The sequence below is a fragment of the Podarcis muralis genome, chromosome 1 (assembly GCF_964188315.1).
Source record: "Podarcis muralis chromosome 1, rPodMur119.hap1.1, whole genome shotgun sequence".
Lineage (NCBI taxonomy): Eukaryota > Metazoa > Chordata > Lepidosauria > Squamata > Lacertidae > Podarcis > Podarcis muralis.
Genome location: NC_135655.1, coordinates 20,673,393 through 20,817,571, shown reverse-complemented (window position 1 = coordinate 20,817,571; position 144,179 = coordinate 20,673,393). Strand labels below are relative to the sequence as shown.

The 144,179-nt window shown below is 44.4% G+C and overlaps 2 protein-coding genes across 2 annotated transcripts in view; both read right to left on the bottom strand.

Moving 5' to 3' along the window:
- Positions 1-43,316, bottom strand: part of DICER1 (dicer 1, ribonuclease III) — a 56,077-nt gene extending 12,761 nt beyond the window's left edge. Inside the window, exons 1-24 of the mRNA XM_028716841.2 lie at positions 42,979-43,316; positions 33,085-33,151; positions 31,704-31,799; positions 29,255-29,447; positions 27,741-27,903; positions 27,209-27,339; positions 25,750-25,884; positions 24,336-24,496; positions 23,843-24,011; positions 21,707-22,179; positions 19,802-19,934; positions 18,586-18,828; positions 17,426-17,580; positions 15,749-15,881; positions 14,925-15,000; positions 13,580-13,719; positions 12,155-12,334; positions 10,763-10,976; positions 9,411-9,564; positions 8,799-8,981; positions 7,950-8,055; positions 7,291-7,466; positions 5,361-6,141; positions 3,874-4,029 (exon numbers count right to left, since the gene is read on the bottom strand). Coding sequence (XP_028572674.2) covers positions 3,874-4,029; positions 5,361-6,141; positions 7,291-7,466; positions 7,950-8,055; positions 8,799-8,981; positions 9,411-9,564; positions 10,763-10,976; positions 12,155-12,334; positions 13,580-13,719; positions 14,925-15,000; positions 15,749-15,881; positions 17,426-17,580; positions 18,586-18,828; positions 19,802-19,934; positions 21,707-22,179; positions 23,843-24,011; positions 24,336-24,496; positions 25,750-25,884; positions 27,209-27,339; positions 27,741-27,903; positions 29,255-29,398 — 4,206 coding nt within the window. The 5' untranslated portion in view covers positions 29,399-29,447; positions 31,704-31,799; positions 33,085-33,151; positions 42,979-43,316. The remainder of the gene's footprint in view (positions 1-3,873; positions 4,030-5,360; positions 6,142-7,290; positions 7,467-7,949; positions 8,056-8,798; positions 8,982-9,410; positions 9,565-10,762; positions 10,977-12,154; positions 12,335-13,579; positions 13,720-14,924; positions 15,001-15,748; positions 15,882-17,425; positions 17,581-18,585; positions 18,829-19,801; positions 19,935-21,706; positions 22,180-23,842; positions 24,012-24,335; positions 24,497-25,749; positions 25,885-27,208; positions 27,340-27,740; positions 27,904-29,254; positions 29,448-31,703; positions 31,800-33,084; positions 33,152-42,978) is intronic.
- A 13,504-nt stretch (positions 43,317-56,820) lies between these two features.
- Positions 56,821-138,297, bottom strand: CLMN (calmin). Its single transcript, XM_028716811.2, has 13 exons — positions 137,202-138,297; positions 93,309-93,370; positions 92,227-92,322; positions 90,025-90,108; positions 84,943-85,035; positions 75,628-75,818; positions 73,606-73,799; positions 73,310-73,392; positions 71,330-72,598; positions 69,024-69,211; positions 66,822-66,882; positions 64,905-64,951; positions 56,821-62,872 (listed from the first exon to the last, which is right to left on the bottom strand). Exons 1-13 carry the CDS (start codon positions 137,281-137,283, stop codon positions 62,710-62,712), a joined length of 2,613 nt encoding a protein of 870 aa, XP_028572644.2. The 5' UTR covers positions 137,284-138,297; the 3' UTR covers positions 56,821-62,709.
- Between the last annotated feature and the right edge of the window lie 5,882 nt (positions 138,298-144,179).

Genomic DNA, 144,179 nt, shown 5'->3' with positions numbered 1-144,179 from the left:
AGCAGAAACAAGCCACATTGATACAATCAAGCCATTTCCTTTCCATTGCTCTCTTGTTTTTACAACAGAGAAAGAGACAATGAGGGACATCCAATTGTGCCTGTTCATCAGTAATATGAATGGACAATTGAACATTGGGTTTTCTCACCCCTGCAGTCCCTTGTGTGCCTCCCAAATCTGCTTTGAATGGTTAGGTGACCTGAGCAATAGGCCTGGGCAACATATCAATAAAAGGTAAAGGTAAAGGACCCCTGGACAGTTAAGTCCAGACAAAGGCGAATATGGGGTTGCAGCGCTCATCTCACTTTCATGGCGAGGGAGCCGGTGTTTGTCATGTGGCTAGCATGACTAAACTGCTACTGGCGCAAAGGAATATTGGACTTTTTTGTCAACACAGTGTGCGCAGCGACTGGAGCATAGAAATAAAAGGCTGTCCGCAATAGCTTTGCTTGTTTTTATTTTCGAAAATGTAACAATCAAAAGCTGCAAGCCATCACCAGTCCTCACCAGCAACTTACAAAACCTTTGATCAACTTAAATAGTTTCAAATAATCAATTAACCTATCACATCCCTTCCTGCATCCAGTGCAGAAAGTAACTCCCCTTTCTAATTAGGCAAAAAGTCAAGAGACCACAGGTGTGCAGCTAAGTAGGTCAAACTGCAAACATACACCTGTGAGCTTCAATTAACCAACCCCGTTCCTGTGTAGCATCACTGACCACTTTAAGATAAAGAAAAACCAACATGGAACACTGTGACGGAAACCAGAGCGCAGGCAAACAACATTTACCTTCCTGCCACAGCAGTACCTATTTATCTACTTGCACTGGTTGGCAGGAGCTGGGACAGAGCAACGGGAGCTCACTCCGTTGCGGGGATTCAAACCGCTGACCTTTTGATTGGCAAGCCCAAAGAGGCTCAGACCACAGCACCAGGACTGGTATGAGGAGCAGACCACGATGTCAGCTTCACTGAGTAGTATATCACTGGTGAAACTGCCACTGCTCCTAAGTCCCTCTGCTAGCAACTTCCTCTAGCGAGCGTTGCTAGCAGAGGGACTCAGGACAGGAGCAGTGGCGGTTTCACTAGCGATAAATCTGCCCTCATACTGCGTAGAGGGAGAAAAAAGCTGCATTGGTGAGGCGCCGTTCCTCCCTCTGCATCTCCCTCTGTGCGGTTGCTGCCCCCTTCAGCCGAGCAGTTAAAGGATCCCCCAGCCCGGTGCTGGCTCCCCCACGAGTGGGAAGAGCACCGGGGACGGGGAGCCCTCCCCATCCTTGGCAGAGCCACATGAAGGATCCCTGCTGCTCTCCCCTCTCATCCATGAGCAGGGAGAGCACTGGGGATGGCTCAGCTGGGGATCAGGAACCCTCACCACAGGCTCCTATGGTGACTGCAACAGTGAGGCAAGAGGACAAGTTTTCTTATGGATCAGTAACTAGTTAAAGAACATTTTCACAATGGAGGGAATCAGTGGATTATCAATGATCTTTACTAGGGTTAGTGTTATTTTAACATGCTCATGAGCAATGAGGAGTTGTGTGAGTGCTGAGATGGTCAAGTTTGTGGATGACACCAAACTATTCAGGAGGTAAAAACTGAAGAGTTCCAAAGAGCCTTTCCAAACAATCAAAGACGATCAAGTTTAATGTAAGTGCAGAATGACTCCCATCTTGCAGCAAAAAACTGACAGGACCTTAAAAGGCTGTGACTATGAAAGAGATGCTATGTCTTGATGGATGAGGAAGATGCCAATGTAAAAAATAGTGACAGAGAAAATAATAATGTTAGGGATCAATTTTAGCATCGTCACATTTGAAATATACCAAGCATAGCCTGATACTGTTGGACTACAACTCCCATCACCCCTTACCATTGGCGAAGATGACATCACACACACACACACACACACGGAAATACACTTCTGATTTGGCAATCTCAAAATTCCCAGATTTTTATTTTATTATTATTGCAGAGTGAGTGAACAAGACTCAGATGGACAGGACATCTTCTTCCCTTTTTTCCTGAGGAATTCCCATGATCAGTGCATTCAATCTATACAGCTAGAGTGTAATGGATTCTCTGTGTGCTAGTGCTTGTCCTATCCATATACATTCAAGTTGTTTCATGGTGTTGGCAGAAGCAACCCCCACCTTCACGTCCCCCTCTCAATTTGTGTACCCTCCCTTTCTATAACAGCTCACGTGCTGCTAAGAGATTATAACATACAAACTATATTACATGTCATGTGCACGAGTTATATTATTAAAGCCATTCTATTTTAAGAGTATAATAAAATAATACTGTTTGAAGGGAGTATACTTGAAATGTTTTACTCTACAATAAATATTTCACAGTGCAAACATTGAACAGCCTTTCAGTGTGCCCTCTGGTGGCTCTGTAGTCAAAATATGAATTTCAGAAAACTGATGAGCTCAAATAAAGCATTATTTGCTTTTTCTAATCAAAATATGAATTTTTTTATGGAGGAAAGCTAATCATAAAGCAAAGGACCACTGTAGTCCCCCCCCCATATTGAGCTGTTTTATATGAATATTGAAAAAGAAATAATAAAATACAAACAAGGCTATTATTCAGGAAGTTATATCACCAATGAATCAGTAGAAGTCTAGCAATCTTTCTAGCAATTTGACATCTGATTATTTTTACCAGTCAATATTCTTTACTCAACAGTGAAACAATTCATAGTACTAGACACATCTGGACTTTGTCCAAACACTATCTGTGTCAGTGTTTCTAGTAAATTGAGCGACGGCTTCAGAACCCCAGTAAATCCCACTAGGCAGTGACAGTTTTGGCAAAGCAAGACAAATATTAGTTCAGATCTATGTTTTTGATCCTTAATGAAGATTTAATGAATGTTAATGAGCTAACAGTCCCATTGCAAAATGCCAGCAAGATGACACCCCACACTGAAAGCACTACAAGTAAAACCTTTACTTTTGTACTCCCTGGGATAAACACACCAGCCACAATATAATGCAAGTCGCATATGAACCAAGCATAAGAAAAGATAAATGTAAACTCACAGCTTTCCTTACATCCCCTCTTGGAAGGAGAAGAGGATTGCTTAGGTCCAGTAAACAACATGCAAATCTGTACATGCAGTCTTACAAATATTTCCATGCATATTTATATATCTGTAGAAGCAAATAATTACTGCTCCTGAGAGGAGGGGAGAAGCATGTGAACCTGAGGATACTGACTGGTAGTTCACGTAACACCAAACCACGGTGGGGGCTACATCTGAACCACCTTGTGTTCGACATTGCAGCAAGTGCATGGGGCAGAGAAGGGTTCTTAAAAGACAACCCTCTGCAGTGAGACATATTAAAAGCTGCATACACACATCTTTAACCCAGACAATCTTGCTCTTTTGGTCACATGAGGCTAGAATTGCTGAAAACACATTCTTTATCAATTTCCATAATAGGTGCCTAGCACCAAGGTAAAAGGGTCATCTAGATTTTTAAAAACCCTTATTTTTCATGAGTATTCATGTTCATTCATAGCAAAGAGATAAATGTTCCTGAGGGACATTAAGAGTTTCCTAACAGCAGGCCAAGGAAAATATTGACAGTATATTTTCACTGCAAGTATTTCTGCTTTTTTCCACTTTATTAGTGAACCAATTTCCACAAATTGTCCTTTGTTAGTACTCCAACATCACTTTGCTCTCTATTTTTATTAATTAAAGCAGTGGTTTAAGAGGAGTTAAACACAAAGATGTAGTAGGTGATATTCTGCTGAAGTATGATAAGAAGCAGAAACCCCATTTGCCTGTTTCACTTGTAATGATATACTTATACACCAATACATTCAATTTTACATGTATTTCAACAAAGGCTTACCATTTCATCTTTTTCCCATTTGTCTGCATTACTCTTGTCTTGGTTTACTATGTAACCAGGAGGAAGCCAGTTGACAGGTGGGTCAAAAATAGATACCACCATGCGACTAGGAAGCCCTTTCTTTTTTCCAAGACGATACAAATTACAATTGCTGACCTTTAAAGAAAAAGAATTTATCATAATCTATAGGCAATCAATAATTCTGAGAACACAGTAAACACAAACTTTGATTTAAAACTTCCATTTATAAGCTTAATTTTGTGGTAAATTTCCCCCATATATATCAAAACCACAGCATTTAAACACACCCCTACATAATTGTTATCCAACTATGCTCAGATATGGGCTGCTACCTACTATTCATGGTTTATCCAAAAAAAGTTAATATACAGTCCGTGTGAAAGACAAGGAATTAGGACAAAACAAAGCTGCTCTTAAGTTTAGGGTGACATGATGTAAGACAAAATCCCATGCTCCTAATATTTGCATTCTATCTTTTATTGAAATCAGGAACAGTAAGCTATCATAATAATAATAATAATAATAATAAATTTTATTTATATCCCGCCCTCCCCAGCCGAAGCCGGGCTCAGGGCGGCTAACAACACCAATGTTTCACACTCGAATCAAAAAGAAAAACTCTTGGTGAACAAGGATATTGTAGAAATGGGAAAGGTTGAGGAAAGGGCAGCCAAAACGATCAAGGGGCTGGAGCAATTTACCCATGAGGGTTTACAGCATCTGGAGATTTTTAGCTTAGGGAAAAAGAAAGAGAGTAAGGGACACAACTGAGGTGAGTGAAATTATGTATGGTGTGGAGAAAGTGGATAGATAAAAGTCTATTTCCCTCTCTAGTTCTGATCTAAGAATTTGGGCAATCCCTAATCATGCAAATCACTGTGTGAAGTGCTTCTGCAGTTTGGGGTGAGCAACAAGGGGTGAGGTGGGGGAAGTTTAAAGGGAGGGAGAGTTGTTCAGATGTGGGGAAAGGTCAGCTGCCCCTAGTCAGATATATTCAGCCATCCCTTCTCAGTGATGATAAAGCTGCTTGCCTTTAGAAATCCCTATTAATTTATACTAGCATTGGTTATGTAACATCAAAAGCTGCCTTGTGGAGTCAGACCACTGGGTCTATCTAGTTAAATACTGTCTACACTGACTGGCAGCTGATCTCCAGGTTTTTGTCTCTCCCAAGGTAGAAATGCTAGGGATTGAAATGTAGGAATTTTTGCATGCAAAGCAGGTGTTCTTCCATTGAGCTATGGTCCTTCCACACAGCATATTTCTATCCTGCCCTTCATCCCAGGATGGTTTGTAATATAAAACCACAAAAATACATAAATCATGCTAACAAATAAATAAATCCAGTGCCTGAAGTTCTTAAGAAAACTGTGCATTACAGTGCTACTGGCATACCCATCCATTTCCATCCTGTATGTGGACTTATTATTTTTGGAACAGTTAAGGATCATGGAAGCATTACTCACTTTTTTGCTTCTCATATACGACAGGCGTCCCTCATGAGCATCAGGGTAAGTGCAAAACAAATATGTAGTGATGGCATGCTTTAGAAATGAATCACCAAGCATTTCAAGACGCTCCAGATTAAATCCATCGCTAGCATTTGAGAGAGTCAAAGCCTGAAGAATGAGACCAGGGTTTGGGCCAAGGGTTTTTGAGGAGTATCCCTTAGAAGGGCTTGTTACAGAATCCATTCTTTCCTTTGAAAGATCACAAGCATCTGAAGCACTGGTGTTCAGGGCCATTCTGGGACATCCATCTGAGGTAGATTTGTTAGCATTTCCATCAAGATATTTATTACTCAGTAGAGTACATTCATTGCTGGGCTTGAGCTGGTTCTCACTGTTGTATAAATTCTGAATAGGATACGAGGTAGTTGGTTGTACAGGTATTTCCTGCCTGGAGTAATTTAGCTGATTTCCTTGGCAAAAGTCTCGGCTAGCTAAGTCAAAATTGCCGTTGGCAAGATTTTTATTGTAAGAAACACCATTAACTGTTGCCAGTTCTACCGAGACGTCATTTTGGAGTTTACTGGGTGACTCAATCAATGTTCTGTTGCTCACAGACATTTGGTCATGCTTATCTGCAGAAGAGGTTTTATTAGCACCTTGATATGCAGCATTTTCAGGGACTACAATTGTGCTGTGCTTAAAATAATTTTCATTCTCTGCTACAGAAGAGCTAGAAGCAGAGATGAAGGATTTGCTGTCAATAGACTTCTTCCACCCAAAGTCCAGGTTAGGATATCTGTAAAATAAATTAACTGATTAATCATGTGTACACATGCATGTAGATAGATGCTGATGTGATTATTATTTTTTACTGTAAATGTTAATTATCTGAAAGCATTTTAATTGATTTTGTTTTTACTGATAATGTTAACTGTTCTTGTAAACCGACAATCAAGCAGTATATAAATTTTGTTAGCTAAATAAATAAGGCACAGGGCCACAACGTTGGTGCTTTCCATCTACCTACAACAATCACACACCCAAATAGCCCAAACTGAAAACTGCTTTGGGAACTCACATTCCAAGTCAGCTCCTGAACAGGAATTGAGCCACTCCTAGTAGCAAAAGAGGAAGATCCCACTCATAGGAGCCAACTTCTAGGGGCTAATGACCCTCCCCCCCATAAAGTATTTGAGGAGGGCAGACCCCCGCAAAATTGATGGGCATTGTGATTCAAATGGTGTGTATGCTGCATATCTTGTGATTATGTGGGGCGGGGCTTACCTCCCCCCCACCCCAATTTTTTATTTGAGTTGGCACCCCTGATCCCGCTGTAACACTTCATTATGCTGGGCAGTGGGCATAGTGTAACAGTTTGATATCTATATTTTTTGATAGATGCTGGTTATAAAATACAAAGAACCACAAGCGGAACAATATAGTTGCTTGCACTGTTCTACAAATACATGAGCCACATGCTACTATAAGAACTCTGAAACTAAGTGCCTAAATTAGTTCCCTGCCACCCAATTCCTTTTCCTTCTGCCATGCCTTTTAGATGAATGATAAAATCTGGGATTAGGAATAGTCTTTTTATTGATCCTGGTAAACTGCTCTGGAATATTTTTTTGGTGGATGCATGGGATAAAAATCCTTCAAAGACACAACTACAGAGGAAGAGTCTGCATAGTGCTATAAGAGGCATGCTATATAATATATATCATGCTTGCGCATGGAGAGCATTATGTTTGAATTTAGCTTCAATTATTGCACAACTTATTAGGTGTGAGGTGTATAAATAGCCCTTCCATGAGCAGAAGATGGTTTCTACATATGGAAGGCACACCTTTGGCAAATGAGAAGCTACCAGAGGACATAGCAATGGCAAAATGTCAGACTACTATACAACATAACTTTATAGAGATTAACTACAGTATTCCAATACCTGAAATCTGAAGGGAGTGACTTAACTCCTACACCAGCATCAATGGCGGTTTGGGATCTGAGTTCCTCGGCTGTCAAAAGGCAGTGAAGACGATAAAGAATGCTGGGGAGGCAAACTGCTTTTCTCCACAGCGATGCTGGAATAGGATGGATAGCACAGAGTTCTGGAACCAGAATCTTTAATAAAGAATAAAATTTGCCTTTAGTCTCTCGATATTTCAGAGCACAGGTGGCAACCCACAGTTTAAGGGCCTGATTTCCCACCAAGGTTTTATTTCTACCCCCTTCCCTTCCCCAAGACCAAACTAATTTTGGCAACAGCAGCCAAAAGGGAAAGGAAAAAAGGGAGAATATACAGCACTGGGAAGGATAAAAGCCCAACACCTTGATAGAGTTGCAGACTCCCACCCTACCCTCCACTCATCAGATCAAACATTTGATGAGTTTGGAGTGGGAAACAGCCTCTCTTCAGACAATCTAAGTGGAGGAGTGCATACCTTGGAGGGGGGGAGGGGGGACGTGCAAAAGCGTGCGTGAGGTGCAGCCTCCAGAGGGTTGGGGCAAAAGTGAATACCATCCTCAGACCAAAAGTGGTTAGTCAGCCCATTTTAGGGTACTAAAGAGGTGCTGAACACCATAAAATAGGAAATTTGTCATTACCTGTTTGTTCTGTAGACTTTCCCACTTAGCTTTCCTCTTCTCAGCACTACTCAGTGGAAGAGCTTTCCCCTTCTGATTCAGATGACGAGGAGTCAAAAGATTAAGTCTAAAGAGAAAATGGGAAGGGCTGTTCTTTAAAACATGCAGTATAACTTTGCATTTCACCCTGGAAGGTGGTGCAAGGAAAAATGAGGAAAAGCTTGATTAAAAGATGTTAAAACCAGGGATGTGGGAAAATAATATTAGATATGTTATCAGACTTAGAGAAATTATTTTTGTTTCCCTTGAAATTCCCCAGATATTTCTCCTGAGCAGGAACCACCAAATGCATTTCAGGTAAAAACTGCCGTATTTTTTGCTCTATAAGACTCACTTTGTCCCTCCTAAAAAGGGGAAATGTGTGTGCGTCTTATGGAGCGGATGCAGGCTGCGCAGCTATCCCAGAAGCCAGAACAGCAAGAGGGATTGCTGCTTTCACTGCGCAGCGATTCCTCTTACTGTTCTGGCTTCTGAGATTCAGAATATTTTTTTTCTTGTTTTCCTCCTCCCAAAACTAGGTGCGTCTTGTGGTCTGGTGCATCTTATAGAGCGAAAAATATGGTAATTTCAACTCTATTTAACAAGTGGGGCCTGCAGCAAAATATTGCAGCACGGAGAGCAGCTGTTCTGGATTCCAAGCATTACATTCTATTCTTCCCCTTCCCATATCTCTCTCTCCCCACCCTCTCTCAAACATACGGCATTCTGCAGCCAATTTTTTCCACTTCTGCAAACCTTGAGAGATCCCATGTTGACTATATTGAAACAATACAAATTAGAACTATTTTAAGCTATCAAAACCCTCTTTACCTTGAAGATGTGTGGTCCACATCCAGCAATGGCTGGTTGAGATTGGTCAGGTCAAGGTTATACTTGGTTTTATAATATTCAGCAAAAGTTTCATATTCTGGGGAAGGAAATTTGCTCAGTGGAGTAAGATCTGTGTAGACATCAGCAACATAAAATCGATGAGGCTGATCAAAATTTCGATACCTAGACAGAAGCAGATATTTGGGTTGCAATGTCAAATGTTCTGCTGAACAGGTTCCCTAACATGACCTGAAGTTATACATCAGAAAAGAAGTCCTACTATGCAACCACAAGCAAGTCCAAAATAAAATATAAGTTATTTCCATTAATGCTGAGTGGAATGACTGGATTTATCAAAATAGTTAAGCACTGGCCAGGACACAAAGGGCTACTCTGGGCACATCCAGTAATCTGTGCCAATGATAATTTTATTGGTTTTAATTTAATTTTATTATTTCATTAACCATATTATTTTTTACTTGTAGACTCTCCTGCATATCAGGAGGTGAGCTCCTGTAAGCCAGGGTTAAGCATCTTTAACCATGTTTATATCTATGAAATATTAGCAGCTGACAAATACTGGTCTCTCTCTCACACACACAGTATAATCACCTTGGAATGATAACTGCATCCTGGTAATCTTCTAATTTGAAAATAAAAGGTGTCTCTTTTGTATACTGTGTACTGGGAATGCCTGTACGTGCTTCAGATTTTTCAATATCTTCCATAAATTTAAAATCAATGTCCAAAGTGCTGGAGCCATCAACTTGAAAGAAAGAAAATGTATTTGTTTTAGCTGTCAAAAAAGATTTTTTTAAAAAAACAAACCCCCTTGTGTACATTCCCAATCATCATCCATTTACCTATTGTAGCAAAACCTACTAAGTCTTAATGCTGCAATAGATCTGTTAGTATCACAGGACTCTTGCTGAACTATAGTTGTAATCCACAGCATCTGGAGGGCATTCTGCAGCCCACAACTTCTAAGAGAGCACCAAGCTGGTTATCCCTGCTGTATTATATACCTCTGATGTAATTCCAACTATAACCATTACCCTTTTCTCAAACTGTGAATCTAAAATAAACAGAACAATTCACTGGATACAAAGAAGAATAGAAATTAGCCAATGCAAACATATTCTGCACAGGAGTGCCTGAAGTGATGTAAGGGGTAGCTTCTACAACAGTTCTAAATATCCTGTTTTTAAGTGCAAGTGGAAGAACAAAGCTGGATTTATTTCATTTTTCTTGTACAATGCCCCTCACTTAAGCAGAAAACCCCTTCTGCATGCAGATGGATCCAACCCATTGTATATAAAAAACTCCCAGGTTGTGGAATTCCCTACCCATAGAGGTGTGCCTGGCACGTTCACTATATAGCTTTCCACGAACTCTCAAAAAATACTTCTTTACCCTGTCCTTTGATACCTAAGGTGTGTGTTTTCAAGACCCACCCACAAAGTATAATTTGTTTTAACTCTTTTTAATAATGATTTTTAAATTTCCACTGGACCTTCTGGGATGCATAATAATAATAATAATAATGACAAGGGACGCGAGTGGCGCTGTGGGTAAAACCTCAGCGCCTAGGACTTGCCGATCGTCAGGTCGGCGGTTCGAATACCCGCGGCGGGGTGCGCTCCCGTTGCTCGGTCCCAGCGCCTGCCAACCTAGCAGTTCGAAAGCACCCCGGGTGCAAGTAGATAAATAGGGACCGCTTACTAGCGGGAAGGTAAACAGTGTTTCCGTGTGCTGCGCTGGCTCGCCAGATGCAGCTTGTCACGCTGGCCACGTGACCCGGAAGTGTCTGCGGACAGCGCTGGCTCCCAGCCTCTAGAGTGAGATGAGCGCACAACCCTAGAGTTTGTCAAGACTGGCCCGTACGGGCAGGGGTACCTTTACCTTTAATAATAATGACAATAACGATAATAGCAAATTAATATTTACAACAGTCTTCTCCTCACCAACATTAAGAGGTAGAACACAATAGGCTGAATCAGCATCGGTAGGTCTGAATTCTAGTGCAGGTTTCTCAAGCCGAAGAATGTGAGAGAAAATGTACTGGTGAAGTCTTGTGATCAACTCAAGCATTTGTAAAGACAAAGTGAATCCTGATTTCTTTAGCTCAATAGATATGGTCACTTCTCCCGAGCGGGTATACACAGGAAAGTGAGGAATCTGAGTGAAGAAAGGGGGGGTGGGGAGAGACAAGTCAATATGAGATTGTTCCAACAAAGAACTGGCCAAAGTGCTAACGTGCAACTATTTATGCATATTTTTTCTACCTGAAGACAAATGGGTGGAATCTCATAACCACAGTTAATACTTCTGGATTGAGACTGGCTGAGTGGCACAGAGAACTGATGGACAGAAATGCCTCTCCAAGCATCTCTAAATTCAAGTGGATTATGGAAGGGTAGGTGTGGCTTTAAGATTTTGGGGAATTTTTTTTTTTTAATTGCTTGGCATATCACTTGCTAGGGCTAAGCCCTGGCTACCTAATGGACCAGCCTCCACTGACTTTAATCATGAAGTAGTAGAAATGAAGAGTGGAAATAATGCAACAAGCTAAAATACCAAAATTCATTGAGCACCATTAATTGCTTGTAGTCATGTTTCAAAGGTATCCTCTCAGCTAACAATATAAACTAAATAAGTTGGGGGCGGGGAGGCTCAGTAGAGCATACCTATAAATCCACCGCCTGGAATGTGGGTGGCTCTGTGGTCTAAACCACTGAGCCTCTTGGGCTTGCCGATCGGAAGGTCAGCAGTTTGAATCTGTGCAATGGGATGAGCTCCCGTTGCTCTGTCCCAGCTTCTGCCAACCTAGCAGTTTGAAAGCACACCAGTGCAAGTAGATAAATAGGTACCACTGCAGAGGGAAGGTAAACAGTGTTTCCGTGCACTCTGCCACTCGTCATGGTGTCTTGTTGTGCAAAAAATGGTTTAGTCATGCTGGCCACATGACCTGGAAAACTGTCTGTGGACAAATACTGGCTCTCTTGGTCTGAAAAGCGAGATGAGCGCCGCACCCCAGTCGCCTTTGACTGGACTTAACCATCCAGGGGTTCTTTACCTTTAATAAATCCACCACTGTCTGTTTCCAAGTCATTTTTATAAGATACAAAAGCCACTGGAATGCGACATGCAAAGCCACAGATACCAAAAAGCTCTGAGCTACTGCTTTGAAAGGATAAATTATGCTGGAATGATTGATGCAACTATTTGTAGTGAACTAAAATGAAATGATTAAGTTTGTTTCATGAATATGAATGAGTGATGTGACACAATGACCTGCTTCCAAATCTGCAACATCTCAAAGCAGACTAGATAGACTACAAGCACAAGTTTACTACCTGAGGTATAGGTTTGGCTGTCAGTATTCCAAAACATCTTGCAGTATCTTCAGGAGGATATAGCTTTCGCCGCCTGAAGTTGAGCTCATCAGGTAGAGGGGTAGTTAATACCATTCCAATTACATAAAGGTAACAGGGTTGGTCAGGTTTGGGATAACTATCCGTCAAACATTCTGGAATCTATAGGTATAGGATAAATTGAATTTATTTTTAAAATAAAAAGTTCCCTTATGAATTACTTTTGTGCTTATTTTTTTACTTATAAATTTATCTTTGTACACAAGTAGTTTAAAATGGAAAAGACATCAGGATAAAGGAATACATTTCAGTCTGCATTCTGAGTGTAAGCAAAACAAGATCAGAATCTCTGCTCCACAACGTGCATAATTTCTACCCTTACAAGTGTTCTGCCACAACAACATTAAAATAATAAATCTGCAAATAAAGTGCAGCAGTATGGAACAAATAATTCATGGAGTGAACTCTAGCCTACAAAATGCACATGATCCAATAAGCTGGTGAATCTTTGCAAGGACTCTGGCTGCACACGGGGGCATAAAAAGCAGTGTATGAATACATTTGTTCTTGTAATAAAGTAGTTCATTAAGCAACCGTTTAAAAGATGTAATTGTTAAGAGTAAAAGGCTAAGTGACTTTACTACACCATAAAACTTATGGGTAGGACTGTAGCGTAGTCTAGAGCAGTGTTTCCCAACCTTGGGCCTCCAGCTGTTTTTGGACTACAGTTCCCATCATCCCTGACCACTGGTCTTGCTAGCTAGGGATTATGGGAGTTGTAGTCCAAAAACAGCTGGAGGCCCAAGGTTGGGAAACACTGGTCTAGAGCACCTATTTTGCACACCAGAAGTCAGAGCTTCATTCTCTGGCTTTCTGAGGACTTTCACACTGGCACTAATTAGTCCTACATCTACTTGGCTTAAGTAAGAATGCTGCAACATGCGCCATCAACCATGTCTTGTATTACACAAGCAAAAACCTGAAGTAGCAGCCTGCCTTTCTTTACTCTGCTGTCGTTTAAATATAAAAAAGTACTATACATTCTTAAATGAAGCAAAAAGTATTAATTTTCCACAATGTCAGATTAGCGTCCACAACATAAAACTTTATACAGAATTATTTCCTCCCTCAATCTCCTTCTCCACCCGCCACCCCCCAGATCTGAATGGAAAATGGAAAAAGTCTGTCTTAGCCTATGTGATCATAGTATCCATTACTCCATGGTAGAGTATCAAGACTCCTTTCCCCAAACATATGGGAATTATTGTTTGCAAAACATTCCTGTAGGACCTTGGGGTTAGTCTATTCATATCCTGCCTCTGCTATGCAACTTAGAAGAATCTTAAGTAAACATGGTTCAACACCACAGCACAGTCACACATAGTGAGGGCACAGAACTATACTAACAGCTTTAGGGTAGCATTGCCTTCGTTTTGTAGAGCCTGGCCTTCCTGGAACACTGGTTTCTTCTTCATCATGCAAGTCAAGTTCCTCCTCATATTTCACTGTCTCTTTCCCAACAGGCATCAAGTGATCATCCAGTTCACCTAAAATGCATTGATAAATAACAAGTTATAAATCCAATTTTATTTCATAAAATGTGGAAATATCTATCCCTTCGGGGCCGGGGGAACTTTTATAAGACCTATGATAAAAATGTTGAGGAACTGTGACATTTCAGTGAACTCAGTAACAAAGCATCAGCAGTCAATCCACATGCACCTTATATTCTTTGCCAATGAAAGGTCTTAAATTCCTCAGTTGTTTAAGGCAATGTCGTTTTTTGGTTGCTTTTTTAAAAACCTTTCCAAGTACATGCAAAAGAATTAAAAATAATCCTTTGTTGGAAGTGACAGGGAACTTAATTTCCTGCACCAATGGCTTGGTGAAAGCTGCCTAAATTTAAATAACCAACGAAAAGCTTTTAAACGTTCTCAGATGCTACACCATTTTTGTTAAATGCTATTGTTTAGAGACCAATCTATAACACTTAGCATCTAAAAGTAATATATTCAGCATGATCCTATTCATGTTTACTCAGAAGGAAGTCCCACCAAGTTCATTGGGCTTTATTTCCAATACACGTTTGCATTATTCCCAAACATATTGCCTGGGATCCAGACTTGTGAAGGTGGAATTCCACTCAAGCAAATGGCATGGCCTCTCCTCTTGACGATAACCCCAATAGTCTCAAAAAAGCTGCAACAGCTGGCAAAAATGGGGTGGGGTAGGAGAGTTATAATTATGTTTAGTTGTATATATTAAAAATGTAACGACATCTATAAAAATCAATAAAAAATATTTACTACAACAAAAATGCTGCAGAGGATCTGAAGAGCTTCCATAACAGCGGGGGCGAGAAGAGAGGAGTTTCAACTTGTGGAAAGAATTGGGGGAAATCAAGCTGAAACACCTTACAAGTGACCCTCACAAGTTAGGGGTGGGCACATGGGGGCTGCATAGAGGAGGAGGTGGGAAACTGGCATTGTATGAGTGAGTGGCCTTCCACTCACATGTTTTTGGCTCCAAATCCTATTTCCCTGCAGCCAATGATGTATCAGTTATATAATCAAATATATATATATCTGGAGGAAGTGTTCCCAAATTTCTGTTGTGCTTTCCACAGTTGCATGAAATGTTTTTGGCAGCAAATATGTAGGCGTTGACAAGCATATCAATAAAAAAGTACAAAATTGTATCCTTTAGGTTTTTCATGACTAAATAAATGTTCCTCGCTTTCAAATATGCTTACCAATCTTATGCAATTTTTCACAGCAAATAAGAGCAACAACTCTCTCTGCCAATCTTGTACAATTCATTGGAGGACCCTAGAAATAAAATGTGAACCAATTGTATTAAAGGAAGCATATGTTCTCATACTCGTGTGTGTGTGTGTGCACGCGCGCACACACACACACGCGCACACACACACACACGAACAGCTCCTATGCAAAGGACACCTTAAATAATAATAAAATCACATTAAAAACACATGACCCTAAATAGAATAGATAAAAATTTGATTACCAGCACAAGTTGTTAATTTTTTCTCATGCAGCAGCAAATAAGATACATGGGATCCTACTGTATAATAAATACCAAACCACAGATGATTAGTGAACACAGAACATGAAGGAATAATATATTTTCCTTTAGATTCCAAAAGCTCTGTGCTGAGACAGCTGCTAACAGAAACTGGGCCCGGACCCAGCTCAATGAAGCACTTCCTATGCAATTTCCAATGAGTTCATTCATGTCTTAATATGCTAGTCTAGTCAGGATGATGAAAAAGATTAAGATTATCTTCTCTCACTTCCTATTTTGGGCTCTATGCTCTACAGTGTTTAGAACAGTCAACTGTGCCCCATTTGATAGTTTTAGCTGATGCAGCATAATTCGCTGCTTGCACCAATTATCGAGCTTATGGCAAATCCATGGGATCAAGCTGCCAAGCAGAACAGGGCTGCAAAATAAGCACTACAGCAAAGCGTTATCTTAAACCAGTGCCAATGGAAAAAAGTAGAACTTTGAACATATTCCAAGCATAAAGTAACCTAAATAAACTGAAATACTTACAACTATTGATGCTCGTAGAGGAGAATTGATAGGTAGATAAAGAGTTGAATAAAATGTGTTATCAGGGAGTTCTCTAGTTTTACACTTGGGAGCTAGATGAGTAAACGGGTCACTTGGCAGTCTAGCACAGTACCTATGTAACACAAGATTAAAGATAATTAAGTTATTCTAGGAAAGAGCCATGCCACTGAAGAATTTAAAATAATGCATTGGGCTTACTCTGGGAAGGGGAAAGTGAGCATCACATGCTAGTCCTGCTTCCAACATCCCTGCAGCTGCTCCACCTCTGATCTTTTTGAAAAGTCTACAGGAAACCTGAATGTTCAGCTGAACACAGTTGCAAACTGCCTCATAATCAGAAAGGTTCCTGGTCATGTGAAGGCTGAATGTACTTATAAGCCCCCTCAGAACTCCTTGCTAAACAAGGAAAGGTCAGGGATTTAGTGGAAATTTTTAAAATCAGATACTAGAAATGAATGGGGAAGGAGGAGCCAATATGTTAAAAGTCAAGGCTCAGAGTCGTCAACTGGAATCACTGTTAAGGATGAACAGTAATAACTATCTGACAGCCATCGAGCGGGAACAAATTGAGCTTAAGGGCAGAGAAGTTCTAATATACAGTGAGAATGATTAATTCAGTTGTTAAAGCTTAGGTAAACTGGATTCTCTGCTTAAAATTTCAGTTAAAAATGAGATTTAGTAGAACATTTGTACACCAGAAAGTGTTACAGAAATAAACAGTGTCCTAAGAGTAAGGGGGGGGGGGACGCAGGTGGCGCTGTGGGTTAAACCACAGAGCCTAGGACTTGCTGATCAGAAGGTCACGGTTTGAATCCCCGCGACGGGGTGAGCTCCCATTGCTTGGTCCTTGCTCCTGCCAACCTAGCAGTTCGAAAGCACGTGAAAGTGCAAGTAGATAAATAGGCACCACTCCAGCATTTCCGTAAACGGCATTTCCGTGTGCTGCTCTGGTTCGCCAGAAGCGGCTTAGTCGTGTTGGCCACATGACCCGGAAGCTGTACGCCGGCTCCCTCGGCCAATAAAGCGAGATAAGCACCGCAACCCCAGAGTCGGCCACGACTGGACCTAATGGTCAGGGGTCCCTTTACCTTTAAGAGTAAGGGAGCACCATGCATGGGTAAGGTGGGTGAAAGGCAGTGATTAATCAAATTTGAGGTCTGTCCACTGTCTGCAGCCAGAAAGGATCCTGCCAGCAGAACTTCCACCCACTAGTGCTTGGCTCTAACTCCAACCCAGCACAAAGGGGTTTTGGGTTGCTGTGTAAGACATACACTGGTCAGCATTTATTTATGCCAGTGAGCCACACTAAGTGGAAGATAACATAGCAAGAGAGCAGGGTAACTGGTATGATTAGTTGCTTCCCTAAGGGGAACAATTTCAAGTTTACGGAACAATACTTGTTGATCCTTATAGGGGGATTTAAAACATAAGCAGATCCTTCTGTACCATTAAAACATTCTTCCGCACGAGTATCCTAATAATGATATAAATCAATATTTTTAAAGATGTGATTGGCTTATTCTTTTAATAAAGGGAATCCATAGCACTACCAGAACAATTTCCTCAGATCTAAAGACAGTTCCCCTCAGGCTAAAGCAGGCTGTATTAGAAATTCAGCAAATTATGTCAAAATTGAAACACCAATAAATTTCATACCTATTAATGTGCCCAATAGCAGTGTTTATTGTGACTCTCGGACCGCCGTCTTCTGGTCTTAGCACATATGGTGGGAATATATCATCGTCATCTATAATGGGTTCATTTTCGGTTTCACTAGTATCCACAGACTTTGAGCATTTGTTCCTCAGGATCTTTAAAATATACACATGACAGTGATGATAATTCCATGCAACTCAGAACTGATCTATGTATTTTGCAAAGTTTAATGTCTATTTTTTTCCTGTTCTCCAGGCATTTCGACACCTCTTAAAATATAGCCAAATTTTGCAATATCAATTGGTTCCCAATATCAAGAAGCTGGATTCTGTCTATACAATTAGACATGATTTTGAACCAAGACGGCAGACTAAACCTTTCAAAACTGCAATGATTTTTCCCCAGACGCTTAAATAATTCAGTATAAGAATGTGGGGGAATGAAGAGAGAAACTACCTAGAGCTGTATTAAGCAGCTGCGGCTAAGCCCTAGCCTATGTTACAACCTCCTCATACTGTATACAAAAGCTACTGACTAGCTCCAATAACTGATTTGCCACTTTTAGCTACCCCCACCACCTTTAAAGAGGGCACTTGCCCTGGGCATCACAAATGGAAGGGGCTGAATCAGTATTGGCCAACAGTACATTTTGTGGGAAATTTGCAACCTGTTACAGCGTGTAGTGAAAACAGAAATGGAGTCTCAAATGAATGTTCATACCTGGAATATTTGTCTAAATTAAGGAAAGGGGGGGGGGAAGTCTTCCATCCTTTTACTCATCTGCTATGTAGTAGGCCTGGGGGAAAAGGCTGGCCAGATCCTTTTTCAGACCCTGAGGCACCCAGGGACTGAATTTTTATTTAACCCACCCCTCACACTTTACTCACTAGGCCCCTTCCTGCAGCTTTTCCAACCCATCCCAACAATTGATATTCAAACCTTCTGCCCTAGTCACTTCCTCCTATCATTTTTCAAGGCATAATTTTCAATTAAGCCTGGATTCTCAAGTCTCCAGCCCTTAAGTCTTCTTCAGCCCAGGTTCACCATATTTCTTCTAAGAACAGTGTTTTGATTGGGGCCAAGCACCCTTTCCCCCATTTTTATTGCTGCTTGAGTGTCTAGCAATTTTTATTTGTTACTCATTCTCTTTTGCCACATACCTTCTCAATTGCTTTGTATGTTTTAAGATCTTCTTCAAAACATTTGATTTTGTCTGTATCTGCTAACATGATGTAATTCGAGATAGGTGCCCTGGCCCTTCCTTTGGACTGCACATAGGAACGATATTCTGTGGGCAAATCAAAACGAACCACCAAATTGCATTTTGGTATGTCAACACCCTCTTCTACAATACTAGTTGCAATTAGTAAGTTGGTCTCGTGTGCTCGAAATTTTCTAAGTACCTACAAAAGCAACCAAGAAGATACATATCTAAGACCAATCAGTTATTAAATCATCAGCTTGACAAAAGTTTAATACATACTTCAGAATTCAATAATCAAGTGTACAAATTTGTTCACAAGCCATCAGTTAGCAAAGACAGGTTTTAACCAGAAAATAATTTTGTAATTAGAAAAACAGCTTACTAGAAAAAAGTGGGATTTGAATACTTTCAGCTCTTCTTCATACTAACAAGGTAAATATTGTAACAGCCCTAGAAGCAAACCACTATTTTTATCACCACGGAGGCCTTTGATAGAAACCCACTGGTTTTGAAGTCTTTGATGCAGACAATGGAAATCAGATCACACAGCAACTATGGTCTTACGGGGGTGGCGGACACTAAAGAATTCCATGATGTTGTGCTGTTCTATTCCTTCTTAAAAACAGGTATTATTCACCTTTGAAAGCAGGCTGGCACACTTTTGCCAAAGTGTAAAACTAAAGCCCGTTACATTTTTCTGGGGAGGAGGGACCCAGTCTGTTACATTTTATCGCTGCTTTTAGAAAAAAATATGATTTTGTTTTAAAAGTTGCATTTTTCTTTACATTTCATTTTGTGTGTGTCACTCACACAAAAAGAACTAAAACTATCAGTATTTCAGAAACAGGGCATTTACAGTACCTTCACGGAGACTACAAATCTGATATCAAAGTAACATTCTGAAAAATAGCTAAAGTTTTAAACCAGGAATAAAATTTTTCATTCTGTAGTATTCAACATAAACCTTAGCTCATAAGCAGTACAATTTCAGCCAGCTGTTTGTCATTTTTGTTTTAAAATTCAGGTTTGCTTCAGAAACTTGTGTGCTTCTACATACTGATCTATAAGAACTATGCAGAATTTGTAAGATGCAGAATCTCTGGACTTTGCAAAGGTTCTAAAGGTTAAGCAACTATACAGCATTTTTGTACAATTATTTTCATTAAAGTTACCTCTTCCTGCTTTCGGAATTCTACTTCCATCTGTTTACTACGGGGCTGATTCTTTCCAATGCCATGTCCAGTTATAAAATTGCTGCTGATGTAAGCCAGCTCTGGGTCTTGTTTGCCAGCTTCTTTTATCAACCTAAACACATTATACACATTTTGGAAGTAGTTGAGAAAATAGTTGAGAAAATGTATGCTAATCATCTTCTTGATATCAAGGTGGCATTTGCATTTAAAATTCTTAAAATAAATTCCTCCAGTGGTTCTATACCCGACACAGAGAAAGACAGCCTTACTTTTGAAGAATAAAAGAACATCAAGAACATTTAGTTCATGTATTCTTAATGGTCCCAAAGTCTAGAACAGAAAGTATTATATCTAACAAGTCCCAATAGTGAGTGCCAATTTAGTAGGGACTGATCGTCACATAACCCCACCATGCAGCAAAACCAAGGTTCTTATTTCTGAGAAAAGCAGTCCATAGGAAATTCCTATTCTCTTGGAAACCTGTTCCTGGATTTAGTCATTCTGATGATAAGCTGCCACTGGCTTAATTTACACATTACCCACTTGACAAGGGAAGATTATGTTTTAAAATCCCTCATGCTTTAAGTGGCCTGTGGTTCTAACAGCCTCTACAAGTATCCATAGCCAGACCTTGCCCTGCCCTACATTTCTATGAAGGAGACTGCTGCCGTATATTCACTCACAGCAGTGCTCCTCTTTTCTTTGGCAGAGAAATCAAGGAAATTACAAGTGTTTTCCTTTCTTGTTCTCTCTGCCAGCAACTAATTTTCTCCCTCATTGGGAAGTACCAGAACACATACGGTCACATGATTTGCTATACAGCCAATTAAATGGCTTTGTATGTCTATAAAGATGGCATGTATGAATGTATATAATATGGAATCCTCATATCTTGAGAAGCATTTTATAAGAAGCGATTGCTAAAACAGAGCTGCTAAATGAAAAGTTTGTCATTCCTACCCCCCCTCCCCAAATACATATATACAGTGGAATTTTCTACTGCTCTTCCCCCCCCTTCCAGTGGTCTTTGGTTCAAGAATGAAAGAAAAGTTCAGTCTTATGAAATACAAAGATCTTAAGTGAAATTCTTTTAAATCATAATGAACACTTCCAATTGACTCCTTTCCTCCCTCATTTCAATAAACCCAGTTTTTAAAGAGTACTATATGCAAATAAAATTTTACTCAGTATCATTTTCCCTGCAACTTTCCCCTCAACAAGCTTAATAATTTAGTTTAACTTCATAAAACTTCATTGTAAGTAGAAGTAATCTGTTCATTATTTATTTACTGTTTTAGTTGTTGCTTTGTTCCACATCTTGTATACCATAAGGCAGCCAAAATTAAATTTGTTTCTGTTAACAAGGCTTTAGTTTTTCCCTTTATGAAGAGGACATGAATTGTGGCAATACACAAAACTAGTCAGGACACTTTTAAACAGAAAAGTGGAAGTTGTTTTATCTCTATATCCCCACATACATACATACATACAAATATTAGTGCCTTTCTCTTATTACTCTGTATATTATCACCTTTGCTTGTGTGCCTGGTATTAGTGGCAAAAAAACCCCTTCTGAATTCTATTAAAAAATTATCCTATGCTTTTAAACTGTTGATAACTGCATATTCCACATAGCCTTACTACATTTAAATCATTTAAATATATTTAGAATTTGTTTTTGCTAATTCTTAAGGGTTTTTATGTTACATTATGGCTATATCGACCATCTTTTTCTCCTTTTTATGAAGTGTGGTTTGCAGAGATTTGCAAAAACTAGCAGGCTTCATGAGCATTTGGACATATTTTTTCTATAATTATTCCAGATTAGAGTTCAATTAGCTCTTTTGCAATTCACAATATATATATTTTTAAAAGAAATCATACCTGTTCAAAACAACTGCTGTGTATCTTCTTTCCACAAAAATAATTCCACATAAAATATTAGTAAAGGGAGAAGGAAAATTAGTTTCCGTTTTCTCTTTCTCCTCTATTTCTTCATCTTCGTCCTCATCCTCAGAATCACTCCAGGACACATAATTATCCTGATTCCGATTATTATACCACTCAACACTTTCAAACTGTTGCCGTTCATAGGGCTTGTATTTACGCAAAATTTCAAGCAGTTTTATTACTTTTGGGGTTACAAATTTCAGGTCAAGTGAGGCAGGTGAGAAGTGCTCTTCACAGAGTGCATGTATTTTCCTTAGGAAAGTATCTGTAAACAATAAAAATTTCCTGTGCAGCTCCTCTTGCTCGTGCTTTATGTACTTCTGTAGCTCTCTCACCATCATCCCAGCTACTTTATCAGCACACCAGGGTCCCAGAACAAGCAACACTGCTCGGCAGTCTGACAGTATCTGCAAACAAATTAAATTCATCAGTTTGGTATGGCACTGTAGCAGTCGACACAGCTTACACTGAGCCTGCAAACCATTATTTAGAGTGGGGGTCGGCAACGGTTTTTGAGGCTGGCCTGGTCCACTCCCCAGCAGACCTCTCGGTGGGCTGGAGCATGCGCGCCCATGCCCAAGCTATTACCGGCACTCTTCCGGGTCGGAAGAGCACTTGAAATAGTGTGTGCGCATGCGCACAGGCGCTCCTCCGTCCCAGAAGTGAGCCGGAAATAATGTATATGGGCGCTCCTCCAGGTGAGGAGCACCCGTGCGAGTGTGCACTCGCTATTTCCGGTGCACTTCTCGGACAGAGGAGCACTTGTGCACACGCTATTTCCAGCGCTCTTCCGACCAAGAAATCAGTCCCCGTGGCGAGAAAAAAAATGGCGCCGCAAAAAAAACCCCCATGGAATCCCCACGCCGATCCACGGAACAGCCATGGACCGGTTCCAGGAAACTCATGGGCCAGAACCAGCCCATGGGCCTTAGGTTGCCAACCTCTGATTTAGAGGGTGGGGGGAGAATTGCAATGCACATTTGCTTCTTTGTAGATAAACTAATGATATATACAGGGATTACTGTTCCAGATAAGTATAATTTCAGAAAGCAACAAAGGAAGGGAATGAACTGCATAGCTACATTTTCCTGGGGTTTTTTTGTTTTTTTAAATCACACATTGGTCTGGTTTGATAGATGACCAGATTCTGAATGCTAAAGGTTTAGCAGAGAGACATGGCAGACAATTACAAAATTGTGCATCAATACTTGTTACCATACTTTGCAGTTCTAGGTAAGACACACGAAGGAGGGTTCATCTAGAGATTCTGAAATTTGTTCCCCTGTGTTTTCACTTTGCTAGTTAAAAATAGCTTTCACAATTTTGTTAGCTTCGTAAGCAGTATTGTGGAAACACCACGGGAGTGAAGTGGGATAAAACAGTATGATCTAAGGATATTATGCGCTAACCGTAATTTGTCTTGATGTCCAAACTGCACAAATTATCATTACTGCAAACTATAGTATGCCTCCATAACAGAACCAGAAACTCATTGTGTCACACTGGTTCAATATGCCTAGGAAAACTGTAGTTACCATGAACAAGGATGTGAGGGAGGGAATTGGAACACCCGGGATGGTGTGCAGATTAGAAGTATACAAGTTCATAAAGCAAGTTCATGAATGAAACAGATCACTGTCTGAACTATTTTTTCTCACTCAAATACAAGCTGCTCGTAGGGAAAATCTTGGAAAGTTTCTATTGTATATTTGTTCAGATGTCATAAAATAATCTCAGACTAGGTAAAACAAGGGACAGATTCTGAGACATGTAAAATTTTGTGGTACTGAGAAATTAGCATCAAGAGTGACCTCAGTCCCCTGCCTACTACTTGGTCATTATTTGAAGTGCACTTTCTTTCCCATACTTGGCTAAAGTACTAAAGTCTGATATTCTGGAGAAGTAGCTGAAAATGTATGCTACCTTGTCAAATTGATTGTCTTAATAATGAGTACAAATAATTTAAAAGTGACAGTATTTCTGGAAGAAAGCAGTAAATATTTCTATTAAGAGGCTAGACCAAACTGCAGTTAAGCAATGCAGGAACAATGATAAATCATGTGCCCATACCTGTTTAGAAATTAAGGTAGAATCTCTCTCCCTACACAGTACAGATATGTTGCAATCATTCAGAAAGTGAAGTGCATCATCCAGCTCCGTTAACAACCTTTCATAGAGCCCACTTTTGTCAGCATATGGTCCACAATCTACCACAATCTCACAAGGCTGAGAAGTATACCTTTAACACAAACAAACAAACAAACAAACAAACAAACAAACAAACAAACTTGTCAGCCACATTTTAAACTGCTGTTTAAATGGCACAATTACAGATTTGGTAATTCTAAAAAGCTATATGGGCTGCACAGCAAAATACAAATTCAACCTGGTCTTACTTTATTGAAATAGGTTTAAAGAATGCTGTTGAGTGTTTAGATTAATTTTTATTTAAAACAACAACAAAAACAACAGCACACCAAGCATACAGATATCAAGTCACCTCTTCCAACATATTTTTTTATGAATGCTTTTCAACATAAAATTCAAAAATAACAAAATGTACCTGTCCAAAACCACTAAATCAGTTGCAGTTTCCGCACTACTCTTTAGAATGTTCTCCAATTTCTGAATCTTCTCTTCCAACTCTGCTGGATCACATTTCCCATTTAAAATGGAAGCTGTTAATCCTAAAATTCGGGGGCATGACGGACAACTCTCACAAAGCTGAAAAATAAACCAGAATAACCCACAAGGTTAAGTTTGCTCTTAAGTAGGATGGGGGGGGGGGATCCAAATCAAGAAAAGGATCCCAGTGGCGAACAGTTGCGTTCTGCACCTTCTTTTCCAGCATGACACAAATCCTAGAGGAGCAGAATGAAAGAGAGAAGAGGCTTACTGAACTCCTGCAGGGGGGATGAAAAAAAAGAGTTCATGCCTCACACAAACAAACCTGGTGACCCCAGAACTGGAATTGATCCTTCTAATATTTTGATATTTAAAAGTAACAGGACTTTTGTTTTAAATAACAACTTTTCAAGTTAGTGCAGTAGGGTAACAGTTTTGAAGTCCTAAAGGTCATGTGATCCTAAATAAGAGAAAATTAATGTAGCTTCAATCCCTCAACGGCATGCTTCCAAAGGAGGAAGCCCAAGAACTCTGCAGAATCAGGTGCAAGCCCAGGTTCATTGATTTGTGCAATGTAATGGCTACTTAGTAAGCTCTCCTGATGTTTCTGATTTAACTTTTGGCAATGAGAGGTCACCACAAATTTTCTGCCAACCCGTTCACTGGATAGTTTCAAGCAAGCCTGCCAACATTTAAAACAGCATCTAGTGCTCCACTTTTAGACCTCCTTGATGGAACATGTTTAATCAGGCCACTTCCACCTTCATTAGCCTCCTAAAACTTGGAGCAGGCTTCTGACTTTGTTAACCATTACAGTTGATGGTGACTGAAGAGAACTTCGAAATGTAAGAGGCACAACTATCCTTGCACACTGAGGACAAAAATAGTTTATTATTGACCATTCTGTCTGCACTGGCTCCGTTCCTTTCTTTTCCCAGTCACTTTGCAGCATCTGATGAGCAAAGAAATGCAATCCCTCCACCCCAATCCTTGGCAAGTGGGAGAACTATTTCCTCAAGGGAAAGCAGCTGGCACAAGAATGAGAGAAATACAGAGAAGGAAGCTTGGTGCACACTGAGTGCCCACATGGGGGTAGGAATGCAAGTCAAGGCGACAGGAAAGCACACACTTCAACCAGTGCTGCCTATTATGGTCTGTTCATTTATTCTAGTAGCAAGGGGGAGGTGGATATCCCCAATTTAGAGAGTAATCTGAAGGCCAGTCCAAAAACGGATAAAAATTAATAAATGCCAAGGTAAGTTAAATATTAATGCGTAATATGCAAACTCTTCAGTTTGCCTACTTATTTGTTTTGTCAGTGGTTAAAGCTATATAGACGGGTCACAACCTACCTGCATAATTTCACGATAGGGGTGATCCTGAATTGCAAGATGGCACTCATCAAAAATAAGAAGATTAATGTTTGACAGGGATAAATGGTCATTTTTTAAAATATTCAAAGCGACACGACAGGTCATTACCAGAACCTGAAATATGAAGAGATGGAAGAAAAAAACTGAATGTTATTTTATAAGATTTTTAGTCAGCATTAATAAAAATTAAGCATTCATTCTTCCCTCTATACAAAATGTAGGTTAAAACAAACAATTGACCATTCACTTGTACCTGAGACAACATTAAGTGAAGTGCATTTTAATTCTGCCCAAAGGCCACTCAACTGAAATAAAATATTCCATTTCCATCTACTCTAAGGACCAAAGTAGACTTGTGAGCCTCTCCAGGAGCTTTTCTGGCTAAAGAGTGGGGTATAAATCTTTTGAACATGCTGCTCAGTAGTGACTCCCCATCTGTGGAATGCTCTCCCCAGGAAAACACATCTGGTACTGGTTTTTAGGAGCCATGCTAAACATTTTAATCTACCCAGGTTTTTAGTGGTGAAGTAGTCTCTACTGTTGTGCTCATCTTTTAGTGGGCTGGGGTAGTACTGGAATATAGGTATGAAATGCCTACAGATGACCTCCATAGGATTTTATACCCCGCCCATCTGGCTGGGTTTCCCCAGCCACTCTGGGCAGCGTCCAACAAAATATTAAAATACAGTGGTCTGTTAAACATTAAAAGATTCCCTAAACAGGGCTGCCTTCAGATGTCTTCTAAAAGTCTGGTAGTTGTTTTTCTCTTTGACATCTGCGGGGAGGGCATTCCACAGGGCAGGTGCCACTACTGAGAAGGCCCTCTGCCTGGTTCCCTGTAACTTGGCTTCTTGCAGCTAGGGAACCGCCAGAAGGCCCTCAGTGCTGGACCTCAGTGTCCGGGCAGAACAATGGGGGTGGAGACTTTGCAAATCATCCTAAAAACAATAAAACCTTAAACTATGACACTGGTTTATAATTTGCAGGGGCTTATGGTATATTAAAGCTATGGTTTTCCCTGTAGTGATGTATGGAAGTGAGAGCTAGACCATAAAGAAGGCTGATCGTCGAAGAATTGATGCTTTTGAACTATGGTGCTGGAGGAGACTCTTGAGAGTCCCATGGACTGCAAGAAGATCAAACCTATCCATTCTGAAGGAAATCAGCCCTGAGTGCTCACTGGAAGGACAGATCCTGAAGCTGAGGCTCCAATACTTTGGCCACCTCATGAGAAGAGAAGACTCCCTGGAAAAGACCCTGATGTTGGGAAAGATGGAGGGCACAAGGAGAAGGGGACGACAGAGGATGAGATGGTTGGACAGTGTTCTCGAAGCTACCAGCATAAGTTTGACCAAACTGCAGGAGGCAGTGGAAGAGTCGGACACGACTAAATGACTAAACAACAACAACAACAACATGGTATATCAATTTGCCTTACCTGATACTTAGCAAATTCTTGGTTCCATTTCTCTTTTGTCCATGCTTCAGTTATTTCCAAACTTGAATACTCTCCCACTTTGAGATCTGAATGCGTCCTAACAGTTGACACTTGCTGAGCAACTTGGTTTGCTGTATAGGGAAGAAAAAGTGGAATTTAGGCAGCAAAGCAACTACATTGAAATGGGATTCCAACTGTGTACATGCAATCATAGGGGTGATTCCATAGCAAGCATTTAGTGTGTGATTGTCATGCTTCATTCACTCACATTTTACAGGGCATCCATAAAATGCAGTCAACCAATCATTGTCATCTTTATTTTCTCTGTAATTCTTCTATTTTTACCCAACAAAACATTTTACTTTCAAAAAAAAATTTTGGCATGGGGGGGTTAGGGTTAGGGTTATAAAATTATGGTACTACTTAATTTGAAAATGCTATAGTATTGCCCACTAATTTTGTGGTACAGTTTGAACACTTATCCAATCCTTATCAATTATGTCCCGTACAAAAATGTGTATTACTTCCTTACCAGAGTTGACCAAGAATACTGTTCTTTTTCCATTTTTGTTAAAATCTCCCCTGATCTGATAAGACAGTTCTTTAATGAGTAGTACTGCAATAAAAGTCTTCCCTGAGCCAGTGTTTAAACAGACTATTGTATTATGATCCAGAGCTGCTTCCAGCAGTTCAACCTGTATTGGCAAATACAAAATGTTTTATTTATTTTTTTAAAAAAAGAATCCTTAAAATTACATGTAGACAGGTTTCAGCTGACTCAATGCAAGACAATCCAAGACATAGATGTCTCTCTGATGTATCAGCCAAAGAAAGTCAATGAACTGCATACCTAAAACATCTAAAAGTCTATCTGACATTTCTCCTTCCACCCTGTGATATACCTTTTGGAATTTTTCTGTGAACGCTTTACACATGGAATAGTTGCAGTACAGCAAACTGTCATGTAAAGTTTTCAACAGGACCTTAAGATCCTTATCCCCTGAAATCCTATTCTAATATAACTTTGTTGCATGGATGAGCTTACAGGAGTAGTTACACAAAGACTTCAGTATGAGCAACAAATGGCTTACCTAAATCAGCTCTAAAATATTTAGTATTCAAACCTTTAAAACAACTGACGTTGTGTGAATTTTTCATAAAAGTTGTAATTTGCCAGAATCGCTTTAAAATGCAGAGCAGTGTTCTTGAAACATGCAGTTCTGAAAGTTTTACTGAGCTCTTATTTATTTAGAATGCTTATGTTCCGCTTTATATCCCCATATATCCTCATCATCCCTGACCACTGGTCCTGTAAGCTAGGGATGAGTTGTAGTCCCAAAACATCCAGAGGGCCGAGTTTGGGCATGCCTGCCTTAGAGGCTCTCAAAGTTGTTTTAAGACTTCCAAAATAAAAAAATCATACTTAAGTCTGATATCAGAACAGAAACATTATATGATGGCAGGATTATACAAGTGGCATTTCCTATGCTCATCTTTGTTTTTTCTTGGTGTTTCCACATAGTCCCTGTCTACTAGGCAGTAGAGACCAGAAGAAGTCCTCTGAGGCAGGGGAGGGGCTGAGCAGCTGGAATCATTCAGCCCATGACAAAGGCAAGACACAGGTGACAAATAACAATGATAATAGAAAAGAAAGTAGTTCCATTTATGCACAGAGGAAGACTGCTTATTGTCACGGATGTTTCCTCACATATTTTTATTCACTCTTATTTATTTAATCTTCATCAAAGTAGCAACTTCATGGTAAGACTATGAGCACTTTAATAAAATACTCTTCTGTTTAGTCAAATATCCCTCAAGTGTGACAAGCTAATTGCTGGCGCTATAATAAATTATCTCAGTAAGCCAAAGACGCTAGTGCTGATATCTTCACTGCTTCTAGTGTTAGCGAAGAAAAGAAAAGGTCTCTTTTCACTGTGGTTCATTCTAATGGAAATGCATGTAAAACGGATACCAGCCTCATGGTCAGTCTCCAGGAAGCAGCCAGATTTCATTTTGCTTAACAAATATTAACATTGTCATTAGTACCTGGTATTTTCTTGGTGTGTAAATATTATCATGAATTGCTTCTTGTTGCCACGGAAGTCCAAAAAAAGGACCCATTGGTGAGGAAGCAGGGGTCATGAGTTGTAGTCCTGCCATGCTGAGGAACTGCAAAGCAGGGCTTTTCATTCATTCATCCAGTGTTTCTTTCATTGCATTTTTGTTCCAACACAGCTTACTGTGAGGGGGGGAAAGAGCGTTGAAACCAGTTACTAATCATATCTTACAAAATAAAAATTACAACTTTTACAGTATGACTTTTCTACTCAGGTTTTACATTTTTAAATAGGCCCATGGAATCTTTAAAGACAAACTACAGGCAATATTCCAGACTTAACGTATGATAAAATTCAGCTGAATACAGGCAGAATTGCTATCAATAGTAATAATAATAGAATAAAAGGAGTATTTGCATAGTGTTCTCAATGTTCAAAACGAGTCATATAAATCATATCTCACTGCAAGTGCTATGTAAATACTCACAACAGCTATGTAAGTAGTGCAAATGGGCACTAGGTAATGCCTAAAGTGGCTTGCCTAAAGTAACTTAGGGAGTTAGTAGCAAATATAAGATTAAACTGGCAACCTTCCAGATCATTGCTCTTTCACCACTACATTATATGAGCTCTCCATCCTGGATAGATTATGTTAATCACTTAAGGACTAACTCAACTATATTTCATGGACTTTCAACTTGAATTTTGCATACCTACCTCCTTATGGTCTTGTGCAGTACACCAAAGAATATCATATAACGTTTTTTAAAATCCGTAAATAATTGAAAGTTTGTTTCCACATGCCACGGTTGGAAAATTGAGACCAAACAAGTAATGGAAAGCACCACAGATATACCCAGCAAACAAGGCAGTACCCACTTTCCCTATAATATGCTCATTCAGTGCAGTTAAATGAAGAGGAACTCAGATGATGAAAATACTTGTAATCCTGAGTTATACCTGTCCTTGCTATTCTCCAAATTAAACTGGAATGTTCTCTCAACCTATAGCACTTAACAGCAATTATTCCACTACGTTCTCACTGTACATTGCTATGGGCGGTGTGGGGGATAGCCTCCATTTAATTGCACTTTGAAAAGATACTAATGCTATAAGCCAGTGGTTCCCAACTGGTGGTCTGCGGACCTCAGAGGCTCTGCATTACCCACCCAGGAGGTGTGTGGCAAAATTAACATAACAAAAACCACCACAGAGATATCAACACTTTCAAAAGTAGTGGTTCCACGACTTGGTTTTTGAAAAACAGGGGGTCCACAGTACTTAGCTGATTGGGAACCACTGCTATAAGTAGTTACTTTTATTAATGTCAAACAATAACTAAACAATTGTGAAGTGATTTGAGAACTTATTTTAAAGAGAAATGTCCACAAACAAGTTCAAAATAGGTATCACCTCTAACTGCATTGGTGAAATTGCAGGATAAGCCACATCACCACCTTATCCAATCTCTGCCTAGAGTGCAAATTCTATGTGAAGGTATTGAGAGAAATAATGCTTGACAGGGGAAGATAGTTTGCAATTGCTTTACCCTACCTGATCCCTTAACCATTATTAAGATATAGGCCACACACTGGTAAATAGTGATATTAACTTCCAGCTGCCACAAGAATAGAGTTCATGGACTAAGCTCAATATAAAGTCATACATATATTTTGTGCTTTGCATTAGTTCAATTCTCTTTATACCGGTTTTGATTTTATTTTAAGGGGGCATTAACTCCAAACTAGTATGTTGCAAGTACTTAATTATACCAGTTTCCTCTGTACAGAAAAGAAAACCTAGATATTGAAAAAGCTATGAACCAATAAACATAACCACAAAAAGTACTATCACCACTTTAATAATAAGTCGTATATAAAGTTTCAAAACTAAACTCCTCAATTTAACACAATATAGATTGCTTTTTCAGAAACCCAAAAAGTTTTGTTTTAGAATTATTAGCAATATACAGCAATTCCAAAAAAATATGGGTGCTGCACGGGCCATTTCGTACGCGGATTTAACCTCTCCGGGGAAATCCGAGCTCAACAGGAGATTGGAGCTTCACAAAGGTGCTGTGAGCTCCGGAAAAAAAAAACAAAAGGAAGTTTTGGGTGCTGGGGACCCAGCAGCACCCCTGGCATATCTCCCCAAAGGCAATCTATCCCATAAAAGGGTTTGGAAGCTTGAGGGGATGGAGGCACGGGTGCGATGGGGGTCTACTCGCCACTGCTGTTGAGCGACGCCTCTGGTTCCGATGGCAAGCTGAAATGTTTGTGCTGATGGAACGATCAGAAGAGCCCAATGGTGAATTCCTCCCAATAGTCGTAAGAGAAATTGAGCAATGTGATTTGAAGTTTTCTTCCAAAGAAATGCCAGCATTATGGTAGACTATTTAAAAAGATAGTGCTTTCTGATTGAATTAGATACAGACTTACCATATTAGTTTCTGTGCCCTCTAAGTATATGTTCTCTGAACTGCATTTTGACGCCATTATATCTGCTTCGAGGCTAACCACATTGCTGCTCAGCTCCTGCTCAATCAATATAAGAAAATTGTTAGCGAAGAGCTAAAATACTTTTGCACATATTAAGAATAATAATAATAATAATAATAAATTTTATTTATATCCCGCCCTCCCCAGCCGAAGCCGGGCTCAGGGCGGCTAACAACACTAAAACAGTACAACAGAATAAGATTCCATTCAAGATTTCAGTCAAAAGTGGATTTCTATTTGTAGTTTCTCTTTAGAACAATCAATTTATGATACTCAGACAACTGATGTACATAAACTGTGTTATTAAATTTGAAATAAAGTGTTATTAAAAACAAGAAGGGGTGGAGAGAAAAAAGTTAGTTCAATCCATCTTTGGATGTGCCAGCCCTCCCTGCAACCGAAAATGTCAGTTTTTGAGAGGGCTGTCAATGAAGAGGATGGAAAGACCCAAAGGAACTCCTGTACAAGGAGCCACATATGCAGGAAGGGGAGGAAATAATGCATTAAGTGACCATATTGACCCCAAACAGTTTTTGCTAGATTTGAGAGCTTTAAAGCTAAGTAAAGAAAATTATCATGGTAAGCCCTGTGTTATACCACAAATCCCTTGTATCTAGAAGCTGGGATAACAGAAGTTCCTGAATGAATATTTCCTCCACCACCCCAGTAAAAATGAAAAATATTGTTATTAAAAGGATAAACTCTTCAAGTTTTATTTTATAATGTTAATAAATTGAGTTATACAAAAATGGTGAACATGGCCAATATACAACAATAAACCAGCATAATAATTCTTCATTAAATAAAGACAAATATTAGTTTTAAGAAAGAGTCCTTTTTACATATGAAGCAGCAGGGATAATGGCTTCTACTCTTTCTACAGGTTGAGTAAGAACGTGTATATTTATACTTATCAAAATGACTAAAGCAGCAAGGTTCCCAGCCATTGTAGAAGATACATATAATCATTTTCTAAAATATGGATGCCATTTTTAAATTATCCTTGAGAATTTAATAAGATCATTATGCAACATTACATTTTAAAATAAATAAATCCATACTGGTAAAAATCATCAAGGATTTGGTAACCACAATATAGAGTCAAAGTTTTACATTTTATGTACTGAATGAAAGACAATTTCCTACTCCTAATGAACTGTTCAGAAAGGGAAATAGTATGCTGATAGCAGGTCATTTTTAAAAGTTAAAACAAAGTCAGAATAAAAGGAAACAATCTTAATGAGTAAACTTCTAGCCCAAGTAGCATTTAAAAGTTAAGGAGCACCATAGCATTAAGGAGCACACGTTAGCATTTTTCTACCTTGAATCTTGATATTGAGCTTATCCAGAGTTTCCAAGCCTGTAACTTTGTTTCAAACCTAGATATCCTAGAAGGCAATAAAAAGACAGCACATTTTCAAAAACTCTAATAAAACCCAACCACACCATGCAATACTCTTCATCCTTGCATTTTAATGTTTAGCTCTGGAGATCAGCACATTACCCTTCAAAAGTCCTTTTTGGCCAAGGATGCAGACAGTGAGTGTCTGAAAGATTAAGGGCCTGAACATATTAGCTTATTTTCTACTTTATCTGTTAAAACAATTGTTCACTAACATCAATTAGGTTTACAACTGGTTCTACTTCACTTTCTTTCACTATGAAAATGAAATCTTAGGGAAACTTAATATTCACTTTGGAGGAATTCGAAGTTGTGCTAAGGCAATCCTTCTGCCAGACAGAACGATTCCTACTGTCTTCCCCACTTCACACTATCTGCTGTTCTGGGGTTTCTCCTGACCCACCAAAGCCATTTGGGGGGCACGGGGGGGGGGAGCCCTGATACGCAAGGCGAGTTCCTTGTGCAGGGATTCCACTGACGGGATTCATTAGTTGAAAACAGCCCTATGTTATAAGTTTTAGGGTTTTTTATGGTAAGATAGGGTTAAAATAAATTAAGACAATTAAATGACAGAAAATAGTGAAAGATGGAAAGGATTTGCTGAAATAATTAATAACTAGAATACAAAAAAGGGAGGTGTGAGGAGGTCGATGAAACAAGTTAATGAAAGATAAAGATATGGAAATATTGGATGTGCTTTTAATTGTTTTTGCTTTTGTTTTTGTTTTGATGTATTGTGTTTTTTGTTTTTTTATATATATATGTATTGTAATGTATTGATTTGTATTGTTTACTTTTTCTTTTTCTAACTTTTTTCTGTAATCTTAAACTCTTAATAAATATCATTAAAAAAAAGAAAAAGAAAACAGCCCTATGTTATAGGGCAGAAGTCACTGGCATCCATTTTATTGCAAATTTCAAACACAACTACCACATTATTTATTATACATACTGAGAAAAATGGCGAAACAGATAACCATTGCCCATTTGTGTGTCCTCATTGCCCATTTGTGTGTCTTCATGTAAAACAAGGCAGTGTATCAACAACCCTTTTCCCACTTCACTACGAGAACGGTACAGAAATCAATGGACACTTATTGGTTTTAAAAATTAAATGTTAATAGGCTTTTCAGTTTAACTGTTCTATTTCCCATGCATTTTAGCCAAGTGAAATCAAATTCTTAACAGCATGCTTCTAGTCTGTGTAGTCCAAAAACAGCCTATTTAGCAAAGAGCAAGACAAAATTCATCCACAGGAGTTGAAAAAGCAGTTCACTATCAGTGAAGAATATTGAGGCTATTATCAACAGCAGCTTTGGGGTGTGGGTATTCAGGTTCACATTGGGAAAGTACCAAAACAAAATATCCAGCCAGAACTGTTAATCTTCCTATCTCAGCTGTAACCCAGATCAAGGGGTGGCATGGAACACCATTACAATTTAGATAGTCCTTCTGCAATGAACATATCCCCAATATGCGACAGAAATTCAGCACACAGCATAACACACTATTTTGTGTCAGACTACACCATCTTCTTTCCTCATAAGACTACACCATCTTCTTTCCTCATAAATTTATTATACCCTTCCCGCTAAAGCAGGATGGGGAACCTGTGGCCCTCCAGATGTTGTTTGACTCCAGCTCCCATTATCTCCAGCCACCGTGGAAATGACAGTCCAACCATATCTGCAGGACCACAGATTTGCCATCCTGATTAATCCCATGCTGATTGTGTGGGACAACTGATTATTCCACACTGCAAACCAAGTAAAGATACAAGACCTTGAAAAGTTTGCAGCAGATGGCTGCCCTTGCTAAAAACCATGGTGAAACCACAGGAATCTCAGCTGTAGTTTCTGCCCAATGTTTCTGTAATAAATAGGTATGGTTATGCCAATGAACACAAACCTGCTTCCTTTTTCCACAGAACCTCTGCGGTTGCTTTCAATCCTGTAAAATTTCACTGAATTAAAACAGAATTTAGTCTTCCCTGGCAAGATAAAAGGTAATGCTGCCTTTCATTACAATCAGAACATTTGTCTGAACAGAAACATTTCATTGGTCTATCCCACCTTGACACTGGTAACTCATCACTTCAATCGCCAAAATATGTAAGATTAAGATGGATGCCATTAGTTTTCCTCAAAAGTGGTGTAAACAGAAGAGTAGAAGTGTAGCTGACAGAAAAATATAAACTGGATACTGCTGCCCTCGGTGCAGCAGGCCCTTTCAGTTCCTAAGCTAACATACTGCTAGACAGGCTTCATGCAAAAGACTGAGCCAAGTTCTAGTAGGAAAGTGCAAGCTTACATCATATTACCATGTGAATTGTGTTGGTGCTCTCCTCTGGACAAAAGGCCTGTTGCAGCAGGCAGGCAGGCAGCCAGCCAGCTTCTGTTTGATGGTCAAAGTCATATACCATTTGCCAGGAAGCATAGCCTCACAGCAGCAATACTCCTGGTCCTAAAGCAGCACCACTCACCAGTAAATTTACTTTACAGATAAAGATCCAATGTAAGGAAAAGGAATATCTGCTAAGTACGGAGCATGCTGTTTTCCATTTTAGTTCTTTATGCAAGGAGAAAGATTGTGTGACCACAGTACGTACAAAGCCATGTGTGTCATATAAATGTGTTTTTATTTGTGCAACTGCTAGTTTAATCCTAGCATACATGCCCAATAATACTAAGTCCTATGCTCTAAGAATATTGTAAAAGTTAAAGGCTCCATATTGCTTCTTAGTGCTGGTCTTTTAAAATGCAGACACTGAAATTTGGCAGCTCCTTAGTTTGAAGTATAATGAAATCTACTTAAATTTTAGAATTCAAAGCTATCAAAGTTTAACATTAAAAGCTTTTTTAAAAAATGCACCGGATTTGTCAGGATGCAATTACTTTCAAATAATAATGCGAAATATGAGATTTTGAACACAAAAACCATCTAGAAATACCTTTAACACTTTCCCTCCAACTGTTAAATCATTCACTTAAGGGAAAAAAAGGTGATAAACCAAACTGAGACTAATCTTGCAGTCAGGTCTGCAGAGTCAGTTTTTTCCATACTTTATAAACCTAGGACTCACTGATATAAGCTTCCTTTTCCATAACAACACTAGAGGCAAATGGTAGAGCTGGGGTCTTTTCAGAGCCTCAACCATTTTTTACTTCATGGGAGCATAGCAGCTGCCTACGTGTGGTTTCCAGACACAAGATTTGCATAAATGTAAATCATATACTTCTCTTTTCTACACTACTGAGTTGGAGCTGGCAAACTGCCAAACTATTCAAAGGAAATGTGTGTTCAACTCATTAAGGAATGGCTGTGCCACATTTCTTACCAAGGAAGCCCTTTAAACAAGCACTTTCTACGCAGACATCATCAGCCCTAGCTAATTTTCTTAAACATGGGCTTAAATGTCCCAGACCTGTAGAATGGCATGGGTCTTGAAACTTAGGAAGCTTCCCCCCCCCAAACACAGTACCCCTCCCCTACACCAACTGGAAAGCTTCCAGCTCCAGAACAACCTCCAAGAGATCAAGCCAGTTACAGCTCATGGATGTTTCCTGCTCAAACAAAGAGTCTTCTGCATACAGCTGGAGAAGCTTGTATCAACTGCAATCTGGATGCTGAAGAATTCCCCTGAGTGAACTCACTTGGGCAGCTAATGTGAGCAAATCTAGCAACTTCTGGAGGCCAAAGGCAACTTATAAATTATCTTCTTGTACAGGGGAAACACTGTTGAGGCCTGAAATAACATACATATAGCACATGGGTCACTAGAGTAATTCTCACAAGGCTCCGAATTTTATAAGGCACTTCAAAAGTTTACCGTAAAGAAGCTATAATCATATCTTGTCTGGAGACTAAAGATATTGTCACCATTTCCCATTCTACTGGTTGTATCAGGGCAGCAATGGCGTCTCGGTCATTCATTCCGTGAGATAAAATGGTGAAGTGCTAGAAACTAGGATAGAAACACCAAAACAGTCTAGTCGCCACTAGGGGGGCAGGTCAGCAACACTTTATTTCTTATTTTGATAAGCATGAACTCATACACAATTCACATAAGTGACACATTGATAACACACATTTTTAGCAGAAATTGTTAATACATGTTTAATTTGATGTTGACAATAAAAATATTACTTCAGTTTTCAAAACACTCTACTTTATTGTTAAACTCCTTAACATATACATATACATTTGAAAACTGAGTTCAGCATGCTCCTTAAGAGCATAAGTCATGAAAACTTCTTGCATGAAAGGACGGTCAGTCTACATGTGGAAGCCTTTTTCCATATCCAGGAGATCTATCCAAATGGTTGCCACTGACTTCAGACCTCTGTTCATTTCCTTGCGCCAATTTGAAGGAAATGTGCTTTAAAATTAATAACATTTTCTTTCCTACAGAAATTTTGCCAGTGCATTAATTATATTATTTATTTATATACATTTATGTGTGAAAGCAACATTTAGCATATTTGGTGCCAGGCCATTCTGTTGTTAATTTTCAAGGTACAGGGGAAGACTTTTGTTTACCAACCTGGCTGGAACTGATGTAATAGTTATAGTCCAGAGCCTAGTTTCAAGAAAATGTGTGTTGTTAGGTTCCAGCTGCAATCACATCGTTCACTTTATATACCTCTCAAGCACTCCTAGCTGTGCTCTTATAGGCTGTTAAACAATTTCTTTGAATACAGAAAGTTTGTTGTAGCACTTCCAATTACTGGATGGAGGTTTATTCCACATGCCTAATTAAGCAAGATCAGAAAAGAAATGTATTAAATGGCTCTTGCCCTGTAAAGGTTACATATGATTGAAGAGAGCGAGCTCACTCTCACGGATTTAGTTTAGCTGGGCCCACTTACAGCTAAACTATCAGAAACCAAATACAGGATGCAGAATACCAATTTTGCATTACCATCACCCACTCAAGTAGTTTCAGCTAAGGTTAGAAGCATGCGAATAATATTCCTAATTTGGAAACACTGACTAGCTCTCTGCTTCTCTCCAATATATCTCTTGGGTTCTAGATTGCAACCACCAGAGTTCATGAACTTGTCATGACATTCCTTGTTTTGCTTCAGATAAAAGCATCTTCTAAAACCACCACCATAATTTATTGATCTGTCCACTTTGTGACAGGATCAATCTTGTGGAATTTCTAACTTCCCCTTGAAAGAGGAATGGGGAGCCTGTGACCCTCCATATGCTGTTGGACTCCCATCAGTCACAGCCAACATGGCCAATGGTCCAAGATGATGGGGGTGTAGACCAGCAACATATGGAGGGCCACATGTTCCCCATCCCTGCCCTTTTTTTAAAAAATGCCTGCTTTGACAGTATGATTATTATATAAATGATTACATTTATTATTACATTTATTACCTGCCCTTCACCACCAAGACTCAGTGCAGGTTACAACTGTTTAAAATTCAGTATTAAAAACAGTTAAAACTAATCACAGGACTATGGTAATGTTCACCAAGTTACTACTGCTGCCAATACTTCTTGGCTAGGAGCATCAACAATCAGAAAGAATTGTATCAAGTCTAATATGCCATTCTGAGGCATTACTATTTTTTTAATGATATCCTTTGCAACATGTGCCCGATTCAGCAAGGGACTATACAGACAGAGAAGCAGGTATATTCATGCATATCCTAAGCTGGAGGGGAAACTGAATGCATGGACAGGGAAACTGCTGCACATGATTCCCCAGAGCAGTAGGAGCCACTCTTACAGAGAAAGGGATGGCCAACTGAAGTTGCCTCCAGTCAAGAATGGCAGGTGAGGGCAAAGTTTGAACAGTTCAGCCTCACCTCATCTCATCAACCTTTCAGATAAAGACATAGGCAGTGGAGAGAATTGAATAATACCTATAAATTAGAACGTAACCAGAAGGATGATCAATTTTTTTGATGAAACATGTTAAAAGGCTGAGGGCACATGCCCTCGAAGGAAGTAATATTAAAAATATTAGCATGAAGACAAGTAGTTCTAGGTTGCATTAGAACTGCTATTTAGATATCAGGATATCGATTATTCTAGTGATGTTGGATATATTGCCCAAAGTATTGTGGAATCCCCTGTGCTGCATAAAAATAAGGTTTGGATAAGCGATAACTTAACACCAAGGAAGAAAAACTTGCACAATACCTAGAACAAGAAGATGGTCAGAATCCCTAATGTTATAAAAGTCTCAATTTCAGGTAATTTTCCATAAATATGCACCCCAATCTAGCTAGGGGCTCTCATATACACAGGAAGTAGCTCAAAGCACAAAATAATTTATGGGCTCATTCAAAGGAAGGGCAGGGTATGAATTTAATAAATAATAGTCATAAGGTGGGTCAAGTGTTCTAGCCCTTAGAATATTGAAGCTCTCTGGTGTCAGGTATACTTTTTGTTGTAACTGAATTTCTAGTAGATATCCTATTTCATTGTGAGTCGCCTTGAAGGATTCCAGAAGAAAAGTAGAATACAGATTTTTAAAATAAAAAAATTATTTGACTCTCATACCCAAACTTTCTAACTAAGGTACAGAGTTAATAAAAGGTGAAAAAATTATACGATCTGAAGAGAAACCAGAGTTCAAAGAAATAGTTAAAAGGACTAATCATTTCTGGTTGTGAAGTCAGCTCAGCAATTATTCTTTTGGCATTCTTAACATTGCGGCAGTGTCATAACTGATCTCTGATGGTTTTAGAGTTTGACTTGTTGAAGAATCAGCTTCCATTTAATATATTTTCAGTAAATGCTAAAAGGCTTATTTCAAGTTGGGGAGGATACAATCACACAGTCCTGATAGATAGTTCTGACTGTAGTCCTGACAGCACCTGTCCACCTCCACCAATTCATAGCACTAGCAATTACATCCACTTCTCTGCAGTTTACATTCAAATACTATGGCTCTTATGGGGTTGCCAGTTCTAGTGACAGGGCATTATATCAGCATAGAAAGTAGGCTTCTGGATAGTTTCCTCAAAAAGAAGCTTTATAACCTCTTCCAACCTTCACAACTTGCCCTTCAAGGTGTAGAATTGTACAGTAGTACCTCAGGTTAAGTACTTCATTCGTTCCGGAGGTCTGTTCTTAACCTGAAACTGCTCTTAACCTGAAGCACCACTTTAGCTAATGGGGCCTCCTGCTGCCGCCGTGCTGCCAAAGCACGACTTCTGTTCTGATCCTGAAGCAAAGTTCTTAACCTGAAGAACTATTTCTGGGTTAGCGGAGTCTGTAACCTGAAGAGTATGTAACCTGAAGCGTATGTAACCCGAGGTACCACTGTACTCTGAGGGACAAATTACACATAACATCAAGAGTGGTGAACCTGTGGCCCTGAATATATTGTCAGACTCATTTCCATCAGTTTCACTTGGCATGGTCAATAGTCAAGGATGATGGAAGATGAAATCAAACAACTTCTGGAGGATCATCGTTCCATGACTGCTTTACAGAGTTACCTGCAACTTTTTCCTTTCCTTTGTAACAAACATGGCATTTGAAATTGCAGTTAGGAAAAAAGAAGGGGATTAATTAACCCTTTCTCTGCTAGTAATTTTGTCTTCCCAAAATTGCCTCACCAATCAAGCTTCTTTTCCCCATAGGAAAAGAATACAGGGTGGCAGCAGCAGAAATAATGGTGCAGAGATTCTTATCAGGCAAAGGGTGAAAAGACAAAGGTCTTGAAGCAGCAACAAGTGTCAGAAACTGTAGTTAACGGGAATCAGAACTGTAGATTTGGAAGGGACCCTGAGGATCATCTAGTCCAACCCCCTGAAGAATTAATTCCTCTTCCCCAGCAGTAGCAATGGGCACTTTTGTTAAAGCTGTGAAATTTCACTTATCCCTTAAGTTCTTTAAAGGTGATAACTGGTACTGTATATTGAAGAGAATGCATAACATACAATTAGCAGTGAATCAGGATAATACTTGTAGAGTGTTACCAAGGGACAAAATTGCTTTATTGTTGCTTGGATGAACAAAGAACCTCATGAAATGTTACTGGATCACTGTTCCATAGCAAACTATTGAACGCACAGCCCAAATATAATGAGCATGAAGAGAGCAAGCTTCTTCCCATTACTGAGACTGTAATGGGCCAAGATTATACAGAATATAAAATACTACTTCTGCATCATGTGATTAGTGTCTCCTTACACTCATCTAGAACAGAAAATTTGCTACAATACATCAAAGGGAATTCTGCTTTAAAAATCATGCCTTTCAAAAGATTACTCTACCACAGTAAAACATCCAGCTTATTATTTGGTGTTACTTAAAGCTTGATTTATACAGTAAACAAATCCCCACCACCACCTTGCCCTTACTATGAAGTTACAATTCCAATCTTCTCATGGAGCTATGAGGGAAACATTAGAAGCAGCAGTGAATAAAATTCACATATTTTGCTCAGTTGCAAACAGAGGGATAAAAAGGGAAAATGTATTTATTCCAAGAAAACTGAGTTAATTTAAAGTGTGTGTGTGTGTGTGTGTGTGTGTGTGTGTGTGTAAAAGAAAGAACCCTCCTGTTATCCCAACAATGCCAGAGACAGACAGCCGGAACAGACGTGAGGCAGCAGCGTGCACAGGAAAAATCGAGGTTACCAGACATCTCTTATTTATTCTAGCCTCGTTGACATGGATCAATGGCAGTCACTTCAATTCAAACCCCTGTAAGCCCACAGTGTTATAGTGAGACCCCTTATTTCTTGGGACATTGTGTTCTGGTAATCCTAAAGGACAATGGATGAAGTAGGACAAGGAACTGGGAGGAAAAAAGAACATGCCTGCGAAAGCCCATTTCTGCTGCTGCTGCTGCCCTGCTATGGCCCACACAATTGGCTGGGGTGGGAGACAAGGAAGCACATCTAGCTGCTCTCTTAATGCAAAGTGTGGCAGCCTCATGAATTATACCCGTAGGAGCACATGGGCACTGAACATCCCTCCCCTCCACAGCCTGATCCATACCTCATTTTTAAAAAAAGAAAATGGAGAGAGAGAAAAGGAGTCTCACAGACTCCAACAAGACTTGTCTCCACAGGAAGCAAATGCTTTATCGAGCACCACCATTCTTTTTAAAACAATAAAGACACAGGATGTTTTATTTGGCATTACTGCGGGTGTTTAAGACAGAAATGTGCCAGTAGCACGGGTGTTTTCTCGGAACTGCTGGGTGAAACTTATAAGCTGCATCCAACGTTCATCACGCTCAGCGCACATGGCTCACATGGGCCCCGTTAATACCAGTGGATCTACTCTTGAGAAAGGAACGCAGCCTTAAGGGGGAAGCATTTCAAATTCATGGGCGGGTGGCCGGAGAGGGAAGAGCATTTGATAAAAAATAAAATAAAATAGAGGAAACGTTGGAATTCTGAATCCCTCTCCCCTCTGGGAGTTCGCCAAACTGAAGAAGGCGGGATATCCCCGGGGAGACAAAGAGCAGCGGGAGGAAGCTTGCTGCGCGTGGGGAGGAGGAAATAAAGCGGAATAAAGGCGACACGGCCGCCCACCCCCTTTAGGGAAACGGAAAGGAGGCGGATTAAGCTGAGCGGAGGCCCCGACCGCGCCGCCTGGGCGAGACAGAGACAGACACCGGGAGGGAGAAAGCGAGGCTGAGAGGAAGACAAAGGCGCCCTTCCTCCTCCTACCCGGCGGCGGCCCACAGCTCCGCTGAGGGGAGGAAGAAAGGGAAGCCCCCCCCCCCCCGGCAAGTGCTGGGCTCCAGGGCAGGCCCGTTGAGGAGCAGCCAAGCGAAGGAGGCGAGCGGGTTGTGAGGGAAGGAGAAGGGCCGGGTGGAGCCTCCTACCTGCCAGGCGGGACCCAGCCTGGAGCTGCCCCGGTTACAGGCGTCGCCTCATTATGCCGCTGCCGCTCCTTCCCCCGCCGCCGCCGCCATTTCGCCGCCTCCGCCTCTTTTAACTGTCAGGCTCCTCCATTCACCTGGGCCCGGTTAGGACAAGCCTCCTCCCCGCCCCTGCCTACGCAAAAGGAGCTCCACCCTCCTCCGCCTATAGGGCCCGACTCTGCGCTGCTGGCGCAGAAGCGTTCCGAGAATCCGGGACTCGCCGCCGCCTTCGCTATACGTAGATCAGCGCACAGGAGAGAGAGAGCGAAGGAGAGAAACCACACTCGCCTCAGTCTGCGCCGATGAAACGGCGGGCGCGATTGGAGAGGAGGGCCGGGTGAGAGGTGAAAGGTGGAGGGGCGGACCAATCGGGTGGCGGGAGGCAGCGTAAACGGGCAGGGGGCGGGGCTTCGCTTGGGCAGAGGCTCGCGTGCGCTGGTGGCTGCGGCGCCGGGTTGCGAGAGCGCTCGCTTAATGAAGGGCGCGCAAGGGAAGCCCTGCTGGGTCAGTCCAGCAGCCCATGGTGGGAAACCCGCAAGCGGGACCCTGTGGCTTCCAGCAGCAGTTATTGGGAAGCATTGCTGTAGGTTGACTATGTGCTCTGCCCTGAATCTGCCAGCATTCAGCTTGACTTGCATGGATGGCCCATGAGTTCTAGTCAGCGTTCGAAGCTGCCATTGTTCCAAGGTGTATTTTGCGCCTGAGGTTTTGAATTTGAAACTGCAGAATGGGAGAAAAGGGGGAGCTTTTTCTGCCTCCCCACCTACAGCTACTCTCTGAAGAAGAGACCCTCTTAAAAATATTGGGGTGGGCAGGGGAAGGACCAGACCATGTGGAAAATGAACATAACATTAATCTGCAGTTCATGCATTTTCAGCTTTGTATTCTAGTTATATAAAAAAGCACGCCTCGACATTCCGTTGTTGCGCCCATAACCTAGGTTCACAGCATAAAAATTAAAAAAGCAGCAAAAAACCATAATAAAATAAAAAAACCAACCCATAACCCCACCCCAGCCCATTTTTAAAAGGACACCCTTGCCTTTTCTCTAAACTGAACATTACTGTTGTTGAAGCCTGTGGGAACAAAAGAGCCAGTTCCATTTTGGCGACATCCTAAATGGGCCCTAAATGGAAATACTTCTCCCCCATCCCCACAAGGTACTTTTAAATATTTCTTCCAGTCTTTGAGATTGGATGGAGATAGAAACTCTCCTTCTATCTGGGATGTCCTCTCCCACTTAGCTTGGGAAGCTCGAAAGCCAGACCTTAGTGCAACAGTGCTTTCCATATATGTGATTCCTGCCAAGCAGCATTCAGAGGCATACTGCCTCCAACCATGGATGTAGAAAATTGTTATTGTGGCTAATAACTATGAATTTTGGTTGATAAAGGAATTATAACATTTACTCTAGCTTTCTGTTTATTCCTAATGAAGCAGCATAGCTACCAACAATGTGTGTGTGCATTCCATTCTTAAAATGCCCTTCATTATATGAAGGTATGTTCACATGCTTAATAATAATAATAAATTTTATTTGTACCCCGCCCTCCCCGGCCGGGGCCGAGCTCAGAGTGGCTAACATCATATAAAGAACACAGTATACATAAAAACAGGCATCAATTAATTAAAATACATCTTAAAATTAATTCAGACAAATTAAAATCTGGACAAACGGCAGTTATCGGGTTAAGATTTAGAGCAGTTAATACTTGCCAGGACCAACTGTTTTCACTGATCATATAAGGACCTGTGAACAGGCTGGGAGGCCTCCTTCATGCTTGTTCTTATACAAAGGAAAAAGGTCTGACTGCACCCTGGCCAAAGGCCTGTCAGAACAGCTCCGTCTTGCAGGCCCTCCAGAAAGATATCGAATCCTGCTGGGCCCTAGTCTCTCGTGGGAAAGCGTTCCACCAGGCTGGGGCCACAGCCGAAAAGGCCCTGGCTCTGGTTAAGGCCAGTCTAATTTCCCTGGGGCCCGGGATCTTCAGTGTGTTATTGTTTGCAGATCTTAAGCATGCTTATTCAAATACAGGTTATTACTGCATACCAGGGGGTTGGACTAGCTGACACTTGGAGTCACTTCCAATTCTACAATTCTAAGAATCTGGATCCCATTATAGTCAATGGGGCAGACTCCCAAGCAAATGTACACAGGACAGTACCCAATAAATTTACCTACTCAGCCCCTAAGGGACCAGTACCCTGATCCTAAATATATTTACTTGCAAAGCAGAGGCTCTCCTCTTCAAAGCCTTCTGGTGCTCTATACAAATTTCTCTATACAAATTTTAAACTGCAGCCAAACCCACTTAAAAGTGACAGGTCAAGGCAGGAACTTAATCACCCCTTTCTTTTTTGTCTGAAATTCTACTGTAAAATGGAGTGCCCCTATCTTATGAGCATCAAGAATTTCCTAGTATCCTGATTTCCACATACAGTGGTGCCTCGCAAGACGAAATTAATTCGTTCCGCAAGTTTTTTCTTCTTGCGAGTTTTTCGTCTTGCGAAGCACGGTTTCCCATAGGAATGCATTGAAAATCAATTAATGCGTTCCTATGGAAACCGCCTTCAGACCAGGTCCGGGGACAGTCTGTCCCCCGACCTCTTCTGAAGGCTGGGGGGGGGGGACAAGGGCTTTTCTTCCCACCCCCAGCATTTTAAAAAACCCCGGGACAGCGGAGGACTTCTCCGCTGTCCGGGGCGATCTTAAAATGCTGGCGGGCGGCATTTTAAAATCGCCCGGGACAGCGGAGGACTTCTCCGCTGTCCGGGGCGATTTAAAAGCCCCTGGGAAGGCAGGCAGGGGGGAGCAAAGACTTTTGCCCCCCGCCCGCCTTCAGAAGAGGTCCAGGACCTCTTCTGAAGGCGGGCGGGGGGCGAAAGTCTTTGCTCCCCCCCGCCTGCCTTCAAAAGCCGTCCGGGACAGCGGAGAAACGCGCTGCCTTTCTCCGCTCTCCTGGGAAGGCAGGCAGGGGGGAGCAAAGACTTTCGCCCCCCGCCCGCCTTCAGAAGAGGTCCAGGACCTCTTCTGAAGGCGGGCGGGGGGCGAAAGTCTTTGCTCCCCCCCCCACCTGCCTTCAAAAGCCGTCCGCGATAGTGGGAAGCGCTTCCCTGCTATCCCGGACTGCTTTTAAAATGCTGGCGGTGGGGAGCAAAGCCTTTCGGCACCCGCCGACCTTCCTGGACCTCTTCTGAAGGCCAGAGGGGGGGAAAGGCTTTGCTCCCCACCACCAGCATTTAAAAGAGGTCCCCGGAGATTTCCCTATGGGCTTTCTTCTTGCGAAGCAAGCCCATAGGGAAATTCGTCTTGCGAAGCAACTCGCAAACGGAAAACCCTTTCGTCTTGCGGGTTTTCCATCTTGCGAGGCATTCGTCTTGCGGGGCACCACTGTATGCCTAATCAGTTGTTAAGTGGGTCAAAGTGATTTTGTTTCAGGTTGCGGGCTGTATATGTGGCATGTGGCATCTATCTTTGTTTTGTTTTTGAAGCTTAAAGCAGAAAAGGAATTTACAAAATGAAACAGACCAGAACAGACTCCAGCAAATACTCAGCATTGGGGAAACAAAACATAATGACGGAAGCAAGAACTTAATAAAAAGATCAAGCACTTGGGAGTGTGTTTTATTTGTGTAGGTCCCCTCCACAATTTAGAACCCCAGCAGAAGTCTGCAGAAAAAAAAGTTTAGATTTGGGGAAGGGGCTCTATCAGTCGCAACTTAGAAGATATGTGGACTAAAGATCATTTGAGGGGGTTGAAAAGGATTTGACAGCTGCTTCCAACGACCATACTATATACTGAGCAGTTAGCGTTTCCTTCCTTTGGTTCATGAGATGAGTGTCAAGTCTCATCTTCAGCTGTCCTGAGGCCTCTAAAATTCCAGTGTCTTATCCAAGGGAACATAAATGCCTTAGAACTCCAGAGTGGAAAAAAAATATTTTAGATTCCATACGCCCATATTTCTGTTAAAAGAGCCACATGTAAACATTAAAATCTCAATTACTCAGTGGCAAGAGTTGCTACCTAGTAAAGGCAAGAATGATACTGTTAAATTGTGCATTTATATGTTTCTCATTATTTGATATCAACCAATGGCTTACATAGGAAACGGTAAGGGGCTAGCAACGTGCTTGTTGCGGTGGAAAGCTTCTAAGCTAAATTTATTTTCTATTAAAGAGCCATTTGAAGTACATCGTCCAATCTCCTTAAAAAAAACCCCATGCAATTTTAAAGGATTATAGTACTATTTAGCATTTATATGATGTTTATAGTGTTCAGAGCACTTCATATATGTTATTGCAGTAATCTTGTTTGGATAAAGGAGAGGTTATAAAACAGCCAGCTTTCTATATAGACAGACAGAAGAACAAGAATAATCACTTGGGGAAGGGCCACCATAGCTTAATGGCAGATCACATACCTTGCCCACAAAGGGTCTTTGTTTTACTCCCCAGCATCTTCCAGTAGGGCTGAGGAAGACTCCTGCCTGACACCTGAGCCACTGCCAGTCAGTGTAGCAAGGCAGAGGTGGGGAACGTTTGGACCAGAGGATGCTGCGTCACTTTCATCAGCTCCAGCCGGCATGGCCAGTGGTCAGGGGTGGTGGGAGTTGTAGTCTAGCATATCTGGAGGGTCAAAGGTTCCCCATGCCTGAGATAAGGGCTGGGAGATCTGTGGCCCTCCACTTGTTTTACCTACAACTGCCATCATTCCTGACCACTGGCCATGCTGGCTGGGACTAGGGGGCTTTGAAACTAAACCAGGGACTCAGCTATACAGCTGCAAATGTGTTGTAAAGTGCAATATACAAATGTGACACTAGATAGCAACAGTGAGCTATGTCAAATTCAATGTAGTTTTCAAAACTTTGTTTTTAAAAGCATTTTCACAGCATTTTTAATATGTGTGTAGAAGATTCCACCCAGATCTGGAGACCTGCAGTTCCTCACCCTTAGTGTAGACAATGGTGAGCTAGATGAACAAGTGGTCTCACTTGGTATAGGGCAGTTTCCTGCAGTCCTAGGAACGAGGATTGGGTAAAGGCTATGAATAACCACTGTTTCCATGTTGCTAAACAGTATTGGTTTCATTACATCTCCTTTCCTATTTGAGCAGAATGCTGGTTATTTAAGAATGTATGTTCTGCAAATCAAAAAGAAGGGACATGTTCTAGGAAAGGGTGTGTGTAGTATTACTAGTAATTTATTATTTATTTATTTATTTATTTATTTATTCATTCATTCATTCAATTTATATACCACCCTTCATCATAAGATCTCAGGACAGTTCACAGAATAAAATACAGCATAAAACAAGTAAATAATTGAAAACAAAACAGCAAAACAATACCCGCCCTTCCCACAGACACATTTAAAGTCAGCCAAAGGCCTGATTGAAGAGGAGTGCTTTCGCCTGGCACCTAAATATATATATAACGAAGGCACCAGGAGAGAGCATTCCACAAATGGGGAGCCACTATTGAGATGGCCCATTCTCGTGTTGCCACCCTCTGAACCTCACATGGAGGTGGCACACAAATAAGGGCCTCAGATGATGAATGGGACGGTTTATATGGGGAAAGGCCTGCACCCCGTTCAACCTACCAAGTAGAATTCAGCCCACCATGAGGTCAACCTCCTGTTGCTACTGGTTGGGGCTGCAAAAATGGAGGTGTGCCAAAGGGACAGGTAAAAGGTAAAGGTACCCCTGCCCGTACGGGCCAGTCTTGCCAGACTCTGGGGTTGTGCGCCCATCTCACTCAAGAGGCCGGGGGCCAGCGCTGTCCGGAGACACTTCCGGGTCACGTGGCCAGCGTGACAAAGCTGCATCTGGCGAGCCAGAGCCACACACGGAACGCCGTTTACCTTCCCACTAGAAAGCGGTCCCTATTTATCTACTTGCACCCGGGGGTGCTTTCAAACTGCTAGGTTGGCAGGCGCTGGGACCGAACAATGGGAGCGCACCCAGCCATGGGGATTCGAACCGCCGACCTTTCGATCGGCAAGCCCTAGGCGCTGAGGCTTTTACCCACAGCGCCACCCGTGTCCCAAGACAGGTAGGTCTCAAATTATGGCTGGAGGGTTGTGCTTGCCTTGGTGGGTCACGTGTAACTCACACTTAATGAGGGAAGATGGGGAAAAGTAACCAGGCTCACAGACCTCAAAGGAAGCTCCTGCTGTCCCACAAGAATCCTGCAGCCTGCCCACAAGCTGATGCCCTCCACATGCTGTTGGAGTACAACTCCCACCATCCATTGACCATGTTGGACGGGGCTGATGGACGTTCTTCCAATACGGGAACATTGGAAGACTCAAAAGTCCGGGTGCAAATGTGCTCTAATCAGTGCTGCACCAGAAGGGAGCCTCTTGTGTTTCCTACATCTGAGCCACAGATGTACCAACCGTTCTGTTTGCAGATAAGATGCTGGAAGACACTTATTTTTATTTTTATTTTGCATTCATCTAGCACTTTGAGCTGTACCAGGTGGGACTGCCAAAGCCATTCTTCGTCCGTTTCCGAAATTACGCCCGCTTCTTCATCGCTGCTCGGGTACTAATCGCTAAAGCTGTAAAGTATCTCTGGTTCATTCCAGGGGCATCGTTCTGCTCTCCGTGGCTGGAAGAAGAATTATGTCCTGTGAGGAGACCGAAGGAAGGGGAGCAGCTGTTCTGCTGTACGCCGTGGGAGTTGGTCAGAACATGTGAGGCCGTGCGTCTGCTTAGGTCAGGCAAATTTTGAATTCTTCAGTGTATTTTTAAAGTAAAATATAGCAGCAAGGTGGGAAGAGTGGGGGAACTCACACAAACCCCAAGACTAACCCATGCAAGTGCTTTGCAGGCTACCATCAAAGGAGGTGGTTTATCATGATGTGCAGGAAGTTCAGATAAAGGCCAACATGGAGGATTTATAGACCCATGATAAAAGACGTGATAGGGAGATGAGGATTATTTAAGGGTGCTCCTCTATTCCTCCTGCCTCATTGCAGAAGGAAGTGGGTTTGAAGAGGCCGTGGACAGAGACTACCTCCTCCATCCCAGTGCTTTAACCAAGTGAGAGTGGGTGACATCAGGAGCATCTGGTTGTTGACTCTAAACTGCCATTTTAATTTTCCACTATACAGTGGTACCTTGGTTCTCAAACTTAATCCGTTCTGTGAGGCTGTTTGACTCCTGAAACCGTTCGAAAACCAAGGTGCACCTTCCGATTGGCTGTAGGAGGGTCTAGCACTCAAGCGGATGCCGCGGGCTTCCAAAAAACGTTCAAAAACCAGAACGCTTACTTCCGTGTTTTTGGCGTTTGGGAGCCGATTTGTTCGACAACTAAGCTGTTCGAGAACCAAGGTACCACTGTTTTTTGCCTTCAAGGTGTTGGGAAGGTTTGATGTGGTAGGCCTTGCCAGAACACAGGGCACGTTTCTCAACCTGAAAAGCAATTTAGTTCAGAGCAGGTAAATTCACTATTACAGCAGGGATCGTGTTAGAAAACTATAGGGATGGAAAACTTCTGTGCTTCTTACAGAATCTAATAATACTTTAGGCGCCAAGCAAAAATGTTCTTCTTCAACCAGTCCTTTGGCTGATTAACATCCTATACCCTTTTAAATGTGTTGTGGGAGGGAGGGGGCTCTTTCTTGTTGTTTTTGTTATGTATTTTGTTTTTATCTTGTGAGCTACCCTGAGATCTATTGATGAAGGGTGGTATGCAAATTTAATTTAATACTACTACTACTACTACTACTACTACTAGTAAGTGTGGCCTCATTATTTCCCCAATGGAGGCTCATCACTAGGCTCTGCTTTTTCTGGGAGTACTCAAGAGTATGCAGAACCCCCCCCCCCATGTTAAAAGTGTGGCACTTATTGTAGCAACTTCATGTCAATCAATCAAACTTCAATCAATCTATCAATCAGTCAGTCAGTCAGTCAAGCAAGCACTGAGTAGGCATGACTAGAACCAGGGGTGGTTGGGGCCTAGGCTATTCTCTTTTTCTCTTTCTTTCTCTCTCTCCACATACACTTATGGGGAATGGAGTGTTCATTTTTACAGACATGACTCTTTACCCCATCATCACAATACATACATAAATTTATTTGTATGCCACCTTTCCATAGTTAAATCCATGCTCAAGGCAACTTACAACATGAAGGGGGGGGGGATCACATAATTACAAACATAGTAAAAGTAGTCATAAACAATAAATAAAACGTCAAAAGTAGACAACGAAATTGAACCATTACCACATAAATCATAATAAGATCTAAAATAAAAATACAAAAAAAATAATGTCAATAACGGCAACAACCCCCTCCCTTAAACATTGCCCCCAGCCCAAGTGTGTGTTCAGCAGCCTCAGCTTTTGTAGCTGGAGTCAGTCCTCTCAGATCAGGTGGGGAAGGCCAGCAAGGCAGGGAGCAGGTCTTCCAGGACATAGCCAAGATCTCAACCACACTCCCTCCCAGCTCACCTAACAGTTGGGGGGGGGAATTGGAGGTAGGACACCCCCGTTGGCCACACTAAAGGCCTCTGAAGACCGCATGATTACCATCTGTAAACTGGGAATTTTTAATTATGTAAAATGATTGGAGGTGTGTGCACTTATATCTCAAACGTGGAAGAGAGAAGGCTCTCTCTAAGGTACAGGCTCTTTGGTTCATTAATTTTAATTGGGCTTGTTCTGGCTTGCAGGCTCAATTTGGCAGTGACGCTGAGTTCTGAGTGTAATGCAGCAACTAGGTGCAGGTTGCTTTTTGTATAGCTTGTTCTTGTTGTCCTTCTCTCATTCTCCTGTCGCTTTTGCAAAAGGTCAGTGCCTCCCACTTTGTAACGTTGGTTTTTACAATGCCAGCCTGAATTTACAGGCTCTAGATGTCCGCTTCAGGAAACTCCTTCCCAAAAAAGAAGAGTAAAATCAATTCTAGCATTGAGCTGCATCGAGAAGTCTGTAAAAGATTAAAAGGTCGCAGAACATTAACCAAATACAGCGGGAGCCTTATCCCTTGAAAGAACGTGCCGTGCCTCTTGTTAGTGTGGGCTGATTGGAGAGGGAAATAAAATCAAAGGAAAGGGCATCTAATGTCTACGAGGAATCAATGACAGGACAACTTTGTGCACAGAAGGTAAGGAATGTAGCAAGCTGCCTTAAAAGCAGGTGAGAAAATCTAGCCCAGTATACCCTGCTCTGACTCACACAGCAATGCTGCTGACTCCAAACCCTTCATATTGTGTGGTCAGTCAATCCTTCTGTTATGTACTGAGTTGAATAGGACCCAAAAGGCAGCAGTCTGATTGATCCTTAAACAATAGGATCCAGAATGCAGCAGCCTGATTGGTCCACAGGAGCCACCCAATCCAGCTCCAGGTGGAAGGGAATCTGCAACCTGAATGGCCAACAAGAGAATCCCGGAATTAGCCAATCACGTGGGGCCCATTGTGTAAATAATGTATATAAGGCAGACATTCAGGGGGAACTTCCATTCCTCCTCACCACTACAAGCTGAATAAAGAGTATGAAATCCACTCTCGACTCTGAGTATATTTCACCTTCCTTCACCTAATGTCTGCACATTGAGCATGGACAGGTATGCATCACAGATGGGACTCCACGTGACGGAGGTGCCTGCAGAATTAGGAGCGCAGGATGCTGTCTTAGGTTGAGTCAAACCATTGTTCCATCTAATTGAGTATCATCTACATTTTGGTGGCTGCCCTCCAGGTGTCACTAGACTGCTGGTCAAGAGTGATGGAGGTTGAGCGTCCAACAAGATCTTGATGCCCTAATGTTGGCTACACCTAGTATACACTGACTGCCAAAGACTCTGCAGGGTTTCAGGCAAGGTTTTTCCCCAGCCCAACTTGAAGATGTTAGGAACTGAACCCAGGATCTTTTGCACTTTACAATGCACTGAATTAAGGCCCTTCTGCAAGGAACCACTAGGCATCATCAGCTGCTCAATTGGAAGGTTCCAAATGTCTACCTGTTAGGGGAAGGACTGAGCCAGCCATCTGACAGTAGGGCAGGGGCAGGCTTTGGTCGTTTTTCGTAATACGGTGCCCTGTGTGAGCCCAAAATTTGGTGCCCCCATATTTTCAAGTATGGATCTTCTCAATTTTGTGCCCTCTTGGCTCAGTGCCCCGGAGGGGGGGGGCACAGCTTGCACCTCCCTGAATCCAGGGCTGGATATGGGGTAGAGCAGTGATTCCTAAACTTGGGTTTCCAGCTGCTTTTGGACTACAATTCCCATCATTCCTGACCACCGGTCTTCCTAGCTAGGGATGATGGGAGTTTTAGTCCAGCTGGAGACTCAAATTTGGGAAACACCGGTAGAGCCAGTTGCACAATTTTCCTCCTCAGTCTAATCATGAATCCCACTGTAGAGTCTGTATTGTTATAAATTTGTGGGGAGGATCCCCCTCCCCCCAAAAAACCCCTAAGAAATGAATGAATGTCAGGATCTAGTTAATATTTGGAATATTGAAGAGAAGGTTCCAGGCCATTGCAGAATACAGGCTAAGCTTCCTTTACAAGCCAGGGCCTCACCTGGGATAGAGACATTAGCATGACAGAATGTGTTGATGACCAACATCACAGAGAAATCCTTGGACCCTGGCAGACTGTGCTGCAGGAAAAATGTGGCTCTAAAAAACAAGGCTTGGGATAGCAGGGGAGGAGTTGCTTGCCAGAAGGGTATGCTGAGAACAAGAAAGCACAACAAAGGTCAGAGCCATCTTGGCAGGTAGAGAGGGAGGGCAGGGGTGCCTCTGTCTGCCAGTAACTTCTGCACTCCCCCCCACCTACACTCAGTTTGCATATATGTGCATAAACCACATATCTTAAAAGTCACTAACTTTTCTGCCGCACCTTCATTTCCCCAAAGGAACACAGACCGTGGAAGAGGGCCCAAACCCCTGGAATCCTGGGCATTGCTTGGCAAAACTTGGTGTTGCTTGTACCACTGTAAAGGGAGGGAGTTTCTCTTGCACAGCTCCCAAGATGTTTGTCCGTTTGGGTATTTCAGTTTGGTAACTCTATAAGCCACAGATGTCACGAGACAGCATAATGAAACAGTAACCTTCCTGCTCGATTGTGGGGATAGAATAGAGTTTTGCTCCACATGGAAGGGATAAGTTTTCAAGAATAGAATGTGAGGGAGAAGGCAGGTGCTAGCCTGACATGTTTTCTACGTAAGGGATTTATTTTTGCTGAAGTAGTACAGTACACACAGACTGCTTTCACCTGCTGCTTATGAGAACAAGACCTAGCAGGAAATAAGCACTCTGAAGGGCCAATTTTATCACACTGTTAATTAGAAGGATGCGAGGAGGAGGACATGATGGTAGGCTAGCTTGTAAAGGAACGTAATGGCTGGTATAATAGTTGGATTTTTAAAAATAAACTGTTCTGCATTGGTGATCTGAATCTTAACAATAGGATGAAGCTTTTTCACCAAGTCTTTCCAGCAGCAGCAGCATTACAAGAATGCAGCTTGAAAATTGCCCTTTCTAGAGTGCACCAGTTGAGAAAGCAGATGGTGGACCAATTATTAAGATGCTGACTCCCATTAAAAGTCCCCTGCCAGCATCAAAAGTTAGACTACCAGGGAGACTGTCACAGGTATGCTAGTTTTTAAAATGTAGATTTATTTTACACAGGGAAGCATTAAAAACATACCACCTCCATAAACATGCCATTTAGCCTTTACCATGAAAATAAATTCTGAGCACCTTTGGCTATTTGCTGAGCTGCTGTGATGTCATGGAAGGTTAATGAACACTAGCTGGTTCTATGGAATAGTATGCTGAAAACGGTGAGGCTGTTGAGTGGGAAATGGGAGGCTACATTGGGGTGGGATGGAGGGGAAGAAACCAAGTCTATTGTTGTTGAGAGGGGATGCACGGACATGGGGAGGGTGTCTGAAATGGACATATTAAATTTGGTGTCGCTGGACTGATTTTTGGCGGCAAGTCTGTAACGTATCAAATGTCGGGTATGGAAATTAATAGACCAGCTGCTATGAGCCAGATTTGGCCTGCGGGGTCTTCCAGTCCTGTCAATCAGACCAGAACTGAAGCATGCCGATGGAGAGCTTGTGGAGTACGGAGATAATAGAGATGACCAAAGCTGGGAATTCCTCTGAGAAGCAACTTTCCCCCTATGAGAAGGAGAAATTGCAGGAACCCTTTCTTTCATGATTGACCCAATAAGTGTGACATCCATACAAGGAAAAGTCGAATCAAAAGACTAAGTTGTCATCATTTATAAATGCCTTACAATTTTATTTTTTAAAAATGATGAATTGATGGCTAAATTGGAGCAAGGTACCAGCCCTCTTCAGGAACATTTATGGAAACATAGGAAGTGGGGACACATGTACAGTGGGGCTATGCCTTTGGCCCAGTTTCACATCACACCTCTTTCACTGTCTCCTTGGTGTATTTGCAGTAAACTTCTTCGGGGCACAAAGTGAGAACGCTGAGTTTCCAGGTTCTCACTCATTCAGGCAGCCTCCATGCAGGGGAAGCTGGCCCAACAGGGCAAACAGGGCACTGCCCTGCCATGTTCAGTCTGTCCTCAGGCAGCCCCAACCTCCTTACTGAAAACCTGTCCTAGGGCTGACACTGGCTGTCAGCTTCTGACACCTTCTTAGGGTTGCCTTTGAGGAATTCAGCAGGGAGGGATGGGGACCAAAGAAGAATTCGGTGTCTCCACCTATCATTGGCTCTGGCTCCGCCTACTTTTGGCCTTCCTGCCTTCCTCCCCACAGACACACAAGGCGCCCATGCCACAGATGTTCCCCATAAACTCATAAGTGCCGGAGGAATCGTGCAACTCCAGAGCCCTGCTCCACCCACGTCCCACTGATCATCCCTGGAGAGGCTGGCAAGAGCTTCTTAAGGATGCCGTGGCTTAAGTAATTAAAATATGCAATTCTTCCCGATATTGTTATTTGTATAATGCCAGTACCAGCATACATGGCACTTTATAAAGTGTAAGAGGACAAGCCCTCTGCCCCAAGGAACTTACAATCTACAGTTCAACCCATGGGAGACAACAGAAGACAGGTGAGGGGAAAGATGTAGTTGGGGGAGGGTCTGTGTTTATTTTTGTTAAACTTATTATTCTTAGTTACAGAATGGCAGTGGTTCCCAAACATCTCCCTGCCCCAAGACCATTTGAAAATTGCGGAGGATCTTGGTGGACCACTCAACGATTTCTCTGCCTGTTTAGGAATCATGATATGCTGTGTATGCTTTCTGAGTTTCCCTCTGCTCCTTTTCAAGTGTCTTGTCAGCCTCTTTCCCCAACTTGGGATCTATCTCTATCCTGCACAAGCCAAAGTTTATTCACCTGGGGAAGAAAAAAGCCTCCTTTCTCTTTAACTTCCACAGACCACCAGAATGAAACTCCCGGACCACGCGCTTTGGGAAGCCCTGTGGTTGCATGCAGGGACTAAGAGAGGATTAGGGGTCCTGATATTTGTAGGACTCCAGCTCCCAGCAGCCCCAACCATCCTGAAAAATGGTCAGGAAATATGGGAGTTGTAGTCCAGCAAATATCTGAAGGAAAATTGGCTCCCCAACCATGGAGTAAGATGGAAGCCCTAGTACCTGCCTGCTTCTTCTCAAATCTTTTCTGTGAAGTGCCCTGAGACCTCTGGGTATAGGACAGTATATAAACTCTAATAAATAATAATAACCAAATTATTTCAGCTTGTGACAAAAACGGTACGAAAAGCTGTTCTGACTTCCTAAATATGCAGAGGTTAACATAGATTTTGAAGAGGAAAGTAGGCAAACAAACCAATTTAGTACAGAAAATCCATCTATTTATTTGAAAATCAGAGGCATTAGAAAATAAAGTTTCAAGCTGTTCACTATTGCACTCTCCTTTTAATATAACTACAGATCAGTGGTTGGGGCAGGGGCAACCCACGTCCCCTTTGCTGTTTGTTCCAACTATACATAAAACATTTTATTTATTTATTCTTAAAAAAATACTTTTGGAGACTAAGTGCAAACATTCAGTGTATAGAAGTGACCAGGAAAACATACCAGGAGTACATAATGTGCTTGCTTATTTCTGTGCTTTTAAAAACAAATCCTTTTGTCTTAGTAACACCATGTTCAGATTGTCCCCGCTCAAAATGCCAACGCGCCACAGAACAAAACCTGAATAAGCCAAAGGTTGCCAGTAGTTTGCCAAGAGTTCAAATCGCAGCCCAATCCTTTGCATATTTACTCAGAAGATCTGTCAAGTATTTCTGCCACAAAAAAGTGTGTATAGGACTGCAGCCTAAATAAATGAACTGCACTATGCACCCCAGAAAAAAAAATATTGGTGCGCAGTAGTGTAAGTTCATTAAGGAAGTTTTGTTGCTTTGTGTGTTTATTACATTTATATCCCATCTTTCCTCCAAGGAGGCTCAAGGCAACATACACAATTGCTGCCCCACTTTATCCTCACAACAACCCTGTGAGGTAGGTTTGGCTGACCTAAGGTCATCCTGTGAGCTTCACATCTGAGTGGGGATTTGAACCTGCAACTCCCCGGTCCTAGGTAAGAGTGCTGAGCCACTACATCACATTGGTTTGCTCCAATTCATTTACAAACTCTGCTTAAGCGCCTTCAGGATCTTCTTTTCCTTTAAAAAAAAAATAAGGTTCTCTATTTTTCTCTACAACCCTGAGGACTAGAATATTGGAATACAGTATATATTTAAACGAAAGTTCTGGGTTTCAGGATTTCACCTCTGGAAATGCGAGCTTCTTCCTTTGGTGCTTTAAGTGAAGAATTATACAGTTATTTAAATACTTGGCTGAATTCGGCCCATTTCTTATACAGTACAGCAGTGGAATAGACTGCCAAGGTAGAGTGTGGCACCTCTTTTTTTTTTTTTTTGGAAGCCTGCACAGAAAGGTTGGTAGGCATCTGTTGAAGATCCCTCGGGTGCAGGAGATGCTGCCTTTGGAAGGGTCTTGTGTGTCTTCACGTTAACGCAGGCGTGGGGACCTGGATCTGGATTGGCAAACTACATCCTTACCTCCCCTGCCCCCTGCAGGATAACTCCACAAGTACTGTATTTTTTGCTCCATAAGACACACTTTTTTCCTCCTAAAAATTAAGGGGGAAAGTCTGTGCGTCTTATGGAGCGAATGCGTCGTTCCTGGAGCCAAATTGCCCAGAGGCAAAAAGCAGATTGTGTTTTGTTTTGTTTTTTTTAGAAAGAGGAAAGGGGGTGTTGAAACAAAGCCGCTGAGCAGCTGATCGGCAAGCCGTTGGGAGGGAGATAAGGGACACTAGCGATAAAGGAGGCTTCCTGGGAATGGGGAGGTAAAGACAGCGAACTTGCAAGGAGAGGAGACAGGAATACTAAAACAAGGAATGAGGAGAGAAATTAGAAGGAAAGGAGGAACAAAAAACTGCTCCAGCTAAGGAAAAGACGCTCAGGCAAACAAGAGGGAAGGGGGTGTTGAAAGGAAGCTGCTGAGCAGCTGAATGGCAAGCGATCAGGAGGGAGATAAGGGAGGGGGGAGGTAAAAGCACATGGATCCTTGGGATTTTTGCATTGGGTTACCCCAAATTCATCATCAGATAACATAGCATGTCCATGGCTACAGCCTGCACACAAAAAAACCGCATCCACTGTTTCGTGGGGCCGCAATGGCGCAAAAACGTTGGTTACAAAATATGGATCCACATGGAACCTCAGGATTTTTGCATTGGGCTACCCCAAACTCACCGTCAAATCACATATCATGTCTGTGGCCACAGCATGAACCACAAAAATCATACATCCACTTTCGTTCAGAATATTTTTTTTCTTGTTTTCCTCCTCTAAAAACTATGGTCTTATGGTCAGGTGCGTCTTATGGAGTGAAAAATACGGTACGTGCGGCCGCCCAAGTGTCCATCACTCAACATCAGAGTGACATCAAGTGACCCCTTTTCCTTTGCCTGTATGGTCTGAAATCAAGCTGCGCCAGAAAAGCCACAGAGCTTTGCAGATGCTAAGGACCATCTGATTGCCAGTGCTTGCAAACTCCTGTGCCTTTGCTGGGATCACTGGCTGTGCCTCTGCAAGCTCAACAATCAGCTGTTCGGTAGCAGAGAGCCATGAGGTCTCTCATGCCGCTTAGGAGACGGAATTTGACTAGACGGCACTGGATGGTTTTAGCTGTCCTTGTTGCACGATTGGGCCTGCAGTCCTAATCAGAGTTACTTGGGAGCAAGCCCCACCGAGTGAACATGCTTAGGATTGCACTGTTAATGGGCAGGAGGGCTGCAGCTGCCACATGGCAGTTATGTGCTGCAAAAGCTAAGAAATGGGATTTCTTAGCCTCCTACAACAGAACCCTCCAAATTACACTAAGAGCTACAGGAAAACTGAGTGGGCAGACAACACACCACTGTTTGCTTCTCTCGCATTCTCCCCTTCCCGTAAATTCAGCTGGGTTTCTCGGCGCTGTTCAAGAGACAAATTCTGTTTTGCTAACCCGCATGATCTATCAACTGCATGATGTTTAGGGCAGCAGCTGCAGACTGCGTCTGGTTTAATCTGAGCGCTCTGCCGCTTGAATGGCTAGTTAGTAAGCACTAGGGTGGAAAGGGAGAAATAATAATAATAATAATAATAATAATAATAATAATAATAATACAGTCATCCTTGCAGCCCTTTTGTTTTCCTGGCAGAGGAATCATTTTGGAAGAATATCAGTAGCATCAAGCGGCAAGAGAAACACTTTTCTGAGGTATCGTGCTGCTCGTCACAGATGACTTGACTTTTTTAGAAAACAAAAATGCAGCTATGACACATTTGGGGAAATTCAGCAGGATTGCCTTCAAATGATTTCTCCCAGTGATCGGGATGCTTGCCAAAATGTGCACAATTCAAAACAGCCAAAATCACGTCACACGGAGAAGGTCCTCTTCCTGCCACGTTAATCTGACACGGAAATAAGACCCCAGAGGTTTGGCCGCTGTTACATGCAGACGGCAGCAGAGGCAATAGTAATGGAGTTAATGCGGCTGAGAAAAGCCCAGCAGAACCGCCATGCGTTTGGGTCAATTCAGGGACATCAAAGAGGCTTGAATAATTTGAAATTGGGACAAGGTGAGCTTGGGATGTCAACAGGCTGGATGGCCTTTTAAAACCTTCCCCAGGGCAAGCTGAATTGACGGTATTATTTCTTACTGCAGACAGGAGACATCATTTCTACGTGCTCCTTGTCTCTAGCAACAGACAGGACACCACAAAGAAAGGCTGTTGATTCTTTGGAACTTTTATATATATCTATCAATTTATCTGCACAGGAGAGCTTTTAAAAATGGTATTTTCCCCACCTGCAGTCTGAGGTGGCACAGGCTATTCTATTTCCTCATTCTGCTGCATGAATCCAGGGAGTGTGGTAACAATCTTCTCATTGCATGAACTGAGCCTACATTCAAAGAGGTGCAACAGGCTCTACCCTCTGTATTCAGAACATGTCAAGCCTGCTGGATCAGGCCAATGGCCCACCCAGCCCAGCATCCTGATCTCACAGTGGTCAACCGGATGCCTCAATGGGAAGCCTGCAAACTGGACATGAGCACACTGCCCAGCTGTGATTCCCAGTAGCAGGGATTCAGGGCAGGTAGAGGAGCATCATCATCATCATGGAAAGTAGTCATGGATACGCTTGTCCTCCATGAATTTGCCAAATCCTCTTTTAAAGCCATCCATGCTGGTGGCCATCACTGCCTCCTGTGGCAGCAGGTTCCTTCATGCTCCGTTTCTGAGCTCTCCAAAAGGATCTGCTTAGCTGCTTTTGGAAACCAAATAGTGGACAAAATGCATATAGGTCTGATCCAACTTCTTATGTCCTTATTGCCATCCACTGGGACATTATGAGTTTTATCTGGGAAACCTAACCATTATTGAGACCCCATTGTTCACGCCTGTTGACATCCCAACTCTGGTTCACGTTCGTTGACATCTCAACACACGGAGGAAATTCCGGTTGTGCGAAGGTAGAGGAAGAAGCATGTACAAGACACACACTGGAATCCACTATATAATAATGCCAGCCATTGACACTGCAGCTCTGGTGCTACGGGATTATGCTGAGAGAACCATGGACTGAGCATTTTACAGATGCTAGTATGGCAACCAGAGGCTAACAACTTTCCTACCTTGGTCAATAAAACACAGTCTCTCACCTCACCTCAGGTATATGGCTCATCTTCTCTCCTGTCCACCCTCATGACATTGATACAGTTCTAAATAACAACATTTCTTCCGTACATTTCCACTAAAAATTATAAACAGGGTCCCTCCTTCATTTTTATCTAGAGCAAGGCTGAGGGGAGCTTGTGGCCCTCCAGGAATTGCTGGACTACAACTGCCATCATGCCTTGCCACTGCCTGATGGGAACTGGAGTTTCTTGCGATGTAAGCAGGCGTCTATTTCTATTCTGCCCCATGTCCATAGCACGCCACGCCGGTTCTGTACCACTGCAGTTCAACTTCCATCAAAAGCCACATTGTTCATCTTGCTGTTCACTGTGGTGAAATTTTACATAATTATGTAATTAATCCATGGTACACCTGAAGCAGCAAAACCAGAAGCCTTCATCTGCCCCGCCTGCAATAAAACATGTCTCTCCTGTAGCCATCTCTACAGCCACAGCAAGCGCTGTAACTCTCCAATGGTTTGACTTCACCTCCAAAGGTGCACTCCTCCATTGTCTCCCGAAACAGACAGATGCCAACGATTGTGATACTATACCACATCATTCATTTAAATACAAAGGACATTGGATTAAAAAGGAAACAATGCAAAGGTTGTGTATCACATCAATTAAGTATTGTTTGAGAACTAAAAACAACAACAGTGAAGACGTGAAGAGCCGCAGGTTCCCCGTTCCTGACCTAAATCACTGTCTGCCATTCCTTCACAATCCCATATACATTAACCTCAAAGTTGGTTAAATTCTGGTCTTGAGCCATATCACATACTTCTTAAAAGAATTCTCTGGAGCTATTCCAGATTCTTCTAGCATAGACTATATAGTGCAATCCGATACATGTCTACTCAGAAGTAAGTCCAATGAATTCAGTGGTGGGTACCGGACTGCAGCCTTAGATTGGCTCTAGCTGCACATGTTAGATAATAAAATAATTACATCTTGTTTCAGTTTATGGAGGAAGGACAACTTTCTTCAATCAAAAATTTCTACTGAAAAGGCAACACAAAAAATACACACATATATATTTTTGGCAGATTTCATGGCTGTAGATAAAATCCGAAGTATAAGAATGATTCTTTTTGAAGACTAGAACTCTCTAAATCTAGGATCTTTCCCCTAAGAGATTATTCATTTAATTTAACATCCTATAAAGCAAGGCACATACATACAAAAATTGCAAGTATGAAGTAATTATCCCAACGTCTTCATTCTCACTCTCGATATATATAATCTCTACCTACCTATCTATATAAATATATACTATATGTACACAAAGTCAGGTGAGCTGAATCTTCATAATGTAACAAGCCACCTGAGTAAAAGAACGAGCTCTGAATTCAGGGGAGGGGCGTGTGGAGTCCTGTACTTTGGCTAACATTTCTACCTCCTGAAGAAACGCATTTAGGGGCACATCAAACAAAGAACATCAAGCCGCTATTTTTTATTATTCTGGCTCACTCACAGGGATCAAAGGGGGCTGCTAACCAGCTGTGGAAGGAGCAATAAGCAGTAGACCAGCACCCAGAGGAAAACAATGAAGTAAAACAGTTCAGGCTGGTCTGTGTGCGGAGAGGGTGTAGGCACACTGGCCTTGTCAGAAGAGTCTTTCTTTTCAAGGTCTTTTCTCTTCCTGCAAAGGAATAGGAAGAAAGATAGTCACCGGAGGCCTATCTCAGAGTACCTTGGCTGAAGGTGGGCAGCTACTGCAGAGAGGGAGCCTTGTGGAATTCCAAATTTGATCCACCAGGCCAGAAGCAGCTCACTGGGATGGGGACATTATGCTAGCTTCCTAGCAGGTGGGTCGCTGTTGCCTACCAGGAGAGAGAGAGGCAAGGCAGCAGGGAGAGTGGCGTGGTGCAAATGCATCATCAGAGTCAATCCAGTGCTCCTGCCGATGGAACTGCACTGTGCTGACCTCCTTGCCACTTTCCCTCTCACTAAGCAGCAGCGACTCACGTGCCAGGCTCCACCCCATCCACTAAGTCACTTCTACTCCGGACACCTTCATTACGACCCTTCCAGGTCCAAGGAAAAGAAAATCCTGATTATCGGAGCTTTCAGTAGCTAGTTTCATTGGTTTAATGCATCGCAGAATTTGGTTTGCTTCACTGCATTTGGCTTGTGTATAGTTTAGAGCCTGCTGAATTAGTTAAATTGCTATTATCGATTTTTTAGCCCCCCCATGGCAGATTTTTTTATTAATTCGACTGGCTATTCTCTATTAGGATAATCATTTTTAAAAATAATGGAAAGTTCGTTACGTCACGCTGAAATGCCATTTGGCAGAAAAAGGTGGCACACAGATCTTTCAAGTGTCAGTGAGACAGTTTTTTTAATGCTTGGGCCATAGGCCATTCGCATAGAAGATAAATACAGTGGTACCTCTGGTTACGTACTTAATTCGTTCCGGAGGTCTGTTCTTAACCTGAAACTGTTCTTAACCTGAAGCACCACTTTAGCTAATGGGGCCTCCCACTGCTGCCGCGCTATTTCTGTTCTCAGCCTGAAGCAAAGTTCTTAACCTGAGGTACTATTTCTGGCTTAGCGGAGTCTGTAACCTGAAGCATATGTAACCTGAAGCGTATGTAACCGAGGTACCACTGTAAATGCAATATAAAACCCAACAGTATAAAATACTGCGTAAAATCATCTTGCTGCCTGGAATCATACATAAAACCTACATCTTTGAAATGCTGCATAAGTCACATCTAACATATTAAGAACTTACATATTTAATACAGACAAAATCATTAATCACTATCCCCAAAGCAATCAAATGCAATCTCCTTAATAACGCTTGCCCGGATTTTCAACGCTGCTAGGGCAAAAAGAGAGACCTTGTGGGTTACCCTACAATCGGTGATTGACAGGAAGTAGAAAATCTTTTCTGGAATGGGTCTTTCAAGTGTAAAATAAACAAATATGCAAGAGCAGCAATGGGTAGTAAAAATGCAAAGTCAGAATTACCAATCATTACATAGCGCTGGAATACATGCCATTTTATGGAGGAAGAAGCAAAAAGACAGATTGCTGCTATGATTGGCATTACAGTGGTACCTCGGGTTACATACGCTTCAGGTTACAGACTCCGCTAACCCAGAAACAGTACCTCGGGTTAAGAACTTTGCTTCAGGATGAGAACAGAAATTGTGCTTTGGCGGCGCGGCAGCAGCAGGAGGCCCCATTAGCTAAAGTGGTGCTTCAGGTTAAGAACAGTTTCAGGTTAAGAACGGACCTCCGGAACGAATTAAGTACTTAACCCGAGGTACCACTGTAATCTTAATTAAGTCTTGGTGTCTGTGTGCATGTGCAGGGGGGCAACATGGAGTTGGGATAAGGAAGCTTAACAAGGGATAAATAACAACCAGGGCATAATCCTCCTTGTCCTCAGGCTCCACTGCAGGCATGGGGAACCTCCAGCCCATGGGCCAAATCAGGCCAAGCAGGGTCCTAATTTGGCTATGAGGTTGTTTCCCCTAAGCCACGCCCACCTGCACCATACCTAATGCCAAATAACATAAGGTGTACAGCAGGTAAAGACACACAATTCCACTTGCAGCTCCTGACTGGAGCTTATCCTTTGCGAAACCGAGGCTTGCAGTCAAAGCTGGTGTCTGTCTACACCCTGAGGCTCAACTTATGAAAGAAGGGTAAGTGCCCACCTGGAAGAGGAGCTAGCAATTTCACTTGTAGCCGTGCTGCCAAGTTCCTGGAAAATAATCAAATCCAAATAGTCACAACAATATAATTAAATAGCCTGGACTGTAAAAGATATAACAGGTGTATTTACAGTATTTATATCCCACACTGTAATAAAAGTCTGGACAACTTACAATCAAGGGGAAATGGTTGCATTTTAAAAAATGAAAACCATGAAATCTAAACACAGCAATAAGCCAGCATCAGAGAACAAAACAAGAAATGAAACACACCACGGTACCCAAACTTTCACAGATCTTAAGACCCTAAACTGGTTAAGTATTTGCGATTGTTGTAAGCTGTTATGGAGCTCAAATCTTTTGCCATTAAATCAGTAACTGATCATTTGAATAGTTACAGGTAGGTAACCATGTTGGTCTCACGTAGTCAAAACAAAATTTAAAAATTCCTTCCAGTAGCAGCTTAGAGACCAACTAAGTTTGTTATAAAGACTGTTAATGACTGCAATTGGTCTTACAGGAAAAAGCAAGGGGTGAGATGATAAAACATGATAAAGCTATTTTAAGCCATCTTAAAGGTAAAGGTAAAGGTACCCCTGCCCGTACGGACCAGTCTTGACAGACTCTAGGGTTGTGCACTCATCTCACTCTATAGGCCGGGAGCCAGCGCTGTCCGCAGACACCTCCGGGTCACGTGGCCAGCGTGACAAGCTGCATCTGGCGAGCCAGCGCAGCACACGGAACGCCGTTTACCTTCCCGCTGGTAAGCGGTCCCTATTTATCTACTTGCACCCGGGGGTGCTTTCAAACTGCTAGGTTGGCAGGAGCTGGGACCAAACAACGGGAGCTCACCCCGCCGCGGGGATTCGAACCGCCGACCATGCGATCGGCAAGTCCTAGGCACTGAGGTTTTACCCACAGCGCCACCCGCATCCCTTTAGCCATCTTACCCCTTGCTTTTTCCTGTAAGACCAATTGCAGTCATTAACAGTCGTCAACAGGTTTACCACACCTATCAGCCAATCACCCATTCCCACCACACTAATACCCCTCCCCACCCTCTCACTATATATAAGGGTCTGTTTCAGTGTATCTGAAGAAGTTTGCATGCATATGAAAGCTCATACCAATAACAAACTTAGTTGGTCTCTAAGGTGCTACTGGAAGGATTTTTTTTATTTTCTTTTGATCATTTGAATGTGGTGACTTGTAGTAGTTTTCAGAAGTGTAAAAAGGCTTCATTTTTTCAGATAAGATGATTTGGCAAAACGAAATGGAATGATATCGTACTCCTGGATAAAAGATTAAACCGGGAGAACCCTCATTATTAACATTTTCAAAAACGCAAGACACTTTGGAGAGGAGACCCCAGTAGTCACCACCACATCTCATTTGATAGAAGGACTTGGGGAATGTCCTTCAATGATCATCTTAGTGTACAGGCAGGCAGCCTGCTGTTTTAACAGCACTGACATAGGGAAGGCATATTGAAAAGCAACAGTGTAATGCCACAAATCCCACGGCAGAACATGCTGAAAGAACCTAAAACATGGGGAAGGGTCATAGCTCTATGGTAGAGCATCTGCTTTGCATGAGAAGGTCCCTGGTTCATCTCTAGGTAGGGCTGGGAGGTGGGCAATTGGCTTGATCCAGCAGATCTCCTCCTGCGATCTTATCTTAACAACAACAGGTCTGCTAAATGCATGGTGAGAGCAGACACATATCAATGCTGGAGCACAGTAAGCAGTTCAGTTCAAGAGAGATCTCAACTCAGGGTGACAGAAAACAGATCCCCCACATACAGAAAAATTAAAAGCCACTGGCTGTCTAACTGCTTGCTAACCAGAATTATTTAAAGCCATCTTGTACTAGCTTGGTTTTGAATGAATATGCAAAAGAGAGAGACGTGCATATATTTACCTTACTGGTCGACTCTACTAAATATCTTTGGGAAACGACATTGGGATCGCTGTGGCTGACCCTGAAAAGGTTAATTGAATCAATATGTAAGAGAAGCTTGACTGGAAAGACAGCCCAGCTCTAACACTTTTGCAAGGCGTGCTCCAAAGAGACAAAACACTGGCTAGATATTCTTCTCCACCCCGGCTTCAAGTTATGCACAACACTGTATCGTCCAAAGACATTTATCTCCTGCGTGGTCCAAGTTCTCAAACTCCTCCGCAACCAGCATTCCCATTTACTACAATCCCAGCCCAAATTTATATGCAACACTGTAGAGAAACCATAGCTCTGGGAGAGAAAATGACCAGACTCCCAAGTTTGTATCTAGGGATGAAGCATGAACTTGCTGTTGTCTGCACCTTTTCTCTCCAGAATGAGTAGAGCTTATGGAGAAGAGGACAAGGCAGTGAGGGTTAAGGGATGAAACGAAGAACATCCAAAATAGTTTCCTGGGGGTTATAGAGCAGGAAAAGGAAATGGTGTTGAGGTGGCCCAGTGAAATTGCTAAGTAGGACAAAAATTCTTGAAAGTGAATAAGTGGGGAGAATAGGTGGGGAGAATACCATATTGGCTCGTAATTATCCACATCCCCCCAAAAATTCTGACTGTGAAAAGTGCTGCTTATATTCGCAACATTATGGTATACAGCCAGGAGTGTGGGGCAAACAGCGCCAGGAGCGTGGTGAACTGGCGCCTGCCCTGCACATACTTCCCCATCTGCATCCAAGGCCAGGAAGGGAGAGAGCAAGGAAGGGAGCAGCTTATATTTGGGTATTTTTTTCTTTCCCTCCTCCAATTTTAAAGGTGCAGCTTATATTTGGGTGAATACCGTAGATATAATATCATCATCATCATCATCATCATTATTTATTACTTATACCCCACCCATCTGGCTGGGTTTCCCCAACCACTCTGGGCGGCTTCCAACAGATTAAAAATACAGTGGTGCCTCGCAAGATGAAAAGAATCCGTTCCGCGATTCTCTTCGTCTAGCGGTTTTTTCGTCTTGCGAAGCAACCCTATTAGCGGCTAAGCGGATTAGCCCTATTAGCGGTTTAGCGGCTATTAAAGGATTAGCGGCTAAGCCGCTAAAAGGCTATTAGCGGCTTAGCGGCTTAGAAAAGGGGGGGGCGGGAAAAAACCCGCAAGACTAGCAAGACGTTTCGTCTTGCGAAGCAAGCCCATAGGGAAAATCGTCTTGCGAAGCAACTCAGAAACGGAAAACCCTTTCGTCTAGCGGGTTTTCCGTCTTGCGAGGCATTCGTCTTGCGGGGCACCACTGTACATATAAAACAATGTCACTTGAATGCATAAAGCTTGCTTGAGACTCCCCATTGTGCTAACAAGGTTTAATCAGTTTGGTTCATTGTACTGAATGATCATAGAATCATAGAGTTGGAATAGACCACAAGGGCCATCGAGTCCAACCCCCTGCCCCTATATTCATTTGTGAGTCCACCACAAAGTCTCTTCTCTCTCTCTCTCCCTCCCTCTCCACATGAACAACTCATCCAGACAACATTTAATAGCCTCCCACTGAGTGCTACTGCAGAGATGGGTCAAGGCCCATAGCTCAGCATCTGCATTGCACACAGAAAAGTCCCAGGTTCAAACCTCACATGTCCGGATAGGGCTGGGAATGGCCCTTGTCTGAAACCCTGGAGAGCTGCTGCCAGTCAGTGCTCATCCAACTGTTCCATCTGCGCAAGATAAAACGGGCCCCTCTTTCCTCCACCTGTGTGCTGATCTGGGGGTTCCCCTGACCCTCCAGAGCCAATTTCAGGGGCGGGCAGGTGGGTGGGGAAAGCGACTTGCTCATTCTGCTTGGAGATCAGTCATCGTTAAGAACCAAAGCAGGTTTGTGCTAAATTCTTCCACTGAAGCCAATGGGGCTTAAACACAATTCGGCACTTATGGGAGCTGATTACCCAGCAGGTCCCAGAAGTGCTTAGATTTTGGCTGCACCTCGCCCTTCCCAAATGCATCCGGCTGCCTGGACTTTTCCTCCCCTGCCTGTGCTATGGCTGTCCAGGACTGCAGCCAAGAAGGCCAGCAAAATATGAGACGTGGCAGGCAAATAAGCTTTGCCTGGAAACCAGACAAGAAAAAGTGGCAAGACGGGTTTTGTGTTTAGGAACCAAAGAAGCAAACGGAAAGCACCTCGAAAGCCCCTGATGGTCTGTGGATTCTTCCTCTAGCTTATCTAGTAGCCGGGTGGAGCCAGCTTTCGGACTTGGGTTGTTTTCTCCTTGAAAAATTGACTTGTTCTTCCTTTTCTCTTTCTTTTTGCTCCTTTCTTCTGGCAGTTTTCTTTCTTCAGCCGCAGTATCAAACTGGTTTACCACTATCTGTTAAAAATAAAAATGATGATAGTTCAGGTTTTTAAAAGCAAGAGTTTGTACAAGTTTATCAAGATCCGCCTATTTAATATTTGAAGCTCCTTTTTTCTTCTTTATATTGGCAAACTACATCCACTTGCTTGTTTAGCTAGCAGGCTAACTAGACACACACATGCTTAGACAGAGGGATTTCTATTTTGCCCGCTACCCAGCAAAATAGAGGTTCCCAAAGTGGCAGGAAGCTGGCAAACAACATCAAAATAAAATAGATACAGAGGTGGGTAGCTGGGTGGAGGGAAGGATTTCTGCCCTGTCTCCCCACCACTACAAAATAAAGGTGGCTAACAAGCAACAATCAAACGAAAAGTCACTGAAAATACAAAAGGCAGCGATCTTAACACTGAGATACCCTAGACCAACTAGAAGAACTCTGTACAACAATCAACTTAAAATCTCATTGGAAAAAGAAATCCTCAGGTGGCAATGGAAAAATTGTGAAGTACAAAGCCATTTATTCTTTTGGGGCAGATAATTTCACATACTGGGTTCCACAACTCATTTGGCGCCAGATGTTGCTGTACTCCAACTCCCAATATTGCTACGCATTGGCTAGGCTGGCTGAGGCTGCTGGGAATTGGAGTCTGACAGCATCTGAGGGCTGCCATGTTGACGACCTCTGTCTCAGAGGGTGTTTTAGTGCGCCAGAATGCAAGTAGGGCTCTACCGATACCAAAACAACAAGTTGAACAAAGTGGGGTTATGTGTGGACAGAACATGTTGTCCATCCTTAAGCTGATCTTCTCATTTTGACAACTGTTTCCTAAACAAGTAAATGTATACAGCGTCACTGCCAAATGATGCCTGGGGCACTTTCAAGAAAAGCAAAGGAGAAATGAAACCAACCAAGTATCCAGGTTCAGGGCTGCTTCACACATCATGGTTTGCATCGAGGCTAATTTAGTTGAACTTTGGCCTCCTTGAAATCAACAGGGCAAATTAATTCTGACTGATGTTCCACTGATGTCAAAGGGAATGAAGTGCAACTAAGTTAGTCTGGATCCAACCTTATGTTTGGTGTTTAGGTATAGGTGTTTAGGTTTAGGTATATGCAGCTATAGTGCAATTGTGACAGATAGGTGTTTGAAACCAAGGGCACCGTAGAGGCAAACTCACAAGAAAAGGCAGGATTGGCTACAGCTCCCTGTTGAGAGTACACTTGCATGGTAAATCTGGGATTGTGTTATTTGTGAAATGACCCTTGGGATTTACTAACACCCAACAAAACGCAAACACATCTATGAACACAGCTGCAGGATCAGTACGTACAGTGGGAGACTTGCCACTTGAAGATCTCACTTCCCCAAACAGAGCTAACCTCTTAGGACAATACATCAAGCCAAACAGAAGCGAGTCCAGATTAAACTATCATTTTAGGCTGATATTACACCTTATTTTAATGGCTACTAAATCGGGTCATAGGGTTGTATCCAACTAAGTCCTAACCAGAGTAGAGTCATTGAAATCAATGGACCTAAGTTAGTCACGACCACTGATTTTAATGGGTCTACTTTGAGTAGGATTTAGTTGGACACAACCCATAGTATACCACATGAAAATACTGCATTGCTCCAGAGGCTCACAATCTAAACTGAAGTACCATCCTGCAGTACCATTTACTACTCCTGCCAAGAAGTCACATTGGTAGAAGACAAGTGCCCTGACTCTCATGGGAGTAGCAACCGCCCAATATGATTAGTGTGTGTTTGACCAGTCAATGGGCCTGATCCCAGATATTTAAATATAAGCATTTAAGTCAGGGGTGGGGAGCCTGGGCCTCTCCAGATGTTGCCAGACTACAACTCCCATCAGCTGCAACCAATGGCAATAATTGGGGCTGATGGGAGTTGGAGTCCCAACAGCACCTGGAAGGTCACAGGTTCTCCATCTCTGCATTTAAAGACTACTTCCAGGTGCAACACCAGGGGGATAGACCCAAGCAGTTGCTAGTCACCAGAGCCCTCAGAAAAAGAACTATGGTGTAAGCTTCTCTATAATAATTTAGATGGCATCCAGTGCAAGGGAAGAATTTGGCACAAGCAAACAAGTAAGTGCAAAAACCAACCGTACCACAGGGACATCTGAGTGAGCAGAATCCACGCTGTTTGCTTTGAGTATCACATTCTTCCCTTCTGCAGCAGCCTTGTTCAGGGAAGCCTTGGTGTGACCACGAGCATCTTTTTTCTGCTTCTCCGGGCTTTTATCATCCGAGGCTGTTGGTGCTGCATTACTCGTGTGTAGGCCTGCCTTTGAAATATCCTTCTCAGCGTTTTGTTCAAGCAACTCTTTCTCCGCCAAACAGTTTACTAAAAGCTCGGCACAGATCTTGTTGTTTTCCGAGAGGGTAGGGTCTGCGCCGGGTGTAGCAAAAGCATCCAAGACGTCCGATATGGGAACGTCATAATGGGGGTAATAGAAGAGGTCATGGGGGATTATGGAGATTTTGGAAGGGTTTGGCATCATTTCACCCACCGAGCTGCCTTCATTAGTAATATCTAGGCTCTTGGGAGTGTTTCTAACTGGAGAAAAACGTTCCAATGGGTAACACTCTTCTGAATTATCGTTGAAATCAGGTCCACCAGTTTCCTGGTGAGTAGCATGTCCTTCCTTTACGGAAGAAGACTGCATTGCATGGTCATATTTTTCTGGGAGCTTAGATATTTCCTTGTTCAACAATTCTAATATATATTTCTTTGTGCTATCTTGCTCAGCAGCAGCTGGAATTGGATGTTCAAGTTCCGTTGTCAGATGTTCCGGTACATTTTCAGGTAGAGGGGATGAGCAAGGCTTTGCATCAGATGATTCTTTTGTTTCAGTGGCTGGCTTGTTCTTGCTGAATTCTTCAGAATCGACTCCCGAAGAGTCAGCAGGTTCAACAGAATGTTTGTGATACGGAGGTGAACTTGGCGGAAGAAGGTCATCGCTCTGGGTTGGTGAATCGGACATACTCAGCTGATCCCCTTCAGACCCGTTTACATTATTGGCAAGAATGTCGGCAGCAGAATTAGACCGATAATCAACAGGCTCTGTTATTGGCAGTGAGCTCGGCCTCTGAGGTTCTTCTGTGGAAGTCTCTGAATGATCTGATAGTTGCTGCTGCAGATTGTCATTAATCTCCTCATTTGCCATATGAAAACTTGGGTTCTCTGGATTAAGGGGCGAACCAGGAATATAGATTTTTGGAGGTGAAGACTGGCTTCTGTCCAGGTGACCGGTATAGGTGTGCTTCCCATTCTCATTCAAAATCAAAACCTTCCCTTGATTTTCTTCCCCTGGTGTCCCTTTGACGTGGAAAGGAGATTCAGCTGCAAAGTCCTTGTCCGGATCTGAAAAATCTTCCTATACAACATTAAATAAATCATCATCATCACCATCATCATCATTTGATAAATAATATTTCTTTTTGCAAGGTAGTTGTCGGAACAATTAAGCCACGCTTCCACCAGCCCACTAAAGACTTGCTATCATCATAGGAAACAGTAAGACATCTCTGCCTGAGTTGCTGCGTGCTTCCCAACCGTAAGGAGGCAAACCAAGAGCAGTGACTCACATGCAGACATGCAATGGCTGGTCTCCTCTGAGGGCAGAGGGTGTTTCTGCTGTGTCTCTGCAATAGTCAAAAGTGACCAAGCCACCTTATGCAGAGATGCATTGGGCGGCCTACCGTGAGTTATGGGAGTGTTTAGTTGATGAACATCTAATGATATACCTGCAGCCCTCTCAACTTCCAGGTTTCTCAGGTGCAGTTCAGGAACTGCTCATGCAGAGTCAAGATCCCAACAGTGTCTCTTTGATTCTTGCCATTTCCAATCTAGGGGGTGGGGAGACAAGAGGAAAGCCACCCACACTTGCTGCCCACTGTCCATATTGTTGGGAATTGGGTTGACCTAGTGAAGTAAATACAACTGAACTGAAGTAAAGGAGGCCAGGTGAGGGAAACAATCACCCAACTTCCTCCTAACTGTGGAGGAGGTGCTTATCGCTGAGAGTGACCTAACTACATTTGCAGGAAAGAAACATTCAAAAAGCGAAGTGAAGGAACATACGTACCCCTTCCAGCTCTGGGAAATGTTCCAAAAACTGTGCCACATAGGTCACAATGGACTGATCGTCGGGCGACTCAACCATGATGTCTGGGGAGACACACATATTGTCTCGTGATGAATCTAAATTTATTTCCTTTTAGTTATTGATTTCATAAAAAAATTATATGACACTGGAGTGTAGAAAAAAAAATCAGAGTGGTTTACAAAGAAAGATAAAACAATGTAACGATCACAAGGCCCCACTGATCAGCCTGTAAATCCCAAAAGCCTGCAGAAGATATTTAGGTATGAACAAGTTACCTTCTGGCTCCAGAAGCCTTGGAATACCTAGGTGGTTATGTGCTGTAGTGAATGCATCCTCTAAATTCTCCCGGGGTGATTTCTCCAAAGCTTGCTTCATATCTACCAAGCTCGAATCTATGGCTTTGATTACCGCCAAGAAAGCCAGGCCACTTCGCCAACTGCTGGTAAAGTCCTGAACGGCAACCCCATACCTGGAGGCGAGAGTACCAAGGAGAGAGGTGGTATGAAAATCCATACAGGGAGATGGGCATGTTCAGGACTCTCATAACACAGAAATTTATTCCAGTGCAAAGGCTTCCTAGCTTTAGGGAAATGCATCATACTCTAAGCATTCACAAGAGGGAGTTTTTGTACACCAGGTGCCTTTTCCTCCATCACGGGGTGAGAGAGATCCAGCTGCTTAGCCCTGCTGCCCACCCTCAGAGGACCACAGTGGGAGCTTTTGCCTGGCAAATGGTAACTGTCAGCAAAGGAATGTAGGAAACCAACCAAAGCAGTCCATTGGTCCATCTAGCTCCATATAGTCTACACCAGGAGTAGGGAACCTCCAGCCAAATTTGGCCTGGCATGCGTCCCAGTTTGGCCGTGAGGTTGTCCCTGCCACCCACCCAAAACCACACTCACGTGCCCCACACGTGAGGTCACCTATACATGTGGAGTAGATAAAAGACGCATCTGGAGCAGGTGAGCTGAACCACAGAATTGATCCCTGTAGAAAGCAGGGCTGAAGTCACCTTGCATCAACAGGCGGGCAGCTGGATCGGCTTTCACAAGCAAGTTCCCTGCGGGGAGCTTGATCATGCAGCCAAGCCCTGTACTTAGTACTGACGAAGCCCCATGCACATCATTTTCCAAGCATCCAACAACCCGTTTACCACTGGGCATTTGGGAAGCGCAGCACGAGAAACTTTGACAGGTGGGCAGGACAGCGCACCTGTCGGTCACCTGATGCCACTGATGATTTCACAGGTGGGTTGTCCCACTCACCTGTCAAAGTTGTCCCACAGTGGTGGGGATAGGGAGGGATCTGACCCACCAGGCCGAAAAGGTTCCCTACCCCTGGTCTATTGAGATCTATTGATATTGATGCTGCATTTTATGTTGTGTTTTATGCTGTTTTATGCTATTTTTTGATGGGACGTGGGTGACGCTGTGGGTTAAACCACAGAGCCTAGGACTTGCCGATCAGAAGGTCGGCGGTTTGCATCCTTGCGACGGGGTGAGCTCCCGTCGTTCGGTCCCAGCTCCTGCCCACCTAGCAGTTTGAAAGCACGTCAAAGTGCAAGTAGATAAATAGGTACCGCTCCGGCGGGAAGGTAAACGGCGTTTCCGTGCGCTGCTCTGGTTCGCCAGAAGCAGCTTAGTCCTGCTGGCCATATGACCCAGAAGCTGTACGCCGGCTCCCTTGGCCAATAAAGTGAGATGAGCGCTGCAACCCCACAGTCGGTCATGACTGGACCTAATGGTCAGGGGTCCCTTTACCTATGCTTTTTTAAAGTCATATTTTAATCAATGTTTTATATTTCCTGTTAGCCACCCTGAGCCCGGTTTTTAAACCGGGAAGGGCGAGGTATAAATAAAACTTTATTATTATTATTATTAGCATTATTAGCATTATTGTCATCATCATTATTATCATCATTATTATTACATTAGCTGGGAGATGGCCTTGTGCCTCATGTCAGCTAATGAAAGGGCCAGCCATGAGCACATCTTTACACTTGGGATCACCCCAAGGCAACGTATGCTGCAAAGAAGAGTCGGAATAGGGTCTTATTACTGACACAAAACACAGAACTGTGAAACAGGAAGGACAGGGAAAACCCAGCTGCATAGCCCAAGATCTTCCTTGGCTGATACAGGCAAAATTACAGAGCCTGTTCTATTGCTTGCCCTGAAATCCACTTTGAATGCATTCAATCCATTTCATCACACAGATAACTAATGGAAATCTTCCATCTGATTGGCAGTGGGATTTGCGGCGACTTTTAAGGGGGGGAGGGAGAAAAGTTGGCTTACTTTCTTGTTTTCCTTTGGACCCAGTTCAAAAGGGTCTTGATTGCTTTTCGCTGATCCTTCACCGAGACAGACATGCTTCTCTCGACATTAGGCGTGTTGGGATGAGAGGTGTCTGAATCAGGGCCACTGGGTCCCGACGACAGGCTGGAAGACGAGGAGTTCCTATTGAGGTTGCCTGTGAGTTCTTTAATCTGTTGCGGGGGGGTGGGGGGAAGGCAGCAGCCAGGGTCAGAAAAACAGAGCAGAGAATCCATCATTCTGTCATGCTGCCTTGAGGACAAGCAACCCTATTCATTTCTTCAGGCAAGCAGCCGCTTCCAAACTTCACAAACAGCCCTGTCACGCCAGCTAGCCCCGCGCGAAAGGCAGCGTTGACTTGGGGCCCGGTTTCATGCTATCTGAAAGAGCACTCGCCCCTCGGCGAGACACACGGCAAGACTCAAGCCAGCAGCCTCGGCCGCTGCATTCCAGACACAGGGAGTAAAAATGCATAGCAACTTCTAAATCAGGGATGTGGCTGGACTTTAGCTCCCGTCAGCTTTGCCCATTGGCCATGCTGGCTGGGGGGGAGGTGGAAGTCCCACAGTATCAGGAGTGCCACAGGTCCCCACCCCCCAATTCCTGCTCTAAAGGCAAGGATCCTGCAATGGAATGAATATGGCCCACATGTCTTAAGGTCGTATTTCATGTCAATGTCCTGCTTGCACGATTCCCCTAAGCTCCTCTGGGTTGGTTACTGCAGTTAACAGGAGTGCTAAGATGGGCCTGGGATTTGATCCTGCAGGGCTCTTCTTATGTTCTGGTATAGCAACAAGAACCACAAGAAGAAAGGTCACATCCGTACCATGCGTTTTAAGCACTCTTAGGCTATTTCAACAGTCAGGGGTTCCCTCAGAGAGTCCTGGGAACCGCAGTTTGCTAAAGCTGCAGAGAGTTGCCAGGAGACCGCTCACACAGCTAACGTTCACCAAAGCAACTGCTTTGAAAGGTGCTTGGAAGTCCTGACTTTGGGACTTCAAAGCACCTTGCTCACGGCATCACTATGATGTCATGGGTGCAGCCTTGCCCACCAGACAAATGCAGTCCATGAGGCTGACCCTGATAAGGATCTCGCCCCTGGAGCCAAAAATGTTCCTTGCTCCTTGTATAGACAAAATGGATTTTCCCATAAACTATGGAAGACACAGAATGCTAGAATGCAGAGGAGCAATTCTCTCAGTGGAGAGAGATCAAATGGTGAGAAGAAAACTACAACAGAGTTTTCGGGAACATATAGGCAGCTGGGGGATGGGGCAGACTGGGGTAAATATAGTGCTGGAGAGAAGAGTGAATCCTTGCTTCTCAGTCATTTGATCTTGTGGTGCCAGAAGACCCCCATCAGCAAAACCAGTATTAGGAATTCCTTTGCATGAGATAACAGAAAAAATCCAGAATCATTTTGGTTGAATGCAGACGTCACATCCTGATCTCTTAAGGGCAGTTAAAGAGTTCAGTCATAGACATGCCTTATGCTGTCTTAATAGCTCAGTTGGTAAAGCTTAATCTCACAGTTGTGTGTTCAAGCCCCACATCAGGCAAAAGATTCCTGCATTTCAGGGGGTTGGACTAGATGATCCTAGTGGTTCCTTCCAACTCTACAATTCTATTCTTTAATAATAATATTATTTTATTATTTATACCCCGCTCATCTGGCTGGGCTTCCCCAGCCACTCTGGGCAGCTTCCAACAAAACACTAAAATACAGGTTATGTATGAGCACATAGGGCAGGAGTGGAGACCCTGTGGCCCTCCAGAGGTGGTTGGACTCCTCAGCCAGCATGGCTAGTGGTCAAGGATGATGGGAGATACGAGTCCAGCAACATCTAGAGCTTCTCCAATTTAAGGGGCAGAGTTGGGGGTAGGAAAGCTGTCCTGCTGGGTTTGCTGACTTGGGAGGATCTGCTTTCCTGTTTTTGAAAACTTGGCTCACCTTTAAAGAAACAGAGTCTGGGTCAATCTAGAGGCGGCTACAATGACACAGCTGGCATTAAGCATGATTGTCCTTTGTTTAGTAAATAGTAGCTGCCAGGGGGTCAGTTGAATTTGGATTGGGACCCTGGTGGCAGCAAAGGGTAAATTCCCTTCTCTCCACCTATCACCAGCTGCAGTCCTAATCTGGACACACACATACACACACAATAGCCCATGAGTGTGGTTGCTATTTAACTGAACAAAGAACAATCACACAAGCTACCAGCTGTGCGATTATCATCATGTCTACTTTGGCCCTTTGTTAAGCAATGTCGGAAATTTTTGGACGGGAATTGTGTGGCTAAGAGGGTGACATAAGAGATGCTCATGATGCCAATTGGATTTGGCCTTCTTGTGGGGGAAGGGGGAATAAAAGATTTGAAGTGTTCAAACTGGATTTTGTTTAGTTGACTGACTACATCCGCTAGGATGTTTGGGGATGAGGAATTCCAGGTGCCTAAGCAAATATATCAATATCACCACCACCACTACCACCACCACCGCCATGTTTTCATCAGTTCCATTTGGGAGGATACTGGAATCCAGAATGTAAGAAGTGCCCTGCTGGATCAGACCAGAGGCCCATCCTGTCTTCTAAGTGGCCAACCAGATGCCTGTGGGAAGTCCACAAACACGACATGAGCACAACAGCACTCTCTCCACTTGCGATTCCTCTTCTTCTGACCCAAATCTGAAATTTGGATTCTTCACCTGAAACTCTCTAGGAGCTTTCAGGTTCCCTAGAAGGGGATAGTAGGCTTTACACAGAGGAGAGGGCATTGCTAGGCCCTCAAAAGACTTGAGGCACAGGGCCATGATGCAAATGTGAATAACAATGACATACGTTAATTTGTAAGTAGAGGTGCAAAGTTAGACAGACTTTCAGAGGGAAGGAGAAGGTTGGCCATCAAAGTAACCCTGAGCAGTGGAATGCCAAGATTTTCTAGGCCAAGTACTGTATGTGGATTGTGCCCTCTACCTTGCCTGATATGAAAACTGAAACAAGTGTCTCTGGGCAAATGAGGTCGGCAGATGAATAGGGCTTCACTAGTACTGTGCTTTTATACTGTACCTGTTTGCACCAACAATGCCCCTGTATGGAGATGTCATAGTTTTTCAAGGAAGCTCAGGACCATGTCAATGCTTTTCAAAGAATCATAGACTCTTATGAGTTGGAAGGGACCCCAGGGGTCATCTAGCTCAACCCTCTGCTATGCAGGAATCTCAGCTAAAGCATCCATGACAGATGGATATCCAACCTCTGTTTAAAAACCTCCAATGTGTCTATTTTAAATGGTTTGGGCACTCGTTGTTTGATCTCTGGCCTTTTAAGCAGGAAAAAACTATTCCAGGAGTTTTCAGAAATCAATTTCACACTTTAAAAGCTTTAAAAATACTAGGAGGAACTTGGCACACTTTGATGGGCTCTCCCATAGCCCATCAAGGTCTAGTTTAGGAATTACAGTAACCAGTCTCCTGAAATGGCCCATAGATGTCAGTGTCCTTCCTTAAATTCTGAAGGCTCTCAAAAGGTGATATCCAGATCCCAAGGCACAAGAAACAAGGTGCTTGCTTGTGGCCATTCTATAGAGCATGATAATCCAACAGTCCACACCTTCCCTGAGTAACAGGGAAGTGGTTCAACTTAATGGTGTAACGTTGGAAAATGTCGACCACTTTTCCTACCCGAGCAGTTATCTTTCCACAAGGGCCAACTTTGATGCCAAAATCCAGCATCGCCTGAGTTCTGCAAGCTCAACTTTCTCCTGATTGAAGCAACAAGTGTTTGAGGACCAGGAAGTTCACAGAGAAACCAAAATGCTCATTTACAAAGCCATTGTACCACCAACTTTACTGTATGTTTGCAAACCATGGACCACTTATAAACCCTATCTCCAACTCCTCGAAAGATTCTATCAACAATGTCTCTGGAAAAAATTACACATCTCTTGGGAAGACAGGCGAACAAATGTCAGTGTACTAGAAGAAGCAAAGATCACCAGTGTTGAAGCAATGATTCTTCAACATCAACTTCGTTGGACTGGTCATGTTGTTTAGATACCTGATTACCATCTTCTAAAACAACTACTCTATTCCCAACTCAAGAATTGAAAGTGAAATACTGCTGAACAACAAAAGAGGTTTAAAGATGTTCTCAGGGCAAATCTCTTAAAATGTAGCATAAGCACTTATAACTGGGAAACACTGGCCTGCAAGCGCTCCAGTTGGAGAACAGCCTTTACCATAGCAGCCATGGACTTTGAAGAAGCACAAACTCAGGGTGAAAAAGAGAAACAAGCGAAGAGGAAGGCACGCTTGGCAAACCCTCACCGTGATCAACTCCCACTTGGAAACCTATGTCCCCACTGTGGAAAGACATGTGGATCCAGAATTGGCCACCACTTACAGACTCACGGTTAAGACTGTTTTCATGGAAGACAATCTTACTCGGCTACGAGTGCTCGCCAAAGAAGCAGCAGCAATACAGTAAAAGAACAAGAAATGGGATGATTTTGTGAAAGGGTATAGGATTGCATCCAGTGATGATTTTGAAAGCCCTATTTCACTGCACAAATTACCGTATTTTTCGCACGATTGGACGCACCGGACCATAGGACGCACCTAGTTTTTTGGGGGGGAAATAAAGGAAAAAATTTTTCCCTTTATTTCCCCCACAAAAGCAGGTCAGGGAAACCGAACCAGGTCGAGGAACAGCGGGATAGTGGCGCTGCGCCTCCCTGCTGTCCCCCGAGCTTGTGGGGCTGGCTGATGTCTGCCTAGCGCGCAGGGCGCTCTGCTTCAGGGCGCCCCTCGCGCCGGGCGGCAGGCTGCTATCCGCAGCGTGGGGAGCCTTGCGGGGAACTCCTGCAAGGCTCTCCAGGCAGCGGATGTGTTCCCGAAGCGCCGGGCGCTCTGCTTTCAGGGCGCCCGACGCTCCGGGAAGCAGGCTGCTATCCGCAGCTTGGGGAGCCTTGCGGGGAACTGCTGCAGGGCTCTCCACGCTGCGGGTGTATGCCTGGCGCGAGGGGCGCTCTGCTTCAGGGCGCCCGTCGCGCCGGGCGGCAGGCTGCTATCCGCAGTGTGGGGAGCCTTGCGGGGAACTCCTGCAAGGCTCTCCACGCAGCGGATGTGTTCCCGAAGCGCCGGGCGCTCTGCTTTCAGGGCACCCGACGCTCCGGGAAGCAGGCTGCTATCCGCAGCTTGGGGAGCCTTGCGGGGAACTGCTGCAGGGCTCCCCAAGCTGCGGGTGTATGCCTGGCGCGAGGGGCGCTCTGCTTCAGGGCGCCCCTCGCGCCGGGCGGCAGGCTGCTATCCGCAGCGTGGGGAGCCTTGCGGGGAACTCCTGCAAGGCTCTCCAGGCAGCGGATGTGTTCCCGAAGCGCCGGGCGCTCTGCTTTCAGGGCGCCCGACGCTCCGGGAAGCAGGCTGCTATCCGCAGCTTGGGGAGCCTTGCGGGGAACTGCTGCAGGGCTCCCCAAGCTGCGGGTGTATGCCTGGCGTGAGGGGCGCTCTGCTTCAGGGCGCCCCTCGCGCCGGGCGGCAGGCTGCTATCCGCAGCTTGGGGAGCCTTGCGGGGAACTGCTGCAGGGCTCCCCAAGCTGCGGGTGTATGCCTGGCGCGAGGGGCGCTCTGCTTCAGGGCGCCCCTCGCGCCGGGCGGCAGGCTGCTATCCGCAGCGTGGGGAGCCTTGCGGGGAACTCCTGCAAGGCTCTCCAGGCAGCGGATGTGTTCCCGAAGCGCCGGGCGCTCTGCTTTCAGGGCGCCCGACGCTCCGGGAAGCAGGCTGCTATCCGCAGCTTGGGGAGCCTTGCGGGGAACTGCTGCAGGGCTCCCCAAGCTGCGGGTGTATGCCTGGCGCGAGGGGCGCTCTGCTTCAGGGCGCCCCTCGCGCCGGGCGGCAGGCTGCTATCCGCAGCTTGGGGAGCCTTGCGGGGAACTGCTGCAGGGCTCCCCAAGCTGCGGGTGTATGCCTGGCGCGAGGGGCGCTCTGCTTCAGGGCGCCCCTCGCGCCGGGCGGCAGGCTGCTATCCGCAGCGTGGGGAGCCTTGTGGGGAACTCCTGCAAGGGTCCCCACACTGCGGATGTGTTCCCGAAGCGCCGGGAGCTCTGCTTTCAGGGCGCCCGACGCTCCGGGAAGCAGGCTGCTATCCGCAGCCTAGACACGGCTAGCAGAGCGCTAATCCCGAAGCTTGGGGCGTGCGGAGCTCAGCGCGCCCCAAGCTTCTGGGCGCCGGCAAGGTCTCCGCTAGCCGTCTAGCGGAGACCTTGCCGGCACCCAGAAGCTTGGGGCGCGCTGAGCTCCGCACGCCCCAAGCTTCGGGATTAGCGCAGTGGTCCGCTAGCCCTGGGAGAGCCGCGCGACGTCGCGGGGCTCTCCCAGGGCTAGCGGAGACCTTGCCGGCACCCAGAAGCTTGGGGCGCGCTGAGCTCCGCACGCCCCAAGCTTTGGGATTAGCGCAGTGGTCCGCTAGCCCTGGGAGAGCCGCGCGACGTCGCGGGGCTCTCCCAGGGCTAGCGGAGACCTTGCCGGCACCCAGAAGCTTGGGGCGCGCTGAGCTCCGCACGCCCCAAGCTTCGGGATTAATGCAGCGCTCCGCTAGCCGTGGGAGAGCTGGGTTTCCCACTGCTAGCGGATAGCTTCCTGAAGCCTGGAGAGCGAGAGGGGTCGGTGCGCACCGACCCCTCTCGCTCTCCAGGCTTCAGCGAAAGCCTGCATTCGCTCCATAGGACGCACACACATTTTCCCTTGCTTTTTAGGTGGGAAAAAGTGCGTCCTATGGTGCGAAAAATACGGTAGACTGCCCAGTTTTTTCAGATTATCCTTGCGTACTACCCTCAGGAACAGCGTTAGAGGAGGACAGTGAGAATCAAGTGGCTTGGGAAAAATGGGGTGCCACGCCTGGCACAACTGGGGCGTTTTCTACTAAAGAGCCACCTACAACCCAATCTACAAACGTCTCCTGAAGATAATAACAAGGAATTCAGCATGGTGCTAAAAGCCAGAGATCAGGGTTACCTCCTAATAAATTTTTGTAATATTATTATACAACGACAAATGTCATTATAGCCTAATAATCAGCCTCCTTTGAGGATTAAAATGATTTAATCCTGAAATCAGGGTTGTTATCATTATTAGGGTGACATATTCACACGGGATTTCATTTTTCGCAACTTCCCCACAAAGCAGTCAAAAAGACAGCTGTCTGCTATGAATCACTCCATGCATTTCCCTTTTCGTTTTTTGTTATTTGCTTCTGGAATTGAATCACATTATTAGTCAGGTGCTCCTTGAATTTGACAGCTAGCATGTAAGTGACTTTGAAAAATCCCAGCATTGTTCATAATCTACAGGGGTTCTGGCTTTAACCAATTTTACTGTCTGCCCCCCGCTCACTCCCTACACTAATCAGTAGTAAGAGAAAATATCAACATGTTTGGATATGAGCCTAGAGCACAATCCTAACCTCCCAAGTAGTAGTGCTGGGGAGGGTGGCTAGAATTCAGTGAAGTAGCCCTCTGCCTAGGGACGCGGAAACCACAGAGCCTAGGACTTGCCGATCAGAAGGTTGGCGGTTCGAATCCCCGCAATGGGGTGAGCTCCGTTGCTCGGTCCCAGCTCCTGCCAACCTAGCAGTTCGAAGGCACGTCAAAGTGCAAGTAGATAAATAGGTACCGCTCCGGCAGGAAGGTATATGGCATTTCCGTGTGCTGCTCTGGTTCACCAGAAGCAGCTTAGTCATGCTGGCCACATGACCCGGCTGTACGCTGGCTCCCTCAGCCAATAAAGCAAGATGAGCGCCGCAACCCCAGAGTCGGTCACGACTGGACCTAATGGTCAGGGATCCCTTTACCTTTTACTAGCCCTCTGCCTGGCTCTGCCAACAGGGGGCAGCATCACAGCAGAGTAGGGCTAGGCAATATATCGATTTATTGTCCCAAATCGATTTGAAGTCCACATTGTCGTATCGGATTCATAACTATTGACCTGACAATATATCGCCAATCGTGTGTGTGTGTGTGTGTGTGTGTGTGAGAGAGAGAGAGAGAGAGAGAGAGAGAGAGATGCAAAAATCACAATGTGGTGAAAACTATGAAGCCAGCCAGTGCTTCTATTGATCCCGGTAGTGCCTGTTAACTCTGCTGACAAAGCTCTCCCCTGCCTGAGGCAGGGGGCAGCGAATCACAAGATCAGGTGCTGGCAGAAATCATGGTGAGGGGAAAACCGTGCCCCTAGATAGCTCCATCCTTATTTCAGACATCGTGATATATCAGTATATCGCAATGTTTAGCTGGTGATATATCACAATGCTGAAAACCTGATTATCACCCAACCCTACTGCAAAGGATCTTGCAGAGGGCGGGCAAGATATGGTAGCCAACAAGGGGATCCTGAAATGAGACATGTCAGGCTTAGGGTGAGAGCAGAACTGTGCTGGCTATGGATCTATTGGATCCTAAGCTAAGCGCTTCCTGGAGAGGAGCCTAATTTGGGTGTAAAGCTGGTGTAGAGGGGGGAAAGTGTGTGTGTGTGTGTGTGTGTGTGTGTGTGTGTGTGTGTAATGGCTGCAGACTCAATGAAGGACCCTCCATATTGCACCTCCCTCAAAATTTGCCCAGGGAAGGAGAGGTGGGTGTGGGTGGGTAGGTAGAGGGGTAATACACTAGCCCATTGTCTGCTCTTATCCATGATTGAAGAGATTGAACTAGGTTACATCTGCACCAGACTTTTGAGAATGGTCAAGTTCACTGGCTGCATTCAATTCTTGGCATTTCAAGGCTCCCAGATCGTTGAAATCCGTATCAGATTCCATCTTAGTACATGAAAGTAGTGCAAGTAATGCATATTAAAGGGCTTTAAAGCCTCGTTTCAGGACTCAGGTCTTAAGACCCATGTTGCTAAAAATGCACAAAGCAGCATTCAAGTGTTTTCAGCACAAAAATAGAAAACAAGATCTTCTGATCTGGGTTCTGGCCAGCAGCCACGTGCACACAAGGCAGGCTGGACTCAAGTAGTTTGAGGCAGAAATCCATTTGCAAGGGCAATGAAGTGGACTGAGGGGTTTGCAAGGTGGGGGGAGGAAACTGTAGTGATGCCCAGGTGTCTCATCTATTTTGGTTTATCCAGGTTTCTTCATACATTTACGGAGTCTTTAATGCAAGAAAAATGAAGACCCGGCACAAAACGAGGTACATGGGAGAAACAAATCTGTTTCATTCCTAGCCTTTAGACATAACAAATCTGTATTCTGATGAAAGGTTTAATGGAAAAGCCAACATGTAACAACATTACCATTTGCTCCTTACCTGAAAAAACAGGATTATGTTCCATATCAGGCCCAGGACCATGGAAGAGTTTCCATCTGCTATTTCAGCTGCATCAATGCTAACCAGCTTCACCTACAGAAAAGGGGGTTGCAGATTTTAAAAGACGTTTAAAAACAGGTAGACAAATGCACTCAAGTGCAGTTTTAATTACAGAATGCACATGTGTCACATCTAAAGGCCAGGGAACAGGGAGTTGCATTTTGCACTTATACTGGGTTAGGTTTTGGCTTGCAATGTATAAAGCTGGATTGCTTGCTTCTATGTATATCTAATTCATGCAATATGGTTGCAAGATAGCGGCTCACTGAAGGGAGGACTGCTTTCTTTATGGGGGGAGAGGGAGAGAGAGAGGGGGGGGGGAGGAAGGAAGGAAGGAAGGAAGGAAGGAAGGAAGGAAGGAAGGAAGGAAGGAAGAGTGAAGCCACATGGCTGCTATGCACTCATGTAACTAGTTTGACCCTCAGTTGCATTATTCTTAATGCCCTTGTGATGAAGTATTTACTTGATTATATTATGCATATTTGCAGCTACATAATCTGCTGTCATTGTTCTGCTGAAGTCAGATTTATCAGGTCCATCTTGGCAGACAGCCTGCTGACGTGCAGCATGTGTGATTCGGGGAGGGGCAGGCATGGGTAGGCAAACTAAGGCCCAGGGGCCAGATCCAGTCCAATCACCTTCTTAATCCAGCCCGCGGACGGTCCGGGAATCAGCGCGTTTTTACATGAGTAGAATGTGTGCTTAAAATGCATCTCTGGGTTATTTGTGGGGCATAGGAATTCATTCATTTCCCCAAAAAATATATATATTCTGGCCCCCCACAAGGTCTGAGGGACAGTGGACCGCCCCCCTGCTGGAAATGTTTGCTGACCCCTGCTCTAAGGTGCCATCTGAGCTTTTGGGGTGATAGGAAAGCGGAACAGAATGCCACTCTAATACTAACTGGGCAGAGAAACACCTCTCCACTATCTTGGGAGGCTCAGCTATCACTACAGATGCCTTCTCCATTTTTAAATGCTTGTTGAGCACGATCTGGGGAAGGGCCGTAGATCTGTGGCAGAACATCTGCTTTGCATTCAGAAGGTCGCAGGTTCAATCCCTGGCATCTTCAGGTAGGGCTGGAAGAGAACCCTGCCTGTAACCCTTGAAGCACTGCTGTCGGTCAGTGCAGACAATATTGAGCTAGATGGACCAGTGGTCTCTGTATAAAGGCAGCTTCCTACATTCCTATCAAGTTACCAAGGATTCTGGGTTTGAAGCCATGGCAGGACCCAGAGTTCCCACAGAGAGGTTTAATCCATATGACAAGGACCAGCTTATGTTTCTCCTTCAAACGACACACTCTCTTCTCTTGCTCATTCATTGCAAGCAGGATGGCAGAGCAGAAAAGAGAGAAATCCCCAGCATTAAACCCTTGCGTTGCAATACAGGGCCTCAGACCTTTCTGAAACTCCGACAGTAAGAATATTGAGCCTCTCCCCACCTGTCACAATTCCTCTCAAGTTCTGCATTAACTAAACACCATGGCTGTCCCTTCCCACCTCTTTCATGGTGGTTTAATATTTAAACTGCTGGCTCTCCATTGCCAAGGGAATGGTAACAACATTTCCCTGCCCTGCCCTGACTTTTCAAATTTGGTTAAACTGGCTTGAGATCAAGAGGGAAACCTTTTAACCCGTGGCTCAACTGCAACAATGGTTCAGTCCCGGTAAGATGTCACCAACGTCATATCATTCCTCAGAGGGAAGGCCACAAAGGCAGCGCATGGGCTGGAGCAGGATTAAGCAACATGGCGCCTTCACATGTTCCGGCCTACAAATCTCGCCAGTTGCAGTCAACATGGCCAATGGTGAGAGATGACGAGAGTCAGCAACCTGGGGAGGGCACCATGTTTGATGCGCGTGGATAAATTTTAGGCTGGAGGGGTTTTGGGGGGGGTGTTGTTTGCGTGTCCAGGCACAGCCCCACCCACTTCCGGGAGCCAGACCTCAGACCAAGGAAAACACATGACAACATATTTTGGGTTTAAAATGGCCACAACTTTATTGAATTTCAAATGTAGGAAACCTTGGCTTAGGCATTGGGCGTATATCCCTCTCAGCTCCCAGCTGGGGGTCTGAGGCAAGACAGGGTCAATCGGGAATATGGGGGACACTGCAAAACGTGCGTTTACACAGCTGGCCCCCTCCCTGCACTGCTGAGGGAAGCTCTATGGCCCACTGCTGAGCGCTTGTGGTCAGAGACTCCCCTCAGGACCCCTCTAAGAGGGAACCCTGATATCGCCGCCGCAGAAAGGGGTGAGTCACCACAACATCCCTTCCTCTATTGTTGGACTAAAGGATTCTGCCCAAGGCCTTGAAATTGCCACCTCGCCGCCAAGACCATGAAATTGCCACCTCGCCGCCAAGACTACCTACAGCTGAAAGCCATACCTCATGTCCTCATTCCTCAAGGCCCTGCTTCACATCCCACAACCAGTGTTCATTTCCCAATGGTGCACGTCGTCAGCTCTAAACAATTCCAGCTTGTACATTTTAATGTCCGGATGTTTAATCACTCGGCCCCCAATACACAGAGTCACATTGAAAATAGCCCTGTTCATTTTAACTTGTGCGCTGGGCCGCAAACCTCGCCCACCGCCAGACCCGGTGAGCGGTTATTTAAGCACATCTCTATCCCACTGTAGCACTTACAGTTTGCAAAGTACTAAGTAAAGGTAAAGGGGCCCCTGACCATTAGGTCCAGTTGTGACCGACTCTGGGATTGCGGAGCTCATCTCGCTTTATTGGCCGAGGGAGCTGGCGTACAGCTTCCAGGTCATGTGGCCAGCATGACTAAGCTGCTTCTGTCGAACCAGAGCAGCGCACGGAAATGCCATTTACCTTTCTGTCTTACTTGCACTTTGACGTGCTTTCGAACTGCTAGGTTGGCAGGAGCAGGGACCGAGCAACGGGAGCTCACCCCGTTGCGGGGATTCGAACCGCCAACCTTCTGATCGGCAAGTCCTAGGCTCTGTGGTTTAACCCACAGCGCCACCCGCGTCCCTTTTTTTGCAAAGTATATAACCACCCATATCTTTGTTTGGTTCTTGCTGCAACATCCACAAGAGGTGGATCACTCTTATCCCCCCCCCCAACTTCCCAGCCCCATTCCCATGGTGTTTCTGTTTCTTTCCTTCTGCTGCACTGTCTTTTATCTCTTAAACCTTAACAAGAATACCATAACCTCTAATCCCTTCTGTTGCTCATAGTTCAAATCGTGCTCATGTGTTCATCATATAATAATATTTCTTTAAATTAATCTGAAAGGGTTAGACCTTCATTGTTAGAACAAGCCTGACTTTTCTTATCTACTGCCCAAGGTGGGTCCTGTGTTGGAATTTAAAATAGCCTATAAATGGGAAGCTGGTTAGATTTTGCCAGTGCTGGACTTCTCTTGAGTCACACAGCTGTTGCAAGTCCTTGGATTCGAGACCTGGTGGCCCTGGTTTCACCACCATACGTGAATAACTCTTCTACATCCTTTCCAACTAAGCATGACTTACAAGAATGAGATTGTGAAGACCCTTGGAAGGGGCTGGACACAAGAGACCAAATCAGTCCATCTGGCCTCTGAAAAGTTCAGTGTGTGCCTAAAGGAGTGTTTCACCTTACATAAGCTTTTAAAGCAAGGCAAGGCACCTTACTATGACATACCAAGGACCCTGGCAACAGGGCTAGCATGAGCGTGTGAAGTGTGATGTCAGCAGCACATGCAGAATCCAGTGATAAGGGAGCAAAGCAACAACAGCCTAACAGAGACGCTGCTGTGAGGCTGGGTGGTGATTTATAGGGCCACAGCTAAGCGACAGAGCATCTGTTTTGTGGCTCCAATCCCCGACACATTCTGCTTGTCAGTGTAGACCAGGGACAGCCAACGTGTCTTCCAGAGCTTGTTGAATCACAACTCCCATCCTCTCTGACCATCTGGCTGGGGATGATGGGAGCTGTAGTCCAAAAACATACGGAAAGCACTACGTTGGCTATCACAACGCTGAGCTAGCTGGGCCAACTGCCAGACTTGGTATACACAGTGGTGGTGTTTAACTGCTCGAGGTGAAACAGGAAGAGCCACCATGTCACTCCTGCCACCACCAGCAGCACTGATTTCAGATGGGATCATGCTGATTTCAGGCGAGATCTCGCCCAATTTGGCACAGATGGCAGAGGTGCTTATTTGCTGATGCGGTTCTCATGGCTGCCAATTCCTGACTTGCTTTACATTGCTGCCCATTGCCCAGCCTTGAGAGGGAACTGTATCCATCTCCTCACCTTCACATAAGACTCCAAAGTGGATGTGAGTCATGCTTAGGGGAAAGGCCACAGCTCAGTGGTAGGGTACATGCTTTCATGCAGAAGGTTGTAGGTTCAATCCTTGGCTTCTCCAGTTGGTGCTGGGAGATAACCCAATCCCGGGCAGCCTCTGACAATGCTGAGTGAGATGGACCAATCTTCTGATTTAGTATAAGGCCGCTTTCTACATCCCTCCTTCTGCACTTGATGCAAAGGCAGCCTGCATAGCATCACTAGAGTGGGGTGGCATCCCCCCCACATAGTTACACAATGTTCAACCCCAGACCTTGCAGAATTCTAGAGTAACAGTTTCCATCTTTCTTTGCACAAAGCTCAAATGATCTCTTGCTATAAATTGGGCAGAGAAATATAGAACTTGTGATGCTGAAAGCATTTTTTTTTTGGGGGGGGGGGAGGGAAAGTCAGATGACTCAAATCACCAACCTTCAGAGCAACTTGAGCCCAGCTGCTTAAAGGTTGCCGAACACAGGCATTTCTTTTATTTTCTTTTAATATTGGCCTCTTGATCCTTTAATCCAGTTGAACATTACGACATTAAAATAATAATTTGCGTTGAGAGGAACCCCTCCTTCTGCATACTGTATGCAGCCTTTCAGACACAACTTTAAACAAAACATAATTCCTTCAGCTTACACATTCCTCATTTTGGAGAGAGAGATATTGTACTGGGAGAAGTGAAAAACAATTCAACAGCTTTCGAATTACTTACATTGCTGTCCTCCAAAAACTTAAGGGCTTTTGCGATATTGTTCAGTCGAAAAATACGATGGGTTGACGGCTTGTATTCATGAAGCTAAAAAAAGGAGGAAAGTAAGCCAGTTAGTGCCTTTTAAAATGTTATTATTGAAGGGGGAAAGGCTGTGGCATCTGCTTTGCATGCAGAAGGTCCCAGTTTCAAACCCACTGCCTGAAACCCTGGAAAGACATTCAGGGGCGCCGACTTATAAAAAATATTGGGGGGGCCCATGCTGGTCAAGGAAGGCTCCCCTCCTCCAAAGCAGACCCGATCCAGGCGGCTCCATAAAGCTCCTGGAGAGAGGCGGGGTGGGGGGGGGGCGCGGAGAGACAATGCCAAAACTCAGGGGGCTCCTTGAGCCAATTGCCAGAGATGAGCCCCGCAGGGGGAGGCAGGGTCCTCTATAGCCCACCCCAGCTGCCCTTCTTGTATCTACAGCCAGTTTGGCAGGGGGCGGTGGAAGGGTCTGGAAGGAGCGGGGACCACCGCGGAGCACACATACCGGGAGCTGGAGAGGCGAGGCCCAGCCGAGAAGGGGCCAGCCCGGAAGGCGCAGCTTCACAGCCGAAGCTGTCCTCGGCTTGGGGAGCCGGAGAAGCTGTCGGGTCAGGGCCCTGGCACAGCCCTAGCCGCTCCCGCGACGCCTCTTTGCTCCCGGGATCGGGGCCGCCAGCTCAGCGCTGGAGCCGAGGGAGCCCCCAGGCAGGCCTGCGAGCAAAGGCAGAGCCGCCGGGCGGTGGCCGCTTCTGCAAGGCGACCGGAGAAGCGGGGAACCCCTCCCCTCCCCGCGTCCCCCCCCACTCGCTCCCCCCTCTGAAACTTTGTTAACACTTCCACGCTGAGCCTCTGACAATAGGGGCGGGCCGAGGGCACGACACGGCTGGGCCCTCTGGACTCGCGCCCCCCCCCAATTTCTTAAATTATTGGGGGGCAGAGCCCCCCCAAACGAATTTTTGAGGGGGCTCAGGCCCCCTCAGGCCCCATGGAGTCGGCGCCTATGAAGACATTGCCAGACAGCGCAGACTCTACTGAGCTAATTCTGAGCACATCTACCAGGAAGTAAACACCAGTAAGACAAGCTGGAACGTTTGCAGAGGAGAGTGACTGAGGTGATCAAGGGTCTGGAAACCAAGCCTTATGAGGAACGCTTGCGGAGGTTGGGTATGTTGAGCCTGGAAACCTGGGAGGATATATGATAGCCATCTTGTCACATGGAAGATGGAGCAAGCTTGTTTTCTCCTGCTCTGGAGGGTAGGACTCGAACCAATGGCTTCAAGTTACAAGAAAGGAGATTCTGACTCAACTTCAGGAAGAACCTTCTGACAGCAACAGCTGTTCAACAGTGGAACAGGCTCCCTCAGAAGATGATGGCGACTTTCCTTCCTTGGAGGTTTTTAAGCAGAGGGTGTCTGGCCACCTGTCATGAATGCTTCAGTCGAGATTCTTGCATTGCAGGGGGTTGGACTAGATGACCCTCAGGGTCCCTTCCATCTCTGCAATTCTATGATTCTATGACTGCAGTTATAACTGCCAACACTGGCTGCGTCCATGTACTTTCTATGAACCACATGCAACTAGGATATACAGACTGGCTGCAGCTGCCCACCTCAAGATATATTTCTGATGTGGTCCTTGGGTGTTGAAAAGGCTCAATTTTATCACAAATGCTGGGAAAGCAGTAACTGTGAGTGTTTAGCTCTGCCTGGACCTCAGACTGGAGGTATCTTCAGAGGATGAGCAGAGGAACTTGACTCACCCACCACCTGCAAACCTCACACTGTCATTGGCCATGAAGAGCCATTGGATCCAAACCTCATTCCTTCCACAGGACTGGCGTCCCCCTGCACCAACTGCCTGGGCTAGGTCAGTGACCCACCATTTCTGCCCTAGCCCCATAGGAGCAGGACAGCCCAGCTGGAGCAACCACCAAAGAGGCCAGCTAGCTGAACACAAGGCCACACAGATGGAAGGGGAAGCCACAGGGGACACTTGTCCAGATCAGGGCCTGGCTGAGAGCCAGAAAGGGGTGGAGCCACCAGTTCCTACGTAAAGCGTCCGATCTGAGCCACTTCATGGCTGAAGAAACAGCTCTCTTACAAAATCCAGCCCTCCTGACCTGGTAAAAACAGGCAACATCATGTCAGACAGAGGCTGTTAATGAAGGTTTACACCTACCAGATTTTGCCCAGAGAGAACTTCCAGCAGAGCCATCAAAATTTTTCCATCTTTAACATCAACCAACAAATCTTTCACTTCCAGAGGGGGGCTGCACTGTGAAGAAAGAAAGGGGTACAGGATTGAGAAAGGTGACCTTTGGCTCTGTCACAGGGCAAACTAAACAGTAAACCACACAGTTCAAAATTGGGAGTCAACTCGTTATTTGCAAAAACTGTCTTCATAGACTTAGCGGAGTGTCAGACCTAAAGAGCACAGAAGCTCATTCCCTGTAGATCTTACTCCATGAAATCAGTTGCCAAGACTGAAGGTCCCCGCCTCCCCATGGTTGTCTATGTCTCCACCTCTTCAGGACAAGCAATCAGAGACTATGCTTGCATGCCTGTTTTTGCTCCTCCCGTTTCATGCTTCTTCTAGTTCTGGGCATCATGGGGAAAGTGGAGACACCCATGACTCTTCACCAGCATGATTCATCTCTGCCACTTCACCTCTCTCCTTCCACTAGCCTGATGAGGCTTCTGATTCTGAACTTCTCTCTGCCACAAACTCTCCCTGTTCACTAAGCCCTGTCACCTCTTCAGCTTCCAACACCTCCTCCTCCCAGTCTTCTCCCTCTGACCACTCATCATCATTCCACCACCAATCCCCTGGCTCTGAGTCTTCTTCCTTTGGGGGTTTCCCAGCTGGTTCCTCCCACCACTTCTCTGTGTCCAAAGAGTCCATGATAGGCACTCAGTTGGAAAGGACCTCAATGGTCATCCAGACCACCTGCAAACGTATCATCAGATAATAAATGTTTAAGGAATAATATAAACCCCTATCCTCTCTCATCCACTTTTCAATAACTGCATTTTTAAAAAATGATTGTTGGTTTGTTATTGCTGTTGTTATTTATACAACCTTCATCCTAAGGTCCCAGGGCAGGTTACAACAATTAAAACATTATATTCAAAACAGTTTTAAACAACTCAAAATCACAGAGATAAGGTGGGTCCCAAAAATACACATCCAAAATGCCAAAAGCCAAGATAGAAAGGTGTGTCTATAATATCTGAATGGGCTAATTTGTTCAGCAGGCTTACCTTTTCCAAATGTAGATTTATCCAACGGGTAAACGTCCTTTTCTGCACATTTTCCCTTTCCACTAGAAAGGAAAGATATAAAGAAACTCAGGTTTATTAAAAAGGGAAAGTGCCTATTTAACAAAGTGAATCTGCTTAGGAGAAGCAAGGTTTGGCTTCCTGTGCAACTGTGGACTTATATGTCATGCAATAACATTAAGGACACTTGCCGAAAGAACACCAGAGGATGCTCCCAGCATCATTGAGCCACATTTGATTCACATGTCTCTCGCTGCTTGCCCCTTTTCTATTGCAGGACTCCCAATACGAACCATTTCAATCTGCATGGCTCACAGAGGCTCCATAAATGTAATACCATTTCCAAAAACCCAATTAAACATGTTCTTTTTGCACCTATCCTTGTGAAAAGCAGCAGTCAAAAAGGAAGAAAGAAAAATCTGTCCAACTCTTAAGATGTCTGCTCACATACATATGGTTTACTGAATCTGTGTTGGCTTTTTCTGGGCATCCAGAGAGCAGTAACAGAATTATAAATCTCATAATTACATACAACACATGGCTAGGCCTGTTCACCAATCCACGGCACTATGCCAGAAAGAAGTCATGTTTGCTAGAACTCAGTAATATAAACAGTAAAAAGAGAGAGAGAGAGAACAGTCTGGTTTCAGTTTTAACCTTCCAAGAGTTCCAGGCTCAATAAAGACAACAGGAACTCAAGAGGAGAAATGTTCACCAGGCAGCTGACTTCGAAACTAGGCTTAACTCTTACTCTCAACTCAAGTCTGAAGCAGCACACCGAGACCAGTCGTTGCTCGTTCTCCCTGTGCACTCGGGACTCCAGAACCCCTTCAGCATTTGTGTGTAAAGACGTGACAATGGCTCATTGGCATTCTAGAGCCCCGACACACCCAGGTCATGTTCCCATGGTATGCCTCTGCAAGATGATGCAAACTGAGTCAGCAGCAAAAGTTAACTCAGTCTGAGATTCATAGAGTTGGAAGGGACCCTGAGGTCCCCCTTGCAATGAAGGAATATGCAGCTGTCCCATATGAAGATCGAACCTGCAACCACGGAGTTATCAGCGCCAGGCTCTAACCCACTGAGCTTTGCATGCAGGTGCTGCAACTCAGATTAACTAGTTAACAAAAATCAGAGCAGGGTAGCAAGGAAATGAACAGTACGGGACAGGAAAGGGTTGTGTTGGGGCTACCCTTGAGGTTGGTCTGGAGGCTGCAGTCAGTGCAAAACACAGTACCTAGATTGCTTGTGGGAGCAAACTACTGCCAGCATATAATACCTGTTTTATGTTATTAAACAAATCCTTCCTACACACACAAACACCCTAGATCACTGGATCAGTTTTGAATGAAGTACGATTGCATCTTGTGTGCAATTAATTCGTGCTCTCTGTTCCTGTTTTTGAAAATGCAAATAAAAATAAAACAACAACAACTTGTGCAATTTCAACCTTATGCACTTGAAAGCCAGCCAGTTGAATTTATGGACATGCATGAACAACATAGAACAAGGGAACCGGGTAGGGGTGGAGGGAAGTAATTCTAGTAATCCCAGGTTTTGGATTCAATGTGGATTGTCTATAGAGTTGTTTTAAGGTTTTGATGTATGGTTTTTTCTTTTTCATGTGATGTTTAGTTGTTGTAAAATTAATAAAAATATTATTTCTTTTTTTAAAAAAGAAAGCCGGCCAGCTGAAATCCCGCAAATTAATTGCATGCAAAGCAGAAAGCTTAAGAGCTCCTTTTGCACCAGGTTTTTCTGCCTTGCTTACCAGGCGCTGGGACACTCTCACAAGATCTTCAGGGATCGTGAGCTCTTGCAAAAGCATTCTGGAGCCCAGGAAGCAAGGCTTAAAAGCTGCCCATCTTGCTTAGAAGGCAAGGATGGTATGTGTGGAAAGAGAAGCAGCAAGGTGGCAAATGAATAGCAAGGCGGCAAATGAATTTTACAAGCAATGTGGACAAGATGACTAAAGCATGCAAAACCAGGCTCTGGCACATTGAGTGGACAAGACCAATTGTGGGTGCAACGGTGTAGAAGGCGGTTTCTGCACATGCTGTAGAGGGAAGTGAGGGGCAGATGGGGCTCATCAACCTGGGAAGGTAGCCCATCTAGGAGAAGGAAAACTCTGATCCTAAACCTCTGCTGCCTTGCAGGATATCTTTGGGAGAAGAAAAGGCTAAGGAGTAAACACTACAGAAATTTGGAGTCCCTAAGACTAAGATCATGGCCACTGGTCCCATCACCTCCTGGCAAATAGGAGAAGAAGAAATGGAGGCAGTGAGAGATTTTACTTTCTTGGGCTCCATGATCACTGCAGATGATGACAGCAGCCACAAAATTAAAAGACGCCTGCTTCTTGGGAGAAAAGCAATGACAAACCTAGACAGCATCTTAAAAAGCAGAGACATCACCTTGCCAACAAAGGTCTGTATAGTTAAAGCTATGGTTTCCCCAGTAGTGATGTATGGAAGTGAGAGCTGGACCATAAAGAAGGCTGATCGCCAAAGAATTGATGCTTTTGAATTATGGTGCTGGAGGAGACTCTTGAGAGTCCCATGGACTGCAAGAAGATCAAACCTATCCATTCTTAAGGAAACCAGCCCTGAGTGCTCACTGGAAGGACAGATCCTGAAGCTGAGGCTCCAATACTTTGACCACCTCATGAGAAGAGAAGACTCCCTGGAAAAGACCCTGATGCTGGGAAAGATGGAGGGCACAAGGAGAAGGGGACGACAGAGGACGAGATGGTTGGACAGTGTTCTCAAAGCTACCAACATGAGTTTGACCAAGCTACGGGAGGCGGTGGAAGACAGGAGTGCCTGGTGTGCACTGGTCCATGGGGTCACAAAGAGTCGGACACGACTAAACAACAAGACAGTTGAATAGCACCTTGTATGCCTCTTTCCGGCAACTCCTTCAGCCAAGCTGGTGCCAAACATATTGCTCTGCTTTCTTTTGGACCACATCAGCGAGACGGAGGGAGGGGGTCTTGTTGTGTGGGCAGCCCAGGACCCCCTACACACTGCCCAGCCTTGCACCCCAGGGAGGTCACTTTGGTGCTGCTAACACAGCCATTACGACTTCACCCCCAGAGGCACACTCCATTGTCTCTCAACAATGTGCATCCAACTATCAAACTGCAATAGTAGAAGGAAGGCTAGGCAGGGGGAGGGCTGGAGGGACTGGGAGTCCCTTTTATATTACAGTTGTTTCTGCCCTTCAACATCTTTTAAAATACATACTTTTCACAACCAACACGAAATTAACAATGGCTCAGTTCATTTGAGGCTCTTCTCAAGGTTGTGATGTGACTAGAGCATACTAAATTCAGGCAGTGCAATCCAAATCCTTGGAGATAGTGGAAAGACCGTGAAAGCAAACAGAATTAGAGAGGACAGAGTATTAATAGTTCTGAAAAAGGCTGGGCAATGGTTACTGGCTTTATGGGAACATTACTGAGGCTAAACAGAATCATCTCTGGCTCAAGTCAGAACTTCTGGAGCTCACCAGATGAATCCACACCTTCTTCCAGAGTGGACTTGCATCTGGCCAAGCCATTAAGGGTGTGCAACACCACACATTTAAGGGAGATTTGTTTAACCAGATCATGCAGCTAGGCAATTGCCTTCTTCCAGTTTTTAAGCGAGGCCTCTAAAACTGATCTATCTGTTCTTTAGGAGTGCAGCAGAGTTCTAGATTTTATCTTTCTTTCTTTTTAGTTGAGCGAAATCCAACAACTTTTTCTGCTGTTTGCAAGACCAGCACCCACCATTTTGTACTACCCAAGGGATCTGAGAGGGGGCGGGGAATTTGCTTCTTCAATTGAGTAGTACTTTAAACAAAAACAACAAAAAAGCCTCCTGAGTTTGCATTGGATTTGGCTACCACTTAATAAAATGATGTTAGTTACTAAAAATAGTCCCTCTTGTTTTACTGGATTAGAACAGTAAAGCCTAATTTAATTGAAAAATAACTTCACCCTGTGTTCTTTTATTCCTTGAGGTTGCCAAGCTTTAAATTGCTCAAGTTATGAGTTTACCTACTCCGATTTTCAAATCATTCGTAGTGGCAAAATCGCACAGATATTCTTTTTCTTCTCTCCCCCTCCCTTTATTTCAGGATTCTGTGAAGATTTCATTTGGTGGGTAGAAAACACTCCATTGGGAGGACTAGACGGTGCTGGATTTTGATGGGATCCAGCAGGCTCCTTCTTATATTATGGGATGGGATGTGGGAGAGAGACTGAGTTAAAGAAGAAAGGGTTAAATTCCCTTCACGTCTGCTCTGATCCCAGCAAATAATTATACAAACACCTCGCTGAAGTTTAAAAACCTGTATCCTAGCATTTCTTTCGGCTCTTTGTCAGAGGTATTTTCCAGAATTGTTGAACTGTCAGTGTTTTTCTTTTTTTAAGTATTTCACACACCTGTTATTCTCCACTCTCCTATCATATCTCAACAGAATCTCTTCTCATTCAGACAAACTGGTGTCAGAAAATCTGGTTGCACACTTTACGAACTACCGTCAGCAATCCCATCCACTCCCACTTCCTTAAAAATCCAGATGTCGTTCCATTTCAGTTTTATTTTTGGCCACTGTGAGCACGCCGCATATTTTAAAATCTATTCCTATCTTCGAAAAACAGAGTTTATGCTATAATTTTCTCTGGCAATGGGTTATACAGCCATTCTTGATGGGATTATCTTCTATCTTGTTAATTATGGTGAAAAGCGCCTTGGAATTCTGAAATATGAAGTTACAGCGGAATGGGTAATTATACCAAATTACATAATGAAACATACACTTACTGCTATTTCATCCATGGCCAATACTTCTCTGTAAGATTCACAAAGGACCAGCCCTACCATTGGGTAGGATGAAGCAGACCTCAACCCCACCTTCCTCTTTTAACAAACTTTTTGGTCTTTCCCAGACTGCACCTGTATCAGAATTGTTTTTATTTTTTATTTTATCACTTGCTGTTTGCCAGCTTGTGCTCCTCTGGGAAGAAGGGCAGGATATAAGTTAAAGAAATGAATGGCAGGCTTGGGGTTGCTATTAAAAGGGAAATTTGTCATTTAGTTAATTTCACTGTTTTACCACTAGGGTTCCAGCAACTGGTATTCAGAAGAATTGCTACCTCGCAACCGTGGGCACAGAACATAGTCATCATGTCTTGCTAGCAACCACAATAGAATCATAGAATCAGGAGTTGGAAGGGACCTCCAGAGTCATCTAGTCCAACCCCCTGCAATGCAGGAATCTCAGCTAAGGTAAAGATAAAGTGATCCCTGACCATTAGGTCCAGTCATGGCCGACTCTGGGGTTGCGGCGCTCAACTCGCTTTATTGGCTTGAGGGAGCCGGCGTACAGCTTCCGGGTCATGTGGCCAGCATGACTAAGCTGCTTCTGGCGAACCAGAGCACCGCACGGAAACGCCGTTTACCTTCCCACCGGAGCGGTACCTTTTTATTTACTTGCACTTTGACGTGCTTTCGAACTGCTAGGTTGGCAGGAGCAGGGACCGAGCAACGGGAGCTCACCCCATCGCGGGGATTCGAACCGCCGACCTTCTGAACGGCAAGTTCTAGGCTCTGTGGTTTAACCCACAGCACCACCCGCGTCCCAATCTCAGCTAAAGCATCCATAATACATGGCCATCCAACCTCTGCTTTAAAAACTCTAAGGAAGGCGAGACCACAGCCTCCCAAGGGAGACCGTTTCACTGTTGAACAACCCTCTCCTCCATAGAAAAAGATCCTTACTTCAGATCCTTGCCCTCAAGCTCATGGTTTGCTGTATACAGAATAAATAAGTTTCATGGGACAGGGTGGAGCTCAGCAGCCCTTCGCCTCCACCTAACTGCTTACATGCCGCAAACACCCATACAAGGCTCTGTTCAGATCTCAAACTATCATCTGCTTGTAGAGCGTTGTGTTTATACAAAAACATATGGCAAACAGTTTGAAAGTCCTGCTAACTTAGTTTGTGAGAACATGGGCAAGGCTGCACGAGGCTGAACCGGTTTTGCACCTTAGGAGGAGGAGATAAAAGACTTGACTGTGTGTGTGTGTGTCGTTGTTTGTTTCAATTCACCATGTCTTCATTTGCTTCAACCTTGATAGGAAAGTCAGAACTGGAGCAAAACGTTCTGTCCATGATGGAGCTTAACATTTGTCCCAGGAGTCATGTGAAATTCCATGTCCCCTGCCAGGGAAAGGAATCATTGTTCATAAAATGTATTTCTAAAATGAATTGCTATTATTATTTGGTTTAGAATACAAATTGTCCTGTAACTGTAAACTGTACAGGCTAGGGCTAAATCCCATATCATCTTGGCTTTAAGTTACAAGAAAGGAGACTCCCACTAAACATATGAAAAAAACTTTCTGACAGTAAGAGCTCTTTGACCATGGAACAGGCTCCCTCGGGAGGTGGTGGACTCTCCTTCCTTGGAGGTTTTTAAGCAGAGGTTGGATGCCCATCTGTCATGGAAGCTTTAGCTGAGATTCCTGCATTGCAAGGGGTTGGACTAGATGACCCATGGGTCCCTTCCAACTCTACAAATCTAGGATTCCATGCTAATCAATGTCTTATGCAGACTGTTTTGACTCACCAATTCCACCACCATATTCATTGCAGAATTTAGCTTTAAATAAATCAGTTCTCTGTCTGACGGGCTGAAAGAGGACAATCCTCTATTAGAGGGAGCCCTGTATCTGAAAGACCACCCAGTCCTAGTTCAGTTTAAAGATAAAGAACCCTAAGAGAAGCAACCAAGAAGGGCCTGGAAGTTACCACCAGACTAGGCAGGACACACTACATCTGTTTTCAGCCTTCCTCACTATGGAAAGTTGTAAAAAGGTAAAGGGACCCCTGACTGAGCCGCTTCTGGCGAATCAGAGCAGCACACGGAAACGCCGTTTACCTTCTTGCCAGAGCAGTACCTATTTATCTACTTGCACTTTGACATGCTTTCAAACTGCTAGGTTGGCAGAAGCAAGGACCAAGCAACGGAGGCTCACCCCGTTGCGGGGATTCAAACCGCCAACCTTCTGATCGGCAAGCCCTAGGCTCTGTGGTTTAGACCAGTGTTTCCCAACCTTGGGCCTCCAGCTGTTTTTGGACTACAACTCCCATCATCCCTAGCTAGCAAGACCAGTGGTCAGGGATGATGGGAATTGTAGTTCAAAAACAGCTGGAGGCCCAAGGTTGGGAAACACTGGTTTAGACCACAGCGCCACTTCTGTACTTCTAATTCACATTATAGTAAATCTTTCTAAATTTGCACCTATGCAGATACAAATTAGCACATGCACATTTTATGCAAACTGTCAGGGGCTCAGGGGCAGAGCCACGGGGGAAAGAGGGGTTGGAGAGCGAAGGGGAGGAATCTGAGGGGAGCTTAGGAGGATATGACAGTGACTCGAGAGATTCCATGAGTCTCTCCAGCGAATCAGAAGACTCTCAGAAAGAGGCGCCCAGGGTCAGGGCAAGGGGGGCCAGCGGTGAGTCCCCAAGCGGCAGCTGGAAATCAGGGCCAGCTTCCCTGCCAGAGCGTAGCGGGGGGGAAGAAGCCCACAGAGCAGAACCGGCGTCCACTCCAGCAGGGAGAGAGAGAGAGAGTCAGAACTGACCACGCCTCCGTCGGAGAGTGGAGGGGCGGAGCGGAGGTCAGTTCCAGCCAGCCCTTCCGAAGGAGGAAGCAGTGACAGGAGCAGTGTAGCCGTTAGGAGGAAAGTGGCCGGCTGGGCGCGCGCGCCAAGTTCAAATGTGCAGGCGCGCGGGTCAGCAGAAAATCCGGATTGGGAGCCAGGTCCCAAAGCCCGCCGGAGAAAGGGGGAGGAGTCAGAGGAATCTGCCTCCGAGGAGTCCAGGAGGGGTGGAACCCCGGGGGGCAGGAGGACCCAGAGGAGAAAAGGGCATAGGAAGAGGTGGAGCAAGGCTCAGGTGTTAAGCTGGTGTAGGGGAGGGGAAGAATCAGACGGAGCTTCAACGGTCTAAGGTTACAGACGTAGGGATGCGCGCCACGGATGTAAAAACGCCAATGAACTTCAATAAAGACTTTTGTATATAAAGAGACACTGGCGTTGGTCCTTTGTGAGCTGGGACCTGAGGCACCCCTGACACAAACGATTCCCCCATTTAGTCCTCTTTTGGATTGATCGGTTTCCTCTCTTTCATTTAATATTATTTTTTAGGATGATCCTTCCTTCCCCTTAGATGCATGCTGTACTTTGGTGGGCAGCCACACTGATCAATTTATCTGTGTCCCCAAGACTAGAAACACAACTGGGCTAAGAAGGAGGTAGCCACTGGGGTACCAACCATATGTTGCCATACCCATCACCCCTGACTATGGGTCATACTGACTGGGGCTGGTGGGAATTGTGGGACAATTCTATGATCTTACGAACATATGGGAAGCACCACATTGGCTACCCGTGACCTAATACTAAAAACTGATGTTTATCGGCAGGGGGAAAACAAAAAACAAGGCAGGTTTTACAGTTTCTTTGACTGATAATATGGGGATACAATCAACTGCCAGTTGTCTTCTGTGCAAGCCCCACTGAAAAGGGCATCTGTGGTCGCTGGAGTTTGCTTAGTGAAGGAAGTTGGAGCAATGATGATTGCCAAAGGCCGGAAAACTGATTTGGACTTAATGAAATAAAGAAGGTACTCAAATGTACCTTTCATAAGAAACCAGAGGCCTTTCTCCTGGGCATGGTCGGCCAATTGGTGTCAAAAAGAGATAGGACGTTCTTTATGTATGCTACAACAGCAGCAAGGGTTCTTATAGCAAAGTATTGGAAGACACAAGAACTACCCACGTTGGAAGAATGGCAGACAAAGGTGATTGACTACATGGGACTGGCCGAGATGACAGGCAGAATCCGCGATCAGGGAAAAGAGACGGTGGAGAATGATTGGAAGAAATTTAAAATGTATCTTAAGAATTGTTGTAAAATTAATGAGTGCTAAAATGTCAAGGGTATAGGAAAAGGAGGATTACAGCTGTAAATGACTTTTATGTAAGAGAAAAGGAGGTAAAAAACGAGTAATCAGTTAAATTAAGTGAAGACTTGCTGAAGAAAGGTTGAAATAGGGATGCAGAAAGGGGAGGTATGGGGAAGTCGATGAAGCAAGACTTATGAAAAAAAGGTTTTGAAATTATACGTGTTTATGTGTTTGTTTGTTTGTGTATTGTGTATTGTATTGTCTTTATTATGTGTTGGAAAATTAATAAAAATATTTTTTTTTTAAAAAAAAAGAAAACTGATTTGGACTTAACTATGGTCATTTGGTGCACTCGTATCTGGATATTAGCCCTCTTGGGGAAAATGACTTATGCAGTTCGTAAAGCCTGTATGCACTCTAGGAAGGCCTCATTTTAAACAACATGGATTGTCTTTTTCTCAGTTATCAACGAATTGACAGAGGGGAGGAAGTCCTCATGAACTAATGGGTTTCTGGATACATTTCTCCATCGACTAGACCAGTGGTTCCCAATCCGCTAAGTACTGAGGACCGCCTTGTTTTTCAAAAGTCAAACCATGGACTCGCTACTTTTGAAAAATGTTATATCTCTTTGGCAGTTTTTGTTAGGTGAATGGCGCCACAGCCCCCCTGGGTGGGTTATGCAGATCCCCTGGGGTTGACGGACTACCAATTGGGAACCACCAGACTAAACAATTACTGTCAGATCCAGGATATTTCTCCTCCATTTTCCTCCTCCTTAAACTTTTTTTCTGCTCCTACTCAGACAAGAGTACCTGTACTATTTGTTCACTTTATTGAGAAAGCAATAATACGTTGTTTTTAAAAGAAGCTAGCACATGATTGCACTTTCCCATAGGAGAAATCTGCCACTCAGATAGATAGATAGATAGATATTTTTCTAGAAAAAGAGGTGCCAGATCTCACCATGAACACCTCCCTTATTCTCTTGCAATGGCAATGGCGCCCACCTGAGAGGTGCCACAACTGAGTTCCAGTGAGTTCCGGCTGAAAAAAAGTCCTGGATATACAGTTATATGCCACTCAACCTAAACGGGATATGGTCAAAATAGACTACAAGGACAGCATGGTTTTCTGGTCTTAGCTGAATAAAATTCAATGCAAGGAAGGCGGGGGGCGGGGGACAGCAACTGTGCACATGACGGCAGGAGGGAGAAGGGAGTTGTCATGGCCCACTAAGAACCTGCACCACCCTTAAAGAAGTCAGATGGTCAAGTCTGCACTGGGTCTAACAGTTTGTGGGTTTCAATATTTGAGTTCATTTGGCCATTAGCCCATGCTGAAGGTCACAAGTCCACTGAAAATGCCTGGAATTTCCCAACGATAATTTAACTTCCCTGCTAGTCACAAAATAAGGTAACCCTTTGACAACATTCTGACTACGCTGGGCTTCAGCAATGTCTAAGGAGTATTTGAACAGCCATTTCCTGAAAACGGATCCCCACTTGTATCACAAACAAATCATTTACAGCACTTATCTCCTTGAGCTTTCTACATTCTGGAACTTGAGCCCATGTGAAACGCGCAAAGAATTTTCCACAGTGAGCCATTGTCATTTTTTTTTTTTTTTTACAATATGGTGAAGAGGACAATATGTATTTAGCCCCAAAAATTTGTATCAAGGATGGGAGGTGTAGTCTAAAAATATTTAGAGGGCACCAGGTTCAGGAAAACTGATGCAAGGTATCAAGATGTGTTATATAACCCATTGAGCATCAAAATTATTAGGCATCGACACCAGCATGCGCGTTGGGCTTCATTTTTCTCATCGCCCATCAACAAAAGATTTTGCTACTGGCCTCAGAGAGGGAAGGAGGAAGACAGCTTTGCAAAATGAGTTATCAACCCACAAAAATGTTTATGAGGCCTAGATCTATCCATGACTCATTTGTAGGCTTAAAGGAAGGAGAATCAGCTCTTGTAAAGCTTCCCTGCCCAGTTGCTGGACGCTGTTGCAAGTGGCTACTTCAAACACTAGGTCAGGATTCTTCCTTCTTGCCTTTTTACACTTTTACACATTCCACCTTAAAGGCTTCCAAGTGTTCCAGGTGGCCTAACGTAACCATAGCAATGCAAACACCAAAACTGAATTAAGGATCTTAAATAGCAACCAACCCTTAAAATCCAAGGACAACCTGGTGCCTCCTCAAATCCCTGCCCATTGGCCATGCTGGTCAGGGTTGGGAGGAGGGATGTGTGTATTGATGATATGCAATGTCCAGACTCTTTGTATTCAAAAGAACTTTACATTCATAAGCATATAACTGAGGAGAATCGATTTACAATCCGATGCTTATTCACTTTGTTCCTTATAGAGAGTTATTCCTATTAACTTTTAGGGATCTTCCTCTTTGTCTATTTCGCTTCAGACAGATCACAGTAACACACACTGTCCTCATCACTATCCAGAGAAGCCTCTCTCAGCAGCCATTCTCCTCTCACACAGCAAGAGAAGAACAGAAAACAGTTAAAAAATGACAGTTACTGGAATAACAGTCACAACAGAATGGAATGCCTCTCACATGTGGCTCACAGTCAGCCAATCACATGAGAGAGCTACTGCCAAAGGAAAAAACCCATGCTAAAAATACACAGCAATTTGAAATAAGCAAACATTCCCATTTCAGGAAATTAAACCATTATCAGCCCAGCTATATGATTGCCAGGACAATGGGAGTTGTAGTCCCAAACATCTGGAGGGCACCACGCTGGCAAAAGCTGTTTTAGGTCCTATTTCTGTGCAATTAAACAAAAAATGCTTTCCTGATAAGCGGCATTCAAACTGGAGGCAGATAAGGCAACTGCTCACCTCCAGCAATCTTGGATAGGCATCAGAGGAGCCATAATAAAATATCCAAGCCCTTCAATCTGTGACACTGATCTGAACTTAGGATTCCCCATGAGGGGCTCAAGAATCATGTTGCCAGGCAGCAGCGGATCACCATGTGGCCTAAATGTTTGATAACGAGATTTTGGTCCCTACACAGACTCATTAAAAGGATGTATCACATGGCACCACAGTCTCTGAGCAGATCCTACATGATGGTATGAAGCCTCTGTTCACTTCCTTATCCATGCCTCAAACATTTCATGCTTTAATGAAGCTGGTTTAGCATACAAACAAATTTTAAAACAGTATTTCTCGGAATAGCCAAGCTCCTACGACACAACTCTTTAGATCCATTAACCTAAGAATGCAAGTGAGAGGCCCACAGAGCTCTGTCCCTGTTATGTACTGAGTTGAATAGGATTCAGAATGCAGCAGTCTGATTGGTCCTAGAACAATAGGGTCTAGAATGCAACAGTCTGATTGGTCCACAAGAGCCACCCAATCCAGCTCCAGGTGGAAGTGAATCCACAACCTGATTGGCCTACAGGTGAATCCCGGAATTAGCCAATCACGTGGGGCCCATTGTGTAAAATAATGTATATAAAGCAGACATTCTGGGGGAACTTCTATTCCTCCTCACCACTATGAGCTGAATAAAGAGCATGAAATCCACTCTCGACTCCGAGTATATTTCACTCCCTAATGCACCTGGGATTAGCCAGGCTACCTGCAGGCATCACTCTTTTCGCAGAAGGAATCTGGTCCACTCCCCTTCCCTATGACTTGAAACACAAGGAAAGAAAGCCCTGCTGCTGTTGGCATCTGAAGAGACAATGGAGTGCGCCTCTGGGATTGGAGCCGAACTGCTGCATTAGTGACCTTCTGGTGCACAAGCCTGGGCAGTGTGTAGTATGGGGGTCCTGGGATGCCCTCGGCCTCACTGATGTGGTCCAAAAGAAAGCAGAGCAATACGTTTGGCACCAGCTTGGCTGCAGGAGTTGCCGGAAGGTGGCATACAAGGTGCCATCCAACCGTCTTAGGGACTCCCCTCCAGATTTCTGTAGCGTTTACTCCTTAGCCTTTTCTTCTCCCAAAGATATCCTGCAAGGCAGCAGAGGTTTAGGATCAGAGTTTCCATCTCCTAGATGGGCTACCTTCTGAGGTTGACGAGCCCCTTCTGCCCTTCACTTCCCTCTTAAGCAGGCCTAGGCAAACTCGGCCCTCCAGATGTTTTGAGACTACAATTCCCATCATCCCTGACCACTGGTCCTGTTAGCTAGGGATGATGGGAGTTGTAGTCCCAAAACATCTGGAGGGCCGAGTTTGCCTATGCCAGCTCTAAAGCATGTGCAGAAACCGCCTTCTTGACCATTGGACCCACTATTGGTCTCGTCCACTCGTTCACATACAGGGGAAGTTCTTAACTCACCAAGAGTTTGAGACCCATTGGCTACCCTCACTTGGTTTAGCCGGCTAGTCAAAGCCAGTCCTGTGGTGTGACAGCTGTCACATGCTGACTTCTTCTACGAGTCACAGGTGAGAACGGAGTGCAGGGTGGGGACCAAAGGTACAGAAACTACCCCAGAAGGAGGACAATGTTTCCCTCATCAGAGGCACTACCCCTCCCCTAACACCCCATACACCCCAAAGTATCTGTTTAATCAGGGGGTGGAAGCGTAAAGCATTGCTGTACAGTGGTACCTCTGGATGCGAACAGGATCCATTCCGGAGCCACGTTTGCATCCTGAAGCAAACGCAACCCACGTCTGCGGGTCACGATTTGCCGCGTCCAAGCACGACGTCATCTTGAGTGTCTGCGCATGCAGCAAAACCCGGAAGTAACACGTTCCGTTACTTCCGGCTCGCCGCGGAGCGCAACCTGAAAACGCTCAACCCGAAGCTACTTTAACCCGCTGTGGGTTAAACCAGAGCCTAGGACTTGACGATCAGAAATTCGGCGGTTCGAATCCCCGCAACGGGGTCAGCTTCCATTGCTCGGTCCCTGCTCCAGCCAACCTAGCAGTTCAAAAGCACGTCAAAGTGCAAGTAGATAAATAGGTACCGCACTGGCGGGAAGGTAAACGGCGTTTCCGTGTGCTGCTCTGGTTCGCCAGAAGCGGCTTAGTCATGCTGGCCACATCACCCGGAAGCTGTGCGCCGGCTCCCTCGGCCAATAAAGCGAGATGAGCGCCGCAACCCCAGAGTGGGTCACGACTAGACCTAATGGTCAGGGGTTCCTTTACCTTTATGCCTGTATTACTTAATCCAGGAACCTGTGGTCATCCAGCTGTTAGAGGACTACAACTCCCATCAGCCCCAGCCAGCAGTCAGGGAAGATGGGTGTTGGAGTATAGCTCCTATGGACCCAAATCAATGTCTTAATGGGAGGTACCTGGGAGCCCCACATAAGTTGCTCTGAGCTTTCCAAGCTACAGCAGAAGTGCAGGCATAAATCATGCCCATCTCCACCATTCTGAAAGGATCATGTCTGCATGCAACCCACGTGCTAGCAGAAGCCTCATAACATTACCGCTGCCAGGATGTGAACAGCTGCTCTCGGAGTCAGCCTTTGGCAGCTCTCGCATGTTTAGATTGGCCCATCCCTCAAAGCTCCTTCACTGCTCAGGAAATGTATGTTACCTTTTAACACAGCAAACACTGATTAAGAAAGAGGGGGCCGCAAGTTCAGAAAAACCGAGTGTGTTACGCTTTGGAGGCGCTCCTGATGAGTGCAAAAAGAAAAGAAAAGAAAAACTGCTCTCCACATATGCACTTAATTGTTCTCACAAGGACTGTAAGTGCAGGTAGCACATGCACAAGTGCTTTCAAATGCTTCACAGATTAGCGTCAGGGGGAGCAGAGGGCATCATGCAGAAGTCTGGAATCATCTCAAAGAAAACAAAGAAAGAATTAACGCCAATCCTTCAGGATTTAAATATTTTCTCAATTCTCTTTTCAGGGCTCACTCCTTTTTTCTTTTCTTTTTTTAAGGGAACACTTCCTTAGCCCTGCAATGCCAAACCAATTGTTGACATCTGTCTGTATCGGGAAACAATGGGGGAATGGACCTTTGTGAGTGAGGTCCAATTGTTGGAAGAATACAGCACTCGCTGTGGCTATAGACACTGAATGCCACAGAACTGCAAAAGGTCGCTTCACACATTTCCCAATCTATGAGGTTTTAAAGTGCACATCCAGAAATGCACAGTGCAAATGTACACAACAAGAAGCACATTTATCAGGGAACCGTGATTGGCTACAATGATCCGCAGCATGCAGATGGGTGGAAAGCCTGCGATTGCCTTCGTGCAATGTGTGAGCTGTTCCTAAGAATCCAATCAATGGGACTGGATTCAGAGAGCCATAATGTACACCGTTATCCTTTGGGGCATGACTTGAGCTGTAAAATGCTCAAACATGCTCGTGATATCAATTAGGTGAAAAGAAAAAAATGTGGCCAACTCAGTGTCAGAAGCGGAGTGAAACTTTAGTATTATTATTCCCGCGTTGGGGTTCAGTGCAAGTGGAGACTACTACCCTGTGCAAAAATTAGCCTGTTCAGTCAAGTCTTAAGTTACAAGTGTGTGCAGCCCATGCATTTTCCAGTAATATGAACAGATAAACTAAACACAGCCAGACCCAAAATTTAACTCTGATCTCTGGAACACTTCCTGAGATTTCAAGTAATCTAGCCTGACAACCTTTCTCAACTTGAAATTAGACCTGCCCAGATCAATCAGGTCCTGCCTTTTGTTCTTTCTAGCTTGCTTATGGAAAAGTCAATATATGCAGAGAGTTCCTACCCATAGCAAACCCAAAACCCTTTTGCTGAAGAACTGACTGCTGGCAAGCTGACAGCATTACATAGCGAAGCCTTGCTTGCTGAGACTTCTCATTCGGATCACAAGGTATGAATTACAGCCGGAGAAAATCAAGTTGTTAAGGATGAAATTGCCTTCACAGGAAAGTCTGGGTCCAGTATATTCCAAACCAATTTATATCACAGATGATTTTTATTTTTTTGGTGGTATGCCTAGGAGAAAAAGGCCTAGTCCAACAGGGCAGGATTTGAACCCGAGCTACATTAGCATTCAGATTCCATCCAGCTGTAACCCCGTCAGATGGAACCAATTTTGAAACAAAAACTGGTATCCGCTCTTTTGAAAGATGATGCCAAATATGTAGTATGACTCATTCTTTCAGCAAGAACTACAAATGGACAGCCCATTTTTGAGAGTGGCCTCCATGCATATGACCCAGGAACAGTGTTGAAAACTGACATATTCTTAGGAGGGTCCCTTCTCCAGTCTTCAGAAGATAGCTGGAAGTGGGGAGGCAGAAAAAGGTCCTCCTTTCCTTCCACTCTGCAGTTTTAATCCAAAATCTTAGGTGTAGTACTATGGGCCCAGAGCTCAGAAACTGCTTGCGCTAATGAAATTCCCTGTCACAAAATGTGCCTTAGAATAATGGGAGTTTCGAATACAGCCCAGGAATTTGCAGGAAGCATCCTTTGTATGAACCAAAACCTATATGTGGGCACAGTGCGTACAGTAACATAAGACGACCCTGCTGGATCAGGCCCCAGGCCCATCTAGTCTAGCATCCTCCAGATGTTCTTGGGCTACAAATCCCATCAACCCTAGTCTAAGGTTACCAGACGTCCCCGCTTCCTGGGAACAGTCCCCGGGTTTACAAATCAGTCCCCTTACAAAATCCTATCATTCCTATTGAAGTTGAAAAGTGTCCCCAGATTCATTGAAAAAAATCTGTAACCTTACCCTAGTCCACACATCCAAAGGCTATGGATTGTGGGAGTTGTAGTTCAAGAACATTGAGAGGGCACTATGTTACCTATACTCTCAGCCAATGCGTTTTATTACAACTAACAGATTGAAGAAAAATAATTTAAAGACAGAGAGAGAGAGAGAGAGAGAGAGAGAGAGAACTTGATGATTGTTCAAACTAAAATTACTTTCCATCATGTTTTATTTAGGCCTGCATTATTGTATAGGGATGAGCAGTCCAAGCATGTGTGACCTGCAGATGTAACTTGTGTTTATCTTCTATGAAATGGCTTTGAAAAGCAGCAGCAGCAGCAGCTTGGAATTCAGAACCCCACAACCAACCATAACAAACATAATTTGATCACATGGAAGTCCTGAGCACCCATTTGGAAAATTGAATTTGGAATAGGAGAAGAATGCAAGATAGATACCAGCCTTGTGATATGAATGAATGCTGTTGAATCTGATTCACCACAGAGGTTAAGATGACCTGGTCCTCCCACTCGTCAATATAGCTTGTTGAGTCATGATGCTAGCTGTTCCCAGTAGCTGTGCACTGCAACTTGGCTGAACCTCTAGACCTGTGAATATCTAGAAACGGAAATGGTGCAATCTGCGCCAGGGGTGGGGAAGAGATGTGGCTAGGTGGCTATCTGGGAATGCACTATATTGAAGCAGTGTCTCTACTCCCATTGTCCAGCCCAGACACTGATGTCCTGTTCAGGGGTCCTTCTGGCAGTTCCCTCAATGTGAGAAGTGAGGTTACAGGGAACCAGGCAGAGGGCCTTCTCGGTAGTGGCACCTGCCCTGTGGAACACCCTCCTACCAGATGCCAAAGAGATGACCAATTACCTGACTTTTCAAAGACATCTGAAGGCAGCTCTGTATCAGGAAGTTTTTTATGTTCAATGTTTAGTTGTGTTTTTATATTATCTTGGAAGCTACCCAGAGTGGCTTGTGCAACCCAGTCAGATAGGCAGGGTATTATTATTATTATTATTATTATTATTATTATTATTATTATTATTATTAAACTAGGTCCCTGCAGCCACTGGGACTGAACCCTCTGCTCATTAGCTGATGAGTGGAGGGTTCCATCCTGCTGGTACTGCTTCTCCAGCACATTCCCTTCATGAAACACACTGCTGAAGCAGATCCCGCTGCCTTATTCCATACAGTCGTACCTTGGTTTGCCGCCGGGATCAGTTCTGGAGCCCTGGCTAGCTGAAAAGAACGCAGGGCAAAGCGCCGCGTCTGCGCATGCACACAGAACAGTTTCCGCTTCTGCGCATGTGGCAAACCTGGAAGAAACCCGTTGCGGTACTTCCGAGTTTGCCGCAGACATTCGCCAGAATGGACACTAGACAAGGCGGACGTTTGCGGAGGTATTACTGTAGTTAATACCATTTCCACTGTGTGTGTCTCTCCTTCTTGCATACTGGGGCAAGTGAATTGTTTTAAGAGCAAGCTACAATCAAGTAATGTAGTTGAGATCATAGCGCTGGAAGGGTCCCAAGGCTCATCTAGTCCAACCGCCTGAGAAATAGACATTCCGTTGTGACAAACGTAACTTAGGCTTAAGGTGCCATTTGACACCTAGCTTATATGTATATTAATTTCTAACACTGGAACAAACACAGATGACCTTCCAAGACAACCAAATATGCAAGACATAGAGTTGGGTTTGGATGTTAGCTAGTTGCACTTAAGTCCTATGCGGATGGCGCTGTGGTCTAACCCTCTGAGCCTCTTGGGCTTGCCGATCAGAAGGTTGGCGGTTCAAATCCCTGTGACAGGGTGAGCTCCTGTTGCTCTGTCCCAGCTCCTGCCAACCTAGCAGTTTGAAAGGACACCAGTGCAAGCAGATAAATTGGTACCACTGCAGCAGGAAGGTAAATGGTGTTTCCGTGCGCTCTGGTTTCCATCATGGTGTTCCGTTGTGCCAGAAGCGGTTTAGCTGGCCTCATGACCCGGAAAGCTGTCTGTGGACAAATGCCAGCTCCTTTGGCCTGAAAGCGAGAAGAGCGCCACACCCCATAGTCGCCTTTGACTGGACTTAACCATCCTGGGGTCCTTTACCTGTTTTTAAGTCCTATGGGAACTAAGTTGCATCTAATTTAAAGCTGCATCCAAACCACCGTCTGTAAGTGCAGTTTGCCCTACAAAAGAACTTTGGCTTACCTTAAATCCTCGCTGCTTTGCCCCCACACGGTTCCCTCGAGTCTACTATTAATTTTTAACATGCTACATTTTTCAATTTTATGGGCCAGTTTCAGAGGGATCATTTCAGCACAGTGGTTCCTGCCTCTGTGCAAAGGAAGCTGGATTAAATAAGCTTTGAGTCTGCTTCCAGACCGATGGATACCACAAGGTGTATCCAGATGTAGACAACAGTGCGCACTCTAAGTGGTTAAGAAAGGATTGCACTGTCAGAGGAAGTTCACCCTTGTTGAAACCAAAGCAACACAGCGTTCTTCTCTCTCACCGCCTCAATAACCAGCCTCTTTTGGTTTGCTCCTTTAAGTAGCTTCTCTGTTACTACCTAGAGCTATGATAAGAGCAGCCATCAGTTTTTGAGACACACACACTGTCCTCTGTCCAAAGCCACAGTCAAAGTCGTATTTGTGCTCCAAATTGCTTGTGTGCTGCTTGCTTGTAGCCCAGCTCCTCTCCCTAATCTCTCTGCTAAATATCAAATCCTGTTGCAAGAACCTGTGTCAGATATACCACCAAAAACAAAATAAAAATAAATCCCTGTGCATCTACCCACGTTCCCCTTGGGGCTTAATTTGAGGCAGAGCTCTAAACTTAGTTTAACACTAGCATACAGACTTGCGGAAAATACAGAGGATGGTTGAATTTGGCAGAAGCCAATCTATGAAACTGCCTTATACTACTGCATCAGGCTGCCCATTCTACCCAGTCCAGCCTTTCCATATTTGATAGAATCATAGAATTGTAGAGGTGGAAGGGACCCAAAGGATCATCTGCTCCAACCCCTAAAATACAGGAATCTCAACTACGGCATCCATCCTCTGCTTAAAAACCTCCAAGGAAGGAGAGTCCACCATCTTCCAAGGGAACCCGTTCCACTGTCCAACAGCTCTTACTGTCAGAAAGTTCTTCCTGATATTTGGTCGGAATCTCCCTCCAGAGCAGGAAAAAACAAGCTTGCTCCATCTTCCATGTGACAGCCCTTGAGATATTGGAAGACGGCTATCATATCTCTTTTTTACCCAACTCCCACAACCATTCCTCATAAGGCTTGGTTTCCAGACCCTTGATCATCTTGGTCTCCCTCCTCTGCACATATTCCAGCTTGTCAATATCCTTAAATTGTGGTGCCCAGAAATGGACACAGTATTCTAGGTGTGGTCTGACCAAGGCATAATACAGTGGTACTATTACTTCCCTTGATTTGAACACTAGACTACTGTTGATGCAGCCTAGAATAGCGTTAGCTTTTTTTTGCTGCTGCATCATCATCATCACACTGTTGAGTCATGTTAAGCTTGTGGTCTACTAAGACCCCTAGATCCTTTCCACATGTACTACTGGCAAGCCAGGTGTCCCTCATCTTATACTAGTGCAGCTAGTTCTTCCTGCCTAAGTGCAGAACCTTAAATTTGTCCCTATTGAAGTTTGTTTTGTTAGCTTGGGCCCAGTTCCCCAATCTGTTGAGGTCATCTTGAATGCCCTCCAACTTGTTGTGGATTGCAACTCCCAACATCTCAGAACCAGTTGACCAAGCTGCCTGGGGCTGATGCAAGTTGGAGTCCCACAACATCTAGAGGACACCGGGTTGAGGAAGGCTAGCATAGCGCTCTCGAATATGACCGCCTGCAGCTCTCCCTGAAACCTTTTAACTGGAGATGCCAGGAAATGAACTTAGAATTTTCTTCATCTAAGGCACGTACTCTAGTAGGGTGTGTGTGGCCTGTAGAAAGTCTCAAGGGCCACCCAGAGAGCTCCAAAGAGCAGCATTTGGTCCCCAGGCCTGAGGTTCTCAATCCTGGCTCCAAGGTATCACTTCTCTTGGAATAGCCTGTATTTTACTCTTGAAATAGGTTTCCTCAACATCTAGAGGGCACCAGGTTGGGGGAAAGCTGCTCTAAATAGTAATTCCTATCTGTTCCTCAAATTAAACCAAGGACAGGCTGAAATTACCCATCAATTATAGTCTCACCTCCAGGGAACGATTTGTGCTCCATGGGAAGGCTTGAAGTTGCACAGCTAAAAGCAGCTGCCTCTTGGTTTAGCAACGGCAGACAAAACGTGCAGAGATGCCCTTAAATTATACATCGAAACACAGGATTTTAAAGTCCACCACGGTGCACACATTTCATGCATTATTCCTTGACAGCCACATTTTTTAAAAAGACGCTACAGCTGATATTTTTAGCCGGCTTCGCTGCTCTCCAGTATAGTAAAAACGAACAGCAAAATTTGGGCTTTAATAATATATGGGGAAGGCGCAGCTGATGGTTTTGTATATTTTGCACACTGCTACGGGCTTTTCGAAGATGTGCGATGGGACACGGCGTGGCCTTAAGGTATTATGCTCTGCCGGACAATTTTCTCTCTGCCAGGCCTTAGTCTGCTATTTTTAAAGGTTGTGCAGAGATTCCTTCATTTATTTATTTTTTTCAACATTGTTAGATATGGACAATTGACACAGGGTTGTGTTAATTACAAATGAGGCACATGTTGGTAAGCAGAAGACCTAACCAAATGCCTTATACTGAGTCAGACGATTGGTCCAGCTAGCTCAGGGTTGCTTACAGCACTGACTGGCAGCAGCTCTCTGGAGTTCCAGGCAAGGGGCCTTTCCCAGCCACTACCTGAAGAGGCCGAGCATTGAACCTTGGACATGCAGAGGAGATGCTCTACCACTGAGCTACACCTCTAAATGGCTTGCGCCACCCTTGTACCTGCACAAAGACACAGTACTGATGGCAATTCATCTACAGTGGTACCTCGGGTTAAGTACTTAATTCGTTCCGGAGGTCCGTACTTAACCGGAAACTGTTCTTAACCTGAAGCACCACTTTAGCTAATGGGGCCTCCTGCTGCCGCAGCACCGCCGGAGCACGATTTCTGTTCTCAACCAGAAGGAAAGTTCTTAACCTGAAGCACTATTTCTGGGTTAGCGGAGTATGTAACCTGAAGCGTATGTAACCTGAGGTACCACTGTACTGTTCACCTGTGCTGCCAGGGGGTAGCTGCTTATTTACTTGCCGCCTATCTGACTGGGTTACTCCAGCCCCTCTGGGCGGCTTCCAACAAATTAAAACACAATTAAGACATCAAACATTAAAAACTTCCTTATACAGAGCTTCTTTCATATGTCTTCTTAAATTCAGATACAGTGGTACCTCGGGTTACATACGCTTCAGGTTACAGACTCCGCTAACCCAGAAATAGTGTTTCAGGTTAAGAACTTTGCTTCAGGATGAGAACAGAAATCGTGCTCTGGAGGCACGGCAGCAGCAGGAGGCCCCATTAGCTAAAGTGGTGCTTTAGGTTAAGAACAGTTTCAGATTAAGTATGGACCTCCAGAACGAATTAAGTACTTAACCCGAGGTACCACTCTAGTTGTTTATTTCCTTGACATCTTGTGGGAGGGCGTTCCACAGGGTGGGTGCCACTCCAAGAAGGCACTCTGCCTGGTTCAATGTAACTTCACTTCTCGCAGTGAGAGAACCGCCAGAAGGCACTCAGTGTCCAGGCTGAGTGATGGGGGTGGAGACGCTCCTTCAGTTACACAGAGCCAAAGCTTGTATACAAGGCCAAAGCCCCTCCATACCTTAAGGAACACCTCTCCTCTCCATACAAACCAACCCGGACCCTGCACTTGCCACCCAAGGCCCTTCTCTGTGTCCCCCCTCCCCAAGAGGTTCAGATGGTAGCAACATGAAAACGGGCCTTTTCTGTGGTGGCTCCCCATTGATGGAATGCTCTTCCTAGATAGGTTTGCCTGGTGCCATCATTACATGTCTGTAGGCGGCCAGCTGAATAATATTCCTCTTTACACAGGCCATTATATGATCTATGGCCTGTTCAATGTGCTGGGCTGGGGGGAGTTTGTTATTATAATTATTACAGTGGTGCCCCGCAAGACGAAATTAATTCGTTCCGCAATTTTTGTCGTCTAGCGAATTTTTCGTCTTGCGAAGCACGAAATCCCATAGGAATGCATTGAAAATCAATTAATACGTTCCTATGGTCAAAAAAAGTCCAAACAAAGCCAAATTTGGTACAACAACAGTTTATTAACTGCTCTTTAAAGTCACACATACTGTAAAGAGCAGTTCAAAAATTGAAGGGAAAATAAATTAACTTTATAAACAAAACATGTCTTTGTTTTTAGACAAAGAAAACAAAGTCGCGAGACGTTTTCGTCTTGCGAAGCAAGCCCATAGGGGAAATTCGTCTTGCGAGGCAAATCGAAAACGGAAAAACCTTTCGTCTAGCGAGTTTTTTGTCTTGCGAGGCATTCGTCTTGCGAGGTACCACTGTATTGTGCTGTGTATTACTATGCTCTGATGCTCTGTATTATTTTTTTATCATTACATTGCGTCCATTATGTTCAGCTCTCCTGGATCTTTGGATAAAGGGAGGTACAGAAATTGAATGAATGAATGAATAACAAGAGGAGGCTGGAAACCTGAAGCACAGGTTGCAGGCACATCAGTGCAAGCATGTAGTCACCTGGAGCTTAACCCCAGCAGCCTACACCAGAATTCCTGTTGTTACGCAGCTCACATTCTACAGGTGTTGGGAGTACATTTCTCCATAGGTTTTAGAGCAGAGCCCTGATTAAAATGTTAGCAAGTCAGCTTTTTCCAGGACAATATTAATTGTTCAACCCCCCCTCCTTCCCCCAATGTCATCTATGTCGGGTTATATTGAAGCCTGCCCTAAATTCTTGAAACAGGTCAGAAAAAAGTCTAAAAATAAATACAGGACAGATTAGCCTGCCAACTTCATTCAGTTGGTCTTATGCTGGTGACCATAGTTAGCTAAATTAATGTATAACAGAAAAAGGGAAAGCGGGGGACGGGGGGCAAGCTGCTTCATCGTTCCTCCATTGATTACAAAAGCTGGTTGTATCTACACTTGTTTCGGTGCAACCCAGAGCCAGCGATGCTTTAGGTCTTCAGTTTCACCTAAATTCTCCATGCATGCAAAATTAATACAGTAGGATTGCATCTCACACAGATTTTACTTACTCACATCTTTACATGCTTGGCCAAATTCTTTTTTTAAAGTGGGGGGGGGGGCAAAGGAGGAGCAGACCATCAGCGAAAAGAGGTTTTAAGCTCTCCGCCTTGCTTTCTAGGCTTCGGAGGCCTTTGCGTGATCCCGCAGGACCGTTCAAGATCTCGCGACGTCATGCGAACGTTTCCAGAGCTCAGTAAGCTCTTCACCTGCCTTGCCTGTGGGCAAGGGTCACCTTAGCTTTGGAAAATTAGATAAAGGTAAAGGGACCCCTGACCATTAGGTCCAGTCGTGGCCGACTCTGGGGTTGCGGCGCTCATCTCGCTTTATTGGCCGAGGGAGCCGGCGTACAGCTTCCGGGTGATGTGACCAGCATGACTAAGCCGCTTCTGGCAAACCAGAGCAGCGCACAGAAATGCTGTTTACCTTCCCGCCGGAGCGGTACCTATTTATCTACTTGCACTTTGACGTGCTTTCGAACTGCTAGGTTGGCAGGAGCAGGGACCGAGCAATAGGAGCTCACCCCGTTGCAGGGATTCAAACTGCCGACCTTCTGATTGGCAAGTCCTAGGCTCTGTGGCTTAACCTACACTGCCACCTGTGTCCTTTGGAAAAGTAGGAAAGGTCTTATGCAGACAGTTGTGGGGGAGCTCAGATAGCACGAGACTCTTAATCTCAGGGTTAAGAGTTCGAGGCCCATGTTGGGTGAAAGACTCCCGCATTGTAGGGGGTTGGACTAGATGACCCTCACGGCCCCCACAAACTCTACAATTCCATGATTTTTGACTTTATGTGCTTCCCGCCCCACACCTCACCCTGGAACGTAAACCCCATGCCATATGTGATCCTACTGTAATAATTATATACAAATGTCAGGGTAAGAGATGCTGAAAACAGTTTTAGGATTCCTCAGGTTGATAAAACAAAGTTATCAATAATCAGAATGTAGGTTTCCTTTTTTTTTTTTTAAAAAAGGTGGCACTTCTGCTCTCCAGATCATAGTTTTGCTCCTCCACAGCATGCTTTCTGAGACCAAAATGCCCAATGCCTAATTGACATCAGGACAAAACTAATACACAAGGTAAATAAATGCTTTCCAGAAATGGAAAGAGTTACAGCATTTTAAAAAAACCATTCTAAATTCTAAAGTTTGGTTCTGTGGAAGGGAGAAAAAGAAGAAAAAACACACAGCTCCCTACCAGACCTGAAGGCATCTAAGGTAGCAATCTGCTGTACCCAGACATAATTTGTTTAATTATCTGCCTTTGCTTTTGATCCGAACATCCATTACTATGGATGAGATATTATTTCTATCTGCATGCGTTCCAAGTGTATCTTATGCATAAGCCTCCTCTGGTGAAAGCTTGCTTTGAGGATAGGATCGCTTGTGACCTCAAATTGCATTAATCAATTTGGATGGATGCAACAGCAAAACCCTCCTCCTTCTTTTGCACAAGGGCATAGGAATAGCTGTGCTGGATCAGGTCAAAGACCCATCTAAGTCCAGCATCCTGTTCCCACAGTGGCCAACCTGACACCTGTGGGAAGCCCATAAGCAGTACCTGAGCACCACAACACTTTCCCACTTGTGATTCCCAGCAACTGATAGCGAGAGGCACACCGCCTCTGATAACGCCAGATGTGTCGTTCTTTTACCACATTCCGCTCTGGAAAATTCCCACTTTGTGCTTCCTTATAGAGACAACTGATAGAACTCATTGGCTTGGCGTCTATGGATTATCACAAGAATTTCCATACCAAGCTATATAATGGGTCTGGGAACTCACAAAGGGCACATGGCGGAAACACAGGAAGCTGCCTTATACTGAGTCAGACCAATTATTCCATCTAGCTCAGATTGACTGGCAGGGCTTCGTGTAGGTGTAACCCTACCTGGAGAACCCGGCGGTTGAATTTTGGACATTTGCATGCAAGGCAAGTGCTCTACAACCGAGCTGCAGCCCTTCCATAATGGTGATGGCTGTGATGTCCCTGGAGTCCCACATAAGACCATGGCCCGCAGAAATGCCTGGGTAAATGACAGTAACTGTCATGGACTGGCTCGGTGCAAAGGAGTGGTGGGAGGCACCAGATGGGGAACCCCAAAGGGAATCCCCAGGGGAAGAAGGTTCAGAGCCAGGGGATTGGTGGTGGGATGACGAAGACTGGTCAGAGGGAACAGGCTGGGAGGAGGAGGTGTCGGAAGCTGAAGAGGCAACAGGGTTTAGCGAGCAGGAAGAGGCTGGGCCAGAGAGCTGTCCAGAATCAGAGGCAGGAAAGGAGACAGAGATTAGGCAGGCAGCTGAAGAATCCAGGGAGTTTCCGCCTCCTGCTGCGACGGGCAGCTCCCCTCCTAGAACATGCAGAGAAATGAAGGGAGGAGACCAAAGAGAGACTAAACCAAAGGTCAGTAAACTTACCGTGCCTCGGGCCAGTGTCTCCAGCGCCGTTCGTGCGGTGAGCCGGAGGGCAGTGCAGCGCGTGCCCATACGGGGGCGCACACGCTATTTCTGGCGCACTTCTGGGTCAGAGGAGCACCGGAAATAGCTTGTGCGCATGTGCATGGGACTCCTCCGACCGGAAATAACACTTGCACATGCGCAAATAACACTTGTGCATGCGCACAAGCTATTTCTGGTGCTCCTCCGACCCAGAAGTGGGGAGCCACACAGCGCAGCGCTGGTAAGAGCTGGTGGCGGCAGCAGGGGTTGCTGCGGGCCGGATAAACGAGTCCCTCGGGCCTTATCTGGCCCGCAAGCCTTAATTTGGGGACCCCTGGGCTGGACGAAGGAGCCTCGGGTTGCTTGGAAAGAACCTAGGAGAGGAAGCATCTTAGAAAGTGCTGGGATGGTGCGGACCTTCCATTCTCGCAACTGCTCCATTGGGGAGGTGTTGCTGGAATCACCAAACCTGGGCTGTTTTGTTTCTTTGAGTAAAGAAACTTCATCAGGTGCTTTATTGTTTTATTGCTGATGTATGCCTGACTCCAGCTTCTTCACAATAACTAACTAGGTGTTGCAACACCATTGCAGCTGTCCATTCTTTCTAGGTTTTTTAAATAACAATGCATGCTAAAGCAGGAGTAGCCACCATCCTGTACTTCAGATGTTCTTGGACTACAGTTCCCATCATTCCTGACCACTGACCGTGCTAGCTGGGGCTGATTGAAGTTAGAGTCTAGCAACCTATGGAGGGTAACCACACTGGCTGACCCTATGCTACAGGATCAGGATTTCAAGGAATGTTATGCCAATAATGCGCTTGCCAGCAGACCAGGTACATCATGTGCCCATTCCTAGTAGCAATCCAGATCAAAGGAGCCCCCTTTTTGTCTCCAAATTATATGCATCTATTAGATTTCTGACTGCTTTTGATCCTTTTGACAAAGGCATAATGTTTCAAGTTAATAAGGCCAGAATGCAATATTTCAAAACACACACACACAAAAAAAAAGCACACAATGGTTGCCACAGGAGAAAATTAAGCCTACCGAGCAAAAACCTTCTCTGACCTTGGCATGGGCACAAGAGAATAGTTACTTTTAGAACCTGTATCAAACTTGTCAAAATGAAACTGGAACAAAAAGTACTTTCCCAACCTTCCAACTTTGTGTACCTATAAAAATGAAAACTACTTTCAAGAACTGGGAAGAAATGAAGAAGTTTGCAGAGTTATTTGAGTATTAAAAGATTTCTGCCACAAGAGGGTCTCTTTCCTTAATAGGATTTAGGACCTAAAATTTATTTATTTAAAGCTGGCTGTCAAGATGGAATATTATTATTATTATTATTATTATTATTATTATTATTATTATTTATACCCCACCCATCTGGCTGGGTTTCCCCAGCCACTCTGGGTGGCTTCCAACAAAATATTAAAATGCAATAGTCTGTTAAACATTAAAAGCTTCCCTAAACAGGGCTGCCTTCAGATGTCTTCTAAAAGTCTGGTAGTTGTTTTTCTCTTTGACATCTGGTGGGAGGGCGTTCCACAGAGCGGGTGCCACTACCGAGAGGGCCCTCTGCCTGGTTCCCTATAACTTGGCTTCTCCCAGCGAGGGAACCGTCAGAAGGCTCTCAGAACTGGACCTCAGTGTCCGGGCAGAACGATGGGGGTGGAGACACTCCTTCAGGTATACTGGACCAAGGCTGTTTAGGGCTTTAAAGGTCAGCACCAACACTCTGAATTGTGCTTGGAGCCAATGTAGGTCTTTCAAGACCGGTGTTATGTGGTCTCGGCAGCTGCTCCCAGTCAACAGTCTAGCTGCCGCATTCTGGATTAGTTGTAGTTTCTGGGTCACCTTCAAAGGTAGATCCACGTAGAGCACATTGCAGTAGTCCAAGTGGGAGATAACTAGAGCATGCACCACTCTGGTGAGACAGTCTGCAGGCAGAAAGGGTCTCAGCCAGCATACCAGATGGAACTGGTAAACAGCTGCCCTGGACACAGAATTGACCTGTGCCTCCATGGACAGCTGTGAGTCCAAAATGACTCCCAGGCTGCACACCTGGTCCTTCAGGGGCACAGTTACCCGATTCAGGACCAGGAAGTCCTCCACACCTGTCCACCTCCTGTCCCCCCAAAACAGTACTTCTGTCTTGTCAGGATTCAACCTCAATCTGTTAGCTGCCATCCATCCTCCAGCCGCCTCCAGGCACTCACACAGGACCTTCACTGCCTTCACTGGTTCTGATTTGAAAGAGAGGTAGATCTGGGTATCATCTGCTAACTGATGAACACCCAGCCCAAACCTCCTGATGATCTCTCCCAGTGGCTGAATGTAGATGTTGAAAAGCATGGAAGAGAGGACAGAACCCTGAGGCACCCCACAAGTGAGAGCCCAGGGGTCTGAACACTCATCCCCCACCACCACTTTCTGGACACGTTCCAGGAGAAAGGAATGGAACCACTGTATAACAGTGCCCCCAGCTCCCAGCCCCTCTAGATGGTCCGGGGAAAAACAAAAAGTTACAGGGTTTAAGCAGGAAGCCAAGGGACATGCGCTTCTTGCAAGCAAATCAGTTAAGTCCATCCCAAAACTTTTGCAGGTGCAAATGTTATTGACAGCTCAGTTGTGTATAACTGCCTTGAAAGCATCACGAGTACAAACCACGATGACTTCTCAATACAAATGAAGTCTAGAGGGGCCCCTAATCATACCATCAATTTAAGAAGAGACAGAGACAGAAAGCACCTCCAAATACTAAATTCCCACTTGCCTTTTAAGTCTGACTGATTACTGTTTCTGCACGGACAGTTCCCGACTGCAAAGCTGCAAGTCCTATCTGTTTGGAGAAATAAATCCTCCCCAAGCCCTTCTTCAGCAGACAGTCTCTAACTGTTGCTTTGTGGGGAAAAGATGCTTGATTTAAAAGTGAAGAAGCGTGGCCTTAAAACTGCAGATTGCGGCAAGGAGATGTATTTCAGCTTCTTGCTAGGAAACACACCAGCAATTATGATCGAGTACACCCCCCTCCCCTGCAATTCCCATTGTTAAGACTCACCCACCTCTACTGAATTTAGCTGAAAAAGAGGGATTAAATAATAGAGAAGGAGCTGTGTTAAAAGAAAGTTCAGTCAGTCCTCCAGTTTAGCTGGTAAGGATGAGGCTAACAATGGATATCGACCACAGTGTTCTCCCTTCACTGTGGGAGGCAGTGTGCCTCTGAATACCAGTTGCCGCAAATTGCAAGTGGGGAGTGTGCAGGAATTTTGTTATGGCCTTAACTCGCTGTAAATTTCGACAACCTCAAACATGGATTATATTAAAGCACCAGGTTCACAACTAGTTTACACACACCCACACACACCATATTTTTCAGTGTATAAGACGAGATTTTTTTAATTTAAAAATTATGTAAGAAATTGGTGGTCGTCTTATGCACGGATATTGTCAGCGTTGGTCTGGTGGGTGAACGATTTTCGGCAACCCTCCCCCAAAAAGCTTAACAACTCTTGGCAATCTCCCCCACTTTCTAAATTTGGAGTCCCCCAAAACAGGGGGCGTCTTGTACACGGGGCATGTTATACACGGAAAATATAGTATATGCCACAGTTCACGGTGAAATGTGCAAATTACACTCACTGCCAGCCTCAATATTTCCCTTTCAGAGTGTTTCCAAAACTCAAATTCTATTGAGCTGCCTGTGTTTTTAGCACAACCCTCATAAGGCTGGCAGTGGGAGCTAGCTCCTCGTACAGTTTACAGATCACAAGTATGCAAATCTCATTCCTTGGTTGGTAAGTTTACTAAATGTTCTAGAGCTTCATGACGTAGCTTTGCACCCTGCAGATCTTGTCAAATTCATTTATTTTAATTACCATTCCTGCTCTGAGTGATAATACTCCAGAGATGTCACTGACAGCATAAATAGCTCAAAGGTATTAATGAAAGACATTCGGCTGGACCATTAAAAATGAAATAAATGAAGGCGAAGATTCTAGGCTACTCTCGGGGTCACGCTACATGCTGTATTAAGTAGGGAGCTCCAGCCTAACGTGTAGCATGGCCACCACAGCCTTTATATCCCTGATCAGCAACTGGTCTACCAGGATGGCTGCTTCTTTGGCTGCTGCTATTATGTTTTTATATGCATTGGTAACCACCCAGATGGGTGGGGTATTATTATTATTATTATTATTATTATTATTATTATTATTATTATGGCTTAAGCTAAGCAGGCCTGAATCTGGTCACTGTCTATGGTTGACTGCCTTGGAATTACATGCATGCCACCTCAGGTCCCACTATGGAAGAAAGGCAAAACATAAATGGAAGAAAATATCTGTACTTTTCTGTCTATAAGACATGGATAAGACGCCCCCTATTTTTGGGGACTCAAAATTCAGAAAATGGGGGCGGGGGAGAAATGGCTCTGCTTTTTTGCATAAGATTGCCCAGAGTTTTACAGCTTTTGGGGAGGGGGAATTGCCAAAAATCGCTCACACCCAGCATCGACGCTGACAATCACCGGCAGCCAGCAATCACCCACTTGCCACGGTGACAGCCAATCGCAAACAGACCCTTCCCCAGCAAAAAATCTTTTACCCAACTGAGAAAAGCTATCCGCTGGCAATCGCGTGCGTCCCACAACAGCAGCCACCAATGGCGGCAGCGGCAGCCAATCCACAGCAGTGTTTGATGCAGAAAGCAATCACCAGCCCCATTGGAGAAGCAGCAGCCAATCCAAAGCAGCCCTTCTAGCAGCCAACGATCGTTGGTGACAAGCTCCTGCTTGCAGCTGCATCCAATCATCCGCCCACCACATTCACTATCCATGTATAAGACGAGGCACGTTTATGAACACAATTTTGGAGTAAAAAAATCTTGTCTTATACAGTCATACCTCATGTTACGTTTTTTCAGGTTGCGTCCCGCGGCGACCCGGAAGTACCGGAAAGGGTTACTTCCGGGTTTCATCGCTCGCGCATGCGCACAAGCGCCAAAACATGCCGTACACCTGCGCAGATACGGCGCTTCAGGTTGCGGGCTTTTCATGTTGCGAATGGGCCTCTGGAACAGATCCCGTTCACAACCAGAGGTACCACTGTACAGTGGTACCTCAGGTTACAGACGCTTCAGGTTACAGACTCCGCTAACCCAGAAATAGTACCTCGGGTTAAGAACTTTGCTTCAGGATGAGAACAGAATCGGGCGGCGGCAGCAGCGGGAGGCCCCATTAGCTAAAGTGGTACCTCAGGTTAAGAACGGACCTTCAGAACGAATTAAGTTCTTAACCCGAGGTACCACTGTACACGGAAATGTACGATACATGCAGGGGGCTCAATCCATAGCCTCCAAAGGTGGCCTCTCAGCCACGTTCTGCTGCCACAGATGTCGTTTTCTCTCAGCACCTTATGTCCCAAGTTGGCAGCTGGAAGGAGGGAGCAACCAACATCTGTCGTGGGACCATGTCTGCCCACCCCTTCAGGACAACAGCACCCCACCTTTTCCAATGTGAGTTCTCAGACAGCTTAAGTGCTCCATCTGAAACAGAAGCTGCTCCTGCAGATTTAAGCACCGTCTGCGTCTAACGTCTCACTCAGTTGGCAGGAAGGCAGCACCATGGTAAAAAACCGAGTTTGGAAGAGAAGACAACGAACAGAATATCATCATTTTTGCATGGATGAAGTCCCAGATGCCAGTGCCTGTTTCAAAGCTGATGTTTTCCCTCCTCCACTTATTCCAAGGATGAAGAGTGGCAGCTTCTTCAGTTAACAGATGTCTCTGGAAATGCTATAAACGCGCCCAGATAAACTGCGGAGACGGTATAATTTCAAGGCAGGAGCGGGGAACCTGTAGTTCCCTCAGCCTAATTTCACGCAACATTCTGCAAGTAAGTACAGATCAGAGGGGGAGTTGGAAGAGGGGATTTAAAACAGGGTGATTCACATGTTGCAAGGAACACTAAGCTGTCTCTACACGTGTACAAGTGTTTGTGTGAAAAGGTGCTCACTTGATGACTCAACTGTTGTGTATGTAGGCATACAGCCTCTTTATATTCAGTGCTTCTTTTTCAGGGGGTACTCAAGGCTAAGCAGGACCGGCACCTCTTTTTGTTGTTAAAAAGCGTGGCACTTACTTTAACAATTTCATGGCAAGTACCGGCACCTATTTTTCTAGGTAAAAAGCACCGTTTATACTCACTGAACTTTCCATGTGAATAACTGCACGGATATACAGTCATACCTCAGGTTACAGACGCTTCAGGTTGTGTTTCTTTGGGTTACGGACCGCCAAAACATGGAAGTACCGGAACGGGTTACTTCCAGGTTTTGGCAGTCACGCATGCGCAGAAGCACTAGATCGTGCATGCGCAGAAGCACCAAATCGCAACCCGCATGTGCGCAGACACGCCACTGCAGGTTGTGAACGCTGCTGGTTGTGAACGTGCATCCCATATGGATCACATTCGCAACCCGAGTGTCCACTGTACAGCTCAATTACTCTGTACACAGACTGTATACATTTGCTGAATGAGACACGAAAACAACCCTGGAAAGATGGAAGAATGGGGGAGACAGAGAGAGAGAGTGCACACAATGTAATCCCCCTCCAAGTGTTAGAAGCTGAGATATAAGTAAGCTAGGAGCTAAATGGCACCTTAAACCTAGATTATGGGCACAACAACGGAATGTCTAGGCACGCTTTTTTAAATAAGAATACAAAGCTGAAAATGAATCAACTGCAGCTAAAATATTATGTTCATTTTTCACATGGCCTAGTCCTTCCCCTGCCCACCTACCCACCCTAATATTCTTAAGAGGATCTCTTCTCCAGTCTTCAGAGAGCAGCTGGAAGTGGGAAGGCAGAAAAAGGTCCTCCTTTCCTTCCACTCTGCAGTTTTAATCCGAAATCTTACGTACAGTATTGTGCCCAGAGCTCAGAAACTGACCACAATTCCCTGTCACAAAATGCACCTAGAACAACGGGAGTTTTGAACACTGACCCCACCACACACACACCCCAAGCCATTCTGGTGTCTGAGGCAGATGATCTCACAAGGGGTCTCTTCTCCCCTCCCTGTTAACAATCATAACACAACACAGTACTATCCTAATGAACAGTTAACATTATGCTATCCTTTGAGGGCAGCTGCCTGAGGCAAACACCTCACTCTATCTGATAATAGGGCCAGACCTGTGAAACCTCTCCTTATGCATGCCTCTCAAGTCCTCACTAAACCAGAGACCTGTGTGAGACAAGCAGCGAAGAGACCACATAAGGTGTGTGCTTTGTCAATTAATTGCTAGCCAACCTCTCCTCCTAACAGGTCATTTAGAATGCCATCAAAGTGGCCATCCAGATCCTGTATCAAAAGATGCCCGAGAGAAAAAGCAAGCCGCTTGATCCACATCCGGTGTTATCATTAACAGGTTGTAAATTGCCAAGCATCATGATTAATAATGTGCCTATGTTTTCTAAGGACTTTACAGAAAATTTAAGCAGTTATTTGGTGCATTTCATTTTCATCATTGGGTGGGGCGGGGAGGTTCAGATTTTCTGCCTCTGACACCAAAATGGCTTGGGCATCTCAAGACAAGAAGTGTCTGAACTGAAAGAGTTCTGATATCCATGAGGCTAAGGTCAGAGGATCTGTCCTTTATCAAAGAAGTCAGACTACAGTGCCATAAAAATATACAGTGGTACCTTGGTTTTCAAACATAATCCGTTCCAGAAGACGGTTCAAGTTCTGAAACATTTGAAAACTGAAAACTCAACAACTGACAGCTAGGCCTCAGGATCTTGCACTCAGCGGAAGCCGTGTGGCATGTTCGACTTCTGAGGCGTGTTTGAAAACCGAAGCATTTATTTCCGGGTTTACACCAGCGTTCGAAAACCGAAATGTTCATCAACGGAGACTTTAAAAAACCGAGGTACCACTGTAAAACAAATTATGAATTCTATAGCTTACAGAATAGCAGCATGATGACCTAGTCATTATAAAGGTGCATGTCATACAGGTAAATAATTATTTGGCTGTAACAACAATGTAAGGCTATAGGAGCCTCCTTTATACAAAGGTGTAAACCCTTTGACTCTGACTAGCAGTGGATTTACAGGGATTCAGACAGGAGACATTCCCAGCCCTACTTTATAGCCAGGGATAGCTCAGTTGGCAGAGCATGAGACTCTTAATCTCAGGGTCATGGGTTTGAGTCCCACGTTGGGCAAAAGATTCCTGAATTGCAGGGGTTGGGCTAGATGATCCTTATGGGTCCCTTCCAATGTTCGGGTTCTATTTGGAGATGCTAGGATTGAAACTGGGACCTTCTGCATGCAAAGCATTTGCTCTGCCACTGAACTATGCTCCTTTTCACCAAAGGATTCAGAACAGGATAATGTTTATGCAAAGCAATTCCACGTAACTCCATAAATTTCAACGTGCATCTTTTTGTCAGTGGCTTTCACCCCGCTCACAAACTTAGATCCAAACATTTCGAGTAAACTTTCTAAACATAACCTCTCGCATTCTATTTGGGATCAAGCAAGATGTGATTTTTTTCAACTTGGTCAAAAAGAATTCCCTGAGTTTGAGAAGTTCTCGCTCAAGGTCATAAAAGGACTTTTAGGCCTACGTTAGACTATCATATTCACAACAGGTTTTTTTTTAAATTATTATTTATTTTAAAAATTAGCAGCTCTGCTGGTGAACGCACTTTGGCAGCCGAAATTGCCTTTGGCACCATAGCAAATGGAGCTTTAAAGCCCTGCCCTCTCTAAAAATCAATAAAAAAAATTCCCTCTGGACTTCAGAGTAAGAGCAAGGCAAACATTCTGTGCCACTTCAAAAACCTCACTGGTGCATTCAGATCATACATCACATTGGGTGGAAAAACAGATTGGATTTTTAACTGGATGACTGCTGCACCAGGTCCATTACATCAGACGATGCGGCCTGTTGCCTATGAGAATACATATAATATATTTGACTAGTTAGTCCCTGTCATCCCAAAGCAATAACTTGGCTATAGTCAATCACTGCTTATCTTCTAGAATTGCATTTTTCATCTTGTCAGGCTCCAATTAGTCCCTGGACAGATTTTTACCAATGATGCACGGGGGGGGGGGGGACAAAAGACAAAGAGCACCAGTAAATTTGCCTTAAAAGACAACCACCTGTATCCAACATTAATCATACCCAGAGTAGACCCATTGAAAAATGGACATGAAATTAGATCCATTAATTGGGGTGGGTCTACTCTAGGTAGAAGTTAGTTGGCTAAAACTCTCAGCTATGGAGAAGATGCAACAGAATTCTCATACAGCATTTTATCCTTTTATTTATATCATTTGTCTATATATTGCATTGTATCCTGCCCAGGTCTCTAGAAGAATGGTGGGTTATAAATACTTTTAACAGTTAAATAAACATACAGACAAGAACCAGGTGCCAACCCTTAATTCAAACACACCTATAAAGTCCCATGAGTCCTGGGACAAGTAATGTACTGTACAGTAAAATGCAAACAAGAGCTTGCTTGGATGCAGAAAGGTATCTCTGTTTGCTTCTACAGTTGTATTATATAGACACTCAAGTGTTCCCATTTTCCTGCTACTTGGACAGTCTACTCCTGCGCTTTGAACTGGTCCTCTGCACTGGAGTTTGCCAGATGTACATGCTAGGCTTGAAAAGCCATCTACTGGGAACTGGGAGTTCCATCTATTAGGAATTGGGAGCCCATTGGGACAGCCATTTGGGCCCACGGCAGCTGCTTGAATTCCTGTGCGTGTCGGATCCCTGTACGTGGCTAGCTGGTTAGGTGTTGTTGCTGCTGCCTCCAGGCACAGGGAGATTAAATGCTTTGCATTCCACCACAAAGCTTTGAAAGAAAGAAAAAGAAAAAGACATTTAAGGGTGGTGAGCAGAGCAAAGTCCGCTTCATGGTAGCAAATACAGATGCAGCGAAATTTCTAATAGGTTTTGTATGTAGCTGTTTGCAGCTGTATGTAGTTGGTTTATTCCGCTTTTAATATTTGCTGGTTGCATTTTGTACTTTTTCTACGCTTACCCCTGGAGAGGGGCTGGTAGATGAACATTATAGACATGAAACAAATATGTAAGCAAATAGGAAGTTCTCCGCTTACACAGTGGAATGATTTCAACCAACATAGCAACTGAAGAAAACTTTATAAAAGGTTATAGTGCAAAGGTATTGTCTATTTTTCTTTTTAAAAAACATTTTTAATAATAATAATAATAATAATAATAATAATAATAATAATGCAGATAAATGTTAGTGATGCTGTGTTAACAATGCTTGATTATTATTTTTTTACACATTTGGAGACAGTGTTAATATTTACATTACAACAATTTAGGTATGCTCTCAATTACATACAGGAGATGTTCTATAACAGGAGATGTCGCAGGGAGTGCTACTGAATGAGCCAAGAAACTGGGCAGAAAGCTGAAGGAATGGCTGGGTAGTTTATTAGCTGGAGCAAAAAAGCTTTGCACACAGAATAGGAATGTGAAAACAGCAGTGGGGGGGGGGGACTACTAAAGAAAGAAAAAGAAAGTACCGGTATGTGTTAATGTGCAAATTGGCCATCAGTATTAAGACATGAAAGGAATTGTAACGCTAGGAAACTGGAGAAAATTTAGCACATGGTGGTTGATGATAACCAATAGTAGTCCAACTCAAAAGCAGACCCATCAAAATCAATAGACTTAAGTGACTCAAGACCATTAATTTCAGTGAGTGTACTCCGAGAATGGCTTAATTAGATATTACCCTTTGGGGGGGAAACTTTCAAAAGAGTAGGTGCACAAAAATATTTATTTAGTTCCTGAAGTACATTTCTGCAGTTCACTATAATGAAAACCATAAAACACAGACACAAGGAATCTAAAACTTACCGTGCAGTATAAAACCTATGACAGAGAAAACAGCAGCACAAAAGGTATAAAGAATAGTAAAACACTTTTCTAATGGCCCTGGAGGAGTAAAAAGATCTTCATCTGGCACCAGGAAGACCACAGCATGAGTGCTAGGCGGGACTCTCTATAACAACCATAAAAGCATAATATTTGTTTCAACATTATAACCCTTCTTTCCTAGATTTTATCTGACAAATGATAAACACCATGTATGTACTCTTTAATATATGTGTGAATGCGTGATCTACAGCGTTAGTCAGATGGACCCACTGAAGTCAAAGGATTTAGCTTGTCAATTTCAGTGTGGATCTATTCCACTGAAGGAGCATCACCACCCCCATTGTTCAGCCCAGACACTGAGGTCCAGCTCCAAGGGTCTTCTGGCAGTTCCCTCACTGCGAGAAGTGAGGTTACATGGAACCAGGCAGAGGGCCTTCTTGGTAGTAGTGCCTGCCCTGTGGAATGCCGTCCCATCAGATGTCAAAGAAATAAACAACTATCTGACTTTTAGAAGACATCTGAAGGAAGTCCTATTTAGGAAAATTTTTGATGTTTGATGTTTTATTGAGGTTTTAATATTCTGTTGGAAGCCGCCTTTTAAGTGTTGTTAAAAATGTTTCCTTTTAAATTCTACGGCAGTGGTCAGGAAACCTCGAAAGGAGCAACGATGAGCTTGAAACACATGTAGCCTGAACCTCACAACCTTCCTAGCACATACTGAGATACCGGTATATGTGTGTTTATGTTTGTGTACACACACACACTCTCTCTCTCTCTCTTACAGACAAGGCTGCAGGGGCGCCATCTCACCCTCAGAATCGTGGGCGCCCTCCACCACAATGCAGGCATGCCATGTCACATGCACACGCATGTACATAGCACATGCCACATCACACGCACGACGTGCAGGCGTGTGCATGTGACATTTCATGTCTGCCTTGCAGTGGTGGCAGCGGCTGCTCTTCCTCCTCCTCTCCGTAGCCAGCGAGGCACCCTTTTCCACAGGAGGAGCTCAGACTCAGAGGAAAAGGGTGCCTCGCTGGCTGGCTGCGGAGGGCAGAGCTGAACTGCTTCTCTCTCGGAGGCAGCGCCGCTGCTGCCTGCCAGCTTTTCTTATTGACTTTGTGGGTGCCTGCCCCCCACAATTACATTATTGTGGGTGCCCAAGCACCCATAGCCCCTTGGAGTTGGCTCGATTCTCATTTGTGACTTTAACTACAAAAATCTACTGCACTTTTCAACAAACACTATAAAAAGGTGGCAGCTCAGTCCTACGCAAACAGTGCAATCCTATGTACGTTTACTGAGGAATATGTCTGAGCACTGTACTTAATAGAGCTTGTTCTCAGGTAAGTATGCATAAGATTTCAGTTTCAAGTCACTTGCTCATGGGCAACACGATCCAAACCGATTCCCACTGAGTGCAATGGAACTTGCTTCTCAGCCAAGTGTGCTTAGGGTTGATATTAGTAGAAAACAAGTCTGTTATAAAACAGAAACCACGTCGCTTCCCATCAACTGCAGCAATTTTCTCTGCATGCTTTCCTGTCGTATTAAGAACATTTGCTCCCTGCTCCTAATGATAATGGCATGTAATCCCAAACCTATTATTTTAATACAAGGTACAGCTATACTTCAGCTTAACATCAACTGTTGATTAAAAAGATGGGGATAGGCTACATTAAGCAAATTGTTTTCCCATCCCTGTATAACCACAGCTCCTCTTTTACTGTTACTTGAGTTGGCACAGCCCCTGACAACTCAGGCTTACTGGAGATGAGCAAACATACACTTTGCTGGACATATCTCATCCATACGGAATGAAAGCTAATGAAAGTCAATACAGCTTTGCTTTTGCATTAGCCGATCTATAGGCATTGCGGACAGAAAAATCCATGTGCCATTTCTCCCTTAATTTGCTCCAGCGAGGTTCCATTGCAAGGAAACCCTTTTCCATCACCAGTCAAGTTCTGGTCTATTCTGACAGAGTGCTGTAAACCAAGCTGGTTTTCCCAGTGAAATTTCTTTCCTAGCACAGTATACACCTTTGCGGTTGATCCTAAAGCTACCACTATAAACCTACTGCTGGACTCCCCTTTAGACCAGCACTGCCAGAATAAAATTCCAACCCAGGGAAGTAAGACCTAGGGCCATCCAGACACTGCTAGACTAAGTCCCATCTTCCCTGTCCACTGGCTGATGCAAGTAGCAGCTCAAAGCATCTCAACACTTCTAAATGAGTTCCACTCTCTCAAAATCATGGCTTAAGATCATTCAATTATGGCCAGACACAACAACAACAACAATTATTTCTATATTGCCCTTCATCTGAGGATCACAGGGCGGTTTACGATATTAAAACACAAAAATGCACAGCATAAAAGCAAACATCTGAAAATAAAGTTCCAAATCAAAGGTTAAACTTCACTTTCAAAGTGAACTAAAAGAGCCCCCAAACCCTGCAAAGATCACAGGCTCTCAAGTTGCTTTGTCTACCTCACAATATTTGACCTTTAAAGAAAAAGAAGAAGAAGAAGAACCAAGATTGTTACAAATACTGTACTGGCCTTTGAATAACAGATTGTCAAGAAAGTGCCTGGGAGAAATACACTAAAATTACTTCTTCGGGGATGGCTGTGTCAGGTACCTAGAACAGAGATTTTGAGGAGGAGCATCAAAGCCAAACTGCATCATACACATGCCTCTAAGCGTTCATGGAAGTCACATTTAAGTGTATTTCTGTTAGCAACCAGTTCCTCGTAGTTCCTACTGATCTTAAGAGGAAGACTAGCAGCCTATTGCATCTGGGCCAGTAGCCCATCTAATTCTTCATTAACCGGCAATAGCTCTCCAGGTTTTTCAGAGAGGACTCTTTCCCAGTCCTCCCTGGAGATGCTGGCGACTGAAGTTGGGACCTTCTGGAGGAAAAGCATGTGCTACAGTCCTTCAACCTTGCATGATGAAAGCACGCAAATTATTGCTTTTAAAACTCAAACCTAAACATGTCAACTCAGGCCTAAGCCCATGCGAGGATTACAACTGTAAAGAAATTCAAGCAAAGCTGGCGTGGCACAGATCTGGGGGCTAGGTACACAGAAAACTCTGGCGAGCATGGGCACTTAAGAAACATAAGTTCAATGGTAACACTCGAGAGATATACATACTGGAAGGATCATTTCCTTCCAGCAGCAGCATGGACACTGTGTCCAGTCCTTTGCAGAAATACTACTGCAGAACAACCTTGACCCAGAAATGTCTAAATTCCCAACGGTGAAAGAATAAGCCTTATTTGATGTTCTACCACAGATCTGGAACGCTGAGCAAAAGACTCTCTACACTCCCCAAAAAACAAACCCTTGACAAACATATAAATTGTCCGGAGGAATTCATAATGTGTAAGGCCACTTGAAAGCATTAGTTGTAGAAAATGTTCCAGGCAAATCTGAGGAAGCCTCCCTCTCTTTTACTTATTTCAAATATAAAGATAACCCAGCCTCTCAATGCAGAAACCAGGTAATGCATGAACATATACATACAAACACACACACACTTAAGAGTCCATACAGTGGTACCTCGGGTTAAGTACTTAATTCGTTCTGGAGGTCCGTACTTAACCTGAAACTGTTCTTAACCTGAAGCACCACTTTAGCTAATGGGGCCTCCTGCTGCCACCGTGCCGCTGGAGCACAATTCCTGTTCTCATCCTGAAGCAAAGTTCTTAACCTGAAGCACTATTTCTGTGTTAGCAGAGTCTGTAACCTGAAGCTTATGTAACCTGAAGCGTATGTAACCCGAGGTACCACTGTACTTGCAAAGATGGCTTCCATAGTCTCTAGCTCTTCCTAGCTATCTATATTCAAGCAGTCAGGAAAACATGATTTAAACTTAGTGACCTAAGAGGAAGAATGCAGTGGCAAATGCCTGTAATCCTAGAAGCAGAGGCTGGTGGATTGCTTGAGCTCAGGAGTTCGGGGCTGCTGTGGGCTATGCCGATCAGGTGTCTGCACTAAGTTCAGCATCAATAGTGTGCTCCAAAGGATGCCATTTCTGAAAGTTACCCATTGCCAAGAGTAAAAGCCATCCTAACAATGTCACATTCTTGGGCGGCTTGACCAGGTACCACAGCTATCCCATGAATAACATGGATATCCCATGAATAACAGCATGGACAGCCCTTCCTGTTGCCATGTTGGCTCTAGATCAAAAGCTTGGCAACCTGTGGCCTTAGGTCTCATTTCATGCAGCCCTTGGCCCAGTTTCAAAATGCCTCTGCAATTGATCAGGACTGCTGGCAAGAGTGATTTGTCCCTCCCTTGGCAACCTACTGGCCAGGTATGAAGAGGAAGACAGAGAGGGAGAGAAGGACGGAAGGAGAGACAGAGACAGAGAGAGACAGAGAAATGGGTGGCAGAGAGAAAGAGAAGGAGTGGCCTGTCCAATTTGTCCTCTAGCCCCAACCGTTGCTGGCTTTGGCTCCTGATGATTACCCTCAAAGGAATAGACTGATTTCACAAAGTTAAGTTAAGCTAAGCTAAGCAGATATATAAGACTGAATGTTTAATTATTAAGATACAAAAATACAATCTCAATAATAAAGTTATAAAATAATAACAAGGGAGTCACGCACGGATGGAGAGAAGACACAGGGCAAGAAATAAGAAATGGATAAATGTTGGTACATAATGAAATGTGAAAATATGAATTTACGAATATAATGCATATGTATCATTATGTAAAGATTTCATATATGTATTGCAACATTAATAATAAATAAATAAAAGGAATTTTCTCCCAGAGAAAAATGGCTGCCTAGCTATCCTCTGGTAGATCAGTGGTTCCCCACCTCTTTTGGCCATGCCCCACCTAAGCATCTCTAAAATCCTGATGTCCACCCCCCCCCCCGGTGACATATAATTCTTATTATTCAAAAAGTGGACTCCTATTCACGTGGAGGGGACCTAAAAAGCCATTCACTGTTAATAACTCATTCTCGAATTACCCCCCCCCCCAAAAAAATCAAATTGCCCCCCTGTGGGGCATGTGCCCTACGTTGACAACCACAGCTCTAAATGATACCGTGGGTCTTCTGTCAGGTGCGATTTTAATGGACTTTTCCACTTATCCAATGAAAGCTTAATATTTTTTAAGCTACCTGATGTGGAGGAGGAAGCAAGGGCAGATTATAGGAAACAGTCCATTACAATTTCCCAGGAAATTTTCACTGCCCTTGCTTAACCATGCTCCAAATTATATACTTAGCACATTTATTCCCTTAATCCGCTGAAAATGTGAGTATTTGTGATAGGCTTTAGAAGCTGTGGAGGAGAAAGAAAGGACAGTGCAAGGATGTCTATGAAATCAGAGTATCCAGCCTTATGAGTCCATTAAATCAGGTCTAGGTTAGATGTAGGCCTTGCCCTGTCTAGTTTTTTCTTTCTTTTTTACTAAAATCTTCATGGTCTATCAATGTACAATGCAAGAATACACACCCAGGATCTACTGCCATCTATACAAAATACCATCAATATGACTGGCATTTCACGAAGTATAAGTGGAGGGAGAGAAGAGATGAAGGCAGCAGCACTGTATACTGTATATTGCTTCAGTTGCACACACTTAAACTTAGTTGCCGTGGCGCATGGGGAGGTTAAGGAATGGCTAATCAGTGCTATGCGCTCCTGAGAGTACATTATTGCTGAAAAAAGTGCCTAGCTTGCTCAGACCAGGGCCCATCAATTCCAGCATGCTTTGCAAGAATCCCAGCAGGCCTTGGGGGCCTAGAAATTGGCCCAGTGGTTTCCCAGTGAACCATGATCTACCGTCACATTTCCATATTTATTCAAATGTAATGGACACCTTTTTTGGCTAAATTACGTCATGAAAATTAGGTTACGCATTAGCTTTGATGCCCCATTTACATTCGCCAGCAAATACTTTTTTGGTTTCCAGGTTCTGAAAATGGAGGTGCGCGTCAGATTCGATGGTGCATTAGATTCATGTAAATACAGTATATCCCATTTTTAGGTTCTCTGCAATGCTGATTGCTTCAACTTTTCCTAAAGTTAAAGACCAAAGCTAATGCACATAACTGCTTCTCCTTCTACGCCCAAGCCTCTCTTTCTATGATTTCCAAGCAAAAAATTAGCAGCAAAAGCAGAATGATACCTTCAACAAGTCACCTAAAATTACATCTTTGGCCCCCTCCGATTCCCCAGTCCTGCATACAGAGCATCCCACCACCACCAATTCCTCTTCGTGCCCCAGCGTCAGCTATTTTATCCTTAAGTTTACACACATTAAGATAAACACCCATACACTTTCTTTTTATTCTTTGGTCTCACAGGCACAGCGGATCAAAGCAGCCAGCGAATGGGAAGCTGTGCTCATATGAACAGGCGGAATTAAGACGCGGGAGTTGGGGGGGGGGGGGAGGGAGAGAAGGAAGGAACCGGAGTTTAAAATCCCCAAATCGAATCCATCTGGAAGCCAAAGCCGGAGGGGAGCGCGCTCTTCGGGTGCGGACGCGCACGCCGCACACAAACTCGAAACACGGAGGGGCAGGATTGGGGTGCGGGGTGGGGGTGGGGGGCACAAATATAAAAATCTAGGTATTTTATTTGTTTGCTTTTACCTTGGAGGTTTTGGACTCTGATGTCGCTGATCTGTCCGATCAGCTCCTCCCGCTGAAACCAGTCCCATTCGTTCCCAGCCATGAAGGAGCGAGGCAGAAGTGGCGATGGAAACGCCGCGGCTGCAAAAGCGGGGGTACCCCTCTCCGTGAGCTCTCTCTCTCTCCCCCTTCTCCGAAAGCGCACTCGGGCGGAGGCAGGATGGGGGGAGAGAGGGAGAGCAAAACGAGGAAGAGAAGGAGGAGAGAGAGAGAGAGAGAGAGAGAGAGAGAGAGAGAGAGCGCAACCGGCAGGGGAGCGATGGGAGGGAGCAGGAACTGCTTGGCCAGAAGAGTTTGGGGAGGGGGGGGTGGCGTTCAAAGCCACTGAGCAGATACAGGAGGGGTATAGGGAGGGTGGGTCCGAAAAAAACACACCAGACCTCACATTTACGCACAGGAAAAGGGCAGTACGCGGAGAGGGGTGCAGAAGGTATGGGGAGGGGCTGGCTGGAGAGGGACCCGGAGCCTCTTCTGGACGGGAAGGAAAGCCCCGCGCTCTCCCCAACTCTTCCCACCCCCTTCCCGTTGGGTTCAAGTTTTTAAAGGACGGAGGTGAAGCCTGAGGATTCTCGGTTGCATATTGTGATGTTTCGCACAGAGGCGACGCAGCCGCTGGTTTGAGTGAGGAATGAGCCGCCGCGCAGAAATGCGCACACAAACACCACCTGGTTAATGTTTACTGGAGAGCAAGACGCGTAACGCTGGCGCCGGCCACCCATTCACACGCCTCTCTCTCTAGGCCGACGTCAGCCTCGCCTCCTCTGCTCTCTTTTTTTTTCTGGCCAAGAGGATAAAAAAACAATCGCCATCTGATTAATCATTTTTTTCCAATTGCCAATTGGTGGGTGGGAGGAAGGCAGGAAAGAAGGAAGGAAGGAAAAGAGGGAGGGGACGGGGGAGGTCTCCAAATCTCTGGGAAAAGCAAGCAGATATTCTGGTTAGCGCGACCGTCCCCTCTGTCGGTAGCATGAGCAGCAGCAGCAGCAGTCCCCGTTTGCAAAATGAAGACATGAGACCAAGCTCTGCATTCCTGCTTGGGGATTTCAAACCGTGTGTGTGTGGCGGAGAGGAAAGGAAAGCAGCGCAGGGGGGCGGGAGGGAGGAGATCCGTATCACCCGAGCAGAAAAAAAGGGAGGAGAAAAAGGAGAGAGAGAGAGCGCAGGAGGGACGGGAGGAGGAGCAAAACCCTCCAACCTGTAGGTTCCGGGGGCATCCAGGACTCAAGGAAAAATAAACAATGCAAATGTTTTTAAATGCCCAGAAGAAGAATTTGGGCAGACTGGTTAATTTATACGAGGGCTTCTTCCGGTCCTACCGTCTGCCAGTAACAAGCTGCAACAGGAGAGAGAGAGAGAGAGCGCTCTTTTCTTCAGGTTCTTGTATACAGTAGTTTCTCGCCTCCAACCATCTCATTTAGCACTGGATGGGTTCCAGACCCGTTTGCCAGTTGAGTGTTTCTCAATATGCGATACTCGATAAATAGCTTTGTGGTCTAGCATAGGGCACGTGCTCAGCCGATTTCATGTTTCACGTGGGAGCAGGTTGGAAAAATTATTTACGCAGGGATCGAATGGTCCTAATTTGGGAGGCGACTCGCACGTTTGGGGCGCTTCTGAACCGGAGGGTCTCTCCGGATGATGGCCTTGTTATATTAAGGAATGCAAAACCAGTGCTTTTTCCTCCCCTGGGGGGTACTCACGGGTACGCAGTACCGGGCTACCGGCACCTTTTTTTCCTTGGAAGAAATTTATTGCAGGCAATCCAAATGCATTTCTTCCGGATAGCAACAAGGAAATGGTGTTTCTTGACGAGGATTCAAAAGTGCAATTTGGCCAGTTTGAAAAATTTTCCCTACTAGCACCAGTACTGCTGTTGGGAGAGCTTGGGAAGATGGTCCTAGGTGCCCATAAACATCACAGAGGGCAAGTGAGACATTCTGCTCCCCCTCTTGCTTTTTAATGTTGCCAGATCGCTGGATCTGATCCAAAGTTTTCAGGTTTGGACCTCCTTTTCTATGTCATCAAGGAGAAGGAGCTAAATCTCTGGATGACTGGAAGAACAAGGATAGCCATAAGTATTTGTGTGAGACAGTGCACACCGTGGTGGGTACTGGGAGATGGCAGAAGCAGGTACCTTGGTGAGCTGAGATCAGCTTCAGCTGGAGCCACAATAGCAGGGTGAGCATGTGTGATGGCCTGGGATTCCGAGTCTGAGAGCGATCCGGAGGAATCCCAGCCGGCACAGGAGTCCCCGCCTCCAGGGCCGGCTGAACTGGGGCAAGGCCTAGATGCTGAGGAAACTCAAGAGCAGACACCAGGTGAAATCATTCAGGCCCCAGAGGTGCTGGAAGACTCAGTGGCTACAGGTGAGCCTCCCCCGGGGCCCAGTAACCCTTCGGCCTCTCCTGATCTGCAGAGGCTTAGGGCAGAGAGGCGAAGGGAACTGGTGTCTCCCAGGAGGAGTGCTCGCCTTAAGGCCAAGAGAGGCGGGGCTTCTGGGGGCCGGGACCGCCCCCGGCCTTAGAAGAAGATAAAGGTCAGGCAGCCCGGTCCCAGGTTGCGGGAGCAACGTCGTTGTGGAGTACCTGTTTTACCCAGTCCTTGTTCGGCACTCCCAGTGTGCCTATTCCTCGCCCGGCTTCCTGTTTCTGACTCTCCGGTGTTCCTGTTCCTCGCCTGGATTCCTGCTTCTGCCCTACCAGTGTTCCTGTTCCTCGCCTGGACTTCTGCTTCTGCCCTACCAGTGTTCCTGTTCCTCGCCTGGCTTCCTGCTTCTGCCCTACCATCGTTCCTGTTACCCCGCCCGGCTCCCTGTCTCGGACCTCGCGTCTCATCTAGTGATCATCTACCCTGCTAGAGACTCTGAACTGATCTTGGCCTACGGTAATAGTACCTTATTCCCCCTGGGACCAGCACAGCATGTATCTTACTTTACAGAATGGCTTTCTATTTGAAGAACTGTTGGAGGACAAACCTCAATCTGAAGGGCTGTTCAGTCCAAGGGACCCCAAAAAGGGAGAACAAAGGGGTCCTTAAGGTTGCCCACTAATGGTTAGAAGTTCCACAGCAGGCACACAAGTCACATGGTCATAGACTCTGTCTGTATTTAAAATATTTGCATCTTTACATATCAGCTAGCATATGCAAGTAGATAAATAGGTACCACTTGGGCGGGAAGGTAAATGGCTTTTCCATGTGCTGCTCTGGTTCGCCAGAAGCAACTTAGTCATGCTGGCCACATGACCCAGAAGCTGTCTGCGGACAAAAGCCGGCTCCCTCGGCCTATAAAGCAAGATGAGTGCGCAACCCCAGAGTTGTCCACAACTGGACCTAACAGTCAGGGGTACCTTTACCTTTAGCATATGCAAATTTTATGCAAATACGTTTATTTTTTAGCCAGGCATTTCTTCTTTTTAAAAAATGTGTAAGTGGCTCTATACCCTATAGTGAGTTCCTACTTTGCTCAGCCTTTCTCTGTTTCTTCTCTGCCTTTGTCATGTCAGAGGTGACTGGGAGTTGGTCCCACATCATAAGCTGTCTCCCCCTATTCAGAGAAACACAGCACTCGATGTGTCTTACGTGCAACAAACTGTATGGCTTAGTGCCATTACACTGTCGGGCTCCAAAAACTGATTTTACCCCACTGGCCAGCTAAATTTTCTACTGGGGCATCCAATTCCTTCACCCCTTTGAAAATCATCGTGAACTTTGGGCGAAAGCAGAAGCTGATGATAAAAATCCTCAAAATGACCTGTTTCGTTTTTGCTGCCAGAAATGCATACAAACTAACTGGCCGGCCAAGTCATTCTCCTGCAACAGACACAAGGAAAAAGCTCTGTGTGGGTGGGGAGGATATCAGAGCCTCTGCTAATTATGATGTGGAGAAAGAGCGCCGCTCTCCTGATGCAACTGCCTTCTTTAAGCAAATATGGAGGAGGTTATCCCATAGAGAAATGATGATACGCCCCCTCCAAAAAAAATTAAAAATCCTGAGCTGTTAAATAAGTAATGGCCACTAGTAATTGAAATAAATATTTAATTATGCACTTTATAGCTTTTCCATCTTGCCTGTGTGCTTAATACATGGGCAAGTGCAATAAAGATACTTGCGGCACGATCTTCCGCATGCATGTTGACTCAGATGTAAAACCCACTGAGATTCGCATGGATCGCTGTAGCTCGGTGGTGGAGCATCTGCTTTGTATTGCAAATGCTCCTGAGTTCAGTGGCATCTCCAGGCAAGGCTGGCGAAAGGTCAGTGTGCCTTGGCTGAAAGTATTATAGCTGCTATCGTGGTTCAGATAACATGCTGAGTCACATATTAGCACTTTCCCTCATACAAGGCTCTCTCGGCAATCTCGGGACGCACGGTTAGTATTCTATAGATCCCTAGATTGTTGTGATTCCAAATGGATCTCTGTTCTGTGAACTTGGCATGTTTTAGGCAGAACTCAAAGTTTCCACAACTGGTCTAGCAACTTTTAGTATCGGTAGTAACAATCAGATAGGGTGGACGGGGTAGTTTCAGGTATCGGCATCATACCCATAAAGCAAAGTATAAAACAAACAACAGTTGTGGGTGCCAGCCAGTTGCGACGTGCGTCGGCTCACATATACCTCTTCCATTATAAAAACATGTATTGATTTGCATGCATGGGGACACAGGAAACTACCTGTGCCAGGCTATTGGACCCCCTCTCTCAGTTTTGTTTGCACTCACTAGTAGTGGCTCTTCACGGTGGCAGTCAAGGGATGTTCAGAGCCCTTTCTTGTTTAGTTGTTTAGTCGTGTCCGACTTTTCGTGACCCCATGGACCAGAGCACGCCAGGCACTCCTGTTTTCCACTGCCTCCCGCAGTTTGGTCAAACTCATGCTGGTAGCTTCGAGAACACTATCCAACCATCTCATCCTCTGTCGTCATCTGTTCCTTGTGCCCTCCATCTTTCCCAACATCTGGGTCTTTTCCAGGGAGTCTCCTCTTCTCATGAGGTGGCCAAAATATTGGAGTCTCAGCTTCAGGATCTGTCCTTCCAGTGAGCACTTAGGGCTGATTTTCTTAAGAATGGAGAGGTTTGATCTTCTTGCAGTCCATGGGACTCTCAAGAGTTCAGAGCCCTACCTTGAGATTAAACTTGGGATCTTTTGCATGCAAAATAGATGCTCTACTAGTGAGCTACATCCCTTCCCCTTATTCAAAATTAAAATGTCGTTTAATTAATTTATACTTTGTGTACTCATCCGTACTTGATTCACTGGTTTGGGTATCATCCAAAAGAGTAGGGAAATCATAGATCCATTCAAGAAGGCATTTGGTGGGAATCTCCCACAGATATGGAACACATTCCAGAAGAACAGACACATTCGCAGTAAAAGCAACACAGTCCTCTTGCGCCTTAATCAGCCATAGTTATCCATCCACTTATCTGGGAACAAACACCTACTTAGCAAAATGGATTTTATTATTATTATTCATTACGTAGCCATCACCCCAAGGTCCCAGGGCAGGTTACAACAATTTAAAATACAGCATTAAAACAACGAACAATTGCAATATTAGAGTGCGTCCTAAGAATATACTTCTCAGGCTTCAAAGGGGTAAAGAGGTGCACATACATTTATAGGATTGTGCTAATATATTTATTGTGGCATGCACTTTCACAGACTAGATTCTTCTGTGTATTAAAGTATTTAGATAACTTTGGCCACAATGCTAAAGGTGTAACAGATTCTATTGAAATTGATGGATCATACTTCAACGTACCATATTTAGGATTGGCATGAAGTATAAGTCCACAAGCCTATACACCCAAGTACTTCTCATTCACATATGTTGATGTTTATTCCGTATCTCTCTCTTCTGACCAACAAGCATCTCGCGTACAGTTGGTTACAATTTGCTCTCACAACCATCCTATGAACTGGATTGTCAATTCTCAACCCCCCCCCCCCCCAAATGGTGCTGTAGTGACTATTACAAGATCTAATAAACAAGTCAGGATTCAGCCACTACACTCTTTTCCTCCATCAGTCAGTGCCGGCCCTACCATTAAACTTTCACTCTTTTCCTCCATCAGTCAGTGCCAGCCCTACCATTAAACAGTGGTTACCTCAGGCGGCAAAAGATGGAGGGCAGTAGCAGCAGGCTGCTTGTCATTTCTCTAGAACCCTCAACTTTTTGTCCCCTTTTCTGGAGTAGAGAACTGTTTCATCACAGGATCTTTTCAGTAGTGGGATTTTTATTTATAGAATATGAACCCACATGAAGGGCTAGGGCTCCTTCATTGGTGACTTTTAAAAAGACTGCCTGTATTTCAACCTGCTCTTTATTACATATGTATTAACTGCTGTGTTTTCAATGATGTTTTTACTGCTGATTTTAAAAGGGTGTAATTGTAGATTTCAAGTTACTTATCTTACATGTTGTGTGGTTGATTTTGTATGCGGCCTTGTGATGAAACTTCTTGTGAGGACACAGACAGGATATAAATGCAATAATAAAGGGTTGTCTCCACTAATGTACTCCTCATCCCTTGATACAAAAGATCCCTGCTATCTGTACTTTCCAGAAACAATTAAGCACATTTTTGTTTCGACAAGCTGCATTTGTTTCTCTGCATTTGTTGTTCATTTTGCGTAGCTTTTAAAGCATGTATTTTTTTAAAAAAAACCAATATTTTTAGCACTTTTTATGGTATTTTTGTAAATTGCCTTGAGGCTCATGTAAAATCAATTCATGAATCGATAATAATGATAATAATGGATTTAAAAATCCATTACTTTCTGTGCCCCAACAGGACTTAGTATCATGGGGGGGGGGGGGATGCAATACAATTGCATTTGAAGCTTAACGTCTTTTATCAACCAGTGATAATTAAAGTGATTTTCAAGACGTGTGACAATGCCCTAAGCTGAGATGAGGCCTGGAACAAATTAATCACT

Excerpts from the sequence above, each read along its gene's own strand:
- CLMN (XM_028716811.2), bottom strand. The coding sequence starts at position 137,283 with ATGGCTGGGAACGAATGGGACTGGTTTCAGCGGGAGGAGCTGATCGGA. Across the intron at positions 85,036-90,024 it reads AGTTTTTGGAGGACAGCAAT|GTGAAGCTGGTTAGCATTGA; the intron begins GTAAGTAATTCG and ends CCTTTTCTGTAG. Across the intron at positions 73,393-73,605 it reads AAGGCTTCTGGAGCCAGAAG|ACATCATGGTTGAGTCGCCC; the intron begins GTAACTTGTTCA and ends GTGTCTCCCCAG.